This window comes from Talpa europaea, assembly GCF_964194135.1.
Source record: "Talpa europaea genome assembly, chromosome: 5".
Classification (NCBI taxonomy): domain Eukaryota; kingdom Metazoa; phylum Chordata; class Mammalia; order Eulipotyphla; family Talpidae; genus Talpa; species Talpa europaea.
The window spans coordinates 28,466,519-28,610,697 of record NC_140071.1 but is presented as its reverse complement, the minus strand read 5'-3'; the positions used below and the strand labels follow the sequence as shown (position 1 = coordinate 28,610,697).

General features: G+C 38.4%; 3 protein-coding genes across 4 annotated transcripts; 1 reads left to right on the top strand and 2 right to left on the bottom strand.

The window, feature by feature from the left end:
- Positions 1 to 13,886: 13,886 nt before the first annotated feature.
- MIER3 (MIER family member 3) lies at positions 13,887 to 43,043 on the top strand (the record flags this gene model as incomplete). Its single annotated transcript, XM_084233469.1, has 13 exons — positions 13,887 to 13,946; positions 14,807 to 14,831; positions 17,586 to 17,731; positions 26,260 to 26,394; positions 27,837 to 27,957; positions 28,846 to 28,931; positions 29,128 to 29,200; positions 31,036 to 31,187; positions 34,950 to 35,031; positions 36,283 to 36,377; positions 42,119 to 42,246; positions 42,329 to 42,471; positions 42,586 to 43,043. 13 exons carry the CDS (start codon positions 13,887 to 13,889, stop codon positions 43,041 to 43,043), a joined length of 1,704 nt encoding a protein of 567 aa, XP_084089595.1.
- Positions 43,044 to 49,893: 6,850 nt separating this feature from the next.
- SETD9 (SET domain containing 9) lies at positions 49,894 to 57,032 on the bottom strand (the record flags this gene model as incomplete). Of its 2 annotated transcripts, XM_084234167.1 has the most annotated exons (7): positions 49,894 to 49,967; positions 50,203 to 50,325; positions 51,757 to 51,862; positions 53,027 to 53,142; positions 53,391 to 53,514; positions 54,815 to 55,182; positions 56,935 to 57,032. In XM_084234167.1, the coding sequence occupies 6 exons, from the start codon at positions 57,030 to 57,032 to the stop codon at positions 50,238 to 50,240; spliced, it is 900 nt and encodes a 299-aa protein (XP_084090293.1). In that variant the 3' UTR covers positions 49,894 to 49,967; positions 50,203 to 50,237. The 2 variants fall into 2 exon arrangements, with proteins under 2 accessions (XP_084090293.1, XP_084090292.1); XM_084234166.1 differs by having other exon boundaries at positions 49,931 to 50,325.
- A 13,497-nt stretch (positions 57,033 to 70,529) lies between these two features.
- Positions 70,530 to 133,795, bottom strand: MAP3K1 (mitogen-activated protein kinase kinase kinase 1; the record flags this gene model as incomplete). Its single annotated transcript, XM_084233259.1, has 20 exons — positions 132,947 to 133,795; positions 95,047 to 95,197; positions 93,454 to 93,654; positions 91,887 to 92,087; positions 90,372 to 90,488; positions 89,836 to 89,984; positions 86,481 to 86,602; positions 85,835 to 85,916; positions 85,537 to 85,720; positions 83,333 to 83,611; positions 80,354 to 80,475; positions 78,040 to 78,131; positions 77,611 to 77,800; positions 75,956 to 77,237; positions 75,443 to 75,595; positions 74,620 to 74,782; positions 73,103 to 73,234; positions 72,125 to 72,267; positions 71,401 to 71,532; positions 70,530 to 70,679 (listed from the first exon to the last, which is right to left on the bottom strand). The coding sequence occupies exons 1-20, from the start codon at positions 133,429 to 133,431 to the stop codon at positions 70,530 to 70,532; spliced, it is 4,530 nt and encodes a 1,509-aa protein (XP_084089385.1). The 5' UTR covers positions 133,432 to 133,795.
- Between the last annotated feature and the right edge of the window lie 10,384 nt (positions 133,796 to 144,179).

The window sequence follows — 144,179 nt, the reverse complement described above, 5'->3', positions numbered from 1 at the left end:
GCTCCCCTCAGTAGTGTGTTTCGTCAGTCTGTCTGTTCTGTTCCCCGCTCTGGCTCTGGTGAATTCTCTCACCCTCCCACGCTTCTGACTGTACCCAGTGCTTGTATAAATAAAATAAATAAATCTTTAAAAAAAAAAAAAGAAAAAGAAAAAGAAAGCAATCCTAACATAAAAATTGGCTAAGTATGCAACCAGTAATTGACAGGAGAGCAACACCTAAAGACCAACGAGCATGTTAAAGAGTTATCAATAATAATATAATCAGAGAAAAGAAATTGAAAACAATAAGGGATACCACTCTATGCTGTTCAGTGGAAAGATATTAGCTGGAGAAGGTCACAAAGAGGTAGGCGGTGCAAAGATATTGGATTCAGGGGTACTGGTGAGAATGCAGATGGGAGCAGCCCCTCCAGGGAACAATATGGCCTCACCTTACAATCCAATAATTTCTTTCTTAGATGCATATTCCCAAGAAACTTTATATAGTTTTATTAAGGAATATATAGTAGGGGGTGAGATTGCTTCTTGCAGCATAGCTACAATCCAAGTGGCTTAGCTTGGGTCTTTCAAGTAGCTTGCCAAGATGGGAGTTAAACCAATTAAATAGACAAAGATTTTATAAGGGGAAACAGCTGACAGAAAATGGGGAGGGTTGGGGTGACTGACATACCACTATGCAAGTCTGATACACTATGCAAGAAAGAGAAAGAGGGAGGGCTGGTTGAAACGTCCTACTGCAGGTAAAATCTAAGGAAGGTTCATATCCACCAATAAGTCCACAAGTCAAAATCAGCTGAGAGAGCAGAAATCCTTGTCTCTAGGAATGGGCCAGTCTTAGTGTCCCTGATGCACTTAGTCACTGGCTGGGAATGGCTAGTGGAGAGTATGAATTTGGATGAACCACAGAGATGGACTTCAGAACATAGCAGTTAAAACACTCCTGTGGGGCCTCCCTGGTGGCACAAGTAGTTAAGATGTAACCTACGAAGCCATCTGCAGCCACTGCAGCATGAGTTCGATCCCCGGCCAGGGAGCTACCCACATGGTGCAGCAGACCTCTCCTGACTCACCCGCTACTCCCCTCAGCAGTGTATTTCAGTAGATCCACCTGTTCTGTTCCCCACTCTGTCTCTGGTGAATCCTCTCACCCTCTGCACCTCTGGCCTGTACCCCAGTTCTTATATGCATAGATAAATAAATCTTTAAAAAAAATAAAACACTTCTGTGGCTGGAGGTCTATAAGGACTGTGTTCATGCCACTTAGTTTTGGAGGTAAAAGGAGAGAAAGGTAAACCTGTATGTCAATCACAGGAAGAATAGATAGGAAATAGGTAGTAGACACACACCAGTTAGAAGTAAGCAATTAGAAATTTGCCTAACTGTAAGGCTAGGTCTTTAAAACAATGTGTGGAGTAAAAAAGAAGAAATGAAATGAGATAGCCAATACAATTTGCCCGCTATCCACCCATGCATTCTATTGCAGCAAGCGGTGAGCAGCAAAGCCCTAGAGGCCCTACTCCAGGAAACTGCCTCTGGACACATACCTGCTTACTCCTCTCAAACTCTTCTTTTTGGCTAACTTCAAGGTTTTCCATTTCCATCTGGTGCCCTGGTCCCCTAGTTCTTTTTTCTTCTTGCAATAGTTTTATTGAAATATAATTCACATACCATACAATTTACCATTTAAAGTATGCAACTCAATGGCTTTTATAAATTCAGAGTTGTGCAAACATTTCCACAATCAATTTCAGAATGTTTTCATTGTTCCAAAAAGAAACACTGCACTCTGTAGCCAACTGCTAAAACCCCAGTTGCTCCATGTACCACCGCCCCGCCCTTGCTCACCTTCTTCCTAAGCAACCTACTATCTGTCTCAGGTTTGTGTATTCTGGAACATTTCCTATAAATGGAATCACACAATATGTGATCCTTTGGGAAGGCTTCTTTCTTCATGTAGCATAATGTTTTCAAGTTTCATCTACATATCGGCACCTCATTCTTTTTCATTGCCAGATGATATTCCATTGTATGGTGATACCATATTTTGTTTATCCTTTCTTCTGTTGCTAAACATTTATTTGGATTGTTTCCACTTTGTAGTGGTTATGAACAATACTGCTATGGCATTTGTTTGGAAGTTGCTGTGTGCACGTAAGTGAACATTTCTCTTGGGTGTACACCTACGAGTGAAATTGCTGGATCATGTGGTAAGTCTATGATTAGTCTTTTGAGGAAATGACTGTCTGTTTTCCAAGGCAGATGCACCATTCTGCATTCCATCAGCACTGTAGGAGAAGTCCGAATTTTCTACATCCTTGTTAACACTAGTTTCTCAGTGTTACTGATTACTGTCCCCTAGTTCTTGCTATTGGCTCCTGGCTCCTCTGGGGTTCACTGACCTTAGGTGTTCTGCACTTCCTTGAATTTAGGACTCTTCAAGACTCCCTGTAAAAGGCATCCTCTCATGCTGGAGGAATTAGCTTTTGGCTTTCATAACTACAGGAAAGGGGTTTCAGATGGCGGTGTTCTCAGATTCCACCCTACCACATAAAGAGGACAGTTGAATGAGATGAACAGTTACCTTAGCCCTTACTTGCAGGAGTGAAACTCTAAGGGGTCCAGGAGTAGTGACCTGGGGATAGCAACCATTTTAGGATTCCAACTTGCCAGGACAAGATGACAGCATACCCAGAGCAATTACCAGCTTAGAGGTGGACTCTCATTTCTTTCAGTGTTTTCATTTTGTACAAAATACAAAGATAAGGCAGAGGCGTGTCAGCATCAGGCGTGGTAATTATAAATCTCTGTTTTTACTGACAGCGCATTATAATTGCTAATGTTAACTGTTTGTCTTATCAACAACTTTGCTTTTATAGCTGGCTTATTTGGAAACAACTGTTGGCATTTGTACCATTTCTATGTGTTCCAGGCTGAAAAGTCCTAGTTCAGTGTGAGACAGATTTCAAGATTATCACAGTTAAAGGAGGAATGCCATCAGCACAATGAGAAAAACTATCAGAAAAGTCATGATTTATGTTTCTATTGAAGTCTCTATTCTGAGGTGCGGATGACTTAGTAGAATTTGCTGCCCTGGAAAATTAACCAGTATCTAGATTTCTCTGGCATATTTGAATTTCACCCTAGGAAAGCAGGTTCAGTGAGTACACTTCCCTACAGAAAATGATTCTGTACACAGTAGAAGTCTTTACTTAACAACCATTTAGATTTGGGAATAGATTAAATTCATTAACTAGGCCAATGTTTTCTCCCTTACTGTGGTCATTAGCTAAATTGCTAACTTTAGTTGTGAAACAGATAACCATGTTTAATGATAACCTAGACCTACTGTTACAGCATTTTTTATTTTAATGGGTATGACTAGAGAATACATTTCAACCTATTTAGTTGAAATTAGTTGCAAATTGAAAATATATAACCAATCAGCTTAAAATACTCACCCCTAGGTAGCCTTATATATAAACCTAGGACATAGTTTCTTCATCTGATGCTTTTGGCATTTTAGATCATTTAATTTTTTGTTATTGGGGTTTGTCCTGTGTATTGCAGGCTATTTAGCAATGTCCTTGACCTCTACTTACTGGATGGCAGTTCCAACCCGCCCTACTCTAATTGTGACAACTGAAAATGTCTCCGTACTTAGCCGAATGTCCCTTTAGGGGGAGGGGACAAAGTCACCTCTGCTGAGAATGACTGCATTAGGGATTCGAGTTTGAGATTGCTGTTCTAGGAGCCATTAGATTTACAGAACTCATCTGCTACCTGGAAGGAGGGTTCACCAGTTGCAATGTGAGACCCAGTTTTCCTTCTCTTTTTAGTCTATGAAAGCAGAACTTTAATTTCATTTCCAAAGAGGCTGGGCAGCAGCAAGAGCCAGCTTATGAGGCTTGTGTGGATCAGGAAAAACTTGTAATTATGGGTGAGGGGAGGCCCCAGAGACAACGTTTAAAGGAAAAGGCCTTAGTACGTCCCTGTCATTTAAGTGAGAGGCCTTATTCTGTGGTGTGACATAAAGGGGTTTAGGTATCTGAGGCAGAGGAAAAAGGACTCCAACAGGTGAGAACAGGTGAATAGCAAGGCTGCCTGACTGCACAGTGAAGTCAGAGGACTGTGTTCAGTGGCTGGGCTTCCTGTATAGCTATCACCTGGACAGGTCCAATTCAATCAAAGGCCAGGGATGGAAGTGATTTGTAGGTGAATAAATACGTGATGACTGCTGCCTCTATAATATTCATTTTAAGGATGCGGTAGGACATGTCCATCATCATCATCATGATTGTATGCCTTGGGTCACATCTCTCTAGGGAAGTCACTACAGTAAAACTAGATCCTGATTTATTCAACAAATATTTACTGAATGTACACAAACTAGTGTGCAAGCAGCGCGCTGGGCTAATGTATGCATGGAGGGTCTGAGCTGGACCTGTTCTGTGATCTCTTAGCTTACTACTTTTTCAAGTATTATGTAACTCAGATTCTTTTCCCTAAATGCATTATTAGAACAAATTGATATGCCATAAGTTTTTTCTTTTTTCTAGCTTCACAAACTATTCCAAAAGTTGGCCCTGTAGTTTAGCCCACTTTCCCCCCCTGAAGAGATCACTTACTTTCATTCATAATCATCAAGGTTTCACTTAAATGTTTTCTTTTAATAGGTCTCACGTTACTCAGTCACATCTTGATTTGAAGAAGAGAGCTCAGGCTTTAAATTCAAGCAAACTTGGACCCAAAATCAACTCTGTGGTTTTTCAAGGTGGTACATTTTATTATCTGTGAGACTTAGTGTCCTTGTCTATACAATGGAGACCATGACATCCTCCTCCACAGTGGTTGAGGGGATTATATGTAATAATATTCACTCAATAAGTACGGAATAAATTCTTATAAAGTGGATTTACATTTACGTTGCACAAACTAAATGAGGAAATAACTATTTAAATGACATACATATGGTATTCCTAAAATACTTCATAATGATAATTTTAAAAGAAATTGAACTTAAAAAAAAAAGCCTCAGTAAATTGCCACTTTGTTGACATATAACCTCTCAAAAAGTTTAAGGGAGCCAATTTTGCTTTAGTATTGGGAGTTAAGTCTTAAGTTGAACACCAGATGAAGAAGTTGGCTTGTATTTACAGACCATGCTGTACCAAAAAAAAAAGAAAGAAAGAAAAAAAGTGTGTCTTTAAACACCAGAATTACACTTGGTGCAGCAAGATGCTCATACAGTGAGAAGCCAGCCAGTAGTCTAGAAAATTCAAGACTCTCTCTCAAGCTAAACCCAGAGAATAATATTCATTGAGGAGACTAGAGAGCAAAGCCACTGTCATTCCTTAAGTTGTTCATTCTTTCCTCAAGATAATTTATACAGCCATTAAGTCTGATGCTGCCAATAGTGGCCTCATGATCATCCATCAGGAGTCCCTATTTCCTTGCTCCATGCATTCTATCCCAAATCCAGTTCTCCACACTAGTTGCCCACAGTTTGTGCTAAAATTCTGAAATCTTCAAGTTAAGTTTTTCAAAACTGTCTCTAGTTTCTATTCTAATAGTATAATACAAAACTATGAAGCAATTGTCAGTACTTATGATTGTTTTGTTTAACCTGTTTTAGTCAATCCTAGAGAGTAAATCTTCTTTTTTATAATTAGAATTAATAAAAGAAGAAATCTTCACAGCTCACATATAGTTTAGAAATACACATTGAAGTAAGGTCATATTTAATGAAATACACATTGAAGTAGGTCATATTTAATGGTATTACTTCCGTTAGCAAGACTATTGCTGTGATGTGGCAGCATGGATATAACATTATGCATTGAAAGCCCTTACTTTGTGTGGTGAGTTTAACCCCCTTACCTCTTAACAAATGCTAATTGTGTTGTGCTAACTGTGTCATCAGCTTATCTCAGTAGCCCTGTGTTCATTCTTGATACCTGCATATCTTCCTAAAATAGCTGGTAGTGCCTTTTGATTTTGCACTGCCTGTATACTTATGAATAAGTGCGGGAACATTAGGTTTACCATAGTCTTGCAGCATTACATATATTTTTGAATATCAGTTAAGATGGTAGTTTCTGTATGACAGAACCTCAAACAGAACATTATTTTTGAGATAAAATGTTCCACCCTCACAAAAATGGCCATGCTGTAATAAAAATTATGGCATAGTAAAAAAAATTCATTGTTAAATATATTTTAGTTAAAAGTTAAGCACAGTGTGAGGAATTGAGTATTTTTGGTTGTTCTTGGGATTTTCTCACAGAAGAGCAGTATATTGTGGAGTGTAAGTAGTGAGAAGGAAAGCAATTTTCATTTAACGACTTTTTTCCTTCTCTCACTTGACAATCGTCGAAGACTGTACTGCTCATGAAAGATGGTTCTAGAAAGAGTAAAGTCAAGAAGGTAGCATTGGTAGGAAATGGTAAATAATGTTTAGATTTAAGCAAGTGTTTGCAACTAGTCTTAATCATTTCTACAGTATATTTCAAGAAGAAACTCAAATGTTCAGAAACTTCCACGTTTCTATTAATACTAGATAAAAATCACAAACACAAATCCTTATCTGATTTCTCCCTATAATATTTCTACTTCCTTTAAAATAAAAATGCTGGGTAAACTTTTATTTTTTAATAGCTGATACCTTTCTTTCTTTCTTTCTTTTAAATTATTTATTTATTTATTTATTTATTTAACACAAGCACTGGGTACAGTCAGAAGCACGGGAGGGTGAGAGAATTCACCAGAGCCAGAGCGGGGAGCAGAGCAGGCAGATGGACCGAAGGACACTGCTGAGGGGAGCAGCGGGCGGCAGGAGAGGTCTGCGCGCCATGCGGGACCCTCCTCCGGTGGCCAGGGAGCAGCCGGGGATCGAACCCGCACCGCAGAGGCTGCGGGCAGCTTCGCAATCCAGCGCTCAACCGCTGCGCCACCGGGGAGGCCCCTGATACCTTTCTATCACCAAATATATAAGAAAGGTTTGAAAATAAATGAAATTATTGGAATATTTCTGATTTTTATTCAACCTTTCCTAGTCTCAAAGCAAATACCAAAGTTTAATACTTACAGGGACAAATTTACCAAAAAAATACTTTACCTTTTATCACACAATGTAAACAGCATCAATTTCAGCATAGTATTACATTGAAGAATAATAAACTAAATAATGAAGAACTGCATATTGAATACCCTTGTTTCTATAGCTTATTAAAAAATAAATTAAATTAATGATCTTAACATCATTTTACATCATTTTAATCTTGAACTGCCTGTTTTTAATCTACCTGATAGTACATGGTTTGTAATTTATTTCTCAATGGTTTTTAATGTGTTTCATAATAAGATTAAACATGCTCATTAGAATTTAAAAATGAAGTCAGACTTTCATGAAAGAAAGCAAGTCTGGCCTGACAGTTGGGTTTGACAAAGAGGACAGTCTTTACCAGTTGGGTTATATGGCAGACATTTTCCACAAATGGATTAAATCCACAGCACTAAGGTTTTGACAAAAATATATTTAAAATGGATGACAAGGTAAGCCATTTTATTTAAAAATATCATTTTGGCAAGAAAGTATTGAAATAAAGAATATTTCCATTTTCCCTACCTTTTCTGAATTTGGGTTAAACAGGTGCCTGTAAGTGAAAAAAATAAATAATACAATTAATTATTATTTGATAAGTCTTGGCAAAGTCTTTTTGGTATTCTTTTAATCAAAATTAAAGTAATTATGATGGAGTATAAAGGCTGGGTAAAAAAAATCCTTTTGCAAGTCAGGTAGTCTTTACTTCTTTGCTTACAATAAAATTTAAGGAGACAAAATTCAGTGTAAGATCATTAAAAATAATGTTTTATAGAAGATCACAACATGATGTATCATTAAGGAGTCCAAGACTGAGTGCTGTTTTAATAACAAAACCCTTCCATTTCTATCTGTTTATTGTATAAATATGGTTTCTTAGAGTTTACTTCTATACAAATAAAAAATAAGAATAGAATTGATTTTAAATTCATTCTCATTCTAGTATTAAGTAAAATTCACACACAGGTACATGAAATAATTTTTTTAAGTTCCCATTCATCTTATTAAGAGATTGATTTTCTTTTTTTTTTTTTAAGGATTTATTTATTTATACATACAAGAACTGGGATACAGGTGAGATGTGCCAGAGGATGAGAGGATTCACCAGAGACAGAGTGGGGAACAGAACAGGCAGACTGAGTGAAATACACTGCTGAGGGGAGCAGTGAGCGAGACAGGAGAGGTCTGCCATGCCATGTGGGATTCTCGCCGACCAGCTGGGATGGACCCTGTGCTGCAGAGGCTGCAGACAGCTTCACAGCACTGCGCTCAGCCACCTGTGTTACCAGGGGAGGCCCATGAGATTGATTTTCAATGCATTTTGATTTTTGCTCAATAATTTTTTTTTTTAAATTGCCTATGGAGTCCATGATCCATGAGTCACTCTTTTTTTTTTTTTTTAAGATTTATTTATTTATTTATACAAGCACTGGGTACAGTAAGAAGCGCAGGAGGGTGAGAGAATTCACCAGAGCCAGAGCGGGGAGCAGAGCAGGCAGAAGGACTTAAGTACACTGCTAAGGGGAGCAGCGGGCGGCAGGAGAGGTCTGCGCGCCATGTGGGACCCTCCTCTGGTGGCCAGGGAGCAGCTGGGGATCGAACCAGCGCTGCAGAGGGCTTGGTCAGCTTCGCAACCCAGCATTTAACCGCTGCGCCACTGGGGAGGCCCTCTATATATTTTTTTTAAAGATTTATTTGTTTATGCATACAAGAGCTGGGGTACAGGCCAGAGATGCAGGGGGTGAGAGGAATCACCAGAGACAGAGTGGGGAACAGGACAGGCAGAGTGACTGAAGTACACTGCTGAGGGGAGCAGCAGGAGAGTCAGTGGAGGTCTGCTGCACCATGTGGGTTGCTCCCTGGCCGGCTGGGGATCAAACTCGTGCTGCAGAGGCTGCGGATTGCTTCATAGTGCGGTGCTTACCCCCTTGCACCACCAGGGAGGCCCCTTTGCTCAATAAGTTTTAATGAAAATTTGTAATACATGTATATTGGTTTAACCAATTGTGAATTAATAGTATCAAAAACTTAATATAGTTGAAAATTATTAATTTTCTTTTTAAGATTTATTTACTTATGCAATAGCTGGGGTATAGGCCAGAGGTACAGGAGAGTGAGAGAATTCACCAGAGACAGAGCAGGGAGCAGAACAGGCAGACTGACTGAAGACACTGCTGAGGGGAATAGCAGGAGAGGCAGGACAGGTCTATGGTGCCATATGGGCAGCTCCCTAGGAGGCTGGGAATTGAACCGGCGCTGTAGAGGCTGCAGACAGCTTCACAGCACGGTGTTCAACCCATTGTGCCACCAGGGAGGCCCGAAAATTGTTAATTTTGAATGTCAGTTTATAGAATTTTTTTGTTTGTTTTTGCATAGAAGAACCCGGGTATAGGCCAGAGGTTGGAGAGGGGGAGGAGGAGTGGGAGTATTCACCAGAGACAGAGTAGGGAGAAGAACAGGAAGATTTACTGAAATACACTGCTAAGAGGAGCAGCAGGCGAGACAGGAGAGGTCTGCTGTGCCATATGTGGATTAGCTCCCTGGCCATGGATCCAACTCAGGCTATAGTGGTCACAGTACTGAGACTTACCCCTAAGCCACCAGGGAGGCCTCTACAGAAATATTTTTGTTGCAGAGAAAGATAGTAGGGTATGAACAAAGGCCTTCTATGCATAAAGCATATTGCATTGGAGTAAAATTCTTTGGAGGACACAGAATGGGAATTCAAGGGGAAAAAGGAATCAGGTAAAATTTCCTGTTGTAAAGGAGGAAACATGTTCATGCTTACTTTGTTTTTTAAGAATGATGGACATAATCAAATTGCTATGGCATTTAGATTTCCACCGTGCACATTTTAAAGTGTTAAGTAAAAGATTATATTTTTAATGCCTACTATTACAATATGCTGGAAAATATAACATCTACAACTATTTACATTTAAAATGAAAAATTAGGGCATGTGGAAAACAACAGTTATTTGAAATTCTTTTGGGTATATCCCCTAAGTTTAAAGTTGCTAAATTGGAAGATCTAGTCAGTTCACCTGATTAATCTATTTTATGTAAGGACTACGGTGATTTATGGGCCAGGTTCACTTCTCCTTTGTAATGAACTGAGGATTCACTATCCTTTTTTGTCTCTATGAACACTCTACTTTTTTCTTTTTAAAGATTTATTTATTTATGCATAGAAGAGCTGGGGTACAGGCCAGAGATGCAGGGGGTGAAAGGACTCACCAGAGACAGAGTGGGGACCAGAACAGGCAGACTGACTGAAATACACTGCTGAGGGGAGCAGCAGGCAAGACGTAGAGGTCTGCCTCGCCATGTGGGTTGCTCCTTGGCTGGCTGGGGATTGAACTTGTGCTGCAGAGGCTGCGGATTGCTTCATATTGTGGTGTTTAACCCCTTGTGCCACCACGGAGGCCCTGATTTTTCCTTTCTCTTGTTCCCATTGATAGCATGTTAAGTATTACTCAGTTACACTGTAAGCTTTTGAGGGAAAAGGATTTTCATGGTGATACCATTGTGCCCAGCATTCATTTTAGGACTTACTTTCTATATATTGCACATGTTATGTAAGTGACAGAACAGTAGGAGTGAAAAGCAATCTTTAATTCCTATTCCCTGGAAAAAGGGGACTTTCCATATGTACCAATTTCAGGAATTTTTTTTTTTTTTTTTTTTTTTTTTTTTTTGTGGGACCCTCGCCGGTGGCCAGGGAACAAACCCGTGCTGCAGAGGCTGCGGGCAGCCTCTGCAGCCCAGCGCTCAACTGCTGCGCCACCAGGGGAGGCCCTTCAGGAAATTTTGTGATCAAAAACAATAAAGTACCTGTGTATATACAGTAGACTTCATACACTTTATCATAAAAAGGATGTGTTATGTAAAACTGGGTGGTAAACTTTTTCTCCAGTGATTGGGAGAGGGGGAAGTAACACTGCTTCCTTAAAATGTGAATTACTTTAGCTACACTTGCCTTTCTATGAATCTTTAATCCTCTGGACACAGATGAATAACCTATGTTCTATGATAGTGGGCATATAAGCAGTCAAAATTACAAGTGTCTGTATAAAATCTTTACAAATAAAAAGAAAATCTGCAGAAAATCATCTGTATGTTTCTGTTATGGCAAAAATGGGACCTAAGACTATATTTATAATTTGAATTAACAAAGTTTTGCTACAAAGAAAATGTTTTTCCTAATATTTGATATGAAGCAGGCTGTTGGAGGTACTTTCATGACGACACAGATCTTCCACTGGCCTGTGGTGGCTCAGATTGTGGTCAAGTAACATAGGACACTGTTTCATGGCTCTGTCACTGGGTGTGTTCCCTGCCACATTTTAAGTTACTCATTTGCACTTAATTTCAAGTCACTTTTTACTATGAAAACTCTAAACGCCTCAGTGAGGACATTACATAGAAAGTGTGCCAAGCCTCTGGTTTCAAAGTTCAGCTGATTTTGAGTTATTTGACTGGACAAAAGGTCGAAAGATATCTTTCACAGCAGGGAAAGTGTAATTTTCCATGTCTTTATGATGTTTTGAAGTGGTTGAAGTGATTTCCCCCTAAAATTTCCACACACAAATAACTTTTACCATGGGTAATTATAATTTTGAGATGCCTTGGCAAGTAATCCTCTCCCTCCCATCCATAATCTAGTTTCCTGACTCATTTTTCATATGTGCCCTGGGAGGGGGGATTCAAAGGCGACCCCAGGATAAAACTCAGACCTTTCATGTTTGGACTAAAATTATGGAAAGTTTTAGCTTCTGAAAATTTTCTCAACTTTGTGACATTACTGCAAAAGCTTCTGCTCTATCATTTGCTATGACATGTTTAAGCAGTGATTCAGAGAGGAGTTCTGGTGTTTGAGGTCATTCTTCTCTCCAAGTCTCTGTCAGGCCCTGTTACAATTTTTTGATTGTGCTTGCATCTCACTCATCCATGGGACCTTGCAATAGTCTTTCCTTTCCTACATTTTTAAACTTTCTTTTCCATACATGTTGTCACTTCTGCCTCCTAGAAAATCCTATGCCAGGGATGCTGACTTGAATTTCTTGCAGGTGTTATCTCTGCTGGCTACCAACGAATCGTTAGTGAATATTTTTATGTACTTTGTTCAAAATTGTTCATTATGATGAGGGACCTGGTACGAGTTAGACTTACTTTCCTCAATGAAGAGCAAATAGCCATAAGGTATGGGTAGCAGCAAGTGCATCAGTTAAACCTTGTCCTCCCTCTTTCGCTTGCACATAGAACTAGTTTCCTTATATGACCCTTTTGGGAGGGAAGGAAAGGTGGGAGGCAGCTTTCTGAGCCTCATTTCAGGGTATTTGATACGATTCCCCCTTTTTCATAGGTCTAAGTACCAGTGTGCACCTCTGGATTATCTCCTGGACTATTTGGTGATTAACACATCCTAGAACTATATTGTAAAATTTTCCCCCGTACGTGCAGTTTATATTTGGGGAGTTTCTTTTAATTTGCAAGTAAATTCATCATCAGTTCTTTGCCCTGTTGATCTTTTTGCCTTTGCTTCCATACTGTCACTATCCTACAGAGTCTCGTCTAGCAAGTGACTGCTTCCACCGCTGACTCCGTGAGCCGGTGCACCACGGTCTGCACCCCCCACGCCCCAATTCCTGCAGGTCTTTGGAGAAACCACGAAGTGCCCGGTTGCTGTCCTCTCATTCTGGACTGACGACCATCAGCTATTACTCTCATTTCCCGGGGCTTCCTCTCGTCCATCAATCTACTCCGTCGATTCACTCTTCTCCAGCTACTTAGGAAAGTGTCGAGCTGTCCCTTCTAAGTCTCCTCCGCGCGTCCCCCGCGCCCTACCTGACTGAGCGCTCGTCAGTCGGTCCTCAGCCCCCAGGCCGGCTCTGGGGCCTCGGCTGACTGGACGTGGGTCCGTCCCGCGCCCGCGTTTCCATCGTTGCCCGCTTCTCCGATTCGGCAGGAACTTTACCAGCCGGGAGGGGAAGGGCGGGTGCGCGCGGGTGCGGGTCCCCCAGCTCGCCGGGGGTGCGCGGCCGGGGGCGCGGCGGGGCGCGGGGCGGGGTGGGCGTGAGAGGGGCCGGGGGCGTCGCGGGCCGCCCTGCCCTATAAGGGGCCGAGCCGCCTCCGCCGCCGGGCGGGTGCCGGGCGGACCGCGGCGGCGGCTGCGATTGGCTCAGGCGCCCCATCCGGGGACTGGGCTCGGCGCTGCTCGTTCGCCCTAAAGGTACCAATATGGCGGAGGTGAGCAGGGAAACCGGGCAGGAGCGGCGGGGCTGAGCGGGCGCCCGGCGGCTCCCCACAGTCCCTGGGCCGGCCTGGGGGATCCGGGGCCCCTCTCGCGGCCCCGCAGGGGGCGGCACGGCGGTGCGGGGGCCGCGGGGCGGCGACGGGCTGCGGCGGGGCCGGCCGGGGGGCGGGAGCGGGCGCGGGAGCGGTCTCCCTCCGGGACTAGGCCGCGGCGGCTTCGGCCCGGATCGGGCCGGGCGTCGGGCCGGACGGGGGGCTGAGATCCGCGGCAGCGAGCCGGGACCCGAGGACGGCGTCGGGCCGAGCCCCCGGGCAGCTGACGCGGGCCGCCGGCGCCTCTGCGCCGCCTCCCGGGGCCGGGTGGGTGGAAACCGGCCGCCCCCCCCACCCCCCGCGGCCGTATTGCAAAGCGGGGCGCGGGCTGCGCCACTGCCCTGCGAGAGGAGTGTCCTGTGTCCCCGGCCCGCTGGATCCCGGCTGCGGCGCGAAGAATCCTCACGCTCCACTTTGCTCCGGACGCGGAGGCGAGCGGGATGCGCGGCCGCCTGGCTTTGCGGGAGGCGAGCGGGACTCCCCGTCCCGCAGCCCTGGAGGTGCAGGAGCCGCTGGGGAGTGCGGGGAGTTGACCAAGACCCTTGACCCTCTCTCCAGGGACTCCCGAGGCCCCGCTCTGCCCTGGGTCGGAGCAGGGAGCCCGGGCTGGCCAGCGGTCCTGGCCGTGTCCCCCGGGACTAGTGAGCTGGGGGGAGGGTGGTGGCGCAGCACGAACCCCTCGGCTGGTCCTCGCTGCAGCGGCGGGGGGGGCTCGCTGGAGGACCTGGGGAGGGACTGGACACCTTGGAAAGAACAGGCACCTTTGGGACTGGGGGGGGGTGTCTTTGATCGCAGGAGAGAGGCTGGGGGCCTCGCGCTGTGGCTGGGGGCGAGTGTCCGCTTTCCTGCCTGCCCATGCGCGGGGCCCGAGGACAGCCCCGGAGTTGGAACTCCTGGGCCCCAAGGGGGTGAGCTGGGTGCTGGGAGAGCAAGTCCGTTTTAGGGAAGGGTGATGTGTTGCGAAGTGCTGTCTGGGCTGTGGAAGGCCGGGGAGGGGGGGAACTGGGGGCACCCCCGAGGTGCAGGGGCTGAGGGACCGATGCTGCGAGTCTAGTGCTCTGTTTGGCGTCTCCACTTTGTAACGTGCTGAGCTCCGAGGGGCGGTTTGGAGTTGCCTGGTAGACTCCGGGTTTCGTCCCGGGTCTGCGAGTCTGTACACTGGGGACCTGAGGAGGAAGGCGAGGCAGCCAAGAGGGGCCCGAAAGGGGCCGGGAACCATTGGAGCTGAGCTACGTCTTGTACTTTTGGCAGCTGCGGAGGAGCGCGGGGCTCCGCCTCTTCTGCGCCCTGTTGCCGGCGCTGCCTCTTCCCCGGGCTGCGCGATCTAACCGCACGTTTCTTCTCTCTCTCTCTCTCCTAGGCTTCTTTTGGAAGTTCGAGCCCAGGTTTGTCGTGTTTTCTTTGCTTTTCTGTGGGTTCCAGAGGGTATCGGGGGTCTGGAGGTCTGTTGCTAAAGGTTTTCCTCCCAAAATTTGTCCTGCGAGCTTTGCATTTCTTTTTAAGAGTTTCAGTGCACATTTGGAAATTAAGCTGTTGGAGGAAGGAACTATATTAAACTGTCCCTTTTCCCCTTGCACGTTGAAAAAATAGCGTGTTACAAAGCTGTTAACAAGTGTTCTTTGTCAGTAATGCCTTTAGCTCTCATACATCTTATTTTTTCTTCAAGCTTGAAACAGGTAAGCCCAAATCAGCTTTCCACTAACCATAGCAATTAAGTTAAGATTTTAATTTTGGTTTCTTATAGAAATCGACTTTATCAAAGTCTGGGTTGCTTCTATTAATTATTAATCATAATTCCCCATTTCCACTTGTTTTGTCTCATACATTTTACGTAATTGACAAAGATGTATAAATTGTGTTAAAGTTGAAAAATGAAAGGTAAAGCTGCCTTAATAAAAATGAAAACAAAAACAGTTTCCAAGTTTGGCACAGAAAAGTGGTAGTACAGAATTTTTGAGGTGGGCCCCTTCTTGGCTGCCTCTTATCCCCCTCATAGTCTCATTTTACTATTGAGAATACTTTTAAATAACTCTGAGAGTCACCTACTTAATAGCAGAGCCTGGATGAGCTTCCAAGTCTTCCATTACATGTTGCCTTTGAGTGACAGTCCATTGCATATTACTTTATTATTATGTAAGGTATTATAAAATAACACCAAGTAGAAGAAATTTGTGGCTATTTAAAAAATAGCTGTCTACACCTTTACATTTAAAATATGTTTTAAAGTTTCTCTAATTTTGAGTGAAACATTTCTTTGTTATAACTAGTTGACTTCAGGAAAACAGTATTTATTTATGTACATGATGCCAAACATCTGGATGATAATGGAATTTTTCCATTTTGCATCACTGTCTGCTTTTAAGAAGTGGTAATCTAAATAAAAAACAAAAAGACTGGTTTTGGTGCTTAAGCAGACTTATAATCTGTTTTTAATCAATTACCCGATCTTCTAGAGAATTTTAGAGCTACATGAAATTCTTGAGGTCATCTAAGCCAACCCTATGTATTTACAAATGAAAAACTAGAGCTAGCTCCAGAAAGCTTAAAAAGACTTGCCTAGGTCTCAGAAAGCCAGGGACAAAGCCAAGGATAGACCCTCAGACCCTTCCATTTCTGACCCATGTTGAATACCTTCCACATTAAGGGTGAAACCTTCTGTGCAAGTGATAAGTATGTTACAGAAGGCAGAACTTTGCTCTCAAAGAGTCCTAATTTTGCCCTCAACAAGGTAGAATAGATACATCATCCCTGACACCAACATGCAGAGGTATCCAGGAATCTCTCAAAAACAGAAATTTCTAATGGTGGATATTCTGCTTTTCAGTTATTGGATAACTATGTTCTTTTCTCCTTAAAAGTGATTCATACCATCTATAAACTTTATTAGGTTTTAAGTGAACAGATAATACCTTTCAGCATTAAAAAATTCTGTACTATAAACCTAATGAATTTAAGTTTCATTGGAATTGTATTTTTAAGATTAATGATTAGAGCTCTTTGAACTCAGAATCAAAAACTTCGAAATTTTGTCTTTTTTTTTTTTTTTTTCCTCCTGTGAAACATCTTTGGCTTAGTTCACTGTATTGGTAATGATCTCACAGTCCTTAATTGTTTGAAATTTTAAATATTTGAAAACAACTAAAAACAAATCCAGCTTTTTATGTTGCATATGCTTTCTTCCACATTTCCATTCCCCTATCCCAAAATTCTGATACTTATTTCCTTCCTTACTCTAAGAATCACTGATTTAATTAGATATTTTAATAAAACAAATGTTTACAATTTCATAGCTTTGATTTTTATTACCTTGGAATTGTGAATCTTACTCATTTTGCCACTTGATTTTTGGATTATCCTCTTGACTTCATATTTGCCATTAAAAAGCATTACGGCTTTATAAGCAAGATTGAATTAATATTGGTTAATTCAACTTGTAAAAGGATACATCTTCTGAAAACTTTAGATATGATTTTCTGTATTTCTTTGTATAATTTTTAAGAACTTCATTAATCCAGAGTAATCCAGAGAAAGTATGCTCTGACAGTATGATGCATTATCTGATTAATGTTAAGGGACTTGAAATACCATTTAAGACATAAAAGTGCTATATAGTGCTTTTAAAGACTGAATTGCTCTGTTGCTGTTTCACAGAAATTTGTTTTTATTCCATAAACAGATTTCTGTTGTGTTTTGCACCTTTACTAGAGTGTTAAATTTAGGTAAAATTTGTATTCTCTTCTCCCAAAGCATTTGGCTTGAGTGTATAACAGATTCCTGTCAAACTTTTCATTCATAATCCTTTTGACAGTTTTCTGTTGTTTTTAAACATAATGTATGTTAAACTAACTCATAAGTTTGACTTTTCTTTTAGAACACTTTTTCAGATCCACTCCATTTAAATCACTGTGCTGCTATTATAACTTGTGTTCTCATGAGCTATATTCCTTATAAAAGTGTTTGTAAATTACTCTGCCTCTTCAGAACATATGATCTCACTTTATAACCTGTAAAGGATATAGTAAATGCATTTTATAAAATTCACATATAAACATTAAAAGGAACCAGCAGAAGAACACAAATTACTTTCTTTTATAAGTAACCTGTGAATATGTAAAGTAATTCAGTTTGTTTCATTCCAGTTGGGTCTTTGTCTTCTGAGGATCATGATTTTGACCCCACTGCTGAGATGTTGGTCCATGACTATGATGACGAAAGAACTCTTGAAGAAGAGGAAATGATGGATGAGGGCAAAAACTTTAGCTCTGAAATTGAAGACTTAGAAAAGGTAAAGGAATTTTAGTATTTTAATGCAAATACAGTAAAGATTTTGAAATTCCATTGTAAATTACTATCTACCTGAAATGAAAATAGGATTGCATCTCTATTTGACCTAATGTTTGCAGAATGTCACTCATTTTTTTGGAGGGTAGCTGAATAAATGAATTTTCATTTAATTTTCAAAATTGTATCTGTTAACCTAATTTTAAAATTTATACCAGCACAGTGAAGTGGGTACACCTGATCATCTACAGGTGAGCATATTGAGATATAGAGAACTGTGGATCCTAAACTTAGTTTTGAATCCATGCCTAGCCCTCTTCACATCATACATTATTGTACTGAATACCTGAACTTGAGTTTAACTGATCATTGAAGTAGATACAGGAGAAGCCTTTTCTTTCAAATAATTTATAATCTGGTAGGAAACTGTAATAAAAGTGAAAGAAAAACCTTTATCTTATTTTAAAATATGTTAGTAATATTCCAGTCTCAACCCCAGTTAGTTACCTTTTAAAGAATTGGCAGGAGTCCATGTAATTTTTAACATTTTAAACTGAAACCAATATAAAATCAAATGAATTGGATTTTAAACACATATTTATACCAGGGCTATAGGGAAAGGCCTCCATAGGGGTCACCTTGAAAAAATGTCGGATTACATTTATCTATAAAGTAACCTTATTTGCAAATTTCTTGTCAGCCCAGAATAACAAAAGCTTTCAGGAATAATACTGAATAATAATAACCCTTATGAGTTTTCATACCTCTTTCTTGAAAACAAAACAAATTCTTATATAATTTCCTCTCCTGTCTTTGTTAGGCTGGGGTAAGTTATTGCATTTCTTACTTCATATTAATACGTAATGAAGCAGAAAGCAGAATCTTCAGGGCCTAAACCCCAGGCTTTTCCTGTGAATCTTAAATTTTCTAAACACATCCATTCGACAAATCCAATGTAGTTGCAGTTAGATTTATTCATTAAAATATATAATGTATAATATATATGTGTGTGTGTATGTACTTGTGTGTTTACATACCTATACATTTATCTCCTGTGAAAGCCAAACAGATTTGGAAATAGAGCAGTAAAATCACTAAAATGAAATACTCAAGAAGAAAAGTTTTGCCTATTGCTCCTTTCAGGGGTAATGCTGAAATGTTGCCTGTTGATGAGACTAGATGAGAAAAGATAGTCAAGTGTGTCACACTCTGCCTTGGCTTTATTCAGGCAATTCCTTCTTACCTCTTAAGAGTGGGTAGCCTAGATAATCCAACTAGCATTGCCAATAGGCAAAGGGTTGTGGTAGTTCCTAGGATTGCAAAAATGAGCAATTTGGCAATGTCCCTGAACTGTAGGAGCTACAGTCTAATATAGGGAGTCAAACAGAAAAAAGAGCTGTGGGAAAAAAGGTTTATGTATTTAGTGAAAGATGTTTGGCCTGGTGTGGAATAGACATATCTGTCCTGTAGTTTTTAAAACAGAACACTGCTGTGGGCATGAAGCAAAGGTCCCAGGTGGTCGCATAAATGCACCTTCCTTGATGAATTTGTATTAAAGATAGGTAGATGGCTGTCTAATTTCTGCATGACTTAAGAAAATGATTTAATTGTGCCAGATTGCATTTTAGCCATGCAAGTAGCTGCTTTGTTAGTGAGTGTGCGTAATCTGGTAGACATTTTTATATGCCAGTGAAATTTTATTTTTTAGTTTTATAAGTTTTATTCTTTTAGAAATTGTAGTAATAATTGCTTTGATCTATGTTTAGTGAGTTTTAAAAGGAAATTGGGAGACGTCTAGAGAAACAACAGCAAAAAGTTTCTTGCTTAACCATTCTTATAAATACCCAGTTCCTATTCCATAATTTTCGTTTTGTTTAGGAAATCTTTTTGTAACATTTATCACTGAATTTGCAGATTTAGAAAAATTAGAGGCCTTTAATTATTTCAACTTCTCTGTACTGGGACAGTTTTATATTCTTGGAAATTGGGACAGGAAAATACAGGTGATTCCTAACAAATTCTAGTGAAAACCTAAGAGCTGTGTATCTACTCAGAAGGCTGTGTATCTACTCACTCATTGAAAGAAGGACAAGAGGAGTGATTTCTAAGAGTGACTGCCCACTTCCTTTGAACTGTGATTCTTATCTGTAGTAAAAGAAGAAATTTAAATTTTTTTCTATACAATTTAAAATAATGTTAAATTCACTGAAACAGTAATTTAGGCATTGATACATGTTAATAGTTTTAGGGACTTGATGTTAATGTTCTTTTTCAAAAATTACAGTAAGTTTTTATATTCGTAGTAAATAAATTAGTAATAGTTTGGTGGTTACTTAATTTTAGTCATGTAGGTTATAGAAGGTAAGAGAGGTACAAAATCAGTTTTCTTACAGTAACACTTTGCTAAGTATAGAGAATAGTTTATGTGACTAGATTTTTGTTATTAAACATTAAAATAGGATTTATGTAACATCTCTGTGTATTTTCATTTTTTCATGTTACTGTTTCCTGAAAGGTTTTAACTTAATAGTCCTAGATTTGGGGCCTCCCCGGTGGCGCAGCAGTAGAGCGCTGGGTTGCGAAGCTGCCCGCAGCTTCTGCAGAGCTGGTTCTATCCCCTGTTGCTCCCCGGCCACTGGAGGAGGGTCCCACGTGGCGTGCAGACCTCTTCTGCCGCCCGCTGCTCCCCTCAGCAGTGTACTTCGGTCCTTCTGCCTGCTCTGCTCCCCACTCTGGCTCTGGTGAATTCTCTCGCCCTCCTGTGCTTCTGACTGTACCCAGTGCTTGTATTAAAAAAAAAAAAAAAAAAAAGTCCTAGATTTGGAGCTATAACTTTTTAAAAAGTTTTTAACATTTCTGCTTTTATTAATATGTCAATTTTTCTCTTAATGTTTTTTGTCCAGTGAGAAAGTAGAAATCAGCTTTTTTGCCACTTAGACTTTGCTATAGTTTTCCTTAAAAGCATTTTAAAAAGTTGTGTGTATATTTTCTTGCAACCTTTATTTTAAGATAATCAGAGAGGTATTATATTGAAATTGATCTGTACTCCCCTTAGATAATTTCAGCAATGTTAGATGAGTATTAACTTACTTCCTTGACTCAGAGACCTTGTTGATTGTAAGATATAGCATAGATTCAGAAATAGGTGGTGGCAGGAAGGAACATTGCTATGTGAAGTCTGTACTTTGGGAATGGGATGCATCCTGATTTCTGATCGGTGAGAATTTGTGTCATAGGGTCAAGGAAATTATGGCATTTTTTCTATTTACAGATGAGGAATTGGAGGTGAGAAGACTTAGGTGATTTGCCTACAGTATTAGCGAGTCCTCTGCCTCTAAATCTTTTCCTGATATAAGCCTTTCAACTTATACAGCAGTTTATTTGTAAGTGTGACTAGATTTAAATGTGTCCCTTAAAATGTATGTAGGTTCAACAAAATACCTGAAAAAAAAAAAGAAGAGAAAAATCCTCATACCTGGATAACATGTTGGGTCTAACAAGTTCTTGTAGTCACAAGAGAGCTCAGAGATTTTGAGATTTGCTAATTCAGAATTTGATAAATTTTGAAAAAAAATTATTTTGTGCTTCAAAGAACTAAGTCTTATTGATAGGGACTAATAGAAAGTTTATTTGTGAAGTGCTTTAAGACTTAGTTCACTGTTCCCAGTTTTGCTTTAAAATTTTTAGTACAGATAATTTGTGTTTCAGCACCCAGCTCCAATTTGGCTCATCCCTTGAATGTGTTCATGAAGTTTCCATTAAATTAGTTACCTTCTCCCTCAATAGATTATCATGTTTATGTCTTTATGGAAAAAGTAACGTTTTCCTGAGTGACTACATGGAACCTCCTATTCACATCACACATACAAACTTAACTTTTATACTAATTCTTTCTTTCCTTCCTGTCCCAAAAGTGTTTGCCACATCTGCCACATGCCAGACTAACTCCTAGATTTCATCCCTTCTGCCTCAATTTATTCTACTTATTTTATGTCTGCATGGAATCCTACCTCATATTTGGTAGACATTCTCTCTTGATCCTGTTTGCCCTTAATCATTGTTCCTTTGTGGTATGTATTTTTTCTTTTCCCATTCATTCCTTTGACCTTCCTTCTACCAACAGGTTCTAATGTCACCAATAATTCTTCATTGACAAAATACTCACATTTGTCTTTATCTTGCTTGAGTGCTCTTTGATATTTTCTTTTTTTTTTTTTTTTTTGAAATCTCTCCACCAAACCACCAGTGCCCATATACCCATTTACTTCCTTTCTCTACCTCCTCTACCATTTTCTCTATTCCCACTGGTAACCGTTGTCTTCTTTTTGCTGAGTTTAATTTTATTCCTTCTACTATCCTTGTATGATTGTTTTTTGGGGGTATCTGTATTCTGCTGATGAGTGAAACCATCTGAAATCTTTCCCTTTTTGACTGATTTCACTCAGCACAATCACCTTCAGCTCCATCCAGTTCTGTACCAAATGCCACCATCTCATTTTCACAGCTGTCTAATATTCCACTGAGTGTGTAATCCACACTTTCTCTATCCATTCACCTGTTGAAGGACACTTTGGTTCTATAACTTGGCACTTGTGAACAGTGTAATAGGTGTAGATAAATTTTTATGTGTTAGTTTTCATGTTATTTGGATAAATTCCTAATAGAGGTTTTGCTGGGTCACAGAATTTCCATTTTTATTTTCTGGAGAAGTCTCCATACTGTTTTTTCTACAAGGGTATATCAGATTGCATTCCTACCTGTAGTGGATGAGCATTCCTTTTTCACTGTAACTCCCCAACACTTATTAATGCTCTTTGATATTTGACCAAGGACCATCCCTGGGTTCTCTATACTCACTTCTTCTTTAACTTAAAACAGTCTGCTTTCTCTTAGTTGTATGTCTGGTGCCTTTCTCTGTTGTATTTTTGGCTTTTCTTTACTTGTCCACGTATTATGTGATGGTTTTCCCAGCGTTCTGGCTTTTGTCTTCTCACTTTGTCTTTCTGGATACCATGTAAGCCCACTGCTTCATCTTTCACCTTAAATCATCTTCTACTATCCCACCCTCAGTAGTGTCTCATAAGGGAGCAATAACTATTTAACCTCAGGCGAGAAAGTCTGTTTAGATTCTTTTGTCACTTTTATTCACTTCATTAAGTAAATTAATCAGATGCTTTTAATTTTGTTTGGATAGCTCCTACTTTAGTTCAAGCTCTCATTCTTCTCCCCCTATAATGCTATTTCCAAAATATGCTGGTATGGCTATGTGGTAATATTCAATCATAAAAATTTTCCAGACTTAGCCTGTTGCCTGTAGGATAGTGTATCTTAAACTTTTTCTAATAAAGCATAGATCCTCTTCTCTTTGCTCTTTAGCCTCTCCCTGAGTGAACTCATCAACTCCTGTGGCTTTAAATATCATCTAGATGCTAATGAATGCCAGATTTGTATCTTTAGCCCAGCTTGATCCTCTGAGCTCCAGGCCTCTGGCCAACTTGACTATTCTACTTGGATGTGACATAGTTCTCTCACACTTAACTTGTGTCTTCTGCAAAACTCTTAATTTTTTCCTGCAACATTTTTTTCTTCCTTTAGTCTCTTCTTTTTCAGTGAAAGTTACTATCATTTAGGCAGTTGATCAAATAGAAATTTAAGGCATCGTTCTTTCCTCTTCCTTTCATTCCCATATCCAGTAAGCCTCTTTAATTCCACTAAAAACAGTATCTCATCTGTTCACTTCTTTCCATGTCTGTGTCACTACCTTAACTCAGTGTGAGGCTTCTAAGTAGTTTCCCTGCTTCATTTTCCCCATTTCCTTACAGTTTTCCTCATGTAGCTGCCTAGTATTTAAGAAGCAAAAACGTCCTATCACTCCTTTTTATAATTCTCCAGTGGCTTCCTTCTCTTTGCCCTGTCACTAAAGTCCAAGTTCTTTCCCTGTGAGGCCTTTTGTGATGTGCTTCCATCTCTCTTTCCAATCTCCTTCATTCTTTTCGCCATGCTCTGGCTGTTGGATGAGTGGGAAACCACCTGAGTGTGTCATTTTCTTTGCTTAGAATACTCTTCATGGGATTGATTTCTTCTCAGGCCTTGGGACTGAGCTGACGACAACTTGCTGTCTTCCCAACTGTGAACCTATGAAAATTGGTACCCCATATTATTCTGTATCTCAGGATCCTATTTATTTTCTTTACAGTCATCATAATTGGTGGTTCTAAACTTGTGTATTATCAATATCCCTGTAGATTGTAAAACTAGAGAAGGGCAAAACCTGTGTTTTATACCAGCACACTGTCCTAGCACACAGTCACAATCAGTGTTGTTAATGACGGGCCTTGTTCATCTGTTAGACACCCTTGTCATAATTCTTTGACCCCTTCCCAGTACCATTATTCCTGGAGTGTTTAGGTCATTCTCTCTTATCCACCAATTCATACATAGCACCAGTTAGAGAATTTATTATTGCAGCCATCACATTATAACTATTAACTTACCTTCCCCCCCGCCCCCCTCTGAGACTGAACTTGAGAAGACCTTGTTTTTCAAGACATTCCATTTCTATAGCCATAGTTGGTAGACCTTCTCACAGTACTAAGAACCCAGTTAATGCTGTATTGATGGGAAGGTGGCTGATCATTGTATGAGGAATAAACATTCCCATCTCACCAGCTCATGGAGGGAATTTGAAACTGTGAGGTTTCTACTGTTTGGTGTTTGACAAAGACTGCAACCCAATCTGTTTTATGTTATAACCAGCATGAGCCAAAGGGAATGGACTCTGTAAGAAGCAGAACTAGGGAGACTCTAAATTTGGTTTGGGGCACTTTCAAAGGGTTCTTTGGTTTGGAAGAGGAAGAATTCATGAGATTTCCCTCTGGCATGTCCATTCTGACTATCCATCTCAATTTGTGTGACTTCATGCTCCCCGAGTGACTTTTTACTGATTTCAGTTCGTCTGGAAGGATTTCATGAGTGACCAAATTGATATAATCATTACAATAGTGTATATATCCTACTGCAGATTTATAAGTTAGCAATCTGTCATATGCCCTATTCTAAATTCATTTAGCATGACTTTGTTTTGATCAGGCATGGTAAAAAAATTTATCTTGAAAGCTGAAGGCCAGTCTTTAGACCTTCTACCCTCATGCCCCTAGCTGTGTCCCCTGTGAGCCCTGGAGGGCAGCTAGCCACCTGGCTTTCTTGCTGTCATCACTGACTCCTTTCAGCTCCCTTTGTGATCAGCTGTGGGCATGTTTTACACTCTCTGCTTTAGTATTTTCATGCTGTTTATTTCCTGACTTACATATTTTGTCCTAACGAGAAAACTAAACCAATAAGCACGCTTTACAAATGAGTCTCTTAATAGTCTGGCATACACATTAAAGCTATTTAACAAATCAACTAGTCTGTGGATCTATTGCTTTGAAGTTATTTATTTGAATATATATTAGTAGTTAATTAAAATATTTTTAAAAGGAAGTACAAGTACATTCATTCTTAGATGACTTGGGGAGGGTCAGTGACTGGGTGAATCTGTGTGGCATAGCATAGGTTTTTATAACACAGCAGCCCTGTAGGCAGAGTTTGCAATATAGCCAGTAAGGAAACTGGCAGCCTGGGATTTAAAACCACAACTAAGCCTTAGTTTTCTTAACTGTAAGATGATGGTATTAATATAAACTTAATTAGATGGTTTTGGGGAAAAAAATCTAAAACAAAAAGTATAGATTATATATACGGTAGTTGGAATTAAAAAGGACAGTTGCATTTTTTTTTTAAAGATTTATTTATTTATGCATATAAGAACTGGGGGTACAGATAGTTGGAGGAGGGTGAGAGGATTCACCAGAGATGGAGTGGGGAACAGAAACAGGCAGATTGACTGAAATACACTGCTGAGGGGAGCAGCGGGTGAGACAGGAGAGGTCTGCTGCACCATGTGGGTAGCTCCTTGGCCAGGGATTGTACTCGTGCTGCAGTGGCTGTGGATAGCTTCATAGGTTGCATCCTAACCCGTTGTGCCACCAGGGAGGCCCCGACAGTTGCATTTTGAACATTAATATATAAATTTTCTTTGTGTTAGCAAATGTTCAGCTAAGGCTTTCTATCAGGTATCTTTTAATTAACATGAAGAATAAACCAAGTGATCAACTGTTATTTGCAAGGAAATGAGCTGAAATTACATAAAATCATTGATTAATTGGAAATATGTTCAAGACAATTCTTTATACTAATGTGGAAGCTTTAAAAAAGATCTGTACTAAGGCAGGTACTTGAGTTTTTTAAAAAAGCAAAATGATGCTAGAAAATAAAAGCCGTTAGTTGTTAGGCTTTTTGTTAGTGTTCTAATAATGACGCTAGGTTTTTGATTCTATTTTCTGACAGTGGTACAAAAAGAACTAAAATTTGACATTAATTTTGTACTGCTGTTTTGATAATGTGTTTTATGAACATTACAGGTATCACAATTTTCTGCAGTTTCATATTGTGACATTTTTTGAGTTCATGTTTGTGCCCTGGTTTGAATAGGAAGGAAATATGCCTCTGGAAGATTTACTGGCATTCTATGGCTATGAAACTACAATTCCAGCGGTTGCAAATTCCAGTGCAAATAGCTCCCCAAGTGAACTTGCAGATGAACTACCAGATATGACACTAGACAAAGTAAGTACAAACATTAAAAGAAAAATTCCAGATCCGGGCCTCCCTGGTGGCGCAGCGGTTGAGCGCTGGCTTGCGAAGCTGCCCGCGGCCTCTGCGGCGCTGGTTCGATCCCCGGCTGCTCCCCATCACCAGAGGAGGGTCCCACATGGCGCGCAGACCTCTCCTGCCGCCCGCTGCTCCCCTCAGCAGTGTACTTCGGTCCTTCTGCCTGCTCTGCTCCCCGCTCTGGCTCTGGTGAATTCTCTCGCCCTCCCGCGCTTCTGACTGTATCCAGTGCTTGTATAAACAAACAAATAAATAAATAAATCTTTAAAAAAAAAAAAAAGAAAAGAAAAATTCCAGATCCATTACCATGACTGTTTTTATTCAAGTTTCCTTAATTTAAATTTAAAGCATTTCGTAATTCAGAAATGAGAACATCTTTACTGACCCATTATTGTACCTATAATTTTGGTGATTAAATATTGTCTGGCTTTGATCACACTACCTTAAAGTGAAAGTAGTTTAAATTACTTTACATGTTTATATTTCTCCCATAATTTAAAGTTTTCTATATAAGCATCATATCTAAACTTATATTTTGCCCTAATTTGTTTTGATCCTATGAACATGAATGCATGGATTGATGAAACTTTCAGATAGTCTGGCTTAGGTATGGCATGGTTGGAAAGATCAGTTTTCTTAAGTTTTTGGAGTGACAGAGACCACAGCAGCCAACATTTCCATGATATATATCTCAAACACAGGCCTAGTATCTGATGAGAAAATTCTCACAGACATGATATCTGCTAACAGATACCTGGAGCATTTTCCTTACCTTTCAGATCTCAAGCAGGGAGAGCAGTCCACATCTTGGAACCCTTTCCTATGAGTTGTTCCCACTGATTAGTCAGATGTGTTATTAATGTAGCACAATCCTTATTAACTATAGTCATTCAGCGAATATTGAGTGCCTAGCCTACTGTGTGCCAGGCACCAGGATGACTATATATTTCAAAATTAAGCTTGTTTCTTTTAATGTTTATTACTGTTCTGAGCTATTCATTAACTGGACTGTAAATGATTGGAAAAGGGGTATTTTTCTTGTTTTATTCATGTTGGCAGAAAGTGAATTTAATTGTTGACCATTTAGAAGTAAGATTATTTTTGTTGTAAATTCACTAAAAGTTAACCTGCAGCTTCATTTCTGCATACCCACAAATAGGCAAATTGTTTATTAAATTATGGGTGTAAAATAACATTATTATTAAATATTATATTGTTATTAAATGTTATTAAATATGTACATGAAATACGTTATAAAATTTCTCAAAACTAAGGTGATTTCAACCAGTTTTTAATTACATCCTCATATAATATGTTTATAAAGAATGTTACAACTTTTTTAAATGGATGAGAGGTAACCATTTCTAAACTCCTACACTATACTCCGATTCTTACAGGAAGAAATAGCAAAAGATCTATTATCTGGTGATGATGAAGAAACTCAGTCTTCTGCAGATGATCTGACACCATCTGTGACTTCCCATGAAACTTCTGATTTCTTCCCTAGGCCTTTACGATGTAAGAAACCTAATCAATGATGGATTGATAGCAGCTTTGATACTCTAACTTTGTATACATTTTATCTTAGTAGTTTATGTCAGAATATTCTGTCTTAACTGAAATAAAGTGCAATTTTTATCTGAATAAAATTATTACTTTTTTGGGATTAGAGGTAAACTGATAATGCTGTCTTAAAAGTAAACCAGTTGTTCCATTTTGGTTTTGTTTTCTTTCCCAAGATTCATCTGCTACTATGGTAACCAGTCTTAGTTCATCCATGAAATTCTATAGGCATTTTTTAGATGTCTGTTAGCTAGCCCTTGTTGTTCTTGTTTTGAAAACTATCAGTTACTCAAAAAGTATTTTTTTAATTTTAGTGATATACGGAATAATCCTTTCCTTTTAGTTCTTGGTATATCCCTTAATGTATATCAGTAATATTTAAAAAGTACTTGAAGTACTTTCTTATGTGCAACCTTGTTTATTTCTTAGATATTTTTATTGTAGAACAGTTTAGTTAGCAAGTTCAAATAAACAAAATGTGTGTTCAAAAACATCATTTTGATGGACCCAATGTCCAGGTTTTTGTGTATCTCATTCTGGATTAGTGTAATCAGAACTCCAGTGTTTTGCATTTTTTTTAAGGTGACTCCATTGGTTTTCTTTTTGTTTCCCCAAATTTTGACTATATACCAAGTAATTATAATACTATATACTTGTTTAGTGTTTTTAATGTCTTGTTATGACTAATGTTAAAATGTGATAGTTGTATAAGAGGTTTCATATATTTGTGCTGATCTCATTTATTCAATACTTTTTTATAAACTATCATGTGCCAACCACTGTTCTAAATACTGCAAAAAAGTAGGCAGTATTTCAACCTTTTGTTGATTTTCCTCTTTTAAGCAAATACTACATGTGATGGGGATAAGGAATCAGAAGTTGAAGATGTTGAAACAGACAGTGGTAACTCACCTGAAGATTTAAGGAAGGTAAGTTGATTTACCATCATCACTTAGTAGACTATGTGGACTGAAATAGCTTTTCAAGGCATTTCTGAATTAATTTAGGATAATTTTGTTGTTGCAAGATGAATTTCTTTTGACTTGAACCTGATTAATGAGTTTTGGAACTCTTCTTATATTAATTTTTATACTAATTTGTTTTAACTTCTAAATTTTCCTGTAGGAAATAATGATTGGTTTGCAGTATCAGGCAGAGATTCCCCCTTATCTTGGAGAATACGATGGTAATGAGAAAGGTATGGAGGGGTTTTGATTTTGATAATATTTTGATAATATTTGATAATACCCAAATATCCCTTAATATATATGTTTAAATATCTGATTATTTACCAACCTTGGTAGTGTAAAGATAGTTTTGGAGTCAGGGAAGATTCCAGATTCAAAACATTTAGGCATGACTTAGGAAAATTGTCCCATGTTTCTTAGGTAGTATGCTAGGTGTTTATCTGTTGAAGTAGTGGAGAGCCTCTTCAGGTGCAGCTGTTTGGACAACATCCTGCTCTAGTAGAAGTGGGTAGAATTCTATCACTTTAAATAATGAGAATGTTAGGAATATAGTTCTCTTGGAAAGAAAACTTTTGAGGAGAAAGAAGTTCTTCTGCCCTAACCCTGAAAGAGTAGGTGGTAGAATATATGACATCTGCTTTTTTTATGCTATAGTAAATCAGTTTTCAATCACATTTTTGGTAGATTCCAGCTATGATTGGTTCTGAAAATATGGAGGGGGTAAAGTGGTGGGAAATTAAAATGCGGTTTTACCTTCCTAGCTGAATTTGGGAACCAAGTAGGTTTGACACATCGATTTTTAACCTTTCACTGAAGAGTTGATTCATCCCTGTGAAGTCATTAGGGCGAAAGCAGCACAGTGACCCAACACTTATCAGGTTATCCCTCATTTAAAGGATGTGAAAATTGGCTGCCTTGGGTTCATTAGCTTTGCCAGCCCCTATCAACACAGTTTTCCTAAACAGCTTTCAAAGCAATGTGAGACAGTTATCCCAGGGAAGCAAATGGTAGTTGATCACCCTCTGATGTCCTAGCCTCTCTTCCTTCACATGCAGATGTCATACATACTTTTGTAGCCAAACATAACATAGGTAATGTTCTCTCTGTTTTATACATTCAGGAGGGATATTTTATCTTCTCTATCTTTTGAAGGGTAAAGCCAGACTTTTTTTAAATCTATTTCAGTTTTGACCAAAGAGTAAAGTAACTGGTTTTAGAAACTTACTCAGAATTGACTCTGACTGCTTCACAGGCATACCTTTCCTGATCCCTGGGAATGATAATTCCGGCCTTAATTCTGTTGTGAAAATAAAGCACCATAGTCTCTGATGCCTAGCGAGCTTTCAATTAATTTTTATTACCTATATTTATTATGTACTTGCAATAGATTCCATTTGAAGCAGTAAGATAAATACTTGGACAATATATATTATTTTATTGTATAGTAGAATCTTTGTGCACAGCAACAGCATGTGTGTTAATGTATGCCCCTTGTTTTAGTGACATTTTGCTTATCAATTTATTAGTCTTTTTAAGCAATAATGGAAAATTTATTTATGTTTCTCATTTCCAGTTTTGATTATCTTGCTTCCTGTTTTAAATAAAAAATAACCTTTGGGGGTATCAATAAAAAAAATGCCTTAGCTTTTTCACTATTCTATTTTTATTTTTGTTGACAGTTTTTATCCTCTAGACATTCCATGGTACCATTTAGGGAGTTCAAGAGAAAACTCCAATGAGGTTATTAAAGATTTTACACAGGTTATTTTTACCCTCTCATTAGAAGATCGTAAGATGCCATTCTGACTTTTTACAGTAGATTTTACTGCAATACTACCAATAAAGTTACCTGCTCTAGACTGGGGCATTTGGCCCTTAATAAAGTTAAAAATTTTTTTTAAACTTCTAATGAAAGGCTCAATTTTCCAGGCAATTACATTTTTGATATCCTCAAAGTAAGTTACTTGTTCCAGTTGTGTGTACCTATCAAGGAAGAAGAACAGTTTATATACATCTTTGAGTGTTTATATTATTTTTAATGTGCTAATGGGATTTTCTTTATCAGTGTATGAAAATGAAGACCAATTACTCTGGCGTCCTGGTGTGGTTTTAGAAAGCAAAGTTAAGGAGTACCTTGTTGAGACCTCATTAAGAACTGGAAATGCAAAAATAATGGATAGGATTTCTGCAGGAACTCACACAAGGGACAATGAACAGGTATATTTAAACTTAAGTTGAAATAGCAGCTAACTACTAGTATCTTCTTATATTCAAGTATTTTTTGGATGTCTCTTTTTCTGATAGATTTTCAAACCTTGGGAAATACTAAAATAATTCCTAAGATTTAACAGTGACCACTTTATGTTTTTTCATATATTTTCTTCTGATCTTTTTTCTATACATATTTTACTTTAGATTCCACTTTGTATCATTTTAATCATTTAGTCTTATTTTTCTTTGCCATTAGATTTTTTTAATACCTCATTCTTACTGACTATATTCCATCCTGTAGTTGTAATATCACTTAAACATTCTGTGTGGTTGAATTTTTAGATTTTACAATAGAAGTATCTTTTTTATAATTCCTGAGCTTCGTTTAGGAAGTGGTTAAAAGGTGTAATGTCTATTAAAGTTGTATAAATTATTTTATGAGAATTTGTTAAGCCCTCCATTCCTGTAATGCAGAACACTCTCCTGATTGTGTGTGGGATGGGACTGGAAATAATAACTGTGAAGAGTGTTTTGAATATCCCTAGTTTTGCCCCCTGACGTCATTTTGCCCCCTCGTATCTTTTCACTATGTATCGTTAGCCTAGGTGATCCTGACTACTGAGTACTGAGAGATAGGTGGACTCAAACTTGAGTTCCCTAGTGACATAGAGAAGTCATACTGAACTTCAAAATAACTTTGTTAGCTGCCAGAAAGAAATTCTGTCTAGTTTTTCTATGGATATTCCTGTTAAAAATTATAAGTTAATTTTGGAAGAAATAATACCTTTAAACATTAAATCTCCCACTCCTAGAATATGATGTGAGTGTCCACTTTTTTTTACTTTTGTAAAAATTATTGAAAATTTTTTAACAGCATATGCACCTAACAAATTTTACTTCTTTTTTTTCTTTTTTAAAGATTTATTTTATGCATACAAAAACTGGGGTACAGGCCAGAGGTGTGGGGGGGTGAGAGGATTCATCAGAGACAGAGTGGGGAACAGAATAGGCAGATCGACTGAAATAATACACTGCTGAGAGGGGCAGCGGGCGAGTCAGGAGAGGTCTGCTGCGCCATGTGGTGGCTCCCTGGGCAGGGATCGAGCTCATGCTGCAGATAGCTTCATAGGTTGCATCTTTTTTTTTTTTTTTTAATTTTTTTTTTTATAGAGGATTTTTTGTTTGTTTGTTTTATTTGTTTGTTTGTTTGTTTATACATGCACTGGGTACAGTCAGAAGCACTGGGTACAGTCAGAAGCGCGGGAGGGCGAGAGAATTCACCAGAGCCAGAGCGGGGAGCAGAGCAGGCAGAAGGACCGAAGTACACTGCTGAGGGGAGCAGGGGGCGGCAGGAGAGGTCTGCGCGCCATGTGGGATCCTCCTCCGGTGGCCGGGGAGCAGCCGGGGATCGAACCGGCGCCGCAGAGGCTGTGGGTAGCTTCGCAACCCAGCGCTCAACCGCTGTGCCACCGGGGAGGCCCTGCATCTTTTTTTTTTTTTTTTTAAAGATTTATTTATTTATACAAGCATTGGGTACAGTCAGAATTGCGGGAGGGTGAGTCAGAGTGGGGAACAGAGCAGGCAGACTGATGAAATACACCTTTGAGGGGAGCAGTGGGCACTGCAGGAGAGGTCTGTGCGCCATGTGGGACCCTTGCCAGGGGCCGGGGATCGAACCGGCGCTGCAGAGGCTGCAGGCGGCTTCACAGCCCAGTGCTCAGCCGCTGCACCATGAGGGGAGGCCCCATAGGTTGCGTCTTAATGCCTTGAGCCACCAGGGAGGCCCACAAATTTTATTTCTTGTTATCTTTTATATGTGTATATGTACTAATGCTATTGTAAATAGGATCTCTGTTATTCAACATGTTGATTTAGAGAAATGTCAATTTTTTTTTAAGTTATTGAAACTTTAATGATTTTTTTAGTTATTTCTCTTAGGTTTTCTAATCATGAAGTTAATAATTATACCTTTTCCCTTTCCTTACCATTACTGTATCTCTTATTCCTGCTATATGTCTTACTGTGTTAGCCATAACTCTCAAGAGACATTTGATACTAATAAGTGCTTTTAGGCTTCACTTGCTTGAAGGTAAAACATCTCTAAGGTTTTTACATTAAGAATAATTACAGGGTTGGGCCTCCCCGGTGGCGCAGCGGTTGAGTGCTGGGTTGCGAAGCTGCCGGAAGCCTCTACAGCGCCGGTTTGATACCCTGCCGCCGGGCGAGGGTCCCACGTGGCGTGCAGACCTCTCCTGCCACCCGCTGCTCCCCTCAGCAGTGTACTTCATCACCCTGCCTGTTCTGCTCTCCGCTCTGGCTTTGATGAATTTTTTCACCCTCCCTTGCCTCTGACTGTACCCAGTGCTTGTATAAATAAATAAATCTTTAAAAAAAAAAAAAGAATAATTACAGGGTCTACCTGGTGACGCAAGGGGTTAAGACATAGCCTATGAAGCTGTCCACAGCCACTGCAGCACGAGTTTGATACCCAGCCAGGGAGCTGCCCACATGACGCAGCAGAACTCTCCTGACTCGCCCGCTGTTCCCCTCAGCAGTGTATTTCAGTCGATCTGCCTGTTCTGTTCCCCACTCTGTCTCTGATGAATCCTCTCACCACCCACACCTCTGGCCTGTACCCCAGTTCTTGTATGCATAAATAAATAAATCTTAAAAAAAAAAAAAGAATTCCAGCCCTTGGTTAGATATAAGCTATCTTTATTATAATAAAGCAATATCTAGTATAACTATTGTAGTTTTTGTCTTTTTAGGGTTAGAAATGGATACTGATTATCAGATTTTTTTAAACAACTGTTGAGATTATTATTATTTTTTTAAAGATTTATTTATTTATGCATACAAGAGCTGGGGTATGGGCCAGAGATGTGGGGGGTGACAGGATTCACCAGAGACAGAGTGGGGAACAGAACAGGCAGATCAACCGAAGTACACTGCTGAGGGGAGTAGTGGGTGAGACAGGAAAGGTCTGCTGCGCCATGTGGGATGCTCCCTGGCTGGCCAGGGATTGAAATCGTGCTGCAGAAGCTGCGGATTGCTTCATAGTACGGTGCTTAACCCCTTGTGCCACCAGGGAGGCCCCCTGTTGAGATTACTTTTAATGTGTTGATTATTAACCCCTTGATGTATTAATAGGTTTACTGATACTGATAGTCCTTGCCTTTTTTGAAACTTATTTGGGAAGGTAGATTATTATTTATGAACTCAAAGCTCTGTTTGCTATTTAGTGTATTCATAATCCCAAACAGATTTAGTTGGGATAAATTCTAATTAAAAGAAAAAGACATCTTTCATAGTAGATGGAGTTAACTGAGAACATAACTGAGACCATTATAAACCCCAGTCATTAAAGAACCTGTTCTATCCTAAGTCTGTTACTATACCCCTTTCATTAAAACTCTGAAAGGCAAGGAGTATATGTTAACAAAATATTGCAATAATATTTCCCAGCTAGAAAAAGAATCCTTTAAAATAAGAGTATTCCCCAACTCAGAAGGCCTGGCAGTAAATAAATAAAAAGTCAAGGAAAATCCTGGTAGACGTCTTTTGAGAGGTAGAGTGAAAATGAATGAACTCATAGGATACGTTCCAGACTGAATTTCTGGGCAAACATACCCTCAACTTTCCTGAAATTAGAGAGCATTTCAACTGTTTGTCAGAACTCTTAGAGTAGCATATTTCTTTGTTAAAATGCTGTTACTAAGCATGAAATATCAGTGATTTTTTTGAAATAGATTTTTCCCTCTCTTTTAGGCATTATATGAACTTCTGAAGTGTAACCACAATATAAAGGAAGCAATTGAAAGGTATTGCTGCAATGGAAAGGCATCTCAAGGTAAGAAACACTTAGGGTCAAGAGAGGGAAGTGATAGGGGATGGTCATTTGGGGATCGGAATAAGCAAAGTATCATAAAGGACAAAGTAATCCTATAGCATTTTTGTAAGATGTGTATTCATAGCAAATAATTTTTTCCTTTTCTTGCCCTCTATTTTTAGACGTACCAGAGATTGTTCAAATACAAATTAGTTACCCCCCAGTCACCTCCACTTTCTTGAAGAAATAGTTACAGAACAAAGCAGACCCCAGAGATGACAATATATCCAAAGTAATTAACAAGAATGATTTTATGATTTCATTGGAAAAAAAGTTGTTTTTTTCTTTTTTTAAAAAAATCAGACAGGAAATAAAAAGGATATTAAAGATTAAAAAAAAGAAATGTATAATCCATTGCATTTATTGCAAGAAGTATATTTTTAGTAATCATGTGATAATATTTTTGCAATGCTTAGGTTTTGTATGTGTCAAGAAAAATAATCATTTCATTTTTTAAAATCATATAAATGTATTGCATGCACTGTTGGCTTTCATTAAGTATATGTAGAGTAAAATAGTTGTTAGTCATATTACATAAATGCCTGGGGCTTATAGATTGAAGTAGTCTGTTGAAATGTTTTCTTGTAAAAGCTGCTTTGAAAAATTATTTTAAACTTGCAAAACTATAAAAAATTAAGTGCTGGTTTCTTCTTTAGTTAGGATTACTTTTCACCTTTATGGTGAACTGTGAAATGGCTTTGGGGATCTGACCCTCAGTGTCAAATGGATTGAGGTACTTCAGGTGTCCTCTGCCCCAAGCAAATTTGAATGTTAACATCTTCCAGGAAGTTTTGTTAGTTCCTAACGAAGGAACTTAGGTTTTATTGTAAGACCAAAATCAAGTATTTTCTCCCATAAAGAAATAACCTTTTTTCTCTAATTAAAAAACGTGGTCATTGTTTTATTTAAAAAAAAAATCAGAAAAATATTGAACATAAATTATAAAATAAAAACATTAAATTTATATTTAACCCCCCCCACCCCCATTCGGAGAAAAGAAAACTAGTGTCTATATTTTGGTATTCTAGATTTTTCAGTAAGATTTAGGATATGCATATTTTTGATAATTCTTACTGAAATTTCCTACATACAGAATTCTTTTGTGTGTATGTATGTTTATGATGACCTTTTATAGGGAAAACAAACAAAATAAATCAGTAATTCATATAAACGTTTTGAGGCCACTGAATTTTTTTTTTTAAATTTCTTTAGAAGGAATGACTGCATGGACAGAAGAAGAATGCCGGAGCTTTGAACATGCACTTATGCTTTTTGGAAAGGATTTTCATCTCATACAGAAGAATAAGGTAAGCTAGGCAACATAGTTCGGACAAATTGATTAGTAGTTACAATGAATATAAGCCACTAATTTATAAGTTAATTGGGTAAAAAAGAAAGTAACAACTTGCCCTGCTTCTAGCATTTCTAATATTGCTCTAAACATGATTGGGACTTGCTCCCTATGCCAGCCTGCTGATGGGATAACTCATGATATAGTCATATATCGTTTGACATATGCAGATATCATACTTACAGGAAGTAAGTATGAAGAGTAAGGATTCACTATATTTCAGGAAATCTTGCTCATATCTTTCCTTGCCTTTCATTTCTTTCTAAGCTGTTCAGAGATTTGTGGCCTTAAAATGTTTCTTTTCAGTAGTGAGAACTGCATTTGGCAAAAGAAGAAACATCAATTACTAAAAAAAACAGCTAAAAATATTCTAACATCCAGTCCTTAGGAGGATATGGAGCAACGGGAACTCTCATTCATTGCTGCTGGGAATGCAAAATGGTATAGCCATTGTGGAAGCATATTTGGTGTTTTCCTAGAAAATCAAGCATACTTTTACTGTATTAGCCAATAGTCACACTCATTGGTATTTACCCAAAGGAGTTGTCCATGGAGAAACTGGCACATGGATGTTTATAGCAGTTTTTGTTAGAACTTGGAAGCAGTTGAGATTTTTTTTTGATAGAAATAAATAAAATAACTGGCACATCCATACAATGGATTATTATTTGGTGATTTAAAGGAAAAAGCAAGCTATTAAGTCACAGAAAGACACGGAGAAACTTTAAGTGCATATTACTGTATCAAGCCACTCTGAAAAGGTTACATACTGTCAGATTTTCACTATATGACATTCCAGAAAAGGAAAAACTGTGGAGACAGTAAAAAGACTAGTGGCTCCAGGGATTAGCTGGGAGAAAGGGATGAAGAGGTAGAGCACAGAGGATTTTTAGAGCAGTGAAACTGTTTTGTATGATACTATAATGGTGGGTATATGTCATTATACATTTGTCAAAACCCATAGAATGTACAATGCTGAGAGTGAATTCTAATGGAAATGATGGACTTTGAGCGACAAGGTGTGTCAGTTAGATTCATCAGTTGTAACAAGTACATCAATCTGGTGGAGGGCATTGATAGTGCGGAAAACTATGCTTGAATAGGAGATAAATGGAGACCATACTTCCTGGAAATACGTCAGAAAGAAAAAGAAAAATGTCAGATGGTTTCACTTATAGGAGGAACATAGGAAAACTATACAAGAGATCGAAAGAAAAAAAAAAACAGACAAAACTAGCAGTCAAATTATAAATTGGAGAAATTCAGCAGAGGAGGGGAAGAGAGAGGAAAGAGCAAAAGAGTCTATGGTAACAGTTTATGGGTGCCTTGGTGGTGTTAATTTTATGGGGACTGTGCCTGAGAGTAGAAATCAAACATTGTGCAAAAAAAGAGCAATGATACAAAAAATATGTAAATAAAAATATAAAAAAATGAAAAGGAAAAGCTGCTCTGAATAGTCACGTGCATATTTTTTAATGGACAAGTTTTCAATTCCTTTGGCTAAATACCAGTGAGTGATTTCTGGGTGATATGTAAGAGTATGTTTCGTTTTTTTCGAAAATGCTAAACTGTCTTCTAGCATGGCTTGTACCATTTTGCATACCTGCCAGCAGTGAATGAGAGTTCCTGTTACTCCATATCCTTGCCAGCATTTGGTGTCAGTGTTTTGGATTTTGGCTACTCTATTGGGTGTATAATGGTATCTCATCATTTAAATTTGTATTTCCCTGATGACATAAGATGTAGAACATAAGATGTATAATGTTTGTCATCTATAAATCTTTGGTGAAGTGTCTTATTAAGGTCTTTAGCCCATTGTTTGAGTGGTTTTCAAGTTTTTATATATTTTGGATAGCAGTCCTTTATCAAGTATGTTTTTTGTAAATATTTTCTTCCACTGTGTGGTTTGTCTTGTAAAAGTATCTTTTACAGAATAAAAGGTTTTAATTTTAATGAAGTCTTACATACCAGTTTTTCTGTCACAGATTAATTATGTTTTAGTGTTTATCTAAAAAGGTGTTACCATCTGCAAGGTCATCTAGGATTTACTCACATGTTATTTTCAAGGAACTTTTTGATTTGCATTTACTTTTAAGTCTGTAATTCATTTTGAGTTTTTGTGAAGCATAAAATCTGTGTCCAGAATCTTTTTTTACATGTTGGTGTCTAGTTTCCAGATTATTTGTTGAAAAAACTATTCTTCCTTCATTGAATTGCCTTTGCTCCCTTGTCAAGGATTAGTTGTCTGTATTTATGTGGGTCTGTTCTAAGCTTTCTATTCTGTTCATTTTATCTGTTTTTTCCCTCCAGTACCACAGTCTCCTGGTTACTGTAGTTTGTACTATGTCTTGAAATTGGATCATGTCAATCCTCTAACTCTGTTCCTCTCCCTCAATATTGTATTGGCTATCTTGGATCTTTTTGCCTTTCCAGATAAACTTATAATTAGTTCGTTAATATTTATGATTCTTGCTGGGATTTTGATTGCTTGGGATTGCACTGAATCTATAGATCAAGTTGGAAAGAACTGACATCTTTTTTGTTTGATAGGTTTTAATGGGCATATGATACCTACTTACAAAATTTGCACAATTTAACGGCATATTGTAGTAAAGTCCTACATCTTACACACACGGAACAGCTTAGCAGTCTTCTCAAAATGTTTTTCTTTCAAAAATTCCTTATGAAAGGAAAAGGTTCTGTTTTACATGGTCTGTGCTGAAGTTATAAGTATCATTTTCCTCTTCCGTCATTTTATCCTAGACAGAATATTGCAGACTGCTCCTCTGCTTGAGATTCTTTAGGTTAAACTAGTCCTTTTCTGCAGGGGACATGTCTGTGCTCTTTTTATCAGCTTCTTCAACATTTTCCTGGTTATTGTCAATGTATTCGTACTTCTACTCCCTCCTCTCTTTCTGTGTTGGCAATTCTTCAGGTATGTACTTTCCATCTGTTTTTCCATTTGTCAGATCCAAAGACTAGAAAAGGATGCTGTTGGCTAACCGAGGGCCCCTAATGTATGTTGTGTGCATTATTTTTTCCCACTTATTCCAAATCAAAGCCCCATGTCTTTTTTTGTTTTATTTCATTTTTGTTAGTATTAAACCCCTGTGTCTTTTATACAATGCTCTCACTGAAGTGAGGAGGAGTCCAGGAATGTAGGGGGATGGCAACAGTCACTAAGGAGGCACCTATCAACTCTGACCCACAGCAGTTAGGCGTCACCTTCTACATTTGGTCTTCCACCTTTGTGATGAAGTTCATTTCTTGAGCAAGCAAAGTAAAATATTCTGGAGATTTCTTAAAGTCCAGAGCAGTAAATTTCAATACCTTATGTTGAGCATCAGCCTGGAACAGGGTTGCACTGGCAGTCTGTACTGGTTTTACTACTTCAGTTCTTGCTGGACTTCCTCAGAGCAAGTTAAGTGGAGACATATTGGGCTGTGTATGATTGTAATTTGTAAACCCTGTGGATGCACAGACAGTAAGTATCTGTTCTATTTTAAGAAATGTCAATAGGTTATGCTGTTTTCCACGTTTGGGAAACCAGTTACTCCAACCCAAATGACTTTGCCATTTCCATGCAACTTCTAAGAAGCTTCCAAAGGCATTCTTTTCCAATACAGACGTCACTTGGGAATGAGGCTGTTTTCTTTCTTTCCTTAATTTTCTTCCCTCTTGTCCTTCAGATTTGTTGAGGCTCTGAACATCACTGTTGGAAATTCCTTCTTTTTGGTGGGGCCCTCGCCGGCGCTGCAGAGGCTGTGGGCAGCCTCGCAGCCCAGCGCTCAAGCGCTGCGCCACCAGGGGGGGCCCTCCTTCTTTAAAATATTAGCCAGTTCTCCAGATCCTCCTTTGGTACCAAATCTGATTTATTTAATACAGGTACCAGCTTTTTCTGTCCGTCCTGAACAGTGGCTTCTTCTCTTGGGGACATCCATCACCAAAAGGACCTCTGGCATCCAGCATCTCTCTAGCACATCAGAGGCTTCAGTCACCTTTAAATTCCTGACAGTACAACTTTGGATTCTGTTTGCCTGACTTGACTTTGTTCTTATCTTCTTACCTTTGCATTGCCAAAATTTCTCCTTCACAAGTTCCATATTGGACCATTCAGTTCCAGAGTCAGTTTCAGGTTTTCTTTTTCGGTTCCTTCTGCCTGTCAAGTTCCTGCTGCTGTTTAGTTCTCTCGGCCTCTTTGCTCTTCCTCTTCTACTCCCTGAAGAAAAGACTTAAAGGGAGGGCCTCCCCGGTGGTGCAGCGGTTGAGCGTTGGGTTGCGAAGCTGCCCACAGCCTCTTCAGCACTGGTTCGATCCCCGGCTGCTCCCCGGCTACCAGAGGAGGGTCCCACACGGCGTGCAGACCTCTCCTGCTGCCCGCTGCTCCCCTCAGCAGTGTACTTCGGTCCTTCTGCCTGCTCTGCTCCCTGCTCTGGTGAATTCTCTCACCCTCCCATGCTTCTGACTGTACCCAGTGCTTGTATAAATAAATAAAAATAAATCTTAAAAAAAAAAAAAGAAAAGACTTAAAGGGAGCATTGTGTGGAACACCTGGGTATTTCCTAAGTTTCTCAAAATCCCATGGTTGAGCCTCCTTTCTCAATTTTCTGGGCACTCTCAAAACTTTTTTTTTTTTATTTTCATTTTTTAATTTTATACTGCTTATGGCAAGTAATGTGTTTACTTGCTTTCTTTAACTTTAGCTACTTCATACTAGAGTTGGGAATATCAGAGAAGGCGTTGACAGTAGCTACAATGTCAGAACTGACATCTTGACAATGAGTCTTCCTATCCACAAATGTGGAATATCTTTGATTTTTTTAATCAGGGTTTTGTAGTTTTCCTCATATAGAAGTTGCATCTATTTTGTTAGATTTATAAGTATTTCATTATTTTGTGATGCTTATGTAAATAGAATTTTTATTTTTTTAAAGAACTCGTGCTGCAGTGGCTGCGGACTGCCTCATAGGTTGTGTCTCAACCCCTTGCGCCATCAGGGAGGCCCTGTATATAGAATTTTTAATTTCAAATATCAGTTGATTATTGGTATATAGGAAAGCAGTTGACTTTTGCATATTAATCTTCTATCCTGCAACCTTACTGTAATTTATTAGTTCCAGGAGTGCTTTTGGTGATTCTTTGGAATTTTTTATATGTACACAATCATGTTATCTTTGAAGAGACACCATTTTATTTCTTCCTTCTCAGGCTATATTTTTTAAATTTCCTTTTCTTACTGCATTAGCTGGACCTTCCAGTATAATGTTAAATATTTTCATGCTTGTTTGGATGTATGAAAATCCACTGTTTTTCAAAGATGAGATGAAGTGTTTAATTTAGTGAATAGATAAAGCATTTTTAAGAAGTTGCTCTTTTATATCTAAATAACATACAAGTTTTGCAGTGAATTACGAAACTTATCCATTCCTTCCATAAATAAGTCCTGTCGCTTACTGGAAGTTATTTTAAGCACCAGAAATAGTGAGTTAGACAAGAAGAGCAAACCTTGGACTTATGAAATTATCCTCATTATTAGTGCGAAGACATTTCACTAATGTTCAGAGCTTCACAATTGGGAGGACAGAAAATAAGACCCATGGATTGAAGTTACTGAGTTGTGTGTTAAAAAAAAAAAAAAATTAATAAAAATGGGTTGAGTTTGTTGATTTGTTTTTTAAAATACAACTTTTTTGTTAGGTGAGAACTAGAACAGTTGCTGAATGTGTAGCATTCTACTACATGTGGAAGAAATCTGAACGTTATGATTACTTTGCTCAACAGACAAGATTTGGAAAGAAACGATATAACCATCATCCTGGAGTTACGTAAGTATTGTGGACTTGACTTCAGGGACTTTTGTTTTTAACTGAATTGCAGTCATAAGCTAAATTGGGGTGTTTTTTTCAGGGACTATATGGATCGTTTAGTAGATGAAACAGAAGCTCTTGGTGGGACAGTAAATTCTTCAGCCTTAACTTCTAACAGACCTGAGCCTATTCCTGATCAACAGCTGAACATTCTCAACTCTTTCACTGCCAGTGACTTGACAGGTGAATTGAATATCTCTTTATGTCTTTCATTTTAGCTTGGGGCAGATTGTGTCCTCTTTGCTTCACCTCACAGGATCTCTTATTTGAACCATTTTCTATTTCTTTTTTTTTTAGCTTTGACCAACAGTGTAGCGACCGTCTGCAGTCCCACTGATGTGAATTGTTTGGATGATAGCTTTCCTCCACCGGGCAACACACCCCGTGGACAAGTAAATCATGTGCCTGTTGTAACGGAGGAGTTACTCACCCTGCCCAGCAATGGGGAAAGTGATTGTTTTAATTTATTTGAGACTGGATTTTATCACTCGGAACTAAATCCCATGAACATGTGCAGTGAAGAGTCAGAAAGACCAGCAAAGAGATTGAAAATGGGCATTGCTGTTCCTGAATCCTTTATGAATGAGGTCTCTGTAAATAATTTGGGTGTGGACTTTGAAAATCACACACATCACATCACCGGTGCCAAAATGGCCGTTTCTATGTCTGACTTTGGCAGTCTGTCTGCCAGCGAGACCAATGGTTTCATCAGTACACACGCTCTGCATCAGCATGCCACCCTTCACTCTGAGTGACATGAATGAGGGGCCCAGAAACAGTGGGTGTTGCAGTACCAGTAAACTTGAGGAAAGTATCAGGTTTGCTTAGTCTTTCACTGGAAGTTTGAACATTTTTCACTATGACATCAGTGATGTCAGTATGTATAGAACTATATCTTGATTTATCAAGAGTATTTTCATTTTTCAATCCATAAATGTGGAAATGAACTATGATCAGCAGAGTTGGGAACTAAGATTGAACTCTGTGGTGCAGCTTTAAGCTCTGCTTATCTCTTCCTCATCTCCCAATACCTCTTCCCCACTCCCTTTTTCTATTCTTTTCTGTTCCCTACTGCCCTTTCTCCCAATTTAAAAACCTGTAGACAGAGGCCACCAGCTCAAAACCAGCACAGATGTTCTGAACTGAATGGAGTGGCTTCTTTTCATGTAAATTCCTTTTGCCGTAATGGATGCAGTGGAATAACAATGTTTACAGGTACCGATCCAGATCCCTGCTCAATGTAGCATTTTTGGGTTTATTTTCTTAATTAAATAAAAGCAGGGGTAGGTTTCTTTAACTGCACAAACATGCAAGGATTTTTTTTAAATGGAAACTTCTCTCATGTTATTCAACTAGAGCACTTCAGTTTACAAAACACCAAGTCCATCTTGATGGAAGCCAGCACGAGGAACTGCGTGCAAATTATGAAGACGCTTGCTTGGATCCTGTTTCAAAATTTTAGACCAGGGCTACCTTACACAGAATTGGCCATTTTATTGTTGGAAGATTTCTGTGTAACTTCATTCATTGGCTAAAAATTTGGTGTTTGAAATGTGGTATTCAGATGGGGTTTTGTCCACCCTTGTCAAGACTCTAATTTTGAAAATAATACCGGTCATTGAAATTGTTTATCCAGAGGCAACTGATTTGCAAGGCACAGTCTACAAATCCTAGGATGTTGCCACTCAATGGTTTACATTTTGGGACACCTCTTTTAAGTTGTTTGTAGCACTGCAGTTCAAAGTGTTAATATTTTAGGAGGGCCTTCTAGATTTTACACTTAATGCAGTAGAACCTTGAAGTATATTTAAGCATTTTTTGTTTAGCTTGAATAGTTGGCAAGCAAAATGTGAATTCCTATCTGAAACAGAATGGTACGTTACCACTTTTAAGTTTTTTAAAAAGTGATGGACGTTCAGCTGCATCTCAAATTCAGTTTTATTTTTATTCCAAACATTGTGACTGAGAAGCCATTGTCATAAACTTTGGCCAGTTTTGCTCTCCAGACATGCATCTTTAAATTATAAGGTGAATTCAAACAATATGTAATACAGTGTTAGGATATAATAAGCTTTGCTTTTAAAATTCATTTAAAACACAAAATTTTACTTTTTTGCACTGTCTTAAAATTTTCAATTTCTACTAGTCTTGCTTTGCTAAAACCTTAAATGTTTGGCTGCATTGCTTATATTTGTAAGTATAAGTTGCTTCAAGGTTGTGCTGCTGAGTAGATAGGATGTAGTGAGCTTAGTAGTGATGGAAAAGGGAGGGTATTTATTATACAAACTGTGAACTGCAATGACATCCTCGGTTTTGGATGATGTGTATTCATGTTTTTCTTTGCAGCATTTTAATGAAGATTGCTTTGAAGTGTTTACGCAATAGCACATTTACTATAAAATTTAGTTTAGTACAGTGGACAAAGGTAGTTAAATTAATAACTTAAAACCAGTTTCTAATTTATACATCTAAAGTCTAGCATTCCTGTATGCACACAGTAAATAATGGGTAGCCTGGGCTCTGTTTCTCTCAGATATTGTATCCAAGTTGTCAGTTTCTTATTGCTGTGGTGTTGTTCTAAACTAGGATTTCTTTTCTTTTGTTAAAATCAGTATACCTTCTATAATTTAGAAAGATACTGGCCATGATCTTCCATTTTTAGAACTTTAATTTTTGTTCTGGGTTTACAGTGGCTGGTCTGTATAAAATAATTTACAAAGAGGACTGAATGCGAATACCAGTTGCACTTAAATGAACATGCCCATTCTCAGTAGCTGATGCAGTAATATATTCAGTTTATCTATGCATTGCTGGGATCTTGATATAAGATGGAAACAGTGTTTCTTATCTAAACTTTTGATTATCAGCAAGTTGAATGGACACTTTAGTTATTTAAAGATTTTTGACCAAAATCCAGAAAATGATATGAGAGAAAAATAAATTCCAGCTAGTTTAATAGATTTTTAAATGCCGATCTGGTTTTAGCCTCTTAGAGAGAGCTAACTAGCTGGTAACGTTTACTTTTAATTCCTTGTTAAAATGAGGCAATAATTTGCAAGATTTTTGTACATATGTGTAAATCTTCATATCTTTTTAGACTAATTCAATATTTTCTGACTGCTTCTGCCATGTATAATACCATTTTTGTGCATGCTTGATGTGACTTTCATAAATTGTACCACTATGACTTTATCCATGTAAAATAGCTATTTATTGAATTTTCTTTTTAAGCTGGATTTACTGTTGTTTTTCCTCTTTGTTTAAGCATTTTAACAAAGAATTTGTTACTGTTTATTAGAAGAATTGCGTTTGAGAGCATGAAAATAACTGATTTGCAATCACACAAAGAAACAATGCCTTTATTATCAAGTGTTAAGCACAATTCTTATAACAAACTGTGATAAATTCTTTTTTTTTCTTTTGCCACATTATTTTTGTATGAACAAACCAAAAATCCATGGTGAGCAGTTGCAGTGTTGGCTGATGTATCTTTTATGTACAGGGAATATGAAGAGGACAGCGGATTCATTTAGAAATGTAACTGGTGCTGTGATTATAGCAATACTTTACTTTTGTTAGTTGTATTTCATCTATTTCATGCTAGCTTTTTAAATGTTTAGTTTTCCTCTTGTCATGGTCAACTGCTGAATTTACTTGAAGGATGTAGAATACTGTTTAAACAATACTAAAGTGTGTACAATTAGGTCAAAGAATTGTGCATTTGTTTCCTTTTTAATTTTTTAAATTGAGGGTCATAAATATTTGAGAACGTCAAATCTAATAGCGCATAGTGATACTATTTAATTTAACCAAAGTATAGTGAATATTTCAACTTTGAATGTAAACTAATGAATGAACATGACCACCAAGGAGATTGTTTGCCCAGAGTTTCAAAGCACATTGTCTACAAAGGAAATTGAAATAATTTATAGAAATATTGACATTACTATGTTTTTTAAGAAGTTCTTAATTTTTTCACTAAAAGGAGGAAACTATTAGTTTTATTGTTAAATATGGTAAATATTAAAATTCCTCTTACATGACCAGTGATTCCAATTGTCCCAGTTTGAAATAAGTACCCTGTGAGTATGAGATTAATTAGTGACAATCAGAACAAGTTTTAGTACCAGATGTTCAAGAGGAAGTTGCTATTGTTGCATTGATTTTAATATTTGTACATAAACACTGATTTTTTTGTGCATTATTTTGTATTTGTTGTACTTTAATACCTGGTGTACAGTTCCAGAAATAAAAATCTGGAAATCTTTTTTTCTTGGTTCTTCTATCTGCCAAATAAATTTTTATTTAAGCTATAACAAATGGGTAGCTATTAAACACTGTTAAATTGGTTTTAGATGGAGTAAATTTGATAGGTAAGTAATAAAGATTGATAAAATAAGTTTTCTTTAAATCCCCTATATGAATTTCCATCAGTAACAAAATTCTAGTCATTCCAAAGTGGGGATTATACTTCGTTTAATTCAGGAAATATTTACTGAATGTCTGCTATGCTTCAAACACTGACCAAGGTAACTATCTTTTAGGAAGACACAATAACTGAAACTTCATCATAGGTTATTATTTGAAAGAATCTACTTATGGTAAACTGGTTTTATCTATAATACTTATAGTTTCATATGCTAATCATACTTCCCTAAGCCATTGTCTTTTCAAACCTAAGATATCAGTTTAATTTCACAAGTTTGTCCCCATATTTCATTTGCTCTGACCAGAGCTTGCTTTATATAGTTCCATTCTTAATATGCAGTGATAAGAGTGTATATAATATCCAGATTTTTTTTTAAAGATTTATTTATTTTTGTATACAAGAACTGGGGTACAGGCCAGAGGTGTGGAGGGTGAAAGCATTCACCAGAGACAGTGGGGAACAGAACAGGCAGATTGACTGAAATACACTGCTGAGGGGAGCAGCAGGTGAATCAGGAGAGGTTTGCTGCGCCATGTGGGTTGCTCCCTGGCAGGCCGGGGATCGAACTTGTGTTGCAGTGGCTGCGGAGAGCTTCAAAGGTTGCATCTTAACCCCTTCCAGCACCAGGGAGGTCCCAAGATTTTTTTTTTAACAAGGATAAGAAGAAGATGAAATGCATATACCTTGACTCCATGCTTTGGTTACTTCCATAAAACCACATTCCTTTGCTTACTGTCACCAAAGGACCTTCATGTACAGACTCTGGAGGACACATATACACAGAGGGCCTTCAGAGCTGGGACAAGCACAAGGGTTTTAAATACAGCCAGGAGCACAGCCAAGTACCATGTGCGAGCTACATAATACTTGAGGCTTTTAGGGAGAAACAGAATAATCTTTAGTGATGTCAGTTTCTATGAATGGTAGAGTTTTTGAGTCTGCTGCTGCTTTGACCTCCCAAAGGCTTTATAGCATTTGTACATTTGTACACTTGCACATTTCACTATATAACCTTTCATCTTAATTTAAACTAGTCCTGTGACCATAACACTTACATTTCCCAACCACGTGAGTAAGCCCTCATCCTTTTCCTGTCTCTGCTGATTTGCTGACAAAACAGTGCACAGGGGCACTGAATTCATGGTCCTAGACCAGGAATTGACACATTTTTCGAGGTTTAATACACAGTGGCTGACACTTTTAGAGAGACATGCTGTGTATACTTTGATTTTGGTGTGCTGTTTTTTATAGGTGTAAAGCCAATATTGCCACAAATTTGTTTCCTGGTATAGAACTCAAAAGCATTTCACAAGCATGTTAGAAATGAAATCAGCCATCTATAAATCTAAAAAATTATTTGAAAAGAAAGTTTTTTTTTTTAATATCAATGTTTTCATCTTTTAAAAATACTTTTATCCCTCCATCCTAAACCAAGTCATGGTACTAGGCAAGCTGTATAGTCCTGTGAACACATTATAAGCAGGAACCATGTTTTATCCTTCAAATCATAGGATCCTTCACATAATATTCACTAGGGGATGACCTAAATTACTCTTAACCCATTGGAGACTTTCCGCCAACTTTAAAAAGGAAAAAAAAAAACTTGTAAGAAAAAAATGGTATAAAGAAGAACTCAGATTAGACATTAGCATTTACCGTATTTGACCTCCCTCTAGAATACACATTTTTTTCCTCAACTGTTTTTAAAAAGTAATTGACACCAAAACATCACTCCTAAATACTTCAGCCCATCTAACCTGTCCATGGGAGTTAGTTTCCATGTTCTACATAAAGTCCCAGATAACAGAATTTTGAGCAAGTAGATTGGCTCTTTTATGAGACCCACTGGTTTCTCAGGATTTTAGTGACACAAATGAAAAGGCTGAAAAAAGAATCAGATATGTTCACAGATATGTGTATATATAGATGAGAAATGGCACAGAAGGCAGGCAGGTGAAATGTGGAGTTTCAGTAGTGGCACATGAGGATTATAAATTTCTATATATAGTTAGATAAGGTTACTAAGAAGGAGGGAATTAATTGTATGGCTGCCTAGAGGAGGAGCTTTGCAGGCAGAGCTAGTATAAAAGTCCTGAGGTGGGATTGTGACAGGCAGGTTTAAGGAGTGGCAAGGGGGCAGATGTGGCTGGGGTGGAGTGAGCAGGAGGTGAGAGGTAGTGAGCAGCTAGATCATGTGTGTGAAGGACTGTATTTTCTCCATGGTAGGTGTAATTGGAGGTTTTTGAGCAGAGGTAGTCAAGATCTAACATTTAAAATAGTCAGATGTAAAGAGGGCATGAGTGAAAAAAGTAAAGGTAATTAGACGTCTGAAATTCCAGTGCACAGAAAAGCTGTTTAGTGTAGCAATGTCATATAAGTTTCATATGAGGATTTGAGGGGCCCAGTAAATAATATTATTTTCCCTATCCAATTTGGACCTGAGAGTTGGATGCAGTAGTCAGGTCAACAAAAATCAAAGTAAGTATTACTAATAAAACTCTAGAGAAAGTGGCTTCAGAGTCATATTCGTTCGAGTCACTATTACTCCACCTCTGACCTAGACTATCAGTTCAAGAACTCGACTGGGCAGACTGCACAAAAGGGCATAGAGCAGCCCAGGGCATGCAATGGTGGCAGAGTGCACAGAGAAGGAACTAGAGGGGCCATGGGTGACTAGTTCTCCAAAGAAAATCTCTAAAAATAATCACTCTTCAACTGGTGGAGTAGATAAGTCAGGAGCATTACTAATAGAAATTGGAAACATGAGAAATGGGAAATGTTTTTTCTACTAGTAACATTGCCTTTTAAGTATATTCTTATGTGAAAAACTTTTATAAATGACTTTTATAAGCTCTGTGTGTATGTGTGTGTAAATGTTCAAAATAGAGAAAATAGTATGACTCCCCATTTTTCTTTTACCCATATATAATAATCTATATATATACAAACACCCCCTAATTTGTTCATGGCAATATAACACATTTTTGGTTAACATGTAAACCCAAAGAGATATACAAAAATAAAAGAAAAATTGAAATTGAAGAAAAATTGAATTAAGTTTTGAAGTAGGTTTTAATTTCAAAAGCTATAATGTATTTACATGGTGTAGCAGACTTCTCCTGTCTCACTCGCTGCTCCCCTCAGCAGTGTATTTCATCAGTTTGCCTGTTCTGTTCCCCGCTTATGTGTCTGGTGAATCCTCTCATCCTCCTGCACATCTGGCTGTACCCTGGTTCTTGTATAAATAAATCTTTAAAAAAAAATAAAAAAAAATTACAGTGTATTTAAGTGAAAACCAATTAAAACTGATTTTCAAATTGCATTTGAAGTTTTAATGAAGCAAATACCTTTTATCAAAATTGAAGCATAGATATATCAATACAAACAAAAAAATTCCCACTCCAATTAGATTAGGTTTCAAAATACTTGTTCTACAGGTGGAACCCAGAGAAATGAGTAACAAAAAACATTTAGAATTAACTCACGCTGAAGTTCCAAAGCTAATTTCCAATTCACAGAGCTAGCTGACAATTGTATAGTAGTTTGAAAAAAGCTCTTCTCCTTGCTTGATATCTCTGAGTGCAACAAGAACAACACATCGAAGTGGGCTGAAAACAAAAAGAAAAAACTACAACCATTAGCAGTAGTAACAGATACAGGTTCAAATTTTTTAATATAACCAACATGGGTTTTATAAGTGTAATTATTCAGATTTCTCACTATCATTTTAGCTTATGTATTAGATTCATAAGGAAATAATTCTTAACCCTGATGGAGGTATTTTAGAGTATGTTTCATGTAATTTAAGTTTATATAACAGACTTTCTTTTGAGAATCTTGTTTTTGAGATTTTTTTTTTGAGAATGTTCAGGCCTCTGAAACTGGTATAAAAAGCATGTTAAAATGACATTCATCTTGCAGGGAAGAAGGAGGGGGAGGGATCAGAGGGAGGGAGGGAGGAGCACAGAGGACTGTGGTGATGATGGTGCACAGTGCATTGGTGAAGGAAATTCTATGGGGACTATACCTGGGGGTGAAGGGGAAAGCAAATATTGTTTAAAAATGAATAATAATGTAAAAAATAAAATGACATTCATTATAGTTTAACATAAAAAAATTAATTTATATCTTTGCAGTCTTCAAAACTGACATGCAAAATGAACTAGAATTCTAGACCATACTATTTATGGACACAAAACATATATGTACACCCTCAATGTCCCTCCTTATGTAACTTCTCCTGTACTTGCTCACCAGCAATGACATTACCCCAGAGTATTTGGCTCAAAAAACCCTAATTGTGAAACACACAGAGATACAAAGTTACCAACTTTTAAGTGCAGGCAACAGTAAGTTTTAATTTTATCACTTACTTTAAAAGGAAATTAAATCCATACAAAACAAATTTGTAGCAACTGGCAGCTCAGTGAATTGATACAAAGGTTTTTATCTTCTTATGGCATTGTAATAAAGAACTCTAAGTTCTAGAGAATTATTTCTATTAAGAAATTTTAAATTGACTATTCCAGTAGAATTTCTACTTAACGAGCAGCATATAAATGCTACATTGAAAATATGTACCTTCTTCTCAATATTTCCCCCTTTTTTTTCCACTGCAAGTTTAGGAACAGGGAAATAAAATGTAACAATGTGCATTTGGCCCCTTTCTTTTAGTTAGAGCTCTCATCAGAGGTAGAGAACATGATCCTTACAATGATTAAAGTCAAACAAACTGTTTGAAGATTGTGTAGTATGAAAACAAGAATCACTGGGAAAAACAATTTACACTGATACTTGCAAAGTACTACACAGAATGAAAAATGATAATAAGCAAATGAGCTAAGTTAATGGAAAATTTTTAATTTCAAATAAGGCTACATTAACACATTAAGGTATGATAAACATAAAAATCTAAGTTGTAATTTTAAAACTCTAACAAAAAAATTATCACAAATTCTATATAGCTTTTTCTTAGAAAATATGTATTTTTAAGTATAGCATAAGACAGAACATAGGAAAATCTCTTCCAGAAAACTAACCTTTGTTTGTCATAGTTGTAGGCAATGTTTGGAAGGTATTGCTTCAGTTCTATAGGGAAAACTGCAGGCACATCAAATTCCTGATAACAGACATTAGCTGCTCTGTCTAGGAACAAGTACATGCTTTTTATAAACAGAGCCATTTTACAAGATCATGGAAAACAATCCTGAAATATCATACTTGATAGGTAGTTTTCTAAGTTAACAGAACATGTTCAAATTAATAATCACTGTTATGTTCCAGGCAGGCTAGATTTACTATGCAGGCCCGATAGGTCCTCACTTAATCCTTGTTAGGTTCTAGGAAACCACAACTCTCAGCAAAATAACATACAAGGAAGCCAGGTTCTTCAGTAAACTATTTTGTTCAACTTCTTCCTATGTCTTGATGACTTTCTAACTTACAAAGATGACGTTATAATGATACAATGTAATTGAAATAAAGGACCTATTACATGTTTCATTATTTACTTTTTGGAGATAAGGAAACAGTGGTTCAGAAAGGTTAAAGGTCAAGTAGAAGTGTCAGACTGTCTCCCTAACAGCGAACATATAAACTGAATGTAGCCAGATGATACAACTTTTACTTATGGGAAGCCCTAGAGAAGGTATACGACTCACAAACTTAGCAAAGAAAGGGATTCCAGTCATGATTAATCCATAAGGCTACATTACGGCACTGACAAAGTAATCCAAGTGAATCATAGACAAAATGCTAAAATAATAATCAAAAGGGCAGCTGTTATCCAGAGCCTCTATTTACTGCAAAATTAGAAAAAGTAAATAAAATAATTCCAATTAATGTATTTAATTTTTCCAAATTCTCTCTTTGATACCTGCTCTCAAAAAGTTATTATTTAAGGGCCTCCCTGGTGGTGTAAGGGGTTAAGTCTCAGCACGATGAAGTTACTAGTAGCCACTGCAGCACGAGTTCGATCCCTAGCCAGGGAGCTAACCCACATGGTGCAGCAGACCTGACTCACCCGCTGCTCCTCTCAGCAGTGTATTTTAGTCAATCTGCCTGTTCTGCTCCCCACTCTGGTGAATCCTCTCACCACCCCCACCCCCATACCACTGGCCTGTATATACCCCAGCTCTTGTATGCATAAATAAATAAAATAAATCTTAAAAAAAAGTTATCATTTACTTAAGGGCTTTAAATGGCTGAGAGAGTAAACAATTGCTTCTGGTCCTCAATCATGTGCCAAAGGAAAAGAATTGCCACTGCTGTATTACTATCTTGTCTCACAGCCCCATCACACCAACTTACCATTTGAACAATTGTTGACATATTGTCCTACAGCCAGTGGATTATGAATTTCTGATGTTAGCCATGTACTATCACTCATTTTTAAAGGACCAAGTTGATCCCTCCCATTGCAAGATCTGAAACAGATGAAAGCATTAGCTAAGGGATTATTCTTCTGTATCATAAAATTCAAAATATAAAATTAACCCTAGAACTGCACAAGTACAACTTCTCTTAAAAAGCTTTTGTCTAATCAATAGGGTAACTGAACTGCTACAAAGCAGATGCATAAATAGAATTTTATTTAAAGTATAAGTGTCATTGGTCAATCATTGTGATAAGTGAAGATTCTGTCTCCTAAATTACAACATGGTCACCAACTTACCTGTATACAACTTTTGAAATTCCTTTGTCATTTCCATCAATGAGTACCCCATCCAGGCATCTAAAAATAAATGGGTTTCCAATGGACTGGAAAAAGATTGGCTCATACTTCTGATAAACTGTACCTAGTATACAACAAGACAAAGATATCATAATGTATTATAATACAAAAAGCATAAACAGCATAAGGACCTTTGTCTGGAACATAAATGGAAGAACTTGTTTTTAATTTCTCTACCTTTTGTAACATTTTACCTCCAATCTGGACCATAACTATCTCTTTGGCTAACTGCCTCCCTTAAAAAGCACCCAATAGCAGATGGAGCACAGAACCAACCTGTTCACATAGTTGAATAAAATATGACCCTATTCTGGCTAACAAAAATGTAAACACAACATTTTAGGTTCAGTTTTACAAAGTTGTGTTTTCAGTAGAGTATGACTTGATAGCTATTAAGTCTTTCAAAAAATACATTAACAAACACATGCTATAACTATATATGGGAATAGATGAATCTGACATTCAGTTTGTTTCCCTTTCACTAACAGTGGAGGAAAGGAGAAAATGAATGTTTACTGGGTGCCTCCTATGTTGCAGATATGTTAATCTATTAAATTTATTTTAGTATTGTTTGTTGCTAGCTTATTCTATCTTATCTTTACAGAGTTGGTCAGTTGTATAGGAAGAAACTGAGACACACTTGTTTAGGAACATAAATCAGAAAATAGCAGAGTTACTTTGGAAACACAGGTGACTTAAACACTCACAGTTTTTCCCACTATACCAAATAATAAAATATTAGTTTAATAAGTAAAATAGTCTACTGAACATTCCAGTCAATGATGTTTGGCAAAGAAGCTGCTTTGCCTTCCAAGTGTAGAAATAGTGAGAAGGTCTTCATTGAATGATTTAAATGGATTTTAATTCATATTTAAACCCAAACCACTTTTGCCTTTAGGTATCAAATTAAGCCAAACTGACTTATTTTCTAGTGCTTTCTTAGTAGATCAGGTCCTTGAATAAAGTCGTTTCACTATAACATTGATAAAAAATTCCAGCCAACCTTCAACAAAATGATATTGGAGGAACTGATTTCATCATATGTCTTTTCACTTAAAGTCACAGTTCCTAAGAACATACCAATGATAGTAAGGATTTATTACAAAATAGGCCATACTATATTATCTGAAATTTAAACCAAAAACATTCTCCTTAAAAGAAAAATGCATTTATCCCAACAAATACTACCTGATACTTTACAACAAATAATTTACAAATAGTTAAATTCCATATCAGTATCTTTAAAACCTGGAGATTTGAGCTTCCAGTTTAACCCCTTACTCTAAGAATTACAAGGCTGGGCATTTTGTTGAAATTATAGCTATCTGCAGAAAAGAAGACATGGCAACTAACAGTGCCATTACCAGGATACATAGATACAACCGCGCCTTTTGGCACCAATCCTTTAGTAACGAAGACACCCTTTCCAGCAGAAATCAATGAACTAGTTGCTCGAGAAACACTGAAACCCAACGTCTTATAAAGAATTTCTTCTGGTTTAAAGATATTTTGCTGTTGATGTCTGTGTTCAAGCAGTTCCACCCTTGGATGCTGAACTGATAGTAGGTCTTGATACTTTGATTTAACAGATTCTGGAAGCATAGTCAAGATATCTGACTGCTTATTGAAATCATTTATGAACAGCGCCTGGAAAACTTTCAGTAATGTTCCTAGGACATCTTCATCTGAGATAATTTTGTCTTTGGATTCCTCTGGAACATATCGGAGGGTCCTGAAAACAGGAAAAGTTTCTATTCACTACCCTTCAACTGTAAAAGTCAAAACAGTCTAGAAGCTTTCTGAATTAGGGAAGATTATCCTCCTATAAAGGGCGCTAAGAAGTTTGGAAAGAACTGATGGGGACACTTCTAGTTGCCTAACTCCCGACAGCACTTTTCAAGTTAGCAAAAGTTAATATGAGAGGCCTCTCCTGTACCAAATGCTGTTTGGGTACTTACATTCACCATCTCATTTTTACAGGCCAGGAAACAGAGACTTGGAGATATTATGGAATCGCCCACATCTAAAGCCAGGAGAGCCAGAAGCAGAAACAGAGCTAGCTCTTACCCTTAGCTTCCCCTATTCACAGCCATTATTTGCAAATGATCACATAAGAATCCCTATATTGCAATGGCTCTTACAGTGCAGTTTCAGACAAATTTACATTATTACCTTCACCTTCTCTCCCAAGAGCACTTGTTTTTTTTGATTTATTTATTTATGCACACAAGAACTGGGTGTAGGCCAAAGGTGCACGAGGTGAGTGGATTCACCTGAGTGGGGAGCTCAATTGCTGATCTACTGAAATACACTGCTGAGGGGAGCAGTGGCGGAGACAGGAGAGGTCTGCTGCGCCATATGGGCCAGCTCCCTGGCAGGGGTAGAACTGGTGCTGCACATAGCTTGACAGCGCTGTATCTTTAACCCCTGTGCCACCAGGGAGGCCCCCAAGAGCACTTCTTTAATGACTGCAAAACCTTTATTTGCGTAAAGGTGTTATTTTTACTCTTGAAGAAAAAGTTAACAATTACTGCCTCACAATGATGCATATGAATTCCCAAGTCTGTACTAAGAGAACTTGGGGCAAGCTCCTTGGTTACTGAAGGCCCTTCACGGAGCTAGTGCCAGTGAGCAAAGAATTTTTTCACGTCCCTTACTAAGACAGCGGTAACACTCGCCCCAGCACCACCCACTCCGAATTCAGATGCATCATTCAGGGACCGACTCTGTGTTGTAAACCCTACACTCCGATGTGCTTTTAGTGCCTTTTTGCTCGTTTTTATGCGTCAAATACTCTAAGCTGTTACCCTCGCAGCCGAGCTGTGAAAATAAAACTCGGTTTGACTTTTCCAAGAAATTTCAAGCTCTTAACTAAGGATTGGCAGAGAAGGCCATTCACGTAACGCAGTGGGAGCTGTCTTCTTTTTCAAAAGTTTCTATTTTCTGGCCAGACACAGGCACCCCAGCCAGCGCAAACCGCAAAAGCTAGAATTTGCGCCACAGCGGGAGAAAAGCCCGGGTCGCGTAGACCTCGCGGCGCAAGGTACGATGGGAAGCAAGCCCCGCGCCCACCTGGCGCTCCACCGGCTTCAGCCTCGCCCACCTAGGGCCTCGCCGCCACAGGCCACGCCCACCTATGGCTCCGCCCACCTATGGCTCCGCCCACCCAGTGGCCGCCCGTAGCAGGCCCCCGACCGCCTCGCATTCCACCAGCCCCGGTCTCGCCCGCCCACTCCGGGCCCCTCCGCCCACTGGCTCCGCCCACCTCGCGCCCCGCCCGCCAATAGCTCCGCCCACCTCGGGCCGGCCCGCCCGCCTCAGGCCCCCTCCGACCTCTCCTAGCCCCACCCGCCCAAGACGCCACCCGCCGCGGCCTACCTACCCCACTCAAGGCGCGGGCCGCTGAGGCTCCGCCCACCCGAGGCCCGTCCGCCCTCAGGCCTGTAGCGGCGGCGGCGTCGCGCCGGCCGCCTCGCCCGCTCACCTTGGGTTGTGCTGTAGGTTCAGCGCGATCCAGGGTACGAAGCGGTACTTATAGCGGCGCCATCGCTGCCACAGGCCCCGCAGCGGGCGGCCCGGCATGGCTGCCCCGCGGCGCCGCGACGAGGACGGCGCGGGAGAGGTGGGTCGCGGCCCCCGCCCGCCCGGCCTCCCGGCCCGGGGAGGAGCGGAGGCCGCGCCGTCCCGCCCCGCGCTCCCGCCCTCAGAGTCGCGCTCCTCCGCGGGGGCCGCCCGGCCTCCTCCCGCCCAGGGCTGCGGTTCCGGCCCGTGTTGCCCGCGCCTGGCGGTGGACATCTCCTTATTCCCCTTTTTTGCTTCCTTTTGCTCCTGTATTTTCGCGCGCGCGGGCACACACACTGCTAGGACAGGGGGAGACCACGCGTAGTTTTAATGGGGACACGCCACGGCCCTGCCTCAGTTACCTTCAGATCAAGAGTGGAAGGAATAAATGTGTTGGTTTCCTGCTCTTTGCCTGGGAGTGCGGATGAACCCTAAATTGAAATATAAATTGGAGCTGGAAGGGATCATGCTCAGCGAAATAAGCCAGAAAGGAAAAGAAAAATACCGGATGGTCTCACTCATAGCAGGAATTTGGAAAACCTAAATAAGGGACCAGGAAAAAGACTAATTATAATAAAGTAAAAATGAAAATCAACAAGCAATTATAAACCAGAGACCCTGGGGCGGGGAGGGATTAGAATCAAAATAAGGGGGGGGTGGGAATTGTTTGGGGACTATACGATGAAAATGCATACATTGTGCAAAAATGAAAAATGATGTAAAAGTATATAAAAAAATAAATTGAAAAGCTAGGACCTAATGAAAATTCAGGCAAATCCTAGTGGCCTTAGGCTGGCTAATGTGTTCTAGTCCATAAAGAGAAACGACAGAAAGACTGTCGAAGTCTATGTCACTGTAATATACAGGATATTGGCAAACTCAAGAGGTTTTTGCCATCGGGTGCTGTTTGGTAACTTGGCCTAAATCTAGACTTACTTGATTTGCTAATTGCCGTTTATTCAATTCCGGGATGTGTTAATAAATGGCTTCCATGCAATGGTCTTCAAACTTGAACGCAAAAAAAAATAGATAGTTGAATCTTTACCTATGGTAATATGCTTATCTTTTTTAAAGCGGTTTTTGTATATATTCTTAGTGCCAGTGCTTTTAAAATTTAGAGTATTAAAATTACCTTTTCGTTATCTGGTAAGTCATAAAAACATTTTCCTTAGAATCATGGTGATAAAGCTAAAGTCTCCTTTAATCAAACCCTATATCCTATACTTCCCCCAATCTTGGTCCTATCTGTTCTCCTCAGAAGTTATCAGGCCGATGTATTTTCTGCCAGTCTTACTTCAGTGTATTTATTTACCTGTATGTTTCTGTGGAAAAATACAAATTTCTATATAAGTTTCTATAGCTACATAAAAAATACAGGATTTTGTGTTTTTAAAATACTCAAGTATCTGCAGCTTCTTTTATTGAGTCAAAAAATTTTGGAGTGCATAAGCATATTGTGTTCTGTCATTTCTAAGGTTTTACCTTCAAGTTTAGTATTTACAGTAATTTTTTGGTAGGTATACTTTATGGGTTTGAAAAGTTGTTTTTGGTTTGTCAAGAATTTTTGTCTTAAATTTTAATGATGACTCTCAAATGTTTTTCATTGCTCATTATTGAGATGATCACGATTTCTTCTGTTTTGTTAATGTAGTGAATTATAACATACTTTTTAAAAAAATCTTTTTTTATGCGTACAAGAACTGAGGTACAGGCCAGAGGTGAGGGGCTGAGAGGATTCACCAGAGACAGACTGGGGAAAAGAACAGGCAGATTGACTAAAATACGCTGCTGAAGGGAGCAGTGGGCAGCAGCGGAGAGTCAGGAGAGGTCTCCTGCGCCATGTGGGTAGCTCCCTGGCAAGGGGGCAGGGATAGAGCTAGTGCTGCAGAGGCTGTGGACAGCTTCATAGGTTGTGTCTTAACCCATTGCGCCACCAGGGAGGCCCCTGTTGCACCATTCTTGAATTCCTGAGGTAAGTCTACTCAGTTATGAGTACTACTTTGGTTATCCTCTGTAGGTTTTTTTATGTTTTTGTTGTCCTACTGCATCTATGTTAAAGTGTTTTTAAGATTTCAGGCTCATGACTTGTTTGTAATTTTATTTTCATATTTTGGTATTCAGTCCATGCTGACCTCATAAAATAAGTTGAGAAAGGGTCCCTTCTCTTTTTTTCTAAAAAACAATATTTATATAAGATTAGTATTATGCCTTCCTTGAATTTTGATAGAATTCACCAGCAAAACCATCTGGTTTGTAGCTTTTTTTGGTGATGACCTCAATTTCTTTTAAACATGTAGGGCTATTCAAAATTTGTGTTTCATCTTGTTTCAAATTTGGTAACTTATATATTTTTTTTTTTTTTAAAGATTTATTTATTTATTTATTTATACAAGCACTGGGTACAGTCAGAAGCGCGGGAGGGTGAGACGATTCACCAGAGCCAGAGCGGGGAGCAGAGCAGGCAGAAGGACCGAAGTACACTGCTGAGGGGAGCAGCGGGCGGCAGGAGAGGTCTGCACGCCATGTGGGACCCTCCTCCGGTGGCCGGGGAGCAGCTGGGGATTGAACCGGCGCCGCAGAGGCCGCGGGCAGCTTCGCAACCCAGCGCTCAACCACTGCGCCACCGGGGAGGCCCGTAACTTATATTTTTGATGGAATTTGTTCATTTCATCTAAATTGTCAAATTTGTTGACATAAAGTTATTCATAAATAATTGTCTTCCTTTTTATGTCTGTATGATCTACATGGTAATGCCACTTTCATTCCTGATTTTAGTGATTTATGTTCTCTTTTTTTCCTCCATAGTATAACTGGAGGTTTGTTGATCTATTCAGTTCAACAGTTTTGGCTCTATTAATTTTCTATATTAGCTACCTATTTTCTATGATCATAATTTCTTTATATGTTCTGCTCGGGAGTGAAAGTGAATGTTAACCTAACCTGAGGTGAGGAAGGGGAAACAAATGTACACAATTCTTTTCATAAGTTTTTCTGAAATGAAACTAAAGGCAGACAAGTCTGGCAAGACTAAATATCCTCTAGCATTTTTGTGTGCTAATGAGAATTATTCAACAGAAAGAAAGAAATTGAGATGGCTAGGTAATTTCAGTGTACAATTTTTGAAATGCCATGGGAGCTGATTCAGTGCCCAAGTGGAGAGGTTGTTCTCTGACAGGAGACTCATCTTGAACTGTAGCAAAAGAGAAAGCAGAGTGTAGGCCCCACAGAAGGTGTGGTAGTGGTTTTCACTGGAGAAATATGAGGACTAAATCTGAGCTTCTAGTTTCTCAGTAAACTATGAGGCAGTTTTTCACCTGAGAAGAGTTAGCACTGTTAAGATCATCCTTTAAGTTTTACTCTGCTGCCCTCTTCTGGATGTTCAATAATTGCCTAAATTAATTCTACTTCTGGTCAAGTAGTATAGGCTTAACTGACACTGAAATATAGGGAGTCACTTAAAAAAAGAAAAAAAGGAGGAAATCAAGTTAAAAAGCAAAAAGAAATACAGATCAAAAATATGCAAATTTAGAAATGTTCTCTGATCTTCTTATTTTGAAAATTACTAACTTATAGAAAATACAGTGAATAACCATGTCTTCTATGTAGGTTCACAAGTTGTTAACATGTAATATTTCCCCTATCTATTTGTCTGTCTACCCACCTACCTACTAATGTAGGTATATATGTATTTATATACATATGTCTGTATAAGTACAGATAGGTAAAGATAGATATCTGTATATATTTTTTCTTTCCATTTGAATGTAAGTGTCATATGTTAGCTTCTGAAGAATAATGACATTTTTCTACATAATCCCATTACCATTATCACATCTTATAGTATCTGTATTTATATTTCAATATATTTAAATACAGAATCTATATTTAAAATTTTTCAACAGCTTTTATAGCTGTTCTTTGTTTTTAAAATTGGATCAAAGTTCACAAATTACATTAGTCTATTTAAATCTAGTCTAATTTAGGGCCTCCCCGGTGGCGCAGCGGTTGAGCGCTGGGTTGCGAAGCTGCCCGCGGCCTCTGCGGTGCCGGTTTGATCCCCGGCTGCTCCCCGGCCACCCGAGGAGGGTCCCACATGGTGCGCAGACCTCTCCTGCCGCCCGCTGCTCCCCTCAGCAGTGTACTTCGGTCCTTCTGCCTGCTCTGCTCCCCGCTCTGGCTCTGGTGAATTCTCTCACCCTCCCGCGCTTCTGACTGTACCCAGTGCATGTATAAACCAAACAAACAAATAATAAATAAATAAATAAATAAATAAGACATGCCTCTAGAAAATTAAAAAAAAAATAAATCTAGTCTAATTTATTTTTATTTATTTATTTTTAAGGATTTATTTATTTATACATACAAGAACTGGGATACAGGCCAGAGGTGGGGGGGGGGTGAGAGGATTTGCCAGAGACAGTGGGGAACAGAACAGGTAGATCTACTGAAATACACTACTGAGGGGTGCAGGGGGGGGAGACAGAGGTCTGTTGCGCCATGTGGGTTGCTCCCTGGCCAGCCAGGGATTGAACTAATGCTGCAGGGGCTGTGGATAGCGTCAAAGTGCTGTGCTTAACCTCTTGTGCCACCAGGGAGGCCCTAAATCTAGTCTAATTTAATCTACCCTATCTTTTATCGTATTTCATCACATAAAACTTTATGAAGAGATTAGACCTCATGTCTTGCAAAATGTTCTTTTTTTCATCATAGAACAAATGTACACAACTCTTTTAATAAGTTTTTTTGAAATGAAACTAAAGGCCATTGTAGACACGTACCATCCCTCCCACAGACTAAGGCAGGATGATAATATCCCACAAATGCATCTTCACAACATGCATGACACCCCCTTATTGACCTTGCCCAGGGCCTTTAGTCAGGAGTGCTACTTCCATTGCAGGCTGCATTTGATGGGTACTATACAGCTATGTCAGCAAATTTCAGTCTCTCCTGATCTGTAATTTTTGCTAAGAAATCTTTTGAAAGCCTAATGGGGTGACTTTGTAGGTTATGCCCCCCCCCATTGTCTTTAAAATCCTTTATTATTGGTTTATGATGGTTTATTATAATGTGTCTTTCAGATGGTCTTTTTGCATTGAGATAAGAAGGTGTTCTATTAACTTAGTGAACTTGTATATCCAGTTCCTTTCCTAGGTTTGTGGATTTCATAGCTATTATTTCTTTAAACCTCATCTCCTCCCTTTTCCTGGTACACCCATATCTTATTTTGTCTCTCCTAGTGAAGTCTTATAACTATCACCTTTTCAAAAATCTTATTTCTCATTCCTTTCCCACCTCAATAATCTAAATACTTCAATAATTTAAATACCTGTTTTTGAACTCTCTTATTCTTTCTTCCATCTGATCAGATGTGATAGGCTTTATTTCCAGTCCTTTGTAATGCAATCTTCATCTCATTTATTGAGTTCTTCAGTTCCTGATTTTCTGTTTTTCCTTTAGAATTTCAGTCTCTTCGCTAAAGTAGTCCTTCTTTTCATTAATTTTATTCTCGAGTTCATGGATTTGTCTTTCTGAGTTTGTAGCTTGTTGAGTTTCTTCATTAACAGCTATTTCGAATCCTTTATCAGTTAGATTACAACATTCTGTATCTTTGGTTCATTTGCTACAGAATTGCCATTTTCTTTTTGCGATGCCATTTTACCTTTTTTTTTTTTTTAAAGATTTATTTATTTATTTATGCAAGCACTGGGTACAGTCAGAAGCGTGGGAGGGTGAGAGAATTCACCAGAGCCAGAGCGGGGAGCAGAGCAGGCAGAAGGACCGAAGCACACTGCTGAGGGGAGCAGCGGGCAGCAGAAGAGGTCTGCGCGCCCTTGCCCTGTGGCCAGGGATCGAACCGGCGCTGCAGAGGCTGCAGGCAGCCTTGCAACCCAGCGCTCAACCGCTGTGCCACTGGGGAGGCCCTGCCATTTTACCTTTTTTTAAAATACTATTTGATGAATGTGCTTCTGTCAATGCATTTGAAGTAACACCTTTATTATTTAGGTAAGACTATTTACTTTGTTTTTTTAAAAAAACATTTATTTGTGTATACAAGAACTGGGGTACAAGCCAGAGGTGTGTGGGGGGGTGAGAGGATTCACTAGAGACAGAGTGGGGAGCAGAACAGGCAGACTGACTGAAATACACTGCTGAGAGGAGCAGTGGGTGAGTCAGGAGAGATCTGCGCCGTGTGGGTATCTCCCTGGCCGGGGATCAAACTTGTGCTGCAGTGACTGCGGATGGCTTCATAGGTTGTGTCTTAACCCCTTATGCCTCCAGGGAGGCCCAAGACTATTTACTTTGATTCAACAGGTTGACAATTAGGAGCCTTTCTTTGCCTTCCAGGAGGTGGCGTTATAAGGCAAGTTTTTGGTTTCCCTATTAGTAACTGACTTGTTTGTAAGTTGGGAGTGTGAGCCTAACAAACAACAGTGTAAACCATTGCCGCAATAAAAAATAAAAGCTGATGAAGGGGGGTGGGGGGAGAAAGGTGGTGGGAAAGTGGAGGGAGGTATGCTTAACACTCACAGCTTTAGGTGTGCCTACAGCCTGCATGGGGATCCTTGCGTTGCAGAGGGGTGTGGGCAGACCTGGTAGAAATGGGCTGACAGCAGGAAACATGTTTCCTTACATTTGCTTTCTTCCCTTACCTTTTCCTCCTCCAGGTAAGGAGTTCTCCAGTATCCAGGGTGTTGCTAAGGAACACTGGACCCTCCAGATGTAGCCCACAAGGCAAGGGAAACTTTCATTCACCCCTTTTCATTTTCTGCCTCCTTGCTGGAGAGGTCGCCATAGCCTCCAGTGCCTCCTTGGCTCTGTATATCTCCTCTGACATCCTGTCCACTCAATTTCAGATGTACAAATGGATGAATCTCTCAGCTATCCAGGGGGCCTGCGCAGAAGCACTTTTATTGTTATGAGTGTGCAATTTGTTGTAAATCGAAGGGGAGAGAAAAAGGACTCATTCTGCTATGATTCTGACATCATTCCTCCATCTGTTGCCTATTTGTCTATCTTCTTTGAAAAATGTCTATTCAGATCTGTCCATGTTTAAATCAGATTGTTGTTTTTATTTTGAGTTGCAGGTCTCTGGGCTTATTTTATGCCAATATTATACAATTTTAATTACTAGCTTTATAGTATAGTTTGAAATCAGTAAGTGGATGTCTCCAGCTTGTTCTTCTGTCTCAGGATTGCTTTAGCAATTAGGGGTATTTTTTTTTTTTTTTTGGTTCCACAAAGATTTTAGGATTATTCTATTTCTATGAAAGATATTGCTGAAAATTTCATAGGGATTAAATTGGATTTATAGATGGTTTTGGTAGTATGAACATTTTAACAGTACTAATGTTTCTTATCTATGATATCAGAAGATTTTTTTTTTTGTGTTGACTTCAGTTTGTTTCTTCAAAGTTTTTAGTGTCTTTTTACTTCATTGGTCAAAATTATTACTTTTACTTCATTGGTTAAAACTTATTTCTGATTATTTTATTATTTTTGGTGCTATTGTGAATCGGATTTTTTTTCAGATATTCATTGCTAACAGATTATTTCTGTATGCTGATTTCGTATCCTAAAATGCTACTGAAATCATTGATTAGTTCTAAGTTTTTTTTTGTGAAATCATTAGGATTTTTGATATGTAAGATCATGTCATCTGTAAGCAAAGATTGTTTTACATTTTACTTTCTTTTTTTTTTTTTTAAAGATTTATTTATTTATTTATACAAGCACTGGGTAGTCAGAAGCGCGGGAGGGTGAGAGAATTCACCAGAGCCAGAGCGGGGAACAGAACAGGCAGACTGACGAAGTACACTGCTGAGGGGAGCAGCGGGCTAGGCAGGAGGTCTGCACGCCATGTGGGACCCTCGCTGGTGGCCAGGGATTGAACCGGCGCTGTAGAGGCTGCGTGTGGGCAGCTTTGCAGCCCATCGCTCAGCCGCTGTGATACCAGGGGAGGTCCTACGTTTTACTTTCTGATTACGATTTTTTTTCTTGCCTGACTATTCTGACTAGGACTTTCAGTACCATGTTAAATAGGAACGGTGGGAATGGGCACCTTTGATTATTCTTTTTTTTTTTTTTAAATATTTTCTTTTTTTTTTAAGATTTATTTATTTTTATTTATACAAGCACTGGGTACAGTCAGAAGCGTAGGAGGGTGAGAGAATTCACCAGAGCCAGAGCGGAGAGAAGAGCAGGCAGACAGATGAAATACACTGCTGAGGGGAGCAGCAGGCGGCAGGAGAGGTCTGTGCGCCTTGTGGAACCCTTACCTGGCAGCCGGGGATCGAACCGGCGCTGCAGAGGCTGCAGGCAGCTTCGCAACCCAGCGCTCAACCGCTTCGCCACTGGGGAGGCCACCTTTGATTATTTTTAACGGAAAAGATTTTTGCCTTAATCATCATGTTAATTGTCGAGCTTTCATGTGATTTTTACTATGTTGAAGAATGTTCCTTCTATACCCAATTTGTTCAGTTTTTATCATGAAAAGATATTATTTTGCAAAAAATTTTCTGCATTTATTGATATGATTTCTCTTTCATCCTTTTTAAAAAAATATTTATTTATTCTATGCACACAAGAGCTGGGGTACAGGCCAGAGGTGTGTGGGGGGGTGAGAGGATTTACCAGAGACAGAGTGGGGAACAGAACAGGCAGATTGACTGAAATACACTGCTGAGGGGAGCAGCGGGTGAGATAGGAGAGGTCTACTGCGCATGTGGGTAGCTCTCTGGCTGGCTGGGGATTAAACTTATGCTGCAGAGGCTGCAAACAGCTTCATAGGTTGCATCTTAACCCCTTGTGCCACCAGGGAAGTCCCTGTCTTTCATCTTTTTAATGCAGTATATTATTTATTGATTTGTGTTATGTTGACTTGACCTTGTATGACAATAATAAATTCTATTTATTAATCATGGTGTGTAATGCTTATATAGTATTATTGTATTTGGTTTACTAATATTTTGTTGAGAATTTTTGCATCAGGGCTCTAGGTCTATAGTTTTGTTTCTTAGTAGTTGTCCTTATCTGACTTGGGTATGAGAGTCATAATGGTCTTGTAACATGAATTTGGAGTATTCACTCCTCTTCAGTTTTTGAAGAGTTTCAGAAGGATTGTTATTCTTTAAATGATAGTTAGAATTCACTAGTGAAATCATTTGGGCCTGGGCTTTTCTTTATTGGGAGGTTTTTGATTTATTGATTGTATCACTGCTCATGTTGGTCTCTTTAGATTTTTTTATATATTCATGATTCATTCTTGGTAGGTTGTATGTATGTAACAATTTATCCTTTTCTTCTGTTAGCCAATTTTTAGTTTCTAGTGTTGTATATTTTCATGCTACTATTTAGCATCCTTTCATTTCGGCTTAAAGAACTCCTTTCAGCTTTTGTTGCATGGCAGGTCTAGTGATAATGAATTACTTCAATTGTCAGTTACTGGAAGATTGTGACCCTTTGGTGGTGTCATGTTTCCTTGATTTTTATGTTCCTTGTAGTTTTGTATTGCTGTCCTTCATTTCTTTATTGACTTCAGGAAAGATCTTTCTTGTCAGCCCTGCTAGTAATTATGTGGAAAAGAAAACCTTGAATGAACCCTGCTGGTGTTAGAATTGGAAGGCTGGTGTGAACTCATGGTTTGTATGCATTTTGCATATGTATGCAAAAAGCTATATACATATCACACACATATACTGTGTGTGTATATATTCGCTCTCTATATATAGAGCTATATATATTATATATATATTATTATATATATTGATAAATAGTAGCTCTTTTAACTTTGTCTACCAAGGGGACCTGGGAGCAGTGACACCAGGTACAGGTTGCCTGTCTAGCACCCATACCATATTACTTTTATTTTTAAATTGAATTTCATTGATTTACCATTCATTTACAAATCTATAGAATTTCAGGAATTAGGCTTTATACCTTGATACTATATCTTAATTTTATTTGTTTTTATAGATTTATTTATGCATACAAGAGCTGGGGTATCGGCCAGAGGTGTGGTGGTGGCGGTGGGGGGTGTGTGTGAGAGGATTCGCCAGGGACAGAGTGGGGAACAGAACAGGTAGACTGACTGAAATACACTGCTGAGAGGGGCAGCCGGTGAGACAGGAGAGGTCTGCTGCACCATGTGGGTTAGCTCTCTGGCTGGCCAGGGGGATTGAACTCATGCAGTGCAGCAGTTGCTGCAGACAGCTTCATAGTGCTGCAACCCAATCCCTTGCACCATAGGGGAGGCCCATAGTTTTAAGTGCCAGTCTCCTCTAAAGGTATCAGACGTTCTTTGGAAAAATGGCTGATGGTAGTTGAAGCAGTGAATATACATTTTGGGTATGAAAGTATGGAAGTGTTAAAGGAATAGTGGTGGCTTGTCAATAGAGAAGCTCTGAGAGTCTCTCTGGCTAAATATGACAATTTGAGCACATGCATGATGACGGTAAGATTTTTATCTCACTGGAAGGGAGTCTACAAATCCATTTTTATATAATGAATAAAAGTAGGAGAAAAGAAAGCTGTTTCTTATAGTAATATGCCCATTAATAAAATATAGAAGGAGTACAAGAACTAGAAAATGCTTTGGCAACCATCAGAGTAATAAGTCAGGCAAGAAACCTAACAGTAGAGAGTTGGATGAAGAATATTTATGTAGTCTGAAAGTATCACCTTCATGAACTACTTAAGTAAAGAGTGGATATTAATTACAAAGAGTAAATTTACAGGATGAAGTTTACTCAGATGATCACAGTATTACCAGAAATGGGACAAATCAACCTCATATTTCTTGATAAAACTTGCTGAGAAGGGCACAGCATCACTGTGATATTCCTGTCACAAATTCATACTCTGAATCAAATCATGAGGAAGCACAAGACAAACTCAAATGGAGGGATTTGAATAAAACAAAAACATAATCTTAAAAATTATTGAAGTCATAAAGGTGAAGGAAGAACTAAGGACTGGTTCTGGATTGAATGAGATTGAAGTCTTGTGTTCTAACAACTTTTTCATATATATGAAATGATTTCAAAATAAAATAACATTTGTTCAAAAACGTTTATTTACTATAAAGACAAAACACCAAAATAGGTACAAATACTATAAAATTGGTTCAATGGGGTAAAAATTTTAATTAAAATATCTTGATATATTTAAAATAACAAAGGATACATTTAAGCCAAATTTTCTTAACCCAGAGATTTTTTTTGTAACATTTGCTTACACAGTAAGGTGCTAATAGAAGTTAGCCCTTAAGCCCTGGACGTCTTAGGAATCATAGTCACACAGCAAATATAATTTCAATGTGAAAGTGAACTTTGGTAGAAGAAAAATCTATAGGACACCTGAGGTAGTAGAAACTGGAATAAACAGCAGTAGACGTTATTTACAACTTGAGTACCAAATAACATTAAGAACACAAAAATAATTACACAATACAATTTTCAGTCCAGCTTTGATCCAAAGAAAATAAGAATATTACATCACATTTGCATTGAAAACAAAACAAAACAAAACAAAAAAACACCACAATTACCAGCAAGCTGAGGGAACTGCAAACAAACTCAAACTCAATGGATTTTGACATCTAGAGGCAGTTTGAGTTTGAAATGTGGTGGGCATGGTGATCTACAAAGTAATACTGATTAGCTGAGGTTCCTCAGTTTATACAGTTTACATTTCTGTCAGAGACAGTATTAATATGACCAATGATCTTCCAGTACATAAAATGGCAAGAGTGCATCCTTTAAAGCTTGCACATGAGAGACTTGAGAAAACAATCTTATTAGAATTGTGAAAATTCTAAGTAGTCCAAAAAAAAAAAAATAGAGAAAATAAAAAGAAAGTCAAGTACAACACATTTAGAGCTACCAAACTTCACATTTCGGTACTATTTTTAACTCTTCAAATATTGCCAATCTTCCAAAACAAAGGAATGTAAAATTTTACTAAGAAAAACATTCACATAAAAAAACTGCCTTTTAAAAATTATATGCAATATATCCCTGTAAACTTATCTTGTAACTTATTTTACTTCCAATTTCTGTTGTACATTTAAAATGTACTTTATATAGCTTATTTAGTTTATCCTGAGTCTTTGAGAATAACCAATTCTATTTCACTCTGCAGCAATTCAACTGGCTTCTGAAGAGTTAAAACTTAACATTGCAAAAAGTTGTATTAAAAAACTTAATCAGTACTTGATTTAAAAGACTCACAAAAAAAGATAAAAGAGCTGCCATTTTCCTTCAGGATTCCATGCATCTGAATTTAATTCAGGCAAAAACCATCAGATAATTGTGCAAAATCTAAGGAATTATTAGTGTGTAAACGAAATTCAATTTCATTTTTTTTCTGAACACATTTTTTAAAAGTTCCAAGCAAATTTATTATTTAAAAACACTAGTACTCAATTGATAGTTGAGTAAGTTACTCTTTCTTTACCTATCAGCCATGTCTGCTTTATGTAATGAGTTGATGCATGGTAGAAGGAAAACAGCAGTTACATGTTATCAGCAGTGATGATGAATGATGGGTTGTTACAGAGTAAGACTTAAATGGTGTGAAGTCTCCTATAGTTTGACAAAAGAAACCAATACATTAAAAAAAATTTCAAATATAATTGCAAACTGCATCAGAGAATCATTGATTTTCATTTAATCTATATTTAACCTGCATGAGAAGAGCAGCGACTGACTCAATGAAGGTAGTATTTTATTATATTCCAATTTTAAAAACAAACAAAATTAAATGTGTATTTAAAAAAACTCTTGCAATAGCAAGATATTTAATAAACTCTAGTTCACACCTAGTTCTATTTTTTTTCTCAGCTTTGATAAGATCACCTTTCCCTGAATATGAAACAAAAATGAAGGTGAAATGAAAATATAGAACCATAATTTCCAAAACGAAATGAATGGGCCAACAGTAAAATGCACAATAAACCACAACTGCCCAGGCATTTAAAAAATAAGGGCCAATTGTGGGTCATGAAGTTATTGGCTTTAAAAAATATATTTATTTACTGCTACTCATAGCATATTCTGACCTAAGGGAGGCAGATAGTGATTTTTTTTTATAGCCAGTGACAAAAAACTGAACGGAATTGCAGAACCCCTTGCTTGTGATTATGATATGAAATGGAAGAATAATTGAAACATTACAATAGATCCTGAGCCCCTCAGCTGCTAATATTGCTGAAAAAGTGCTCCAAAAAAATGCTTTTGTTAATTAGACATGCAAACTTCATTGCTTTACTGTTCACCTAGGGCCAGTTCTTTGAAAGGCACAGTTTACAGTTTCTGCACAAATTGTGGACTTTTGCATACTAAGCTTAGGTACAGATCATGATTTGTCAATCACATACTTAGGTAAGGGTTCCCCACTGGTCTTGTTCATAGCTGTTCAGTGGCATGAAGGCCAGCAGATTATCAACGTGGTTCCCCACAAAAGTTTTTTTCTCTTATTGAGTATCCTGTCTTCATTACAGTTTATTTTTATAATTGGCTACCATGTAGTACGGAAGACTGGATGCTTCAGTAGCTCTCTTGCTGGAGGTCTGTCCTGAGGTTGAAGTTCTAAACAACGAAGAGTCACATCTCGTAAACCAGGAGACAGATGTGAAGGGATCGACGGAGCAGTAGTTGCACTAGCAATCTGCAGGAGAAAACACCAGGGTTGAGGCTTCTACAATTGGAATTTTCTGGAATAGAAGTACCTATGCACACATTTTATAACCTCCTGTGCACAGAGGAAGTGAAGAGGAATTGAGTGGACTTTTTGCTAACTCTGGAGAAACTCACTCACTGGTTTCCTTAAGAATACCTCTTCATGGGCCTCCCTGGTGGCGCAAGGGATTAAGCACAGCACTGTGAAGCTACTCACAGCCTCTGCAGCACGAGTTTGATCCTTAGCCAGCCAGGGAACTACCCACATGGCGCAGCAGTCCTCTCCTGTCTGGCCTGCTGCTCCCCTCAGCAGTGTATTTCAGCCAGTCTGCCTGTTCTGTTCCCCATTCTGTCTCTGGTGAATCCTCTCACCTCCTGCACCTCTGGCCTGTACCCCAGTTCTTGTATGCATAAATAAATCTTTAAAAAAAAAATACCTCTTCATGTATATATTTCTCCTAGGAACAATGATTCAGTTTTTTCTCATCAGTGTTCACAGTAACTTTATAGAGCACAAAACTATTGTGAACAGTGAGAGCTAACTATATAGGCTGCTAACATTTACCACATTAAATTCCTGGACATATATACATAGTGTTATTTCAAGGAACATACACCTTCGTCTTAGATTGACAGTTAAAAAGAGAACCCATGAGAATTTCCCTCCTGCCAGTTTTAGCAGGAAGAAGCAATTTTTATCTCACAATTACCTTAAATATCAAAGCAAGATGATTGGAGTGTTTTTCTGCATTCCAAGGTGGTTTAGCACAAGCCATTTCTATAATAGCACAGCCAACACTCCATACATCACAGCTTCTACCATACTGCTGACCTCTTAGTACCTAAAATAAAGCAGAAAGTTAATTTGGAAATATGACTCATCAAAAAAGATATCTCATTTATTTCATCAATAAGCTTAATCTCCTATGTGACATAAAAATATTTTGGAAAACTGAGATTCTGAAGAAGAATCACATAGAGTCTTAAAAGCAGCACCAGTGTGCTTAGAAAACTACAGATCAAGAGGACAATCACTAATCACAACATGTGCGTGTGAAGAACTCCGAACACAGAAAAGGCTGAGTTCAGAATAGCAATGCTTAAACTTCTGTCACTACTAAGTCCTGACTCTGTGGGAAAAGAGAGAACAATTTTGAAAATTTCTATTATGTCCATTTTGGGTTTCCTACAAAACAACTAATATATTACTCAATAATTCTTTGTTAGAAACAGCCTTTAAGCTGAGCTGTTAAAATCTATATTTAGACAAAGGTGGAAAGGAGAGGTTAAAAGTCTGAATTCAATATCATCATTAAAATCTTATTTTGGGGGTCAAGATATGCACATACTAGATGCCACTGCAAAATAATCTGATATAATGTCACACAGAACTACAAAATATTTTCTTTCATCATATCCAAAGCTGCTTCTCACCTCAGGTGCCATAAATGCAATTGTTCCCAGTAACTGTCCCTGAAACTCTCCTGCACCAGTTCCTTTTGAGGCCAACCTGGCTGCTGCTCCGAAATCTGCAATTCTCAGTCTCTGACCTGTGCTGTCAATTAGCAAATTGGCACCTGTCAAGAAAAAAACAACAAATGACTTTATATTTTAGAAACAAAAGAAGAGATTAAAAACTCAGTAAAATACAATGAAATAGGATAACAACAAAACAAAGAAATGGATTACATGTCAGAGGTCAGAGATTTACTGTCCCTTTAATTTTACTTCATTTTTGCTAAAGGCACAAGGGGCTTCTACAGTGTAAAAAAAAAAAAAACTAAAGAATTTAAGAAAAATCTGAAAAAGTATCAAGGTATAAGGGCAAAGAAGACAGACTCAATGAAATTTTAAATAAGTATTGAAAACCTTTAATATGATTTCCAACAATATCTTTCTCAAAGTTCAAAGTTTAGTATAGTTTGCATTTTAAAGCTAAAGTTTTGTTGAAACATACTGACCTAGATCACTTAAAACTATAATCTCATAATTGTGGTTTAATCAAAAGTTGAATGGATTATATCAAATACTAGTTAAAGATATTCATTACAGAAAGCCAAAGTTGTGAGTTGTGCTTAAAAATAAACAGCTACGAAAGACTTGAAAGATTTTTCTGGATGTGTATAATATCTCAATTATTCCAAATAAAACTAGAACAGGAGACTTGGATTCTACACCTGGTGTGCCATCAACTAGCAGTTAAGAATGTTAGAAAGTCAGAGCCTGCTGAGGGAAGCAGATTATATGATTCTTAAGGTTCCTTTTCCTTCTAATATTCTAGTGTTTTGAGTTACTCAGGCAAAACATCCCATGGTTGTTTTCAAGTTAGAAACTATCAACAAAGGTCTGAGTTTTTAAATTACATTTACATTCTACTTATTGCTAGTAGGTAGACATTAAAAGAATTCCTACCTTTGACATCTCTGTGAATGATCTGGTTTTCATGAAGATATGAAAGGCCACGAAGTAATTGTTCAGTATAGTTAATAACTACTGATTCCTTAAAGGCTCCATATTTACTGAGCAAGTGAGCTACAGATCCCCCTATAAGACAATAACATATAATAATAATAATAATAATGTGCTCCAAACACATTGTGTTTTTTATATATTGAAGGTTTGTGGCAATCCTGGGTTGAACAAGTTTATTGTTGCCATTTTCCCAACAGCGTGTGCTAACTTCCTCTCTCTCTGTCACAATTAAGGTACATAATGCATGGCACACTTAGCAATATACCATAAGCATAACTTTAATATGTACTGGGAAATCAAAAACTCAGGTAACTTGGTTTATTGTGGTGGTCTGGAACCAAACATGCAATGCATTTCTGAGGGTGTCTGTAGTTTTCTGGAAGGTTAGAAAGTTTTAAAAGTTAACAATTTTGGATGAAACTGTTTCTGAAATGTACAATTTACCTTTTTCAATCACGACAAACAAAATGCCTTTCTTAATGACTTACATAAACAATACTACCATTTTATTTAGTAAGAAGAGTGTGGGAGGAACCACAGATCCAGAATTAGCCTCCATGTTGTATTATTTAATAGCTCTGACTTGGGCAAGTCACAAAATCCACAAACAAGTCTCATTTTAAAATGTTTATAATAATCCTCCTAAAACAATTACCCCAAATTCAACCAAAATCAGAGAATGTACTATGGAACTGATCTGTAAATAGAAATACACTTTTCAAACATATGCACAAAAAAATCTAAGAAGTTCAACCAAGCGCTTATGTAAGTAATTTACTTTACTTTATACATTGTAAAATATAAAACTCAGTCTTTGTTCAAGTAGATTTGACAAAGTTCAATTTTATGCGTGAGTGCTAGTTGACCTGTAATAAGTTCAAGTTTTATTTGTATATTGTCACATAAAAATCTCCTAAATCTGTCCAGTTAATGATGGTCAATTAGAAAAATATGAGTCTTATATATGTCCAGTTTAAAATAGTTATTCTCATGAAACAATGCTCACATTCATTTAAAAAGTAACATTGAAAAAGCTTAAGAGGTGGGCCTCCCTGGTGGCGCAGCGGTTGAGCGCTGGGTTGCGAAGCTGCCCGCAGCCTCTGCAGCGCCGCCGGTTCAATCCCCAGCTGCTCCTCGGCCACCGGAGGAGGGTCCCGCATGGTGCGCAGACCTCTCCTGCCGCCCACTGCTCCCCTCAGCAGTGTACTTCGGTCCTTCTGCCTGTTCTGCTCCCCGCTCTGGCTCTGGTGAATTCTCTCTCCCTCCCGCGCTTCTGACTGTACCCAGTGCTTGTATAAATAAATAAATCTTAAAAAAAAAAAAAAAAGCTTAAGAGGTGATGGTAATTTTGTTTTTTCACTTGAATATATTTAAGTGAAGGAAAATTGTAAATACTATAAATCAATTGGAAAGTTAAATCCATGTGCTATTATTTGTAATTTAAGACATGAACATACCTGCCATCCATTCAATGAAGAGATTATAATTGCTCTTTTCACATGTTGCTCCCAACATCCTAATGATGTTTGGATGATTCAGATGGCTCATCATTCTTATTTCTTCTCTTAATGCTTCCACTACTTCTTCTTGCTCAGAAGATGTGTTTCTGACATATGTCACCTGTTTCAATAAACATGTTCACAGTTTTCAATTGTGATGAATTTCTACTTATAATTCTCATTAACAATGTGATCTAAAATGGACAAATCCAAATTAGCTTGTTTGTTAACAGGTGTCATTTATGCTCATGGATCCAGTGTATATACTTCATAAAAAATTCTATTTTAGAATATAAGAGTGTAGCTTAAGAAGCTACAACCCTCCCAAATAACACCCCTCCCAAAAAACCAGGGCAAAAGTCAATGCCCCAAAACTCTGTGCAGACAGTAAAAAATGAGAAAAGCCCAAACATGGGAGAAAAACCAACACAATTTTAAAATGAAAGGTTCATTATTTTCATAACTTGTTAAGCATACTCATAAAAATAAATCTCAAGATGACAGTGCACCAGCACCAGTAACATTGCTGAAAGGAATATGAAATTAAACCTCTATTAACTGTGAAAACCACAAATAGAAACAATTTCTACAAGTCCCATCTCGGTGTTGCAACTTATAATCATCAAGCTTCATCTTTTAATAATAGAATAATAGTATATAATAGAAAGTAATAAATAATAGAAATGATGTTTTTGGTGCTTTGGCTATATCCCTTATTCTTTTTATTTTTTCATGTCTCATTTTATAATTTTAATTATTTCTGTTCTTACTAAATACTTACCTGTTTAACAGCCATTAAAGTTCCAGTTCCCACATCTTGAGCCTGATAACAAGAAGAAAATGCTCCAAGGCCTATCTGCTGACCCTTTAGCCATTCAGTATCTTCTCTATAAGGTTGTTTAGCTTTGGTATGTCCCGGTAGAGTCTCTGGTGTCTATATATTAAATGAAAGTAATCTTTTTACTGTTAAAAGTAATAGTTTATGAAATTAGCCTGGCAAATTATTACCCTTGTTCAGCCTGACTTCCCAAACCACCTATAAACTTGACCTCTGAATGGACAGTGTTGGTGACCAATGTTAAATCAGAAGTGATCATCACTATAGATCACAGAAATGTCTTTAGTGTAGGCAAAGAATATTTTTGCTCAAACAATGGCAACAAACATATTTTATATTAACAAGTCTATGTGAAAAACCTGTTTGTAATTGTTAACTTACTGTTAAAAACATCATTTCTGAAACAGATTTTAGTCTGGTCTGAGGAAACTCTAACCTCTTAAAGACTATACTTACATCCTGCTGAATAATGATGATATCTTCCCCATTTTCAACCTGTAGTTGAGGAACTACAGGAAGGGCATCCTGAGACGCTGACATTGCCATGGCAATTGCTAAAGCTTCTTCTTCTTCAGCTTCCATCTTTTCTTTGCACTTTTGATTATGATTCACATCATCTTTGTAGGTATCATCATTTTCATCCTTTTCAGGAGAGAGGACGGCAACTTCTGACTTAAAAGTTACTGTTGTATCACTTGAAGGCATAGATGCTTCAAGAAGGTCCTCAATACTGGAGTTCAGCTCTGTATTGACATCTAATCTACATTTCTCCTCTACTGGGGTGAACACTGTATCATCACTGGGTATAACAGCATTACTACTACTGCTGCTACTACCATAGCTGTCATCACATTTGGAAGTACTGTTCAGATCAAGTGTCATGCTATTTTTTGTGGCATCTCCCTGTTTACTTGTATTACCTGGGGTAGGTCGAGATGGCTTTGGCCTGTGTATATTACTGGAGGGAAGGGGTCTTGACTGAGTGAAGATTAGGGAAAGTTTATCTGAGTCTTTGTTTTCAGAACAGTTTCTCTGGAACTGTAGAGAAAACTTGCGCTGTGTTTGAGGAGATGCAGAAGGTATTTTGCAGGGAACAAATCCCTGAGGTCGATGCTTAGAGACATCTGTTACAGTGCCAGCTGGTACAGATGGGGCAGATGAAGAAGGGGTTGACAAAGCTGGGAACATTATTTGGGAATGATGAGATAAAAGAGAGGAGTTCAAACACTGACTGTGGGGTCTGCCTTTTGTTTGAACCATTGGCTTTGGTTGCTCCGTTGTTGTTGAATTAGGAAGTCCTACTGAAATGCTGACCAGTCTGTCAGAAATGTCCTCTGAACTGGCACTCAGTTTTGGAGCACAAAGTCCTCTTCCAGTTTTCTCTGAGTGGTTTGTGTGCGCAAGGGAACTGTTCTCTGTGGCTTCTGGATAGCTTTTAGGGACAGATGCCTGCAAAAAGCTGTCATGTCGACCGTCCACAGTGTCTTCTATGCCCAGCTGGATGGCCTCTGCAATTTCAACCTCATCTGCTATAGCCATCAAACGACGACGCATCCTGGTAAAATGAGTGGAACTAGAAACATTCAGCATTTCTAACAATTTTGAAAATACATGGGGTACTGAAGTAACCATCCTTGCAGAACTCAAATATATCCTTCGGGAGAGTTTACCAACCATTGAGTGGGAATTATCAATGGACTGCAAAGCAAAGGTTAAGAGGGACAGCAGCTTCTTATACCTGGAAGAAAAATACATTCAATTACTAAACAATTTAAAATTACTGCAAAATATATACAAATAAAAAAAAATAGTACTAGCTTACAGCTTGTACATTTCAAAAAGAAAGTCATTTCAGTATCAAGAATCAATATATATTTAAATAGCCTAAACTTAAGATTTTATTAGTACTAGTATTTATTTTTATTATTTAACAATTACTATATTATTAATATTAATAACTATACATTATTACTTTTATTTATTAGTATTAGTAACCTATATATGCTCTGTAGTGCCTCAGTTTTTTCAGGACTCTCTCTTGGAGGATGTGAGGGAGGGTGGGCAGGTAGGTGGGAAGAGGAAAGTTATTATAGTTTTGGAAGAAAAGTTACCTGACTTCAACAGGTTCAGCTTGTGAAACATCAGAACTGACAATATGAGGATAAAATTCAGCAGGAAATTCCAAGAGCAGTCTATCTATTAGACAAAGGCGGCCCAGGAGTTCTTGCCAGTTGTTTGATTCAGTTTGGTTTCCAAGAATACAACTTAAGACATAATCAACACCACCAATGCCAATGGATCCTCCAAAAAAAAAAGTAAAAATAATTGAAAAACAGTGCTATTAAACCTAAAAGATCAAAAGGCATAAGGCCAACAAAAGTATTCTGAATTATTTTAAGAATTTCCCTTAAATTTGCAGTTTTAGTTAGCTGACTGAATCAATTTATAAAATTATTTCAAAATCCTCATCAGTGATTATGAAATTAGACAGAACGGTAAGGAAAACCATAAAACATGATGCATTCATTAAAATTTTTTACCAGCTTTAAGTATTTCTCTGCCAACTGCCAACTCTCCTGCTTGGCCTTTGCACAGCTCCAGCAGTGTTGATATAGACAGCTGACTTGTGCGACTGAAAATGAAAAGGAAGCATCATCAGAGCTGGGCCTTGGATAAAATACACATTTAAAGGAGAGCAATGTAATGCTTTGTGAAAAAGTGGGAAAAAAATGTTTTCAGGAGAGTTTTCCACTACTGAAATTATATTAACAATGTCAGCATAAATAATAGTGTTTATTATTAGCTCTAATTTCACAAATTCTACCTTATCCTCTACATTAAGCAAAGAATCAAGTACTGGCTTTTACATAGCAAATGTAGATTTAAATATTAAACCAGATAAAGTTTGATAACCAACCAGAAAAAACACATTCATTATCATATTTTGTTAAGAAACAAAGGTCCATTTTTATTTCTAAATTTTTCACTAGGAATCTCCTGAATTGAAAATAAAAGCTTCCTAGTCAAAACCTTTATATTCTTATAGCCAGAGTGAATTCCAAGTATTATAAAACTTTACAGTATTTATGTTCAGACATTTTTAAGCAATTAGGTAAGCAACGTAACAGAAAGCAGACAAGTTACACAAAGGCATTTAAGCTCTCAGAAAAATATTTTAATATTAACAAATGACGTGAATTTTTCTATGCATTTTGCAAATGATTTTTGTAATGCTACTGAAATATAAGAACAAGAAAATCTCTAATATTTCCAATCTGTAGGCTTGTGTAGACAATGTAGATAAAACGAGATAAACTTTATGAAATGAGAAACACATCAAAGCTAAGTCTAATTTTTGAGATCCTCTATAAACTATATCATGTGACTTAGGAAAGAGACAAAGGTTGCACTGAGAGAACACCAAAGTGGTTGTAGTGGCAGAAGCAAAACAAGGGAGATTCAACAGTGCTCATACACCTGAGATCTGCTGGGACATGAAAGAGAAACTAACTTCCCAACAACTGTTTGCTGTAGTTATGTTTACTGCTGTCCGCAGCCTCTCTGGGGTGAGTTCGATCCTTGGCAAGGGAGCTACCCACATGGCGCAGCAGACCTCTCCTGACTCTCCCACTACTCCCCTCAGCAGTGTACTTCGGTCTATCTGCCTGTTCTGTTCCCTGCTCTGTCTCTGGTGAATCCTCTCACCTCCCATACCTCTGGCCTGTACCCCAGTTCTTGTAATCATAAATAAATAAATCTTAAAAATAAAGTGGTCTTTTGCCCCCACTTTATGGAAAGGGAAAATAAAAGAGAACCACTGGTCTATAAAAGCATAGATTGTATTTATTTTACTAACACCATATCTCAACTTCCCTACCTCATCTTTCTTTACCCACCACCTCCATTTAGGATTAATCTTGTTTGTTGTTGATTTTTAAGGATATTGCAGGGGTAAATGTAATTTGTTGTTTTTGTTATCTGACATAAACTGTCTTATTTAGAATGGAATTTCATTGCACAGAAAATAGTAGAATGTTTGGTCTTGATAATAAGGCAAATCAGGTTTAATGATTTTAATGGTTCCTATCCTGTGTAACTCATTCTCTTAAGATTATACCTTTTATATAGGTCAACCATTATTCTTATCAACTGGACTTCAGATTATGAATATTATCTAAAAAATAAGAAAATCAATTGTAACACAATAATGTGGAGCTCTCTGCAGTTTGTTAGTGTGACTTTTACTTGCCATTTAGTTCTCCCTAGTTCTTAAAAACTTTAAATGCTATATTTTAATTTTAAATCTCACATTACAAAACAAAAGTCAAAGATTCATTTAATAAATATATATCAAATATTCACTAAGTATAAGGCTTGGTGCAAGGGTTTTTTTTTTTCTCTCCCCCCCCAGAGAGAGACATAAAAGTTTCAGTTTATTAATTCTCTCATGAAGAATCTGCACAATAACCACAGATAAAATCACTGCAGAATCTTTACTCCTTCCTTTTGCCAGCACCAAAATGTCCCTTTCTTTCTCCTGTTTTGCATTCCTTTGCTGTTTTCTTGAGGTCTTTTTCTTCTCATGCAGGCCATGTCTTTTGGTTCTGAATACAAATACCTTTTTTAGTTAGTTTTCCCTCAATTTCTGTCTTAGATACTACTGCCTTTCAGGGTAAAAAATGTTAATGACCATTTGTTTTTGCTGAAGCAGTTGGTCATGAACTTCCTGATCCAGATAGTTACTCTGTCATTCATGGTGGTGATGGATCTTCAGGCAGCCAGGGAGGCAAAAAAAAAGCAGTGCTAGGTTTCTAATACAAGAGCATGTGAAGCAGTTTGTCAAGAGGACCTTACCTATTGGCATCTGCACACTTGACTAGAATGGTGTCTACAACTGGCCGGAGAAGTCTCTGCAGTTTGATTCTTTCTGCCAAACTATGGCAAGGTGTATATACTAGCATGGCTCTCAATGTTTTCTGGGGAGAAAAAACTAAAGGTCAGTTTAGATACATGTAAAAAGCATCAGAGGACATTGGCCTATTCTGAGATAACTTGACAAACAATACCAGGAATAGATTATAACCTATAAAAAAATAAGAATTCATGATTCCATGCTGACACAAATAATTAAAAAAGAGATGAGGCATTAAGGAGCTCTCTGAACTATTTGTACAATTTTTAAAAGTTTGAATTAATTTCAAAATGAAAAGTTAAAAAAATTATTTTAAAAAGAAAATGCAAACAAGTCAACCTTGAAAGAGTTTCCAAAGGCCAAAGCTGGAATAACATAACAAGGTAAATAATGACAGTACTGGATTATAATCCATAGAATAAAACACCTATGAATTTATATTGACATAAATTTTTAAAAATGAATACATAGGTGGGTGACAGCTCTTCTTTATAGAAGAATAAGTCCAACTAATTAATGTAGAGGGAAAGAGGGAAATAGAAAATCACCATTGGAAAAGCACAGTAATAATTACTATTTGTAAAATTCACCAACATGCTAAAACCAGTTGGTAAAATTTGGAAGAGAAATGATATTTTCATAATCTCAAAATATCTCCCCTAAGACATGAATAGTAACTTGCAGTGAGAAACCCACAAGACATTACTTTAATTATGTGTGAAGGACAGCAGCACCAATAAGAAGACAATGACACTGCATACTCCCCGACATGATGCACTGAGAACGGCACATCACCTTTGTTGGTATTCTTGTGAAAAATGTATAAATACAATGTAATCATGAGAAAATACCAGATAAACTCAAACTGAGAAATGTTTTTCAACAAAACTGGCCAGTAAAATTAAAAGGTGTCAAGGTCTAAGGCAAGGAAAGATCAAGAAGTTGTCACAGATGGGATAAGATTAAGGGAGCATGAAAAATAAATACAATGTGAGATACTGGATTAGATCATAATACAGAAAAAGGCATTAATGGAAATGGTGGTGAAATCTGAATAAAGCATGCAGTTTATTTATAGAGGCCATTGTTGGGACAACTTGAGATATCTGAATATGGAGTTTATAGTATATAATAGCACTGCTATTAATGCTAAATTTCCTGAGTCTGCTGACTGCACCGTTCTTATACTGAAGGATGTATTTGTTTTTAAAAGATACATGTTGGAGGCCTCCCTGGTGGCCTAGGGGTTAAGTCTCAGCACTATCAAAGACCTGAGTTTGATCCCTGGCCAGGAAGCTAACCTACATGGCACTGCAGACCTGTCTCGCTTGCTGCTCCCTTAGCAGTGTATTTCAATAGATCTACTTGTTCTGCTCCCTACTCCGTCTCTGGTGAATCCTCTCACCCCCTGCACCTCTGGTCTATACCCCAGTTCTTCTACACTAAAAATAAATAGATTTTTTAAAAAAGAGATACATGTTAAAGTATTTGAGGTGGAGTGTCTTGATGCCTGCAAATAACTTTCAAACTGTTTGGCAAAAATATATACAGATGGGGAGGGAAGGTGATAAAATGAAGAGAAGAAGGAGGGAGAACTTGCTCTGAGAGCAAGACACATTTCTGCCTTCATTGTGCTGGATACACTAATTGTAGAGGAAGCAGAATATGGTATCATTCTCACAGTCCCTATGCTTCAGGAGCCAACAAGCTAGTTGCAACAATTTGACCTAAAGAAGAAACAGATAATGAAATGGTCTAACGGAGTGAACTTAATATGGAGTGGTCAAGTATGAACATAATGGAGTGGTCAAGTATGCTGACAGTTTGTGTTGGAAAATAATAAGAGGTGAAAAGTGGAGCCAATAATATTGTCTTTAGTCCATAGAATGCTGGTCACTCAAGATGCTACATGAAACATGAGTCCATGGTTAGAGAAATTGGGAAATAATATATCCTACCCTTGATCTTACAGAATCCCAGGGTACATTAGCTTACTGATGGTTTCTAGAAGCCTTATAGTGAATAAACCAGACCCATTTTACCTTGTAAAATTCACTGTTGAATTTTACTGTAAAATTCACTGTTGACCAATTTTAACTGAACAGAGACCTTTGTTCAGGAAACCTTTCATAATCCTTCCAAACTTCCACAAAATATGCTTGAATAAATGTTGCTGAGGCCAAAGAAACCTCTAAAGATTTATGCACTAGGAAATATAAAGTGGTATCTAAGATGTGTAGATACATTTTACTATGCTATATATTTAATAGCCTTACAGTGTAACAGACATATGGTTAGAAGTTTCTCCAAAATTTCATTGCAACCTAAGAAGTAAGTTATTTGTTTGAAAAAGAGGAAATTTAATAGTCCTAAAGTCACAATGCTAACAGGAGGAGAATCAGAATTTGAAGCAAGGTCTCTATAATCTTGACCATATGTCCAGGTTGCACAGGCTAATCCCAATTTAACTAGCAAATTATTCAAATTTATTCCACTTTGAATGATAAATTAGGTGACAACTCCGATTGACTCCAAACACATGTTCATAACCATCAGGGTATACTACCTTCTCAAGAAGAAGTTCATCAGGCACAGTTGTTATAGAATGGACTCAAGAAAAGACTTGAGAGTAGATGCAGATAGATCAATGAGCTTTAAAAACAACCCAGGTAAGAATTACTCTAAAAGAGTGTGTGTGTCTGAACTAGGGGGTGGGGAGTGAGAGAGTCTGATATTCAGAAACATTCTTAGTTGTCATGACTGGGGGAAATATGTTGCCACTGATATCTAGCAGGTAAAGGCCAGAGCTGATGCTAACCATCTGACAATGCACAGGAGCCCTTCCCCGCCTCCAATAAATAATTTGCCCCAAATTATTTATTATATTAATAGTACAGAGGTTATGAAATAAAGCTACTTACTAAAGCAGCAACGTACACTTTGTAGACAGGGTCAGCACAGACCATTGACAAAACGTTGCAGCACGCCTCCACCACGTCTCCTGAGATACTGGTCTGGGAAGACCCACTGATGGCTCCAACACTTGGGCTGCTTCCACTGTTGCTCCCAGAATTTCCAGTGCTCTCCCCATTTGCCAATAGCAAGGCCCCACTAACATCATGGGAAAGACGTCTGAGAGCCATCTCTCTTACATTCCAGTTTCTAGAAAATAAGCAGCCAACGAGTTCCATTCCAAATACCTATAATTAAACATATACTGTAAGTTCAATGTGAAGAAAAACTAGGGAAACTAAGTATTTTGAGTTATTACTAAAGGAAAATTGGACATTTTTAAACACTTCCTCTTAGTATCATATAAACTATCACATATCCAGCAACTTAAAATCACAAGGAGGAATTTTATACTTAAGTTTAATTAGTAGTTATCAAAAGTCATTAACATTAGCTCAAGTAAAATTAAGAGTGAATTCCATTAAATAATTGGATGGATGCGTATAAATTTCTATGCCTGTACTATGCTTACTATAAAAAAAAAATCTGTGAAGAATTCCAACTTTCTTTTTGTATTAAGTAGTTTTATGGAGGAAAAAACTGAAACAAGATCTAAAAAAGCCAAGAAAGGTACTGGAGTGGAATGGTCAGTAGCTAATACAGTATTTAACCCTCAGATGAAAGTGATAAGTTAAGGGCTTTTATTTTATTTTTGTCTTATATAAAAAGGGAAAAAAAATTAGACAAAACAAGTTGGACTAGAAAGAATGGAAAAGTCAAAGACCAAGGAAAAAAATTTCTGTGTTAAAGTCTGCAAAATATAATGATATTCCTACGATTGAATGATTACTGCATGTCATTACATCATCATTACCACATCTGTAAAGCTAAAGGGTCCCTAAAGAAAGGAAAGGACTATTATGGACTACTTAGCTAAAAGTAAACTTAATACCTAAGATAACTTACCATATGAAAAGTTTCTATAGATGTTAGGAATGAATAAACATAATTTTAGGGAAAACAAATCAAGACATATTAGTATGTATTTTTTCTAAAGTGATAATAAAGGAGAATATATCAAGTAGAATATATACTTGATACTGTTAAGGAGCATAACACTATCTAATATCTAGCATTAATTGTCTTACATGGTAATGAAAAACTAGAAATATATACTCTACTCCAAATTAAAGCTTAAACAAAATTAACTAGACCACTATCTTGAAAGAATGGCATCTGATAGTAATAATAGTTCAATACCAACTCAGAATTCTCCTGGACTCACATAGGGATGGGGAGGGCCTAAATTCCATTCATGGACTAGATGAAAGAAATAAGATATATTCATTCTTTCTAAATTTTATTTGACTTATCAGAGGTTGCTATCATTGCTGAGAAAAGAGAATTCGAAAGCTGCAGAACTATCATGATCACAAAAAGTAAAAACATCCTAATGATAAGAATGTATGGAGTTTGTGCGTCTGTTTACAATTTAGCAGAATTAAACAATTTAACATGATCAAAAAGAATTACTTTATCACTGCCTACTGGAGACAATGTCTAGTTTTAAATCCTACACTATAAAAAATTAAGGACTAAGCGAAAACAAAATCATTAGAATCCAACAAACCAACAGTAACTTGCAACTTACTGAGGATGAAAAGGCATTATTTACCCAGAAGAGAAGTTAAAGAAATGGAAACTGTCCATACACATAAAATGACTAATACAAGATAAAAACCACATTTTTTTTTCTTAATTCATCCACTCAGCAAATATAATGCATCTATTAGAAGCAATTATGACACACAAAGAGAAACTGGTTTAAATGGCAACAAATAAGAAAAGTGACAGAAATTCGTAGCAGGAATGCGATTAAGTGTTGGAATGAATGCTGAAGGATTTGAGTGTCTATCCATGGATAACTTTTATGTCTGTTACTTCAAAAAGAATGTTTCTAAAGATGGTAGGTAAGAGTACAAAGAAGCTTTGAAGTTTAAAGTCTCTAATAAGCAGTATGGTATTAACACCAAAAGTAAAATTAAAATTTAAAAACAATAAAAATCTTGCAGATAAACAAAAATACTTTCTTGAATCATAAACAAGTGGGGAGACATAAATATTAATTGGTTTATAAATATTTTGGTTTATATGAGGAATAGGAACAACTCACCTGAATCCATGGCTCAGCTAAATCTTTATAAGCAGGAGGGATTTGCTGAGTTCCATAATGAGTAAGGTTAAAATTGCTCTCCTGGTTCCTTCGTTGTGATCCAGCCAAAGGTTGCTGCTGTATGGTTTGCTGCTGTGCAGCTCGAAGGGAAGAAGGGGAATCTACAGGGCTTGATAACTCGTGGCTAAATGAAAAAGTAACAAAGCTTGGTAAAAATAAAAAATAGATTTAAATAACACCTGCAGAACACTTAAAACTTTTGTTAAACATATCCAAATCACTAATTCAAAAGTGTTACCTGTAGAAATCATGTGATCTCCATTTAGATCTACAAAGGGGACATATTAAAGGTTCTCTATTTCTTCTACATTCTTCTGCCCCTGAAAAATGAATTGCGTAATACTAAATATATGTAATAACAGTTTGTAACGGCTAGTATAGAATTTATGTAGACAAAACCTTAATAATCTGATACACTATCAGAAAGCAGGAAATACAGGTCACATTATTCTGATATTGATAAGTTTTGCAAATGCTTATTTATTCATTATAATAGGTATTTTGCTTTTTATTTTTCAAAATAGTCTGCCCCATTTGATTGCCTAGTAATATTATTCCAAAACTTGCTTTGATGTTACCTCTCTGTGTGACCTTCTTCCACTCTTTCTCTCCATGTACACCTTCCAGGTCAGAATTACTTTTTTAATTCTATACACTCCTTTCATTACCACATGTATCATAGTATATTACATTTCTTTGCTCTCACAGCTCATTTTCTAATAGTTCCTAACCTCCAATTTATTGAAAACTTCATGCAGGGTCTAGATACATTTCTTTTCTCTCAACTAATATCCCACGTCAACAATAAAATCCTAATTAACAGTTAGCTCATAGAGTAACCACACTGAATAAGCATAAAGAGAAAAACAGCAATATGTACATACAAATTGACATGCAGTGGTGGTGCAGCTTATTCCTGCAGCCATCTTCACACACTGTAAGACTTTCCTCATCAAGCATGCCCAACAAGCAGATAGGACACATCTGTTCCTCTTCATCTTTTATACTATGAGGAAGGGAAAACAAAAGCATTAAGATACAACACAAAATGAAAACTATATGCTAAAATCAATTTTGGCATTTATAAAATATGAAAACAATTATTAGAAATCCTTGTCTAGGAGCATGTTATATATAACTATTTGAGAAGTATTTATTTCTCCTATCAGTAAATTAATTTTAAATAGATTCTTATAACTATGTATCTATAGATGTGGATATGAGTGCATCTTTCTTGCATAAATTCAGTTCAATACGTAAACTGTAATCTTAGAGAAAAATCTACTTACCCCAAATTCTGCTAGTGCACCTTTTGAGCAAACAAATTGCTACAAGGTTTGACTATGGGCAAGCACACCACATGCCAACAGTTCTAAGATTCCAAGTACCAGGAAGGGACATTACAGCCCATCTATCCCACATACTAAGTTTGAAGGTTCATCTAAGACACTTTCGGTAAATGTATAAATTGATCCAACTTTCCTATCCTATACACAATTCTAGAAACATGTCACTTTTCTAATGGACGAAACCATCTTTCAATTAGTCTTCCAGAAAGATATAAGGAAAAAAGGAAAAATAATAAATATGTTTTAAAAATGTAAACCATTGTATTATTTAGTATAATTGGAAAAAAAGCAACCAAATGAACAGAAGTAGGTTAAAAAAAAAATGGTATACCCAGACACTATGAAATCTTAAAGAACTTGTATAGAATAATTTTATGGCAAAATCACAGCTTTATTGTGTATATTTGGATTATACTGTATATATCTGAATATGCCTAATATAGAGTGCTTTTAAAAACTAGTAAGAAAATACAATAACTCAATAGTAAAATGAACAAAAAAGATAAAAAGGCAATTGAAATTAAATAAATAGGTTTATAACCTCTGCCGCTATAATGGTACAGAAAAATAGTTTCCCATGTATACTGCTGGTGGGTGTAAAACTGAATTTTCTGGAAAGGAATTTGCTAATTTTTCTTCTATTAAAATGTACATACATATCTATGACCTAAAATATCTGTTTCCTAGGATGCTATCCTACAGAAATATTTTAAGTACATAAACATAGTAAATAAACAACAAAGTAAATAAACAACATAGTAATCAACAAAGTAAATCATTGCACTTAATAAGTAAACAAAAAAAAAGAGGTAACTAAATGTTCATTAATTATGGCAATGTGAAAATAAATTATGGTGTATCAAGGCTGAATGAACAATTTTCATGTATCTGTTAGTCCCTACTTACATACAGGACCTTAAGTTCCTGTTGGCAGTTTTAATTTTTTTGGTAAGGTTTTGCTAATCATTTTAAATGAATAAAATACTACCAGATATCCAGATAAATGGTTTTCTTCCCACTGATTTTAGCCTTTATATATAAAAAGTTGTGGCTACAAGAAACAAAAACCTTATCTGCATAGCATAATCTCATTATATGAGGATTACAGTTTCTGTGGTTTCCCTCCATGTATATGCTAATCCAAATGAATCACTACAACCCCCCAATTTTGGCCATTTCATATTAGAAAGATACCTTTAGTGATCTTAGAATGAAACTTTCTACTTTAATTTTGGCTTCCCGATGTTAGGCATTTGTTATTTTTCCCCAAAATAAAAAGTTGTAGAACTGTGACTCAAAAGGAAAACATTCCTGGAATAAATATGGGTCAGGAAGCTTCAGAAATAAAGCTCTTCTACTTAGAAGAGATGAAGGGTAGAGGCCTGAAGTGGAAATAAACCTCAGCAAGTAGACAAAGGGAAGTTTGAGAAGCACTGTAGATTTAAAGTAATAACTAAGATTAACACCTACTGTATCTCTTCAGGTTTGGGTTCTGATTTTACTTGAATGAGCTATGTGCCCTTCTTTGGCTTCACTTATCATTGAGCCATGTAAACTAGAAAATGTGATGTCCAAAAAATCTTATCAAACTCTATTATTCAGAAATCAACTCATTTAATCAAAAATTCACATTTTTCCATAGATTAAAAACCCTCTCTCAATTCTCTTCAGTAGGCCTTGTCCAGATAGCATCACTTTTTTTCTTCATGATTTTGAAGTAGTTACAAGTACTTAAACGATTGATGGGATGAAGATGGGACTTAAATCTTATTCCAATGCTTCTCAAACCAGGTGCCTCAGGAACACACTGGAGGTGCCCTTGTAAAGAGAACTATCATTCCTTTCCAGAGTAATTTAAAAAATGCAATTAAAATCAGTAAAGAAACATTAGAAAAGAAAGAAAATTCGCATGAATTTTTATGATAAAACTGGAAAAAAATTTTTACACCTGTCATTTTGGGCTACATCTCAGATCCTTCAGGGTAATGATTTTTTCTTATTAGTTAGTAGGCATATGAAAAGTTTGAGAAGCACTGTAGACTTTAAGTAGTAAGTACTATATCTTTCAATTCCTACTGATTAGTCTATTTGTTTAAAAGAGCATGCTATGTTCTCATAGGTGAAAAAAGCCTAGAATGAGAATTCCCTGAAAGTATCTATGAAAGAAGTAGCAATGTTATACAATTTTAAAAAGAACTTTATAATAAAGAACTATATTTTCCTGGGCCTCCCCAGTGGTGCAGTGCTGTGACTGTCCACAACCTCTGTAGCATGGGTTTGATTTCCAGCTGGCCAGGGAGATTCCCACATGGCACAGCAGACCTCTTCTGTCTCACCTGCTGCTCCCCTCAGCAATGTATTTAAGTCAGTCTGCCTGTTCTGTTTCTTGCTCTGTCTCTGGTGATTCCTCTCACCCTCTTGCACATCTGGCCTGTACCCCTATTTTTGTATAAATAAATAAATCTTAAAAAAAAACACAACTATATTCTCCGTATAAAAGAACTATATTCTCCCACTATGCAGTGTTCAGCTTTATTACCTGCAAAACAGTGATAAAACTTACCTAATGAGGTTGTGAGACAAAAAAATTAGGTCCATGGCACAAGTAATGACTAATAAACAGGACCCACTTATTATAACAACTACCACTTGCTCTTCCTGGTGAAATGGACATTCATTATATTCTGATATTTATGGTGCCATTTTCCAATGCTATATATGCGTAGAAGGCTTTAATGTCCTTTACCCTTGATTTTAACTTGAAAGCCAAGATTCTCAGGTTAAATCATTTTAGAGCAACTTAACAAGTAGAAATATATATACATAAAATTACCCTTAAAATGAAAAAGTAACACTGTATTAATACTTTTAATTCCTTCAAAGTACTAACCTGTTTTCTGAACTAGATGTGGAAGTACTAGATGATGACAATGTATGGGAATTTGACATGCGTGAAACAAACTTCTGGATGGTGTTACGGGATGGAGCTTTGATCCGCGAGCTACGCCTACTGTGATATTTCTGGAACAAACTCTCAACCTAACATTGAAAAAAGACAGTAACAATGATATTTGTGCCATAATATACAGATAAAGAGCTCTAGAGGTTGAATTTCTCTTTTATTTAATAGGTTGCACATAGTTATTTTTCTTTTTTAAAGTAAGTTTTTCAAAAAGCTGTTTTAAGAGTTTCAAAAATAAGAATCCATATAGTTTACTACTAAGGACAATGTTTTCTCAGATCATTGTTTACTTTTTTTTCAGTCTAGAAGAAAAAACTGGTCAATGGATCATAAGAAAACTTTATATGCATCACATAATTCTTACAGACCTCCTCATCTTTAAATTTCGAGCTCATGGAAAAATTTCAGGAATATACCATGAAAACTTGTTGACACTTTTGCTCTGAAATTCTATTAAAAGTTACCTCAAAATTCTTTAAAGTTTTTCTCCATAACATTGGGTCTGAAGGTTCCAGTTGAAACACCCGGAGCATAACAAATAATAGATGAATACAAAATGTTCCACGCCCACAGCTGCAGTTCTAAAGAATTAAAAGAAAACCCATGTTAATAAACCTGTCTTTTATAGAAAGACTAAGTCTGACTTGTTTTTATATCTCTATGTTTATTATACTAAATCTTCTATTGACTTTCTCCGTTGTCCTTACACACATATCCCTTGTTTTCCCAAAGTTTGAAATATACCGCTTCCCTTTTACAGAAGATCTACATCAGTACAGCAAGTCTTACGTAACACTGTTTCGTTCAGTATAAGACTGATGAGGGAAAAAAACCTCAATTCGTGGCCAGGGCCATAGTGTATGGAATCTGCAGTCTCCCCATACCTGCCTGGGTTTACCCCAGGTACTTCAGTTTCCTCACACATCCTGAAGATGTGCACATTAGGTTCACTGGTGTGTCTAAGTTGTCTGATGAGCATGGGTGCCTGTGTGAGTGTATCCTGACATGGATGAATGTCCTGTAGGGCTGGGTCCCACCTTGCATCCTGAGCTGCCGGGCTAGGTCCTGGCCATCTGAGAATGATCCTGAACTGGAATAAGTGGGTTGGAGAATGACTGTATACAAATTATCATTTTATATTAGAATGTTCTGGTTCTTTATTGAGGAGTCTAGTGATGTTTTGTGTCCAGAAATATGCATAGGAACTTAACTCTCTGTATAAGTCTATGGTAAAATTGGTTTCATGGTATGTTTTGCTATAAGTTGCAGTTTCCAGGAATCTATCCACGAAGTGAGAACTTACCGTCAACTATTTTCATTAACTGGAAGTAATCTGAAGAGGATTTTTACTTTTGCATACAAGATGAAAAGCTAAAGTAGCATTCAGCATTAGTTTTGCCATGAGCAAGCAGTTCCAAAGGAAGTACACTCCCTAAGTGGAGAGGTACCACCATGCTTTCCCTGGGAGCTACTGTATATGGGTTACATATTTATTATCTCATTCCTACTTTTAATATATGTAATGTTATTTTAGGTTTCATGTGTTGTTTGGAATGATTTTGTAGGCTATTTTTTGAGTCTGAGAATGTGCAAAAGTTTTTCTATATAAATTCACAGTAACTGCTTCTTTGCTTTAAGCTATTTCAGTTTACAGTCCTTTCCATAAAAATGCTTCACTTTTGGATAGCAGGAGAAACTGTGTAGTAAGATATCTAAGGATACATAAGAAAAGTCTATAGCTGTCTCCATGATTACTCTCTTCAGTGAATTTATTAAATAGATCAAATCTGTATTCTAAAGTACATAAAATCATATTAAAAATCTTCATAAATACATTCAATAAAAAAGTTTAGCCCCAAATATATTTTAGATTCACTTTCTACAGAGAACTCATTGATCTAAATTTAAGAATGTTACAGTGTCATAAAACTGAGTTAGCACCCAACAGTAATAAAATATAAAATGGTGACAAATCCTACCTGAGGTCCAATAAATACCCGGTATTTATTGTCAGGACTGTCTCCTCCAATCAGGAAAGAGTTGGGTCCTATCTGCTGAAGCAAGTACAGTCTGGCCCGCATCACTTTGTTTACACGGCGATTTGTTTCCTCAGGGCTATATGGTGAGAAGCCATCCGGCGAAGGGGCTCTTCGGGGTGGTGTGATTCTCCCGCTCTGAAACTTCATAAATTGTTTTTTTGTTGAGTAAATTTCTCACTTCTCCATAAGCAACAATGACCCAAACAAGGTCAAACTAGAGACCAATTTGGCACTTTACCAAATGGTAAAATAGATGAAAAACTGCTTTAACATATAACAGTGGGACAAAATGCTATTTAAAAATGCTTTTGTCTGACATTTTCATCATGAGTAAACTTCTAAAATCTCAGTCATCCCTCCAATGAACATTATATCTTTGGCTGAGAGAGAAAACCATGTGGTAACTTCACAAATTATAAATATTTTTGTTCTTTGACAAGCATTATGTAGATACAAATAAAAAGTTCACCTCAAAGGCAGGGAAATGACTTGTGTCTAGTGTTAAAAATTAAACATCCAATTTAGTTCCATGGAAGGCATTACGAAATGCTCTTTTGCAACTGCTAATGTGCAAACACCGCCTCGGAATTCCTCCCATTCCATTGATGCCCCCAGAATTTAATCTTTCTGTAATGCCCAGTGGAAACTGTAGTTCTTTCTGATGCCTAACTGAATAGGTAAAGATAACAAATGTTGGTAAGAACACAAAGTAATAAGAACCTTCACATAGTGCTGGCGAGAATGTAAAACAATACAGCTTCTTTGGAAAATATGTGACCCAACAATTCCATTTCTGGATTAAAATCCAAGAGAAATGAAAAAGTGTCTACACAAAAACTTGCACACATAATGTTCACAGCAGCATTTTTCACACTAGTCAAAAAGTGGAAACCTCATTGTCCATCAACTGATAAATATGAATAAACAAAACCCTGGTCATTTGGAAAATTTGGTTCACTAAGTTATACAGATTTCCCAAATGTTCACACATTTCATTTTGCAATATATAAAAAAATCACCTTTTATAATATCACCAATCTCATTCTAAGTACTAGGAAGCAATCATACTTACAGTTTATGTATATGGGCTTTCCAAAATTCTAATTTTTGATTGAAATCTTCAATTTTACTACTGGTGACAAAAGCACTTCAGTTGTTCTATGTGAAATGTATCTCAACTCATCTTAAAGAAAATATCTGTCGCATACCCAGATAAAGAATAAAATTTCTAATGCCAGAGCTTTAATTCAGGCAAATGCACCGGTAGTACCAACGCTTTACCCAGTATGGCAAATGCCAATGCAATGAGAATCAAGATAATATCTCACTTTTATTACAAAATTAGCTTTGATCTAATTGATCCCAGAAAGGGTCTCAGTACTCGACCCCTCCCACTACCCAAGGCTCTGCAGACCACCCTTTACCCATGGCAAGTCAATCTTTTCTGTGCCAAACATAAGTCTTAAAATGGTGCAAACTTAATATATTTGTTGGAGCATTAACTTACAGGCACTGGAGAAACTCTCTTTCTTCTGACTCCTGGCGACTCTGATTTCACCGAGCGGCCTGATGGGGAGCTGCCAGGGGAAGGACTGCGTCGACCTTTGGTTGCTGATGAAGTGGCACTGGCCTGGCCCTCTCCTTGAGACTCAGTTGCCAGGTTATTGATTTCAGATCCATCTCCTTTAATGGGGATTGGTTTTACCACCTAAATTAAGAGCATTCCAATATTTTGATTATTCAAAAATATAAAAAAAATAAGTAAATGTTAACAAAATAGAAAAAGAAATGAACTCAACAATTTTTCATTTTGAAATATAAACAAATATACCAGAAAAGATATCAAATTTAATTTGGTATAACTTTAGACCATAATAAATATATATTTTTACCCACACAGATTTGTCATTTAGTGTTTTTTATTGACTAGTTAAAATGTTATCTAATTTTAGAATCTGGTGTTATCTGTTATTTGTCCTCAATCGTGAAAAATAAGCACTATAACTTTCACAGCTTATTTATTCAATTAGAATGAAGTAGATGTTTCCTTCTTCATTTGTATTGAAAAAACACAAGATCTTGATTGATGAAAATAAAAACCATCTGGCTTTTCTTCCCCTGCAATGTTATAAAAGAATTTAAACATGTATTTCAGAAATACCAAAAGTAGCTAGAAATTTAAAAGAGTATTCTTTTAAGTAAAATGCAGTTTAGAAAACCTGTTTGTTTTTTTAAAACAATTAGGACTTTCAACCTAATCTAGCTATGATCAAAGGGTCAAATTCTGTAGCCTTAGTGCTGTCAAAGTTCAGCAAACCTTACTGGCCTTTTCCCTACTACTGTTCTACTAGTCAGTCCCGTGCCCACCCAGTCCTCTTGCTGAGCTTTCACTCACACTCTCCCCACAATCCACATCTTCCTACACACCTTTCCTTGGTGAAAACTTACCCATCTCTGTTTACAAAGAACAAACAAAAACTTGCATGGTGTAATCTGATACTGGGTCACTTTAACGACTGAAATTGACTTCTCCCTTTATAAGGCTGAAGAAGCAAATTTCAAACTATTCTTACACTTTAGAAGAGAGTAACAACAGCAAAGGATGGCTTATGTCTGTCTACCTTTCCTAGACTTGGGAATCTAGATTTTCTTACCCCAAACCCTGGGCATCTTTTTAATTTATCTTAAACCCCATGAGTCTACTTTAATTTTTTCTGCTTTCCTAGAAGATTTCTGGAATTAAGATCCCTGAATTCTATCTTAGAGATAAAACACAAATATAAAATTGGAGAAACGGTCACGTTTGAAGCACCATACAAATCTCCAATAAAATAATTTTAGATACTGACATTAGGGGCAGTGTTGCTTGAAGCACTCTCTCTCCTAACCAACCAGTTTCGTTCCTAGAATAGCAGACTTGCTTAATGACTGTAGTTAGAGCTATGTTTGTTCCAAGTGGCTAGAATATCAAGCAAATAAAACTACTGCATTAAAAATGAAGAAAAGGGGCGGGGGGAGCTTATAAGAGGGCCAATTTATGTTTAATCTTCCATTCTTCGTGTGCTTTCTTCCATGCAGCAGGTAACCCACAGCCACTCACCACAGGGCCTCTCCTGTTTCTCCTTTCCAGCCACTCGTGCTTCCACGCTGGCATACAGGTTGCCTTCAGTTTCTCCCTGATCATTCGTTCTTCTGGGCGGTCTTCCATCTTATGCAACCCCTTGAGAGTTTCTTTATTTTCCATCTCACGACTGAAATGGAGAGAGAAACAAGGAGAATGAGTTGTATATATGAAAAATAATTTCCAAGAACAAATAGAACATTATGGTTCTATTGATCACTTTCATTGGACAAGCAATGAAGAGATAACTGCTAAAAACCCTTAAGATTATTAAACAAGGGCCTCCTGGGGGGCACAGCGTGTTGAGCGCAGCACTGTGAAGCTGTCCACAGCCTCTGCAGTGCGGGTTCAATTCCCAGCCAGCAAGGGAGATTCCCACATGGTGTGGCAGACCTCTCCTGTCCTGCCCGCTGCTCCCCTCAGCAGTGTATTTTGGTCATCTGCCTGTTCTGTTCCCCACTGTGTCTCTGGTGAATCCTCTCACCCCTCCCCCACCACACCTCTGGCCTGTACCCCAGCTCTTGTATAAAAATAAATAAATCTTAAAAAAGTAATAAAAAGAGAAATAATAAGTTATTAAAAATATTATAAACAAGGTATGAAAATATCATGAATTATGTAGAATGTTACTGCTGAATTTATAAAATGGATAGTGTTGAATATTGTCTGGTAATATGAGTTCGATAATGCCTTAGCAAGAAAGGTTGAATATAGAAGGTGCAGGCTTACAAATAATATAAATGCAGACCATGAATCCTAAGCAATGCATTGACGAACACATTCATGAAGACTACATTGTTTTAAATTACACCACTCTAACACACTCATGTATGTAACACACAAATGTTCAGAGGAGTATTTTACTCCCATTCTTCCAAGAACTTCCAATTTATCTAAGGATTTCCAAGGCTTTAAGTAGACATGATAGTATTTGGTAGATAAGCTCATTTTTTAAAATAAGCTAAATAAATATTTCATAAGCTAAGGGAAATCCAACGGCATTTATCTATCATCTTACAGTTATTTTCCCAAAGCTTAAATAATTAAATTGGATATTCCCAGACCAGTAATTCCACCAAAAAACAAACAAAATATTTGGGGTACTCCATATAAAAAATATTAAGTGGTATATTTTTACCTTTACTCTATAATATAATATAGAGTTATAAAATAACCTATAAGATAGTAACTTTCAAGAATTGATTCTACAAAGCCTGATAGGTAAATCATCCACTAATTTCAAAATATACCCATATCCACATGTAGTTGCATGCAACACATTTTATATATGGACCTTAAACCTTGCTTCATAAGGAAAACAATTAAAGCTATTGTACTCTGGGAAAAGTAACAACTTTAAAAATACTAAGCTGAATTCAAAAACTATTTTGGAAATTCTATAAAGCTACAGAACAGTGATTTTTCTACATTGATAGGAAAAGGAAATACTCAAGGAAATACCAGAGATGATAACTGCAAGCTTACCAAAATGTCAAATTCAAACTCTACTAGGAATTTTCCAGCTAATCCTAACAATGAAGCAGCAGTATATTTAGAGAACCAGCAAAAAGTCTACTGAAAGGACACAGTTAACTAGTATCACTGAAGCATCAATACTCTGAGGGAAATGGAAACCACTATGTTAAATCCCTGTGTCAAAGACTGGCTGAGATATTTTTAGGCATGCAGAAAGCAATTAACATATGAAATTTGCAAAAGGGCATTAAGAACATACAGTAGAATATTTTCCACTGTAGGTAACAAAAGAAAGGGGCAACAAAAGAATTAAAATAGTGGAAAAAATGAGAAGGGAAGAAAGAAAAATAGGAAAAAAGGAATATACTTAGAAATGTTTGGTTGTTTTTCTTCATTTCCTAGAAGTGTTTGGCTATTTTTTCCCGCTCTGATTAGTTCATAAGGTATAAATACTAGGGGCAGGAGGAAGACAGAAAGGAGAGTGAAGGTTAAGATTTCAGGAGGAGAAAGAGGAGTAAGAAGGAAAGAGGAGGAGGTGAGGGGCAGAGAGAAGGCAAAGGGAGGCAGGCAGAGTGGGAGAGTAGAGAGAGACCAGAAACATAAATGCTTTTTCTCAAATCATCCTGCTCAATCAATACTTGCTCAAGGAAGTTCAGGTTTATAGATAACTGAATTATTGAGCTGACTGCATACCAAAAATTCACTTACAGCTCCCTAGTTTGAAAGGCAAACACCTTCCCCTTCAGTAACAATGCTGAAAGGCATCCTGAGCTTCCCTGGCAAGATTAAAAAAAAAAAAAAAAAACTTTTAAAAGTCACACAGTGGAATTGCATTGCATATTTACACCAGGAGCTCCTGCACTCGCTGGCAAAGGTGCTTATCTTCTTTGCTCTGTCCTTGTATGTCTCTTCTCCCCTTAATTTGTTTTATGAATGTCTCTTCTCCTCTATCATCAGTGTGTGTCTCTCTCTGGCGCCCACCCAGACCCATAGAAGACCGTCTCAGCAAACCTTCCTGGATGAGTTCTTTAAGTGTAGGCATCATTTGCCTCTTTCTTTTCCACTTGTTTAAGATTATAATATTTTAAACCAATTTCTTATTATAAATAAAAAGGGATGTGCATACTAGTGACTGAGCTTTTGTACATATCTGGGATTATTTCTTTAGAATAAATGCCCAGAAACAGAATGTTGGATAAAAATGAATACGGATTAAAACAAATACTGGGAAATTAAGTGTAAGAAAACTTAACATCCATTCACAACTCCCCAGTTCATTTGCTGAATTAATTACCTGATATGAAGTAGCAATCTGCTTTCAGTCTTACTCCGGTCAGAGTAGCCAGGGTCACTTTCTCCACTGAAAAAAATGCTCTAGCGGTATCTACACCCCCCCCCCCCCCCCGCGGGTCTACAAGGTGCTGCACCATCTGGTCCGACCTCAAATGACCCCACCCTTGTTTTTGTCACTGCTTCTGGTTTTTTTCAGAGACTAATGAAACTGAGTAGATAGGACTTCCCCCCCCCCCACTGCCCCCAAGTAGAAAAGGATTTACTGTAAATTTCTTTGAATCAAAGATCCCATTGATTGTAATTCTTCTGTTTTTTTTTCACTGCTTAGTCTTGGCCCACTTTGTTTCCTATTTACCTATTTTTCACCTGGTTGATTCTATCTGCTCTTTATGTTGTCCTCAACACCCCAGAAACCTTTCCGACCTCAATAAGGAAACCCTAGTTTCATTTCTTTCACAGCTGCACTTTTTTCTTTAAAGTGCCCCTTACAATTTGCAAACCTCCCTCATGAACTGTAAACTCCATGAGGCAGGGACCAATGTTTTATTCACCACTGTATATACCCAGCATCGAAGAATGCCTTATAAGAGGAATTAAAACATATATTACATGCATGATCATTTATTAACACCTTTGGCAGCCCTAAGGACCGTCCCAGTTTTAAAATTTAATGAATACTTAAGTCATTTAATCTCTTTATAATTTTGTCTTCAAGACTAAATTTACGATTTAAATGTTATTAAAACAGCAAGATTCACAGTTGCTAAATTAATCTGCAAAGATAAACCAAGGTTTTCTAATGTCTTCACAAGTAATAATTATGTATCATTAATTCTAAATTGTTTTTTTCACATTTTAATCTCTGAAATCTGAATGCCTCTTAAAATTAAATGGTGTTGTAATTATTAAGTGTTTTTTCCCTTTCTTCATTATATATAAACGGTGCAATTTACAATCAAAAGGATCTTTGATTCAAAGAAATTTACAGTAAATCCTATTCTACTTGTGGGGAGGGGGGGGAATGCTATCTGCTATCTACTAAGTTTCATTAGCCTCTGAAACAGAAACAAAAGTGGGAAGAAAAACAACTTTTTCTCACTTTTATTGTTTTGTTATAACTAATGTATAGTCCTTATATATATATACGCAAATATATATTTTATATATTTATATTTTTATATTATATATATTTTATAAATATATATTTATATATATCAAATATACAGTAGGTGTGTGCACATGCCTGTGTGTATGTATACCTGTATATAGCAAAGATTTGTCATATTATCCAACTAATATTATAGCTATAGCAGGAAACAGCATTGTTTTGTTAACCTAAACAATCTAAAGAGCTGCAAAATCAAGGGAGTAGAAATACTGCTGGTCCATTTTGGTTGAACATGACTATTTTGAAGTCATTTTGGCCATACCTATTACCTAGGACTATACCTGCTATTTTAGCTAAAATAAAACCTTGCTATTTCTAACTTTTTTCCTAAACAAACATGTATTTTGGAAAATTACTTCAGACTTAAAAAAATAAAATGTTAGCAAGATAAATGAGAAACTTCACCATTGTTACTGATTAAGCTTCACCTCCCTTTCCTATTTGTTACAAAAACATGAGGTTTAGTTCCTTGTTTTTTTTTGGTTTTTAAACATTCCTCAGAATGAATTTGTAATAGACCCAGTGCTTCTAAGAACCTTTCTCCCTGAGATTAAGTTTCTTTCTAGATGGACAGAATTTACCTGCTAAAACCCGAGATGCTTCAATGGTTCCTTCTCAATGAAGCCACTTGGTCCTCCCTTTAACTAATCCATCGTGGACTTATAACTCTCCCCTCTTGAATTCCAGGAAATTCCTTCCTAGTTCTGCTTCCAGTCTTCTGAATCACCTCATCGGTATCATGTAGTAGACCCTCTTCCGGGGCTCCCTTAAATGCCAACCACTGCTGTTTTTTCACAGCACTAAAATACTCCTTTCCTAAGAAGCACACTAAGATGTCTGATGTATCTTCACCTTTGCAGATGATGTTTTTCCCCTGACAGGAATATCTTTTGTCATCTCATATGCCCTCAGTAAAGAACGTCTTACCATTGGTTTTATGGCAGTCAGCCACTCTGCCCCAGTATACTGATATTGATTATTACAGCATAAATGGGAGCATTTAAGTTTCTGCTTTCCTTAGCACATTGGGAACTTTTCCATAGCAGATTAAAACATCTTATCCATTTTCCTATCATTTCCAAATGTCTAGGACAGGTCACAAAAAGCATCTAACTGCTGCCCCTCCTGTTCTGAGAAACCAGAGTTAAGCAGCTACACCATCTCCTCTTGTGAAGGTGGTGTCTGATGCTCAGGACACCATACTTTATACATCTGAACCCATCCTGCATTCCACAGTTGGCCTGTAATGTGCACTGGCCCACAGACCTAGTGTAAGGCAGTGAGCATCTTAATGAAATCGCTCTCTCTGGGAGTGTGAGTGAAAGATACATGAATAGTGTCATTGCAGGAAGAATGGTGCTGGAATATAGGAAAAAAGCAAAGTAGTAAGTAGGAATAATGAGATAGGAATAAAGAAGAAAAGAGAGAAAATAGAGCGAAGATGCAATCAGAGATGGAGAGAGGGGAAGAAGCAATAAAAGAAAATGTGAGAGTTGTACGAGAGTCCCCGGGGTTCAGCTAGAGGACCTGCAGCTACGTTTGTACTTCCCCACATGGTCAACGGCCAAGTTATTCAGAAGCCATGTGCATGCACTGCCATAGGAGAAATGTCATGGGTCTTTAACTCTGCATTGAAATAAACCCTAACATGTTTCTCTCTTTCATTCCCAAGGAGCTGGATTAAAAGACTAATTCAACACATCACTCTGGTAGTATCTGATAAACACTCAAAAACATCCTACCAGATACACTATGATGTTTTGTAAAAGTTCATCTTTAGCATGAAAATGTTAGTCAATAACTAGTGATTTGGAAACCCCCCCCCCAAACTTATGTCACAACAGAAAAAGTTAATGTTACATGCCAGGAAAGGTGCTATGTACTTTGTATGTATTACCTTACTTCACCCTCCCAACAACTCAACAAGGTAGTTACCATCTGATGTTGGGTGACATGGCCATGGTCACAGCCTGGTTAACTATATCAAAAGTTAAATAATATGGAGGTCAAATAACAAAAATGATAATGTAATTTATTATTTATTATCAGAAATTATCATATAAGCAGTTCACAACCAGCTTAGTGATTTTGATCAAATCATATTTATACACTATTCTAAAATGTCATTTACATATTAAGGCCAATTTTTTTGAAACCATGGATTGATTAATTTCTATTAAAATATCATCCAGATTTCCAGTTTAAGATTTCTGATTTCAGTTTTAAGATTAAAGTTATCCTCCAGTAAAAATTACAGATTTTGAAAAGTAGGACGATATAAACACATGAAGAGTATTAGGAAATTAACCAAAATTAAACCAAATGAATCTAGTAATGGATAATCTTATTGCAGATGCTTGCTCTCTAGCTGACGGAGGCCAACCTAGACAAGAAAAGTGCAAGTGCTTTACAAGTACCCACAGCAACAGATGCCATGGACTTTATAAGCATCTGCTGATTCAGAGTCAGAGTGTCTTATCATCACTTCTAATTAACAAAGATCTTGGAAATAACACTGCCAATGTTGAACCCAGTACACATAAGAGACACACATAGCCCATTCAAACCATAATTGCCTGTGAAACATTTTAACAACTTCAAAGATAACAAGAAGAATAGTCAAAAGGTTCTCCTACTTCTAAATTATTTGTAAAAGACTGGTTTAACAATTATTTTACAAATATGAGATGGAGTTTACAGAAGGCAGAAGGTTATCAGACAGCATTAAATCTGTCTTAAAGTACCAACACTATATATATATATATATTTTTTTTTTTTTTTGGTAGCGTATTACTTGTGACCTACTATCTACAGAGTAAACTACTTACTTCAAAGTCGCCCACTAGAGAAGACAAGTGACTCAAAAGAAAATTGTATTCTACAAATGCTAAGTAAACTAGATTGCTAAGTAACTGAATACCGATAATAACCAAGGGTATTACAAATTTCAGACACCATTAAAACGAAATTTTTAAACATACATAAAATATTGGTAGCTACTAATGAAGACACTGTTATGATGAATAGATGGTACATTTTTAAGTTACAAAATAAAACAGATTCTAAGTTGTTTTATGAGTCTCATTTTCATTTAATTTTAGTCAAGACTATTTTATGATTAAAAGGCACCTTTCTTTATCACAAAATAGGAATATGCAAACATGAATTTGATAAAACTGCCTTGTAAGAAAAGTAAACACTGTTAAAATTAACATATAAACATCTTGGATTATACTTCAAAAGCCTCCAAAGAGAGGTAAAACACGAAACTAGACTTTCAAGTGGACATGTTTATATGTTAAATATCAAACTAAAGGGACTGTGTTTCCTGTGGCTGAGGTAAGAGATAAACAAAGAAAAAAGATAGAATACAAAGAGATTTTTTTTTTTTTAAGATTGATTTATTTATACAAGCACTGGGTTACAAGCCAGAGGTGTGGGAGGGTAAGAGAATTCACCAGAAAGGGAGTGGGGAGCAGAACAGGCAGACGACCGAAATATACTGCTGAGGGGAGTAGCGGGCACAACAGGAGAGGTCTGCCGCACCATGTGGGACTCTCCCTGGCTGGCCGGGAATCGAACCCGCACTGCAGAGGCTGTGGACAGCTTCATAGCACTGTGCTCAACCTGCTGCGCCACCGGGGAGGCCCAAGATTTTTTTTTTTAAATCACTGCTTTACACCTGCCTAGTCCAGAAAAAAGTGTAAAGCAGCAACGAAGAAGCTTGGCTCATATGTTTATTAGCATATCCATGTCTCTCAGACACAGTTGGCAGATTTCATTAAAAGTCACTACATTCAAGTTATTAATGTGCCACAAACAAATCAGTGTAATATGCATCATTGATGACATCACCCAATAGTGGAACTGATGTTCTATTCAAATCTATAAAAAGGATCATTCTTCCTTCTAAATGTGCAAGATGAATATAAAAATCAACAAACTGAAATGAGAATGAAACCAGTTTGACTATTTTATCAAGAAATCAATGGACACATAGATGACAACCCATATGTACTGGCATGTATGTGACTAGCAGATCAAGAAAATGTCAAACTGCAGTAGAAGTTAAAACTTGCCAGGAGAAAAAGATAATTCAGATGGGACGATTCCTCTCTCTACTGCAAAATTCAAGGCTAGTGGCAAGAACTGATGCAGAAACAATCAAGAATACGTAGTGACTATTTAAAATTGGTAAGAATTTTAAAGAAAACAGGATGAATCAAATTAGGTTAGTAAAGAAATGAAAATCCTAAAAGACTAGCAATTTAAAATCAGAAAATATATTTTTAAAAAAGCAGCCAAGGAGAAAAACTAGGAAAGGTGAAGAGAGACATGGCTTCGAATTAACACCCCTCAAGTGTGGGCATAAAAGAAATTATACTAAAGTGAAATCAACATGCTGTCAGTTCTACAATGACAAAGACTCACATTCAGTGAATTTCAATGACTTCAGGTCACATATTATGAAGTAAATTTGATGGCAGTATTTGTGCAGACAAGTGAGAACTGTAAAAATGAACTAGACAGAAATGAGTCTCGTGTCTTTGTAAGATTCATCATCTCACAAAATAAATGAAAATACCAGTGACAGAAAAACAATGCTGTTCTGCTACCGCTGACAGACAAAACAAATGGACTGAAATAGTTACTAGCTGTCACTGGAATGTTTACTACTTAAACTAAATATTTTTCAAAAATACATTTCTCACTCATAAAAGCAATCACCTATGTCTAAACACTACCATTCCTCCACCCACCTTGTCAGGTGGAAAATTCACACTATTCTTTTCACCCATGAACTCAGAAGATCTACCAGCAGATTTAATGTAATTATTTTCTCAGGGCAAATATTTACAAAGGGACTTCAAGACCAGTATGTCCCATTTCTCATTTGTTCCTTTCCAACAGAAACTCAAGAAAGTTTCAGATACTTTTAATTCTGTAGGTTTGTATTCTTTTGATATTCAGTGCTAAAAATTCCCCTGTTTATTCCTTCTTTTGTTGTGTCCTTGCTACTTGACAAAGAACCATTAGAAACCTTTGGGAAAAAAATGGGATGTTATGAGCATCCTCTTCCTTAATTGTTGAACACAGATCAGTAAGCAAGGAAAAGGATGCTAATTTTTTACAGTATTTGGCTAAATGTGTATTTCCTTTCAAGAATTTCCCGTTTGTGCTACTTGATAAATCTAGGGTTGGGAATGTTTAGAAGAGAAGTGATTCATAAATGTAGTGAGCTTTTACATTGCAGTAGAGAAGCAGGCTGGAACTCCTCACACCACTGCTGTGTGGCAGTTTTCAGCAAGGCGGTGTGACCTGTCCTTCATCTAGCAGCACAGGTCTTTAGTTCACGACACAGAAGCAAGTACTTAGGGTTAAAGAAAAGATGGCTGTCACCATGCTGGTTTTCATCAAAAAGATTCCCAGTCAGTGTTACATGGAGGCATGGGTATATATTTTTCTTTGGAACCTTTTCCAAAAGGGTATGTGATTACATTTTTACTAAATCAGTTACCTTTAAAGAAGAGTGGCAGTTTAAGTTTTCTTGCAAGAGATCAAATAAACAAAGTTAATAATTGGGGAGAAATAGCCTGTTACTGTAATATTCTTCTTCCACAGTTTAAGAAAAGTGGCTTAAAGTTAAAATTTAACATTTTGAGCACCTTCTATATTAACAACCCTTGAATTGTTTTGCCTGGCCCTAGATTAATGGAGAAGGTACAGCACTGAATTAGAGCACAAAGCCCTCTTTACAGCCTTTGCTAGGAGAATAGTTTCTTTCAAACCCATAGAACAGCTAGTACTATTTCTATAGTACTTTCTTCTAGCTGGTGGAATGGCATGTTAACTGGGATGCTCAGAATGAGGAAGAATGACTTCCTGACAAATGTAGCTTTTCTTCTCTATGCTTTAATGCTAGAAAACCACACTGTTCAATGAATGCTGGCACACTTGCTTACTCCGTGTAAGCTCTGGGCTAGGAACAGAGATACAAAGTGGAATAAAGAAACAAGAGATGAATAAGAGGGGATTTCTATTTCTCTAGGTGCCTAGTCTAGCAAAACAGGGAAAATACAATACCACCTCTGCAATAAAAGAAGTATTTTTACATTATCATAAACAACTGCAAGGATGGAGTAGATGTCCGCCCCTAACTATATCTAGTGGTGAGTCCTGGAAAGATCTACGGAGAAGATGGTGTCTGAATAATTTTAAAGGAAAGCACAGAAGTAGCAGGCAGATTAAGTGGGGATTAATCTAAGTGAGAATTCTGAGTTATAAAACCAGGTCGCCCTGACTCCAAAACCCTGTCTTCCCTCTTCTGCACTATGCTGGGTCACAATTTTTTTTTAACAATATGTTCACTGGAAAACAGATGGAAGTACAAAGTACAGCTATTTTCTTCAAATTTCAGGAGGTGTCAGTGTTGACCAGAGACACCTGGAATGTGAAGGCTGCCACACAAGGTGGTCTACCACCTGCGTGATACCAAGACAGAGCTAGGAGGAGGGAAGGGTACCGCCTGTCTAACAGTTTCTTTAATGCACACACACCCACAGTCCAACCCCAGCAAATGTGATAAAATATTTACATTGTTAAATAGAGAAGGAAGGCTGTTCATCACACTATTCTCTTTTGGCTTTTTTTTTTAAGATTTTTTTTTTTATACAATAGCTGCGGTACAGGCCAGAGGTGTGGGTGGGTGAGAGGATTCACTCAGACAGAGTGGGGAGCAGAACAGGCAGACTGACGAAATACACAGCTGAGGGGAGCAGCAAGCATGACAGGAGAGGTCTGCTGTGCCATGTGGGTATTTCCCTGGCTGGCCAGGAATCACACCCATGCTGCAGAGGCTACGGACAGCTTCACAGCGCTGTGCTCAACCCGCTGCGCCACTGGGGAGGCCCTCATCATACTATTCTCTTATATTTTATTTCATATTTTTCTGCCTGACTGAAATATTTCCTTAAAAATAAATAGGTGCCACTGAATTACTACTCCCTACATCACAGGAGGCCTCATGGAAGCAAGAAAAATATCAGGATTGGGGCATCTGGAGATTCAGAGTGAAGTACTGAGTGCCATTTGTCAGCTACATGAGCTTAAGCGACACAAAGCTTTCTGAATTCAAGAACTTACAAATCAGAGCAGACCACGAGATAGTATTTTAGGGTCATTCAAGTGTGGATATTTGATTCATTATTAATGTCACTCTACAAGTTCTATATTCCTTGGGGGGGTAGATATAATATAAAAATATACAGTTTGATACAAACTCCCTTTTATTATTAAATCTGAAGAGCAGTTGCTAATCGTTTCATTAGCATAAATATTCTTTGCCATCCCTATAGTCCAGTGGCTCCCAGTGTTTCCAAATGTGAGAATCCTTTCTTAATATTACCATCAATATTACCACTGATGTGGTCCACATATGATCTACAGATTCTGTGAAAATTCTTGACTGGGAATTTTTTTAAAATTTATTTATTTATTAAGATTTATTTTTTATTTATACAATAGCTGGGGTATAGGCCAGAGGTGTGGGAGGGTGAGAGGATTCACCAGAGACAGAGCTGGGAACAGAACAGGCAGACAGACCAAAAGCACTGCTGAGGGGAGCAGCGGGCATGCCTCTGGCCTGTACCCAGCTCTTGTATAAATAAAAAATAAATCTTAAAAAAAAAAAAAAAAAAGAACTACCAATCCACATGGATGGAGGAATACTGGAAGTGGGTATCTGCATTTACGACTTGCCTCAGAAAACTTCCCACATGACCTACAACCAAGTCATGATCAAACAATTTCTGTACTAATATTATTTCATAGGACACTGAGGTCTTCCCACTAGATCTGGACCAATGACATATAATCCTCAGGCCCCTTCAGTTATTCCTTGGGGTGATTTCTTCCCAGTGATTTGCTCACCTAATTCCTTCTCACTGACTATCCAAATATCCAGCTTAAAACAAAACAAACAAAACCCCTTTGGGGCCAGGTAATACATTAAAATAATGGGAAAGTTTTGAAACTTGCGAAGTGCTGAATCATGCTTATGCTCAGGTTCTACAACTGGTTTTGGAGGCCAAACTTCCTCTAAGAATGCTAGCCTCCCTGGTTAATCCACTGGAAGATGGGATCAGGAGTAAACATAACTTCTTTGTTCATAGTTTGGCATAAGCTACCTACTGGAATTAGTTGTAGTACAGAGTTGGAGAAACTAAGAATTCAAAGTGAAACAACATTCTAGGAATGAAATGGAGGGAAGGGAAAAAAAATCTTCATTCAGTAGGTGGCACTCTTTCCTTAAATATGTAACAAGCAAATATAAATATCAAAGATGTCATCTGCCCACTAGAAGGCATATTCATTCGACAATCTGTCCCAAATGTAGTCTGAATCATTCCTTTCTGTCTACCTAAGTAATATATTCTTCATTTCAGTGGAATTCTGTAGGTGTTCACAAATATGTCAAATTCTTTTCACTGTAGCAAAAGCTACAAATTAGCAGAACCAAATAATTGAATTTATTTTAATGGGGCAGGTTGTGACTTATGACTTAGTCTGGTATGTACTTCAAAAGACATTCGTAATAACCATTTCCTAATTTTAATGAATTCAGTTATTAAAGAAAAAGAGTCTGAATGGATAGGGTGCAAAGGACTTTACTTGTAATATATATAAATAGTATTAATCCTTTTTTAAACATGACAACTCCTTTTCAGGAGCAAGCATGTGAATATTCTTTTTTACCTAGAATAATTTAACTCAATTCATTACTGACTTTTAAGCCGAAAATTGGAAACAAATCTAACAGTGACTAAAATTTTAATTTATCTAGTATACAGAAGCAATGGTCACAATACAATGTAGTCTCACCTCATTGCTTAAGTTTTAGGACCACCAGATGCTGCCTTTAGGCTCCCCTCTCCAGTCACAACTCCTCTATCTCAGCTGAGGGAGTTAGGGCCCTTTACTTATTGTCTCTAACACTTGACTGTGAGGTCTGAAGCCAGAAATGTCCCTTGCCCTAGCAGAAGCTTGTGTATGGAAGATGCTCAATAAATACGTCCTGCATAAAGGGACAGACTAATCTTTCCCCATGGGCTGTATTTTACTTGAGAGCAAGTCCTATGTCTTACCTTCCATTCTAACAGTACTGACTCAGATGCTGGTATTGAACATGGCAGGCTGTGAGGATGCAATGACTTTCCAATATGATCTTCCAGATAGGAAAGATCTCTAAGGTGTGAAAAAAGCTTTACTGTAGCCTTTTTGTAAGCAAGCATCCACCAGTTGTTCTAGGGGCACTGCAGAAGGGGAGAAGAGCTTGGCGCACCAGAGGCGAGAAGGGTGATTTCATGACCAGGAAAACAAAGACTTGTCCAGAGAAGAAGCTAAGAATCATGAGCCCCAACTCATCTCCATTTCAGTTCCCATAAATTTGGAACTTGTCCATGTACCCAATTTTGCTAATGTCTGTTGATTTTCTTGTGGTCAACAGGAATAAGAAGTCTTGAAGAAAATTCCAAAAGATTTTATGTCTTCAAGAGTAGGAATAGAAGCCATGAGACTATGTCCTATTAGGAAAGCAACCTGAGAAGAAAGAGAACTAGCTGCAGAGGGGAATGGGGGGCTTGTTAATGAAATGAGTGTGCCCAGGGAAGGGCAGAGCTAGAACCCCAAATCCAGAATACTCAAATTTGGAGTCTCCTAGTTTGGGGGGAATACAGCTGCAGGATGCTCTTGAAAACACAGTATGAGCATGAAAAAGAGCACCTGTTTCCCGAATGTCAATTTTATTCCAAGATTGGGAGGGAGGTGCAGTCTAACAGTTTTATGTTGCAAATAGAACTACAACTTTAAATTCAAACAAATTTAGGTAAACATGAAAGTGGGACTTGAATTAATTTTGGTCATTGACCCAAGTAAGCATTCCCAGGGTGGTGAGCTGCACGGGATGCGCCTGGTGCCCTTCTCTTAAACGAAGTTCGCTGAATGGATGGCCAAAATGCTCAATAGCTAAAGCAACTGTTCTCAACAACTTTCCCAGAACAGTATGATATCCACACACACAACATGACAAAACCTCAAAAAATATGTAGGAGACATGATTCATCAATGCCATAATCTCTAGCCATAGATAAGTAACAAATCACTCTCAACCCTGAGGTGGAGGTAAAAGTATCAGCCATATTGTCTCCACTTTCTATCTAAGAAAACTTATCAGTTATGCAAGACAGTAATATTTATAGGGATATTTCTAAATAGATTCTAAATTGTTTTTCTAAAAATAAATAATTTTAATACGTTGACACTTTGTTATTACTAGGAAAGTACTCTGGGATCACCTCCCCAGGTGTGTCCTAGACCTTCAACAGCAAAATCTGGCTATTAGTCAGGAACACATGGCCAAGTTAAAGTGGAATAGGGACAATATTTCTCTGAGGTAGCTACAAAGGACCACCAGGAAGGAGGTAAAAAATGCAAGAACCAGCTGGAAGACTTGAAAAGAAAGCAATGCTCTGAAAACTTGGGATAAGGAAGATCACTTCCTTGTTTGTGTTCATGTCATCCTAAGTGAGGGCTACAAAACATTAAAAAAAAAAAAAAAAAGGTGCAACTAGAAACCATGAAATAGGGTCCAAGCACATTTGCAACCATGTTTTTGTTAGAAACTAGTATCTATGAGAGCAGAGATTTTTGTGTTCCACCACTGCTATATTTCTACTGCCTGGCATATAACCAATTCTTAACAAACTTTTGAGTGAATGAATGTTTTGTTAAACCATGAACTACAGTAACTTAAAAACAAAGAAAACTCCTATCTACCAATTTGATAACTGTGGCCAACTTTTAATCACAGACTGGCTTTCTATTCACCATCTAGTCAAGCACCCTGCAAGTCTCCTCCTTGAGAAATGTCAGTGTTTCTGAAAAGCATGCTAATAAAAGAACCTCCTCTTTTTGCTCCATCCCTTTAGCCTAGAAGCATTCTCCCCTCTTCTAGCCTTAAAACAAAAGCTAACCAAACCCACTGCAAAATGCTTTTTGCTTTTCCCAACCACGCTGGGCTTCTGCCTCTTTCCACCACACACCCCCACCCCAACTTCCCAACTCTCACAAGGTGCCTGTGCTTCTGCACTGCTCTGTCATCCCTTCACAAGCGAAGTGGCTCTGATCCCCACCACCCCACTAAAACTGCTGGTCTTGAGAAAGCCACTGCCACCCTTGCAGTCCTCACCCTGTGGCCGCACTATTGCTGACCATCTTCTCCTTGGGCTAAGGATCACCCCTGACTTAGGCTCCTTTGTGGATTTTTCTCTGTTCCTTTCAGGAAGTTCTGGCACTCTCCCAAGGGAGGACTCTGAGCTAGAATCTCCCTCACTACCCCTTCATAGGTATGGATATGAATTAAAATTGCTAACACTAACCCCTTGTTTATTCTTCAATCCTTGGAGACTGTACAAGATTCTAGGCACAATTCATAGGGTTCAACTAAACAAAAGTATCTTTAGAGAAAAACACATGAAGCCCTAAACCCTAATCCTAAAGGTGGAACTTAAGATTCCACCCAATGGTAGAATATTAAGATATAAATGAAGGCTATCCTACTTTCCACAAGTTATTAATAGTACTAAAAGTACATCTAATATAATCACTTTCTGACATGGAACCATTATTTTGGGGGAGGGGTCAACTCATACTTTCATTAAGAGAACTTTCTCCAAGCACAGTATTTCTTCATTTCCCCCCCATCACCTACATCATTTGTTCTCTAAATGGACAATTACTCATGGCGCTATCTTCATAACAGCGTATACACGAGTAATATCCAATCCAGGTGGAACCCATAAATAACTCCCAGTTTTCTCCAAGTGTTTCTCACAAAACTATCGACCAATAATCAATAACTGGCAAGAGAACATAAGAACCAGATGATCTTATCCCCGCCTCAGCTCTTATCTGGGGATAACTAGTTCCTAGCACAGTAGTATACACGTAGTGAAACAAACAGGCACTGAGTTGAGCAGAGGAAGGAAGTTCCCTCGAGCAGCATGTGTAAGCTTTACAGGACAAGTGTAGTACTACTACTATTTTCAAAGGTAAAACAAAGGAGTGTCAGAGACAGTTATGGGCAAAGATATTTATCTCTCCTTGAAGGAGATTTTAGTTTTACCTGAATGACCTTTCTAGAGTTAAGCTTAGACATAATCTCCTTTGTTTTGGGGGATGCCTAGGATTAGAGAGATTACTGACTTCTCTCAACCACTCCACTTTAATTCTCAAAAGAGATGCCTAATGAACGCGAAATAAAGAGCCCATGTTTGACAGGCAGGCATCCTTATATTATCTTCCTCCCTCGTAGAGAACAAACGTCAGTAAGAGGGTAAATGAACTGGAGTCCATTCACCCATACTCTGCATTGGATGTTAGCTTCAGACGCTAGTATCTCAGTTCAAACAGGCATTACCAACAACTAAAACAAACTAAATGCTGAATTGAGCTTAAATTTAAAACTACTGCAAAGGAAAACTATTTTTTTCCCCCAAGGCCCATTTATAAAGAGTTAGGTTACACTGTAAAGAAATACATTTTAAAATGCCTGCGGTATCCAAGCATGTGTGAGTGGAGGGAAGGCGCCAACAAAGGAGTATGTAAATACAGAGCAAACATTTTCATTCTGCCCCATATCACTTGGTTGCCTGAGCTTTCTGAAGTTCTACCACCAACAACTGTAAAACAGAAATGATGCCTGTGTCATGCCACGCTTCACACACTGTCTCCCTCTCCCTTCCACAAGGCGGAGGATTCCTTCCACCTGTGTTATCAATGAGGATTATTTTTTTAATTGGGGTATAAGTGACCTGTAACATTGTGTCATTTCAGGTATAAGTCAATATTTGTACATATTTGTGAAATGAGATCACAGTAAATTTAGTTAACATCTGTCAATGACAAAATTATTTTTGTGATGAAAAAATAATCGACTCTTAACAACTTTCAAACATTCAATACATTGTTAATGAGTCACCAAGCTGCTTATTACATCCTCATGACTTAATTTCTAACTATAAGTTTGTACCTTGACCTTCTCCACCCATTTTTACTCTCCTCCCTTCCCCCTCAACCGCCACCTCCAACAATCACCAATTTGTTTTTGCCTTTTTACCCCTAAGATCCCACACATATGAGTTCATATGGTATTTATCTTATAGTCTAACTTATTTCACTTAGCAAAATGCTCTTAAGATCCATTCATGGTGTCGAAAATGGCAAGATTTCCTTTTTTTCTTTTTAATGACTGAATTACATACCATTATACACCACATTTTCTTTAACCATTCTAGCTTTTCAAGTTAGTGAAAAGTGGAATGGCTGGATCATATGGTAGTTCTAATTTTAACTTTTTGGAGAACACTCCATATTGTTTTCCCTGATAGTCACACCAATTTGCATTCCTACCAACAGTCCACAAGGGTAACCACGTCCACTTTAAAGCATGTCTCCAGGTGTACTCCCATTCAGCTAACAAAGGTCTCCATATTAAGAAAATTTAACCATATTTGCAGCCTGGACCAGTATACTCTCTTCTCTGGCACAGCAAACACACAATGTGGGCTACTAGATTTACTTTGCACTTAAAACTGGTCTCATTTTATAAGAACTTCAAATAATGATGAAAAATGTTAAAGTGTGTCACTGATACTTCCTATATATTTAAATATCCTAAACATGATCTAAAAGTCATCACTACATATGATTTTTATTTCAATGGAAGTCAAGACAAGGGAATGAATAATATATAATGAAATCTGTGCTCTGATGTAGCTCAAATCCATCTCTGGATTTGAAAAAAATACAAAATTATGCATAAGAGGTTTTCCTAAATGTTAAGGGCAAAGGTCTGGGTCAAATCACCAGGGTTCATATGTGGGGTTCACTGACACTAGTGGCCAAGTACCTCACCTCTCACGGTCTCTGCCTTCTCATTTGTAAAACGGTAATACAAATGCACTTACTTCACAAGGCCCTGAGGAAGTTAACCATTATTGCTAATTCCAGTAAGACAAGCACAGCAGGAGGATGCTGCCAAACCAGGATGAAGGGAACACAGGCTGCCCTCAATACCCTGCACTGCAGTGCGCAGCCTCCTGAAATGACTGAATCTCTCAAAGGCCATTCCAATATCGAGAGAATCACGAGGCTATCCTTTAGAATTCCAAAATGATGGGACCATAAATTTTAGTGCTTTGCTAAAACATTTCTGAAAACACTTCAGAGACACTGTCACATGTAATCTTTGCAAATTCTGGAAGCAGGGAAGGTGAAGCATAGTTATTTCCATTTCAAAGATGAGGAGAGTCAAACTTAAAGAGGGTGAAGTAATTTTATTCAATGTCCCACAGAAGCAGTAAGATGGTATGGGGGGCAGGCCTGACCGGTTTTGAGCCAACAGGAACACCAAGTCTGCAAGAAACAGTTGGAGGGCAGGTTATATATCTTTCAACCACAACGGGAAGAAGGAATGAGTTATGAAGAATGCCTTTTCTCTTGAATTTGAACAGCAATTTGATTAGACTTTTCATATGAACTGAAATAGTAAAGGAAGCTCAAGTTGTGTATCAGAATAATTTTGGTTTTCAAAGTATTATCCACATTGTCTCACCATCATATAAAGTAGGGATACTTGCTTTTTTTGCTTTTTTATTAATAATTTTATGTATTTTTACATCATTTTTCATTTTTGTACAATGTATGCATTTTCATCTTGGTTATAGTCCCCATACAATTCCCACCCCCCTTGTTTTGATGTTACTCCCTTCTCCATCCCTCACCTCTCATAGTGTGTCTCTGGATTGTAGCTGCTTGTTGATTTTGATTTTCACTTTATTATAATTAGTCTTTTTCCTGGTCCCTTATTTAGGTGAGGTCAAAGAAGTCTCATGGGATTCACCTGTTTCTGATCTTTTTCATGAGTTCTACATAGGCAATCATAAATACCTTCATATGACCAGAATGTTCAAAAGGGGGTTAAAAAATGTCTAAAACTTAAGAATAAAGAAACAATGATTCTAAATAGCATTTAATAAGTGCAGAAATTAATTTTTGGAAACAAACATGTACAGGCTGATCTAGTTATCTGATTAAACTTGAATTACAAAAATGAACAATTTGGAAATTCTTAAGGTACAAATCAGAGGATAAAAGCATATAGACTTAGGTCTTCTGTGGGCAATCTCTGCTCTCAGTCTAACTACTCTGAAAGAAGAGTGATTAGGTTGAGACTCTGAGACTGAGTCTGGCCAGCAGCACCATGGAGCCTTTTGTCTCTTTCATTCCATTTCTGATCAGATCTTCTAAAAAGACCCATAGGCTGTTTCTATGCTCTAGTAGGTGAAAAAAGGTCAATACTCTTTTGAACAGGATTATTCAGGAAGAGTTCTTAGTGTTGTCTGAACCAATCTATGTTAAGGAATCCATCCTGGTTCCAGCTGTAGCACAGCAACGCATCCCTCCTCTGTGCCCAGGATCCAAGGTGAGATCTGATGCTTTACTTGCCAGATTTGAGAGACTCAAAATAGTTATTGGGCTGCAAGAAAAAATCTGAAAGTCACAGTAGCTAAGAGAGCTGATGGTGCCACTGCCCCATGACAATTATAGGAGACACACAATTCTGGAGGAGTCAGTTAGGGTTATCAGGTCTCCAGAGAGGTTACAGTCTTTGAACCTTAAATTTAGATATATCTTAAAAAAAACCTAAAATTTTATGCCATTTTCACAAGTAAAAGAGATGTGGAAGACAGGGCTGAAATTCCAAAATTATGAAGTTTCCAGGCTATTTCAATGATTTATAGAAAAGAAGATTTCACACATGAAATTGCCTAAGTATATGTGAAAGAATGAGTCAACATTTTAAATAGATTTGAAGTAGAAACTCTTGGACAAAATATAAGTGGTATGTCAGTGTTTTCTTTCAGTGTAGGCAAACTCCCATATTACACTTAAAAAAAAAAATCAACCCTGAGGTATTTTAAAAATTAATAATTGAAAGTCAACAGGTAAGTGTATGGTATAGGTAATTCAAAGTGTAAAGTAGATTTGATTACAAATGCAAACCCTATCAATGCCCAATAATTTATAAGATGAGATTTTTAATAAAGCACTGAGAAATACAGGAAAAACTGAGTAAACTAGAAACCTTGCTATAACCCAAAATTCAGTGCAAGCAGTTCAACAAATACCCCACAATAGCAAGTGTCAGAAAACTGGCAGTATGGAGTGAAAAGGCAATATTTCAGCAAGACCTGGGGGAGGAAGCAAAGTGGCATGTGTATATGTTAGGAGGGGGAAATAAGAAACAGAGGCAGAAATCAGAAAAAGTTTCTTTCTTTTTTTTTAAGATTTATTTTCACTTCCTGGTCAGGGATGGAACTCAGGCCACAGTGGCTGGCAATTATTATAGTGACGAGATGTAACCTCTGCACCACCAAGAAGGCCCGCCGAGGCCCCCCCAAACAGTTTCATCTTGACTTAGGTAAGGTAACCTCTGCACCACCAAGAAGGCCCGCCGAGGCCCCCCCAAACAGTTTCATCTTGACTTAGGTAAGGTATCATTTTGACTCAGGGTAAGGTCAACCACATTCTTTACTTAAACATGAAACTTCTACTAATTTGTTTTATCTGCAACGGCCAGAATTTGGGGGAATCTTCAACAACCACCAACGTGTGGTATTTTGCGTCATTTTGAACACATTTCTTTAGCAAGTTGCTATATGCAGAGACAACTTGACTTCAGACAAACCTGACTTAATTCCAAACTTTGGCACAAGAAGGTAATAGGGAAGAGAGAAAGCAAGACATTTTTGAGCATAAATCTTTTCTTTCTGATGCCCAAACTGCCTTTATGGGCCACAGCCCAAAAGGGGAACGCTTTGTTCTTATGTGTCTTTGGCACTATTTAAAACTCTACTAGCAAACCCTCTTGAGTGCAGGGAATGCTCTATCTACTTATAAAACTGCAGGATGATTTCAGTTTGCAGTGTACAAATAGCAACCTAGCTGTCTTATGTATTGATGACAAAACCTATATCCATTTATCAATCAGTCATGAAAGGCTAGAAGAAAGATGTAAGGTAACCAAAAATGCAAAAGGACTTATCACAGCCTTGTTTGGAAATCATGGACTGGGAGCATGTAGTAAGTGCTCCCAAATATAAATGATCACAATAATCAAAACTAGGAAACTGCATGCACGTGACAGAAGGAGGAAGGATCAAGCATTCTTCACCACCAAGAACCTAAGACAAGTAATTCTTGTTGGAGAGTCATGTCGTGAGCAATGAATCATGAGCAGCTTCAGTTCTGTGAATGAAGAACAGCAGCGGGCAAGAGGGGCTAGTGTGAATATGATGCTTCAAGTTGGTGCAATCACAGTGACTGAATTAAATCTATCTGAAGGTAAAAATTTTCTAGAACTTCAGTCCAAAAGTTTTAGATTAGAAAGGAAAAAAGATTCATAGTGAAATTTATACTTTCTAGTAATTGCCAATGCTGCGCCCATTATGTGAAAAGAACCCCCAAAATATAATTAAATCTGGATTTTGACAAGGAAACCATACAACTAAGTATTGAATAACAATTGCATTTTTAAAAGTGTGAAGTGAAAGATAGTATGTATATATGTATAGCTATGAAAGTTACAAATATAAGAAAAAGTCAAAGGACTGCTTTGCTTATTAGAAGGTATTGCTGAGAAGTGTGTTTCTGTCAGTCTGCCTGTTCTGTTCCTTACTCTGTCTCTGGTGAATCCTCTCACCCCCACCCCTCACCCCAATAAACCTCTGCCCTGTACCCCAGCTCTTGTATGCATAAATAAAAAAAAAGTTATTGCTGAGAAATGTCCCTTTCTTAAAGTAAAAAGGTTTTAATAGCAATGTTATCAAAAATTAAATTTTTTTCAATACTGCTCTTAAGCGCATTAACTAATTGCTAGTCTTCCTTATTTTCCCTACTTTGCAAAATAATATTCACTCAGTATAGTTACTTACATATCTTCTCATCAATGTGGGTTAACAAATGTGATTTCTCTCTTTTCTGAGCCTTCAATACTTTTCAATTTTATTTCTCTTTATAGTTGGTACCCAGGTTTAGAAGTTCAGGAGTTTGTAAGTCAAAAGATGAATTGTTATTTTAATAACTACAACTAATTTTAGCCACATTAATTAAAAATTTTGGGGGGTAAACAAATTTAAAAACCCCCACCACTATCCATACTCTTCCTCCCACCCTACCCCTGCTCTCTGGTAACCTCAGTTCTGTTGTCAAAGTCAACTTTGAAAAGAATAATCTTTTAAATACATTTCCTCATTGCTAATGAGAGAATCCAAACATTCTGTGAATATAAAGTAACATTTATTGTGTGTTCCAGAAATTACAATATACTGTAGACTGAAAGAGCTGAACACTGTGCACAGCAGGTGAAGTTGAATAACTACAACTTGGGAAGAGGGCTTCCACTGGCCTCATGTCCCTCAGGTGGAGACTGAGGTGGGTGAGTGCAGTCTGGCATCAGGAGGCCTGAGCGGAGGGGAGGAAACAGAGGTGCCTTGGACCCAGGCCCACTCTTGGGGAAGGGACCTTTAAATTCTGCTCTTGGCCTCGTGGCAGGTTTGGAAAACTGCCTTGTGATGTGGAGATTCTCTTGAGCTCTCTAGGGACTTGAGTACTCTGAATGTCTCCACTGTCTCCTCTTCTTGTTTTGAGTATGTGAATCTCCCTTCCATTCTTGAACTAGGGTATTGAGTTACTCCATCAAAACCAAGTTGGCCCTTGGCACCTTCTTTAAGTGTCTGCAAGGCTGGTTATCTCGAATGACTCTTTCTTTAGTCTGGCATTCTCCAAAGATGTCTTTATCCCTGCATACTCCTTTACAGCAGCACAAACCTTGTCACTTTGGATTGCCAGTGTTCTTGCAAGCTGCTTTCCATGACTTACAAGCTAACTTCTAGCACACTGGACAAGTCTGAATATGAGGGAGACGCACCATTGAGCTGGTGAAAGGTGGACATACCACTGATTTCCACTGGAGGCTGTGGAAAGTAAGTTGTGGACTCAAGCAATAGGGCAACAGTTCCACTTACCACCTCACCAAACTTTCCAAGGATTAGCCCAAATCCGAGACCCACAGAAGATGGCAGCCCCCGTCCAAACTCCTACGGCACTGATCCACCACAGGGCTCTGGCCAGTAACTGTGGATGCACCAGACACAACAAACCCCCAGAACACCCCAACATTCGGCCTAGAACCCAACCAGCAACTGGCATCCTGGATTGGTCAGTTATATGGTGGGTGGGGAGGGAATTTATAAGTAAAATATGATTCCTTCAATTAATTTTTTTAAAGATTAATTTATTTATGCACAGAAGAGCTGGGGTACAGGCCAGAGATGCGGGGGGTTAGAGGATCCACAAGAGAAAGAGTTGGGAACAGAACAGGTAGACTGAAACACACTGCTGAGGAGAGCAGAGGGTGAGGCAGGAGAGGTCTGCTGCGCCATGTGAGTTGCTCCCTGGCCAGCCGGGGATCAAATTCATGCTGCAGAGCCTGTGGATTGCCTCATAGTGCTGTGCTTAACCCCTCACACCACCAGGGATGCCCCACTTCCACTAATGTTTAATGGTTTTTCTTATTTACCTCTTACTTGTTTATATCAATATAAAGTCAAAATACAGTGAAATGTGACCATGTTAACTTGATTAATCTTTAAAATTTATAATCTCTTTAGATAGAACCTAAAACCTCTATTCACATATAAAATATACCCATTAACACAGAAAATATTCTTCTTAATAAAGAAATAATGTCCAATTAAATTTCTGGAAAGTTGCTAAAATTAAAAAAAAAAAACCCAACTAAGAGGTTAATGTAAATCAACCTCTTCTTTTCACAGATGAGAAAATAAGATTGACCATAGGTCCTCAATGACACGCTTTATCCCACATCACATAATTCCTTATCTGTAGGAAGGTTTAAATAGTAAGTCTTCACAGTTACTTGCAGGAACATTATTGATAGTTAACATTTACTGAATGCTTTTCTAGCCAAGAATCATGCTTCATTATCTATTCTACTCTCCACCATTCACTCCATTGTAGAGGTGAGAAATTAGAGATTCAGAGAAGGTAAGTGACTTCCCTGGAGCTCAACAGTAGCAAGTGGTCTGATTCCTAGGCCCCAGGTTTTTAATTATTATAGTGTGTAGTCACTAAATGTAAACATGCAGCTCCATAATCATTCTCAGGACCAGAGTGGATGGAATTAATTTTACATGAGAACATGTCCCAGTCTGTGAACCTCTGAAACTATGGGGAGTTTTGGGAAGTACAAGAGCCACAGCTTCCAGACCTGTGGGGCTCAGACTATCTTGTACCAGCTCTGATGTATCTCCTTTGCGCCTCCTGACCCACTTCCTGGCATACTGTGGTTACCTGTCCAAGCACAAAGGCTTTTCATTTTGTCCTAAGCATGGAGATGGAGGATTGGCCTGTGGGAGCAATATGGAAGCAGAGAGCTCTATAACATTCTCTGGTCAGGCATCTTTGTCCCCAGCTTTGTTCCTGAGACCCAGGCACACCCTGCCCTCCCAGACAAAGCACCTGAACTACACTTGCAGTTCTCCACATCAGTACAAGACTTCAAGCTTCTGGGCCTGTGTGTTTGCTCCACATCTACCTTCAGGCCACAAAAGGTAGACGTCACACCTACCTTCAGGCCACAAAAACTCCCTGGAAGTCCTTTCCACTTGTATAATTTCTCAGAACCTGGTGCAGGATCCTCTCCTTTCCCAAGAAGCCCTCCAGACATTACCCCACTTGCCCTCCCTGCAGGCTGAGGCCAGCACCAGACTAGTCATCAGGTAGACTGTTAGCTTATAAAACTCCTTCACAGGCTTCCTCCCTGGTGGGTCCTCAGAACTGTGGTGCCCACCTGACAGCAGTCACTCAAGAATGTTGTCTTTTTTTCCCTAAGAGTGTTCTTAAAGGCATGGACATTGCCTGTGTTGGGAGTAATGATGCCTTGACACCTGGCCTGTTTACTGCATTGCCCTTTGTTTCTTGGGAAAGAGAAATCACAGACCAGACAAAAGATAATTTGAAATGACCCTACATCTGATGTGCTCACTACCGACTCTGAGCAGCTGATTCACAAACCTTCTGACGTATGCACGCAGGCCAGCATCAGCTCTGTGCTCACAGCATTTGAGCGTATTTGTTCTCTGACTTGAGATTGGTCTTGGATCATTATCTGTGATAGCAATACATCACTCGGCAACACGTTTTCCTTAAACAGCATCTCTAAAATTTTTAACACAAATTAACAGGAATATCTAATTCATTATATAACATTTTTTTTGGTAAACACTATCGTTCGTAAGACAGGACTGCATATGAGATGCCAAGGAAAAACTGATAAGGTTTAAAAGGAGCAAATTTAACTCAGATGCTAAGAAACTTAAAGCAAGGAGTTTAGCAGAATTTATAGGACAATATATGATCTCTGCAGAACAGCACCATTTATATTTAGTAGAATACCAATAATTTTTCATTGCAAAGGGAATAAAAATTTATTTTAAAAATCTCTCACAATGGGGGCAAAATGAGTGTTCCACGTAGATGAACTGGAACTCAGCATGTTGAGAATAAAGGAGATCTAGGGGAGCAAAAATATGAACATGACATCAAATGACAGGAGCAGGGTACTAGAAGGACGAGCAGGGATTTCTAAAAGAGGGGACTGGGAGAGGGGCAGAGTTGGTCATCAGGGACTTCTGAGCTCACTAACGAGTCTGGATTTTATTCTGTGAATGAGGAGAGTGCAGAAGTGTCAAGATCAGACCTGCAGTGCTGAAACCTCTCCCTAACTGCAGTACAGATAAAAGACGCATCCAAAAGCAGGAGGATGGTTAGAAAGGAGACTCTGCAAGAATTGGGATGAGGTGACAGTGGCCTGACCCTGGGTTAGCAGCTGTGGGGGTGGATTCCAAGGCTAGCAGAGAACAGGCAACAATAGAACTGGTTACTGATTGGACGCTGAGGGTGAAAAAGCCAGAGGAATAAGAGCACATCAATTAGGGAGATGGTGGCAGGGATTACAGGGATAACCGAGGGGGAGGAAGAAGAGGCTGGGGAGGACCAGGATTCAGTTTGGACACGTGGCGGCTATAGTGCCTGGTAAAACTTCTTCCTGGAAAAACAACCTTAGAGGTAGTTGGATGCAGGTTTCTCACTGAAGCAAGACATTTTAGGCACCAAAACATCGACAAGACAACTCAACAAAAATAAAGCTAATAATCTGATATCCTTTTTTCTCTAGTCAATGACTTTCTTTCAGTTTTTGTACAAACCTTGAAATGTGCTTATTTAGGAATTTATACTCAGTGCAAGACAAAGATCTGAAATAAAGTCATGTATTTGAGAGCTTCCAAATATCTGTAAACTTGTATAAGATAAAAAGGACACTTAATAAACAGTGCTGGGGCATCTAGACAGACATTTTGGGGGGCGGGGGCTGGGAGGGCAGGGGAGAAAGACAGAGCTATATGTCATCCATTAAGCTTTGGATAAGAGATTAAAGTATTTTCTTAAAATACTTTAAATGCTGTAAGAATGCTAGTAGAAAACACCGTTAACTTTTATAATTTTGCAGTAGAAAATAACAGTAGCTATTACTATGTACCATGAATTGTTTTTAAAAAATTATATGAACATATTTAGTCCTTGTAACAACTCTGAAGCAGTTATCTTCATTTTATAGTAGAGAAAATCAAAGTGCAAAAAAAATTAATTATCTTCCCAGCTATACTACTTGGTAGTAAATGAAACTGGTGAAAGCCCAGGTGTCTCATCTCCCAGCACTACACAGCACTGCCTCTCTGGAGGGCTATTTTCTAAAACCTAGACACAGGAATGATAAAAGAATTGATTTGAAAAAATATTTAAAGCTTCTCTATAAAAACCCACTATGATTGAAATTCAGAAGTCATAACACAAAGCAGAGGAAAACAATTACAATAAATATCAAAAGTAATATTCTAATATATAGAGAATGCTTACAAATAAAATAAAATGGATAATTCTATGTGTAAGAAGAAATACACAAATTGTCAATAAATATGACAGAAATTGTCAATAAATATGACAGAGTATACAATGATGCTAAAAAGGTAAGAAGTGCCATTTAAAATAAGAAACAATCTTTTAACCACTGAATTGACAAAAAGGAAAAACTGATAGTATTCAATGATGGCAAGCATGTGGAGCAATAGGTACTGTCACATAGTGCGAGGTAAATTAAGCACAACGACTTCACAGGGCAGTTTGAATATAAGATCATTTTCTAATATGCATGTCCTTTGACTCAGCAATTATATTACTGTATAATTGCTAAACAGAACTAAGGGGATAACTCAGAAAAATTATATAAAATGGTAGTCAATGATGCTTAATTAACAACCAAAAAGCAAACGATATAAATGCCTAAACATGAGAAACTGATTAATTATTGAGACATCCACAGAATGGAATTCTATGTTGTCAGTAAAAAGGTAACTCCATGTTCATCCAAATAACTAACAAAATAGTTTAATTATACAGTAGACATAGTATAGTCCTTTTTGTTAAATGATATACATTTAAAAAATAAATTGGGGCCTCCCTGGTGGCGCAGGCAGTTGAGCGCCTCACTGTGAAGCTGTCTGCAGCCCCTGCAGCGCGGGTTCGATCCCGGCCGGCCAGCCAGCGAGGGTCCCATGTGGCGCAACAGACCTCTCCTGTCTCTCCTGCTGCTCCCCTCAGCAGTGGATTTTGTCAGTCTGCCTGTTCTGTTCCCCACACTGTCTCTGGTGAATCCTCTTACCCTCCCTCGCATCTGGCCTTTACTCCGGTTCTTGTATAAATAAATAAATCTTTAAATAAATAAATAAATAATAAATTGTTCCATTGTTTTCAAAAGGACTGTCCAATCACTCCATTAATGAAATTTAATTCTACAAATTCTGAATCCCAGAAACATCAAAAGTATAAAACATCAAAAACAACAAAACATCAAAAGTAAGTATGGAGTTGCTGGTATACCAGAATAATTGAGATATATTTTCAAAATTCAAAATGAATTCATATTATAATACCAAAACTCTTTCAGGAACATTAATATCTACATTAATCTGTCACATCTTTTTAAAAATCTAAGGTTCAATGAAAATAATTTATTACACACAAAAATTTAAGAATATCAACAGAGAGCCTCCCCGGTGTCACAACGGGTTGAGCACTGTGCTGTGAAGCTGTCTGCAGCACCAGTTTGATTCCCGGCCAGCCAGGGAGATACCCACATGGTGCCACAGACCTCTCCTGCCTCGCCTGCTGCAGTGGATAGGGAGTTCTTGAAAACTACATAAAATTGCATGCTGCTTACTAGAAAAGGGATGCTGAGGGGAGCACCTTCAGCAGTGTTTTCGGTCCGTCTGCCTGTTCTGCTCCCCACTCTTCCTCTGGTGAATTCTCTCACCTTCCCGCACCTCTGGCCTGTACCTCAGCTCTTGCATAAATAAATAAATCTTTTAAAATAAAAAAAAAGAATATCAGCAGAAATTCAGAAAAAAATTAAGATGCAGCCAATTAATTATTTTGAAGGAAAAAAAATAAGAAGATAACGTCTGTTTCAAAATACTTACCTTAGTGCATATGGAGATTAAGACTGCTTTAGCAAAGTACCCATCTCATTAAACCAACAACTTTGTAGTAATTAAATAACTTCATTAATGTTACGAAGCTAAAGCTTACTGCCTGACTCTTCATAGGAGAAAGGTCAGTTGGTAGTGGTGGTAACTAATTATCAAGTATCTTAAAGAAACTGCAAGGTATAAAATGACTCAGGTCAACAAATAAAGCAAGACCGTAAGACATTTCTAGTAAGCAGCATGCAATTTTATGTAGTTTTGAAGAACTCCCTATCCACTCAGTATCATCAAGGCTGGAGGACTCTGAGTTATCTTAGAAGTTTACCCCTTTAAGGATCAAACTACTTTAAATAATTATCTTGGATGGAAATCTTCCTTACTATATAAGCTTTCTAATTTTAGTCTACTGAGTAGGAACACCACTTCTGTGAGCCATGGTTGTGTTTATATATATATATATACACACATACACACCACACACACACATATCATATATATGTATACACACAATCTTGAACACACCATTTCACAAATAAGGAAACTAATGTCTAAAAATCAATGTAGGGGAAACCATTAACAGCCAAAACTTAAGAGACTGCTCTTAAAAAGTTTATGCATGTTCTATTCTCATTAATTATCACTTTCCAGTGTTAACTGAAACACTACTCCAATTTTCCAAGAGAAATTTAAAAAATAAAGGGGCATTATATAAAAAATAAAATAAAAAATAAAAAGCAATGTTTCTATTTTGCTGTGATTTAATAAATTGGACATCTTAGAGGCTGTTCAGGTGTGTGGAACTGAATGTTCCAACACCAGGTGGCCCCCAATTGCAAGTTTTCAAGGCTTCTCTCTCCCTGCCCTCAGGTTTCTGCTAAACTCCTCTCTTCACAGGACCTGCCTCTTGTTCACACGCTAGTCCTTTAAATTGCTGCATGTTAGGGAAAACAAATGGACAAGACAGCAAGTACAGTATCTTAAACAAGTGTCAGAGAGTTCTGAATGAAAGCCCTTGGAAGTCTTCTAAGTGTAAAATCAGAGAACTTCAAAGTATAGATTTAGTTACAAGCCCTTTGGCAGTGAAAGTTTTTTCTCTTTACTTCTTAGAGCTAAACCACGTTTTAGATAAGGGAGGCTAGGCTGCAGGATTTAGTTACCACTAGTAGACTTTAAAACGTTTTCTGTTATGTGGGTTCTTGGCTTCTGAAATCTTAAATAGAACCTATCTAGCAAAGCTTTTCTTTAATGCAAATGTGAACTATTTATTCCAGACTGAGTTATTATTAATAACAAATTAACAAATTATGGATGAAGTAGAGTTATTGGGACAAAAATCCTAAGCTTAAATTCTGAGAACTTGAAAAAAGAACAATTATATTAATACAGACATCTTTGAGTATATTCATAATAATATATTAGGACATGAATCCTAAAAACTGGTATCTTAAGTTTAATTTCCCAGAGAACTTAAAAAAAAAAACCCGGGCCACCCTGGTGGCACAAGAGGTTAAGACACAACCTATGAAACTATCTGCAGCCACTGTAGCACGAGTTCGATCCCCGGCCAGGGAGATACCTACACTGCGACGCAGACCTCTCCTGACTTGCTCACTGCTCCCCACAGCAGTATATTTCAGTCGATCTGCCTATTCTGTTCCCCATTCTGTCTCTGATGAATTCTCTCACCTGCCACACCTCTGGCCTGTACCTCAGTTCTTGTGTGCATAAATAAATAAATCTTTAAAAAAATTTAAAAAAGGAATCCTATTAGTGCCTAAAACATCTTTATTTATTCATACACCCATATATTTAGTATATATTCTCTCACATTCTCAGCTCCCTAGTATGTGCATAAGAATTACATAAAGACAGCAAACTCTTTTTACCTATAGTAGATTATCAAGCAGTACAGCAATTTCCTCTATAGAGCATTAAATTATCCTACTTTATATTCAACTATTCTACTACGTCATCTACACACTTGGTGTTTAATAGCCTAGATACCTCCCAATGACTATATCACAAACTGATAACTGAGAAACACCAACTGTCTAGACTTCTGACCTTTAACTTCATCTCAGGAAGGTCCTATACCACTTCTGACCAAAGGGGAAGAAAAGATGATTAAACTTGCTGTGACATTATTACCCTCAGCGATTTAGTCAACAATTTGCTAAGTGCTGGGTCTCTCCCTAACCAGCCAAAGGCTCAGCCCACTTAGATCTTAAGGTCTTCTAAGGAAAGCAGCCTCTCAACAAATGAGGTGGTAAATGTAAAATAACAACACTGACAATAGGGACACTGTGGTAGGAAGCCAGTCTGGGCAATCAAGAAAGGAGCTTCTATGAGGAAACATCAATAAGGTAAAATCTGAACAATGAGGAACTGGCTGGAGGCCTGGAGAAAGTATTCCAGGAAGAGGGGGGTGTGCCATGCAGGAGTTGGTGTACTGAAATTGAAGAAATGAAAAAAGGCAATTTTACAGAAAACAGGGGTGAGTCTGATCTGAGATAAGCCTGGCGAGACAGGCAGAGTCCAGACCAGGTAAAGACTCAGCATGGCATGTTATGGAGTCTATGGTGTTTAACTAAAAGGAAAACGCTTGAGGATTTTTAAATTTCATTTCATTTATTTTTCTGGCAGGAAGTTATGATCAGATTTACATTTTGAAATGATCACTCTGGCCACATAATATAGAGAATAAATTGGAAGGTGGTAAGTAGGTTATAGGAAGCAAGTTTGGGGAGTAGTATATTAGTCCACATGAGATCACAGAAGCCTGAGCCAGGGATATGATAAAAGGCCAAATTGCCAGCCTCTGATGATGGACTGAATACAAGGAGGTGAGGGTGAAGATGTCAAGGATAACCTCTAGGTCCTGGTACTGTCATTTTAAGACCAGGGAACAAGTTAGTAAGAGGAAGTATAGGGGAAATTGTGAATATGGTTTTAGGCATCCGGGTATAGATGTGCCATATCGACAACTAGATATAGGTCTGGTGCTTAGGAGAGGTCAGGGCTAGGAAAAGAAACCTGCCACCATTTGTGACTCCCAACAGTTGATCTTGGAGCATTAATGATACTGGGACCAGGCTGGATGAGACAGAATGATAGACGCCCTAGGACCACTCTGAGGACTGTCTAACATTAATGTTCAAAAGGACAGTGATGGGATATCAAGAAAAAATTATCAAGGTTAAGAAAATCGGGGGGTGGGGTTAACCATTAGCCCAAATAACTGGGTACTTTCAAATACCAGAACTCAATTTTCTCAGTACTTGAAAGTTGAATCACGGCTTCAATTACTTTGTAAATACACTTAGTTATAAAAGCGAACTAATTATTATCAGTTTTACATTATAGGAAATGGGTCAATATTAGCAATCACTACTTGTTAAACACCAACTAATGCTAAAATACCAATGTACACAATCTTACAAGAAATCATGCCATCAAAACTTGTCTTAAGCTAAATCATGATTAAAATCACTTCAGGTAAATTAGTCCAATCTTCCAACATATTCACTTAAAAATAACCACTTTAGGAAAATTAGTTCATCCTAACATTCATGGACTCTGAATATTTATGGGTATCAGACACTAGTTAAGATGCTATAAAGAATGAGACAGATTTCTTGCCTGCTAACAACTGCTATTTAGTATTCAGAATGCTGTAAGACCAGTTTGAAGATTACTTGATTATCAGTTAAGTGATGGCTTAGGCAATAAAGAAAAGCAATGATCATATTTATTTGTAAAGGGTAAAGCCTCTGCCCACTCTCCTCACTCCACACAGAGCATCACTGTTATGCTTACATGTGATACTTAGTTAACTTACTAACTAGCGTACTGCATAAGCTCCAGGGACTTTTTCCAGTCTTCAAGAGCTCTGATGGGTTCATTGAACAATTCCCAGATGTCAGACTGTACTTTCAGAAATACATGCTTGCTGGGTTTAAGAACTTAACAGTTCCCGGACTCTATAACATCTCAATCTATTCCCCAAACTAGCCAGACTGGTATTCCAAAGACTCAGTCACTAACAATACAGAGCTCCCTTCCATACCAAGCATACCTAAACCCAGTGTGATGTGCCATAGAGTAAATGAAGACCCAGATATCTTCCCGATTATCTTACACCCTAGAGCATATTTTACATTTCCTTATGTTGTTTTTGTTTGTTTTTAACTAGCAGAGTTGCTGTTACTAAAAATAAAAATTGAATTTAAAACCAGAACTGGCAGATACTGAATTTCTTGCTCCCCATTTCCCCATTTTAATTTTCTCTTGCAAGAAAAAAAATCATGCCTAAACTTGCAGTGCTGCATATACTTCTTGTAAGTGTGTAGGCAAACAGGATCAAGAATCTGTATCAAGATTCTTTTTCCATTACTGTGGAAATGGAAAAGCTACAGTATATATCTGTCCTAAGAAAAGGGTAAAAGAGCAAATGAAAAGAGCAAAAATTATCAGACCAATGCACAGGCACAAGCTGAACAAAGCGATCAACCTTACCTACTAACCTGGCTGGCTAATTCTCAGAAAACTAGGGAGGTACCTTGAGAGTCACTACAGAAATAGGACTGGAAAGTTGTTGATAAGATTCAGAGACTAATTTTAATCTGGGTGTCTGGGTGACCCCTCTGTATAACCATCTCACTTACAGCACTTACAAGGTATTGTGAACAATGTTCATATGAGGCTGTGTATTGAGGATCATTATCTTCACCACTTAAACCATCACCTTGTAGAGGTTCTTAAATGTTCGATGTATGAAATCTAAAACAATAACAAAGGGGGTAGGACCCAGCAATACTGGAATAGTTTCACCACCTGTGTCATTATTCAGATGAACGAGTCATGTTAATTCCAGGTTATTTCCTTTCATTTATAACTTAATATATCACATATCAATAAATCAAAGAAACAATACTATTTATTTTCTTTGCCTAGGATGATAAGGTGATCTTAGTACAGTTTACTTGTATGACATGTAAGAGGCAGGTTACATAAAGCTATGCATTATATATATGCATGTATATCAGAAGACAGATTTATTGGCACTCAGTAGAGACCTACTGTTTATTACGACTCCTACAGAACAACTGTCCTCTTAAAAATCATCAATTTGATTATTATTTTGAAAAAGAAAAGGCAGTCAGCATAAAGTGATAAAAAGAAATGAATGTAGAGCCAGACCATCTTGGATTTGAATCCTACTTCTGTCTTCTACTTGTGTGATGATGGGGCTTTAGCATCTCAGATGAGTTTCTGCCTCTCCAAAACACAATTTACAATGCCTTACAAGGTTATAGTGACAACAAATGAGATAATATATATAACATCTGACAACAGACGGCAAGGAAGTGATTATAGAAAAGGCATCTAAGCATTTACATACACCTAAAATTCTCTCATTTCATGCAATAAGAGCACCTGACTGATTTCACTGCTTTACAATGAGTCATTTACTTTAATTCTGTTCTTATTTTTTTCTTATGTTTAAAAATGTTCTTAAATGACTTAAAATCAACTTGGGTTTATTCCTAATACTGCACCTTTCCTCATATTAATCTACCCATTTACATTTCAAAGCAGCTCTTTTTTTATGGTATAAAAAAGAGGACTGAGGAACACAACCAAGTCTAAGGAGCATACGTGGTATATCTGGTGTAAGTAAAGCATTCCAAGGTTAGAGATGCAGCTCTAATGCAGCCTCTGGAGACTACTGCTTTTCCATGCCACATTTTTCTATCGCCTTCTTCACAGAGAAATATCCCTTGACCCAAGAAAATGGGATACAAATGCAAAAGCCATGCTTTCTAACTTAGAGCACTTCTGAATGATCCTATTTTTTCAACGCCCAGTATATTTCCTCAAGGGAATCCATTCCCATTAGCTGCCTTGCCACCCATCCTCTCTCCCTTTGGAATGCTCACAGCCGGTGTTCAAGGACTGATCAGCAGACAGCATAGGCAAGCTGGTTCTTTTTTCTGCTACTGAAAGCAAAGACCACTCCTTTCTTTCCATATTTTGAAACCTCCAAGTCTACAAGTCAATGATCATTTCTAAACCATGCAACATATTATGCTTGATGCGTACAGAAGACAGGAAAGAATATCAATGAACAGAATTACTTCCTGGTTGGATTTTTTTTTAATCTAACAAAATGGAGTTATTATAGTGCATTGAAAATCATATATTAAGGAATGTTGGTTAGCCAGTCACCCTTGCCAAAATCAGATATGAAAGGAAAACAAAAGCTGGCAACAATTCTGGCTCTGATATTTCACTTTCAAAATTATATTTAATAAGGTTAATCTTTGAAGAATGCATTAATTTTCTTACCCAATTTAAAATAGAGCTTGGAGACAATTCATAACTACAAAACTTACAAATTAATGTATGGCCAACTTATATAATTACCTCTATTGTTTTGCAAAATCACCAACTTCATTTGTGAAAAAATTTACTGACAGGTGATGTTTCCATACCTCCTCTACCAAAATGTCACTACATTTTATTTTTAACCTAACAGCTTCTAAAAGGAAGTGAAAGCCGTGGGCTATATGAAGATATAAAAGCAGCCTATGAAATAGCTTTAGCTTTAAACAAAAACGAACATTAACAAGTACAGCATATCTTGTTCTTTCATGGGGCCAGCAAATTGATAGTTAGGTTTTTTTGTTACAAAAATAGGATGGAGTAATTATATCTACCAAACTCACAATAGCCTGTTCAATGGAGAGTAACACTGTAATTTTTCTTCAAAGACAGTAAATAGGAAGAAAAAGCCCCTAATTCTGTATTATAAGGAAAAATTCCAAACCCTTGGGCGCCACTTACAGGCATAAAACTTTCACTGATTTCAGTTATTACCCCAAGAAGAGGGACAGACTTCAAATCTTCTGTTTTTAATAAGTATTATTTATATTTCACTTTATGTTACATTTTATATTTATACTTCACAAACATTTTCTACTATTACAATTTCAACATCTAAGGATCAAAGATTGAGGGAAATTCTGAAATAAAAAATGATACAATTATCTTTAAAAAATACAATAGGTCTTTAGACAGGGGGTTCTTTAGACCAATACTACTACTGAAACACAAACATATTTCAAAATCTCAATGTTTGATTTTTCTCCTTAAAGTATGAATGTAATTATTGTCAAAAAAGGTAAACTGAAATTTTACTGAATGGCTATTAGAGTTCATACCGACAGATTCAAATAAATTTCAACCCCACTGACCAAAAAATGGAGGAAAAAAGTCACTGTAGTTCAACATTTTCCTACAAAAGGAATCCTTAGATATGACATTTGGGTGAAGAAACAGCATTCTGGCTAATGAAATGCATTAAAAAATTGATGAGGCTGAGCAACACATTATTTCATATACTGTGCAATTATAATCCAACCCTTAAACAGGGGGTGAGGGAAGACACGTAGGTTACAAAATGAAAACATTAAGCATGGATTACTCAATCCCTGAATTCTATCTGCCTCCCCTTGAGTCTTATTTTGTGAGACAACCCTGACTTTCTCTACACTGTTTTTACAGTGGTTGTTCTGTTACTATATGCATAGATAGCTCATTAAGACGTCTAGAATGCTAAATTACTTATTATATCCTAAAAGCTGGTCTCACTGAGAATATACAAGATTAATTTCTCAAGTTTGGAGGCTAATATTTTAATCTGGATCTCACTTGTGTAACAACTTCAAAGAATTATTCTAGTTAAGTGGTAATACAATCTGCAAAGAAGCAATTAAATGTAGAGGAGGCTATCTCCTTTCCTCCCAATATTACCATGCTACAGTGCTGACCATATTTTTTTTTAGTGTTTTTTTTCTTGGGGGGGGGGGAACTTCCAAAGTAATAAACGAAGTGCAGCTTTAACCAAATAATCAAGTTTTTAAAATATCATTTAAAATAACAACAAACCCAAGGATTCCTACTGTCCAATTCGTCTCACAAGGGAAACGAACATAAAGACCCAGTCCATAAAATACTCAGAATAAAGGTCAGTGAACTCTGCAGGGCAACGTATGACTCTCCCAGAAACATTTCCATAAACTCAAAATAGCCATTAAGATAGTGCTTTGCATGCACTAGCCCGAGTTTTAAAACCAGGATTACCGTTGTCACACTTAAAAGAATTTCCTTTTCCAGAAAAAATTCCCAGTTGCCAAAAAAAAAAAAAAAAAAAGAGGCCAAGAAGCGCCGGCCCGAGTTACCTTCCACGAGCGGTAACTGCACAGGCACCACAGATGATCCGAGCTTCGAGCCCCCCGCAGTGGCCCCCGGAATGCGGCCGTGGACAGGCCGCGCGTTCCACCGCGCCGAAGGCGCACGGGCGCCGCGATCCCCAACCACGCCGGAGGGGGTTCGGGGGAGCAGCCACCGCCGCTTAGAAACTGAATGGCTAACACATCCGGCGCCGGCTCTCACACTACTCCGCCAAAAGCAACTTCAAAGGCCAAATTCAAACTCCCCACAGAAGTCACTCAAGTTTTAGCGGCGCAGCCTGCACTCCCCAGAGCCCTCGCAGCCCCCGGAGGGGCGCGTTTGGGCGCACCCCATTCCCGGGCTGCAGGCCCGCGGGAGAGCGCAGCCCGCCCGCCCCGTCTTGACAGCGAGACGGACACGTCGGCCGAGCCCGGTACCTGCAGGAGGCTGCGCTGTCACGGCCGCGGGGACCCGGCAGGAGCCTCCTGCGCCCCGCGGAGCCCCATCAGCCTCGGGCTGGGGATTCCCACCCACCCCGCCCATTTTTGGACCCCCAGCTTCTTGCAAGTAAACTCTGGCCTCGCCTTCCGGGGACGCCGCCCCTGGGGTGTCGCGAGCCCCCCTACTCGGCACCGCCAGGCGCTGAGCCCCGCTCCTCGCGGACCCCACAAAGCCAGCCGCGACCTCCCCACCTCTGCGCCCGGTCCCCGCAGCCGCCGGCGCGCCTGTCACATGTCTGCAAACAATAACAAACTCCCGGTGCGTCCGCGCCCCGGCCCCCGTCCCGCCCCCCAGAAGTAGTCTGGGGCGCCGCGGGGGCGCAGGGGGTGCCCGCGGGCGCGGGGCTCGGCCAGCCGCCCGCAGCCTCCCGCGCCCAGCCCCGCGCCGCCCCGCGCGCAGCCCCGCTCCATTCATTGCGCCGCCCGCCGCCCCGAGCCCCGCGCGCCCGCGCCGCGCCGCTCACCCGGCAGGGACGGCCGCAGGAGGAGGCTCGGCGCCGGGCGTCCGCTTCTCCCCGGGCTCGGGCCCCGCGGGGCTCGGGGCGCCGCTGTCCGGCGCCGCCGCGGGCTCGGCAGGGCGGGCGCGGCGACCCGCGGCTCCGGGCGGCGGCGGCCCCGCGCCCGGCTGGGAGCCGCTCCCGCCCGCCGCCGCGTCCGCGGGCTCCGGCGACGGGGACGGGGACCGGGAGGAGCGCGGCGGCGAGGCGGCGAGGAAGAGCGGCGGCTCCGGCAGCTGGTCCAGCTCCACGCTCCGCACTTTGCGCAGCTGCCGCCGCCGCCAGTCAGCCCGCTCGCGGCCCCCGCCGCCCGCCTCCCGCAGCAGCCCCGCGGCCGCCGCGGGCGCGCTGCCCGCCTGGAGGGCCCCTCCGCCGCCGCCCGCTTCGGGGATCGCCGCCCCGGCGCCCGGGAATCCCGACGACGAGGCGCGATTCCCCGCCGCCGCCGCCATTTTCTCTCGCGGGCTACATTGGCTCGGCCCCTGCGCGGAGGGAGGGGGCGGGGAGAGCGCAGGGGGCGGGCGGACGGGCGGGCGGACGGGCGGGCGCTGCGCCGCCAGCGTAGGGCCGCCTGCGCCGCCTGCGTGAGCGCGGCCCGCCGGGCGCCTGGCCCGCACCGGCAGGCGGGGGCGCCGGCTCGGCCGGGCCCGGCCGGCGACGGCAGGTGGAGGCGCGCGCGGGGGGCCGCGCGCGGGCGAGGCGCGCGGGCCGTGGCCGCCGCAGGGGCGTCTGCGCGCTGCGCCCCCCGCGCCGCCAGGTAGTGCCGGGCCGCACCGGCGAGAGGAGGAGCCTGGCGGCCGCCGCGCGCCGCTTCCTCCCCGCCACAGCCGCGGCCCGGAGCGCCGAGGAGCCGCGGCTCCCACCGCCGTGCGCGCTGCGGGGGCGCGGGCCGGGGCGCCCCAGTCTGTCATCCGCCCCGCTCCTTCCACGGGGCGTCGGGGCGCGGGCCCCCCACCCCACCCCCGCCCGGCGCGGACGTGCAGGTGGCGCCCTGGGCGGTCGCCTGCTGCGGAGCAGGAGAAGCCCCAGCTCCGCAGACGCGCTGCCGCGCACCAAAAAAGTCAAGTTTTTTAAGAAACGCACGTCTCTTTTGCCCCCAGACCCAACGCGTGTTACAAATAAGAAAACCTCAAAGTTTTGTGGGATGTCGTGTGCACAACCGCAGGCGCCTCCCGCTGTCCCCCCGCCCCGGGCTGCGGAGAGGCCGGGCCGGCCAGGGGCTCCGCGCGCGGGGCAGGGCAGGGCGCGCGTCCCCGGGGAGCACGTCTGGGGAAGGAACCAGCGTGGTGCCAGGAAGTGCGCGCGGTGTCACCCTCGGCCAGGTCCCGGCCCTCCGGGAGCCGATGCCTCTGGCTGCACGTCCCTTTTCCCGGCGGGGTCGCGCCCGGGTGCGAATTCGCTCCTCCCCAGGGCGAGCGGCGCCGGGGACGCCGCGGCGTCCCGAGTCCCTGGGGGCGTCTCCGCGATAAGGTGCTTTGGAATGGAAAAAACTATTTACATGTTAATGGCTTTCGACCTTTTCCGCAGGCAGTAGAACTTCAGCGTTTCTGCCCTCCCTTCTTTTCCTTGAAATGGTTTGTCTGTAAAGGGAAAGCTAAGCACCCGAGAGCTGCGCCCCCGTATTTATTTTGTGGAATATTAAGACACTGTGGGAGAGCGAGGAATTCCTCTTGAAGAGAAGAGATCGCTGTCTTGTCAGTCTGCATATGTTAGGCGTAAGTCTGAGCTGCCTACGAAATTCCTTTGGCTTCTTGAAAATAAAAAAAAAAAAAAAAAAAGGAAAACCCCTTCCTGCGCGTGAATGTTAACTGAGGAGGAGGGTGATGTGTCCGAGGGATTTTTTTTTTTTTTAAAAAAAGGTTCTGATTTCATATTAGTTCTTGAGTACTACTACAGCTGCCAGAAGTTAGCTTTAGATAGCTACATGCAATGGTACAAATTCTGAAAGTTTAGATAAATCTGTTAAAATCTTAAGTCCACATTTAGGATATAATTATATGCTCTTTTAATGGCAACCAAGTGTATCATCAAAACCAAACAGTAGTTATTTCCCAGGTCTTCCCGGATTGTCACACCCACCAAATTCTAAATTGAAAAGGGTAAACTTTCCTTGTTCCTATTTAGATCGAAAAACCTTTAAATTTGCACACACAAGCTCAGGTACCTATAAGTGAGAAAGCGGACATCTTCCTCCTTCCAACCTTTTTGATGTTTGGCCAGGGTAACAAAGTAGGACGGGATTTCAGCCAAACACATTTGCCTCTTAATTTGTGCACAGCGACAAAAAGGTGAGCTAGTGAAAGGGTACCAAATGCAGCACTACCTGCTAGCTGCAATTGTTTGACCTCCATCCACCACACACCTGCATGGGGAAACCTAAGTGTTGGTCTTTAACCTAGTTTTTGGCACATTCAGCCATCTCCCCCTTATTTTTTATATAAATGAATAGTCTTTAAACATCCACACATGGCCAAACTGATTTTTTAAAGAGAAAGTCAAAAGACATGCTTGACTGAAAGGGGTGTTCTTTCTTTGCCAGATGTTAAAATAGTCTTCTTGAGGAAGACACGCTTTCTGCATTTCACCCAAGGTTAAGATTCTGGCTCTGGTTTTGGTTCTGTTGGGTCCTGCTTTGTATTTCCAGCACAAAGACATATGTTGAATTGCCTTCATTTGCTTCTTTAATGACACAAAGGAGACATGGCTCTTAGACGGTTGCTCCTACTCTGAAAACTCCAGTTATGATTTCTAAGCTCTTTATTTCCATTCTCTCTCAGATACAAGCCTTGCAATCATTTATGCCCTGACAACTTCAGTAACCTTTATCCAGTGCTTTACAGATCACTGCTTCCACATGATGCTTCTGGGAATTGCCTAAGTCACACTTCAGTTCCTACACCACATCCATTTGGAGGGTTTAGTTTAATATTGGTGCATTTCTTCACTGTGCATAAATATTACTGACATTGGAATGAACAGTTAATATGCACTGACAGAAATATTTTAGTCTGTACATCATTCATCATGTGTTAATTAAGTACCTACTGTGCATATGTAAGAAGTTTTCTTCATCTTTGGGCATAGTGTTTGTTGTTTTTCATATTTATAAATTTAAATACATGCAACAATGCCACCCATAATTTTTTTATTTGTGGGTACTTATTGGACCAATCAAATTTCAGATTCGTGTGTGTGTGTGTGTGTGTGTGTGTTCATGCCCATGGGAGAGCAATGCTTAGGTAGTCATAAAAAGAATGCAACCTTGAGAACAGAACAAATGCTGCGGTTGTCAGGTTTATAAATATTATGGTATACTTGCAGAAGAGTTAAGGCTAAAGCTTGATTTCTCCATGCTCTTTTCAGACACCATATTTTCCAGGTATTTATAGATGTTCTAAGTCAGGAAATGCTGTTATCTGTGGGAAAGCTGACCCCTTACGAAGGCACTGCTACTGATGTTATAGTAGAAAGTTTCTAACCAGTCTCCATTGAGCTAACTCATCTGGTAATAGACACCTGTCATTGTGTACATTTTGCCACAGTACAGTGTATGCCCCATCGCACCTGTACAGGTGAGTCTTGGGCCCCCAGAGAATCTGTCATACTTGTTCCCAAATCAGATTACAACTATTATAACTATCCTTCTGGAATTTAATGAAGTAATACCTAGTTGATAATTAACTTAATAAAACATGCTATATGAGTGCAAAAAGAAAGTTATTCCACTGAAATCTACATTAAATCCTTTGAAAGAATTAGTGAGAAAAAGTCCGTGAAATTGTTTGTGGGTGTGATGATTGAAAAAGATTGGGAGGAAAGCATTCAAATCTCGAAGAATCTATAACAGTATCAGTTCTCACTTTTCTTTAAAGAAGCTAAAGCTGAAAATTGAAGAAAATGAGATAAATGCTGGCACTACACTCACAAGACTAAGATCCTACAACCAAATACTGGTTAAAAAAACCATCTATCTGTCTACACATACATATACACACACATATTTATGTCATATAAATATTTTGCATGCATTTGCATGCACTTAAAATCAGAAACTAAATTTTGTAGTAAGTAGTCAAAAACAGTGAATTGGGATTTTATATTTAAAAATAAAATTACAACTTATGAAATTTGATCTTACAGTTAACAAAATTCTGCTTACCTTTACTACTCTGGAATGATTCTTTGACCGGTGTTGCTTGCTTTTTTTTTTTAATGTATGATAATATAGTCTTCTTTTCATTTGACTCTCATGGCTTAATATTAACTTATTTATGCAAAAATATTCAAAGACTCCATACATTTCCCAAAGGTTCTCTGTAATATTCAATTGCTTTCTTTATCTTGGTATCCTTGTCAACTCTTTATTTGTAGTTCTGTGGTCTGACTCTGCTAAATCCTACACAATGACAAAGATTATATGTGAGCTGAGAGGTTCCGTGGGCTTCCATTGACTTCATCTACTGCATGTCACAACACTGTATCTTCAGTTTTCAACTGATTTGCATTGCTTTGGCATCAAAGCTACTAAAAAAGTAGCCAAAATAGGCATTCACTAAAGCAGTGTCATCCAGTAAAACATAATGCAAGTCACATGTGCAATTTTAGATTTTCTGATAGCCACATTAAAAAAGAAGAAACAAGTGAAATAATTTCTATAATATTTTATTTTATATAATATGTCCAAAATATTACTATTACGACATGTAGTCAATATACAAAGTTTTACTAATGAAATATTTTACCATTTATGCTTGTGTTGGACCTTTGAAATCTGGTTATCCTTAGAACATCCGAAACATTTTGGACTCAAGTGCTCAAACGCGGTTACTATGGAACAGCACAATCCTTGAGCCAAAGTTCCTAAGACTTAGGAGTCTTAGGAAATGTGAAATGCCTGGTTAGGCCAGATTGGCTATAATAAAAAGAATCCACATGTATATATTTGGGGAATAGAGAAGAATCACAATAAATACACATTAGTAATATATAATTCCATAAATTAGTCTTTCTACTTTCAGTAGCTAAACTTTCAAATAAATTTTAGGCCCCTTCATCAGAATATCTTCTTCTTAACAGAAGGGGCCCACTTCCCTGTGACAGCCGTGCCCGCTCTGGGAGCTGCACCCTAACAGGCCACAGCTTTCTCCTTGTGTCCAGGGGCGTGCACCTTGCATGTAGGAGATGCTCACTTAACAGTTGATTTAGGTGATCACAAAATGCTAAGACTCCTTAGGATTTGACCATTAATTACAACATTTTTTTTTTTTTTTTTTTTTACCTAATAGGGAGTTCTCTTTCCTTAAAATGATACTTCACTTGCAAATTTACTTGTGTACTCCTTTTGTAACAGGGTGGTCCCCAGGAAAGGGGGAGGTTCCCTGCCCCACCCAAGGGAGGGTGGAGCTGAGCAGGAAGAGGAGAAGCTGAAGAAGAGACTGAGGAAGGAAGCAGGATGGAGCCAGAAGGAGACCTGGAGGAGGCGCATGGAGCCTAGAGACACGTGAAGAAACTGCACTTGTCTTTTGGTCGTGGACTGGGTGACACAGATGTGGGTGAGACCCATGGGGAGAGGTGACAATGGCAGCTTTTATCTTGATGTTGATTTTGCTCTTTTCCTTCCGGGCTGGTTGTTTGTGACCCTTTTCTGTGGGTCCCCACTGGAAGATGCTTTAGACTTGTGGCAGGCCTTGGGGCCTTGCTCTGGGCCAATCCCATTTGGATGGACTTTTACCCATGAGGGGATGGGTAACTTTGGGTGCTTGATTTAGAAACTAGGTTCTTTGCCTTACCTGTATTGTTTCCTAGTTTTATTAAAGTTCCTTTTCATTAAAGTCTCCTATGTTTTGTATTGATGCGGCGGATGGCAGAACCCATTTAGAATAGGCAGGTTTGCAGGGTTTTGGGCTGCCCCTCTCCCTGTCCTATAACACTTTCAGAAAAGGGAAAAAGGAGAAGAGAGAATAAGAGAGAGACAGGAAGAAGAGAAAAACAGAAAAGGAGCAGAAAGTTTTTCAGTGAAGTCTCAGAAAAGCTTAAGGAAGATGAGGAGCTATAAATTCAAGACTTAATACAACATTTCAGGAGCGACTGTGAAGAAGAGACAATGGTGGAGGCAGGTAGGGGTGAACCCTGAAGAATTGGCCTGAGGGAAAAGGAGGTGCTAAGGCATTAAACATTTGGATTAAAGCCTGTAAGGAGAAAGGAAATGTCTGCTTGTACGCATACTATTTCTTTTTTTTTTCTTTTTTTAAAGATTTATTTATTTGTGCATATAAGAACCGGGGCACAGACCAGAGGCCTGGGGGTTGAGAGGAACAGAATAGGCAGAACTACTGAAATACACTGCTGAGGGGAGCAGTGGGAGAGGCAGGAGAGGTCTGCTGCACCATGTGGGTCTCCTCCCTGGCTGGGGATTGAACTCGTGCTGCAGTTCAATTGAACTGAACTGGGGATATGAAGCTGCTGTGGACAGCTTCGTAGTTCTGCATCCTAACCCCTTGCACCACCAGGGAGGCCCAGTACTATTTCTAACACATGAAGAAAATTGAAAGTTTGTAGGTAGAGGACACTGAAAAATGTCAAGAAGCAAAGGAAGTTAAAAATGATTAATAATTGTTAATAATAAACATTTACTGAGCATTTACTCTTTGTCAGTACAGTGATATGTGCATCATGTATGTTAACCCATTTGAGTTACACAGTAATGCTACGAGGCAAACACTATTATCATTTCGATTTTATGGATGAAGAAACTGAAGCACAGGGAGGTTAAGTCACTTAATGAAGACAACTCAACGAGGAAGTGGTGGAGGCAGGATTTGAACTTAGAAACTCTGGCTCCATGGCCCATTCTTTTAACTTCAAAGCATACATTTATATGCCTGTGTGTATAAATCTTCATTATTATTATTATTACTATAATATGTGAAATGCCTTTGTTGTTTTCCTGTGCGTCAAGGTAATTTTTTTTTTTAGTGAACATAAAAATACTCATGAGATCTTTCAGATTTCTTGTCTCAGTCCAATTTTTATCCCCCAATATTTTAAGAATTTCAGTGAAAATTTTACCCGAAGGGTTTTTACTAACACAGGCTTGTGAGTGGAGAGAGGGAAATTATATAATGTATTTCTTTGAAAAAGAATGTATGTATGTAAACATTTACCTTTACATTACTATGGATCTTAAAATTTTACAAAGAAATGGAAAACACAGAAGGAGCAACATGGCAGGGATACACGGGGGTTTCAGAAGGCATCAGTCTTGTGCTTCATCTCAGCTCTTCCTTTACTAGCTATGTGAGTTCTGGGAAGTTATACACACATTAGTCCTCACCCTTACCACTACTTTGGCACACACTGGTCAGATGTCCATGTCATCTGCTGGCCTCTGGAGCTCACTTGGCTGACTATGCGTGTAGGGTAAAGAAAATGTCAGGCTTTTCTGCCCTCCTGCCATCAGAATAGATCCTTATCCTGAATGCATGCCTGATGGCGGGCACCTGGAATAGGGTGTGGGCATAGGTAGATGGGATTCAGCTGAGCTAAGACTGTGCTTTTTTAAGGGTGGAGTCACAGGGATGCCAGCAGAAGCCCAAGCAGAAGCTGAGAGAGAAGCAAGAGAAGCAGAAGCCGGGAGAAGGCCGGAGAGCCCAGAGTGAAGACCTGCTGGGGGCTGGGAGGCCTGCCAGCACCCCTGCCTGCCGTATGCCTGGTGAACCCCAATAAAAAACCTGCAAAAACCACTGAGGAGTCTGACTTCTCCTTTACCCAGTCTGCTGGATCAGAAAACCTACTCAGTGGCCCATTCCTGCCTTTACAATGTGGCAGTCTGGAAGAGAGTTACGCTCTGACCCTGAGCAGCCCTTAACCCACGATAGCAGTTGTCGTGCCTATGGCAGATGGCACCAACTTGTGAGAAACTGGAGTGTCCTTCTCTTCCCAGTTCCAAGTTCAGTGGTAGCTTAAAGTTGGTCATTAAGGGAGTGTTTGCACCGCTGGTTTCAGCAAACACTATACATCAGAAGTCCCCCACCCTCTCCCAGAGCTCTTTGTTAACTGCTGACCAATATATGAGCTCTATTAACCTTTGGGTGGGATAACTCAGGGTGTGTTTTGCAATAATTTCTAATTTTTTTTACCTGCAGAATGAAATAGTATATGGCTAAAATACACTCAGTGGAGTTAGAGATTAACCATCATTCACTGATCCTATCTTAACATATCAAGGGTTATCAGGCAGTGGGAAAGAACTGACCATGTTATTTCCATTGGTTTTGTTGTATCAATAGCTACATAAAAATGAGAAACTCTGACTTTCACCTGGATGAGAAAAAAGAGGCAACAAAGTGTTTTGCTCTAAGGTTTTAAGATTAGAAGAAATGACTGATTCTTGCTGGTGGTTTGCTTGCTGATTTTTAAAAGTGTGCTTTGTTTTTAACTTACTATTAATCAGCGATGCACATTAAATCAGCTTCATTAATTTCCTAGCATACTGACATTTTTTTAAAAAAGATTTATCTATGCATACAAGAGCAGGGGTACAGGCCAGAGATGTGGGGGGTGAGTGGATTCACCACAGAGTGGGGAACAGAACAGGCAGACTGAAATACACTGCTGAGGGGAGCAGTGGGTGAGACAGGAGAGGTCTGTTGCATCATGTGTGTTGCTCTCTGGCTGGCCAGGGATCGAACTCGTGCTGCAGAGGCTGCAATTGCTTCATAGTGCAGTGCTTAACCCCTTGCACCACCAGGGAGGCCCCATTCTGACATTTAAAGAGGTGGGTAATGTCTGGTGTACTGAGGACAAGAATAAACAGTTACTATTGGTAGGATTTAATCTGTACTGTGTCAGCCTAGATCCTAGCTCCCCATAATGGAGCCTAAGACTGGGAACAGAAGTGGGAGAGTGAGAAAGGGAAAGAGAGAGCCAGTCCAGGCAGACTTTTCCAGCTTGTCACCACCCATTTGGTCAATCAGGATCCTATGTCCCTGCAGGACATTCTGGGGAGCTCTATAATTCGTGCCTTACAATTGCCCACTAGTTCCTGTTGTCAATGGGTGAAGGTTGCGACAGGGAGTGTTAACTTTTCACAGTTCACGGTTTGTGCATGTGCAAAAGCTGAGTTCCATAGCATTCCTCCACATACTGAGAAACACTGGGGCAGAAGTGAGAGGTAATGAGGTGAGCCTGGAGTGAGAAGTATCAACAACAGGCGGGCCAAAATGTGTGGTGAAGAAGGGCCAAGACAGAGGGCAAAGTGAAATATCTTTCAAATGCTTAAATAAACCTATATATTAAAGCAGCAGTATTACTGTAAAGGGAACCAAGAATGTCCTCTAGAACTGTGTTTATGTTTATGAAAGAGTAACAATAAACCAAATGCCAATTAGTATGGTTGGGTTTTTTAAATGATGCTGCCTAAATGAGTACTCAGTAATAAAGAAGAGTGAAATGCTCCATCTGCCTATTTATTGTACTGACAGAGAAAGACGTCTAAGATGTAAAAAAGCAAGCGTAGTGGCAGGAATGGGCACAGTGCAGATTTTCTATGACCCGAGCAGACGGGGTAAAGGAGGAGAGAGTCCTGGAGCCCTCAGTGGCTTTTCAGGCTTTTATTGGGATTTACCAGGTACACAGCAGGCAGGGGTGCTGGGGGGGCCCGGAGGCTGGCAGGCCGGTAGGCCACCCAGCCCCCAGCAAGTCTTCACTCTTTCTGGGCTCTCTGGCATTCTCTGGTGGTCTCTGCTTCTCTGCTCTCTGCTCTTGTGATTCTGCTTCTTTTCTTCTCGTGGGACTGCTGGCGTCCCTATAATGCTGCCCTTATAAACCCAGTCTTAGCCCAGGTGAATCCCATCTACATATACCCACCCCTACTTCAGGTGCCTGCCATCAGGCATGCATTCAGGGCCTCAAGGATCCATCATCAATACTAATGGTGGGAGGGCAGAAAAGCCTGATATCATTTTACTTACCCTACAGCAAGCAACAGAGCAGCATATAATTCCATTTTTGTAAACTCTATACATATTAGTTTATTTATATTGTAGATAATGATAATATAATATAAATTTTTATATATTTAAATACATATATGATGGCAAATAGTACCTGTTAGGAGTTGGATGGAGGAACTTTCACATTTTACTTCTATGTTTCTTGTACATCTTAAAATAGACATGGGCTTTTTCAATACTTATAAATAATAAATCTTTAAATAAATAATAAGTTTAAATCATGTGTAAAATAATGAATCTTTTTTTAAATATGTGATATTAAAAGCTATGATGCCAGGTTCTGTTTTTAAACATAAATCTTTTTTTTTAATGACAACTTTCAATGTTTTATTTTTTTTTACATATTTCTATTTTTTTAGATTGTATTATTTTTTATTTAGGTATTCACACTATATATGATTCAGAGCTACAGGATCATACTGCTACATCACACCCACTACCAGAGCACCCCAAATCTTCCACCATAGTCCATGGTGCCCCTTCCACTCTTTATTCCCCACCTCCAACTTTTTCCTACAGTCTCAATTCTACAGTCAGATTTCTAGGGTTTTTTAAACATAAATCTTTATAACAGATTTCATTTACTTATTTTCCCCCAAACTTCAGTGGCAAAACTTTGACTTGGCTCTGAAGATTTCCAATATCAGCCTGAAATTACAACCTTGAAGAGACTGATCCTTGCAATATATATTCAGTGCATGCCGTGGACATAGAGCACGCCTTTCAGTAATTTATTAATTTATTGGATTGTTTTTGCTAACTTGAAAACACAAACTAAAAAAGAAATACAATTTAGCAGCATTAAGAATCTTGATTTTTGGACTTAGTTTCATACCACTCTGTATTTCCTAGCAGGATACCTATATTGACTTCCATCTCTAATTTACAAAGGAAAAGAATTTCTTAGATCAAAAAAGTGAATACATCATTGTAGAATCAGCTCTGGAACACAGGAAATCTCTGCAGAGAGCCCTCTCCTTCACACATATTAATTGGCAATTGCAGGAGACATCTGTTGCTTCAGATGATTTAGTGGGCAGAGAATCTGGTAGGCCAGGCTGCAGGAGGGCAAGGCAGCATGTGAAAGCTTAAACAGAAACATCTCCTTTCCTCAATTTTGTAGACTTTGCAAGTTGTATCTTATCCCAGACTGAGAGAACAAAGGCAAACTGAGAACTACCTTTCTT